This window comes from Quercus suber, unplaced genomic scaffold (genome assembly GCF_002906115.3).
Source record: "Quercus suber isolate HL8 unplaced genomic scaffold, Cork oak 2.0 scaffold_161, whole genome shotgun sequence".
NCBI classification, from domain to species: domain Eukaryota; kingdom Viridiplantae; phylum Streptophyta; class Magnoliopsida; order Fagales; family Fagaceae; genus Quercus; species Quercus suber.
This window is the reverse complement of record NW_027069622.1, coordinates 9,369-153,547: the sequence shown is the minus strand read 5'-3', so window position 1 is coordinate 153,547 and position 144,179 is coordinate 9,369. Positions and strand designations below refer to the sequence as shown.

The 144,179-nt window shown below is 37.6% G+C and overlaps 9 protein-coding genes across 13 annotated transcripts; 4 read left to right on the top strand and 5 right to left on the bottom strand.

Annotated features, from left to right (window-relative positions):
• Positions 1 to 44,641: 44,641 nt before the first annotated feature.
• LOC136069288 (uncharacterized) lies at positions 44,642 to 45,205 on the bottom strand. The gene has a single exon (XM_065777642.1). It carries the CDS (start codon positions 45,203 to 45,205, stop codon positions 44,642 to 44,644), a length of 564 nt encoding a protein of 187 aa, XP_065633714.1.
• Positions 45,206 to 47,796: 2,591 nt separating this feature from the next.
• Positions 47,797 to 50,234, top strand: LOC112025372 (RING-H2 finger protein ATL64). 2 transcript variants are annotated; one of them, XM_024058042.2, is made up of 4 exons: positions 47,799 to 48,467; positions 48,562 to 48,613; positions 49,316 to 49,413; positions 49,628 to 50,234. In XM_024058042.2, the coding sequence occupies exons 2-4, from the start codon at positions 48,578 to 48,580 to the stop codon at positions 49,980 to 49,982; spliced, it is 489 nt and encodes a 162-aa protein (XP_023913810.1). In that variant the 5' UTR covers positions 47,799 to 48,467; positions 48,562 to 48,577; the 3' UTR covers positions 49,983 to 50,234. The 2 variants fall into 2 exon arrangements, with proteins under 2 accessions (XP_023913809.1, XP_023913810.1); XM_024058041.2 differs by having other exon boundaries at positions 47,797 to 48,613.
• A 1,957-nt stretch (positions 50,235 to 52,191) lies between these two features.
• On the top strand, positions 52,192 to 57,012 carry LOC112025373 (protein-ribulosamine 3-kinase, chloroplastic). The gene is made up of 9 exons (XM_024058043.2): positions 52,192 to 52,484; positions 53,315 to 53,468; positions 53,567 to 53,657; positions 53,762 to 53,836; positions 53,912 to 54,000; positions 54,175 to 54,293; positions 55,227 to 55,367; positions 56,266 to 56,342; positions 56,661 to 57,012. Exons 1-9 carry the CDS (start codon positions 52,388 to 52,390, stop codon positions 56,805 to 56,807), a joined length of 990 nt encoding a protein of 329 aa, XP_023913811.1. The 5' UTR covers positions 52,192 to 52,387; the 3' UTR covers positions 56,808 to 57,012.
• A 1,752-nt stretch (positions 57,013 to 58,764) lies between these two features.
• On the top strand, positions 58,765 to 59,776 carry LOC112025382 (uncharacterized). Its single transcript, XM_024058052.2, has one exon. The coding sequence runs from the start codon at positions 58,899 to 58,901 to the stop codon at positions 59,430 to 59,432; it is 534 nt and encodes a 177-aa protein (XP_023913820.2). The 5' UTR covers positions 58,765 to 58,898; the 3' UTR covers positions 59,433 to 59,776.
• A 73-nt stretch (positions 59,777 to 59,849) lies between these two features.
• Positions 59,850 to 67,181, bottom strand: LOC112025381 (ribosomal RNA small subunit methyltransferase, chloroplastic). 2 transcript variants are annotated; one of them, XM_024058051.2, is made up of 10 exons: positions 66,866 to 67,181; positions 66,579 to 66,728; positions 66,102 to 66,158; positions 64,551 to 64,652; positions 64,136 to 64,231; positions 63,019 to 63,103; positions 62,629 to 62,681; positions 61,324 to 61,407; positions 60,826 to 60,944; positions 59,850 to 60,358 (listed from the first exon to the last, which is right to left on the bottom strand). In XM_024058051.2, exons 1-10 carry the CDS (start codon positions 67,109 to 67,111, stop codon positions 60,322 to 60,324), a joined length of 1,029 nt encoding a protein of 342 aa, XP_023913819.2. In that variant the 5' UTR covers positions 67,112 to 67,181; the 3' UTR covers positions 59,850 to 60,321. The 2 variants fall into 2 exon arrangements, with proteins under 2 accessions (XP_023913819.2, XP_023913818.2); XM_024058050.2 differs by having other exon boundaries at positions 60,834 to 60,944.
• Positions 67,182 to 79,901: 12,720 nt separating this feature from the next.
• Positions 79,902 to 88,158, bottom strand: LOC112025360 (two-component response regulator ORR24). Of its 3 annotated transcripts, none has more exons than XM_065777661.1 (6): positions 87,996 to 88,158; positions 87,777 to 87,896; positions 82,672 to 82,821; positions 82,181 to 82,561; positions 82,003 to 82,079; positions 79,902 to 81,621 (listed from the first exon to the last, which is right to left on the bottom strand). In XM_065777661.1, the coding sequence occupies exons 1-6, from the start codon at positions 88,042 to 88,044 to the stop codon at positions 80,584 to 80,586; spliced, it is 1,815 nt and encodes a 604-aa protein (XP_065633733.1). In that variant the 5' UTR covers positions 88,045 to 88,158; the 3' UTR covers positions 79,902 to 80,583. The 3 variants fall into 3 exon arrangements, with proteins under 3 accessions (XP_065633733.1, XP_065633734.1, XP_065633735.1); XM_065777662.1 differs by having other exon boundaries at positions 82,003 to 82,076; XM_065777663.1 differs by lacking the exon at positions 87,996 to 88,158 and having other exon boundaries at positions 84,406 to 87,871.
• LOC112025362 (two-component response regulator ARR2) lies at positions 88,116 to 91,852 on the bottom strand. Its single transcript, XM_065777641.1, has 6 exons — positions 91,711 to 91,852; positions 89,783 to 89,932; positions 89,273 to 89,671; positions 89,056 to 89,132; positions 88,228 to 88,666; positions 88,116 to 88,180 (listed from the first exon to the last, which is right to left on the bottom strand). The coding sequence occupies exons 1-6, from the start codon at positions 91,850 to 91,852 to the stop codon at positions 88,116 to 88,118; spliced, it is 1,272 nt and encodes a 423-aa protein (XP_065633713.1).
• Positions 91,853 to 96,099: 4,247 nt separating this feature from the next.
• LOC112025349 (flap endonuclease GEN-like 1) lies at positions 96,100 to 107,357 on the bottom strand. The gene is given in 9 exon segments (XM_065777660.1): positions 96,100 to 96,531; positions 96,533 to 96,610; positions 102,745 to 103,217; positions 104,122 to 104,257; positions 104,437 to 104,683; positions 104,773 to 104,954; positions 105,277 to 105,447; positions 106,019 to 106,195; positions 106,985 to 107,357. Coding segments are annotated over 9 exon segments (1,839 nt in total). The 5' UTR covers positions 107,177 to 107,357; the 3' UTR covers positions 96,100 to 96,348.
• A 2,591-nt stretch (positions 107,358 to 109,948) lies between these two features.
• LOC112025344 (uncharacterized) lies at positions 109,949 to 112,913 on the top strand. Its single transcript, XM_024058006.2, has 2 exons — positions 109,949 to 110,290; positions 112,157 to 112,913. The coding sequence occupies exons 1-2, from the start codon at positions 110,130 to 110,132 to the stop codon at positions 112,761 to 112,763; spliced, it is 768 nt and encodes a 255-aa protein (XP_023913774.1). The 5' UTR covers positions 109,949 to 110,129; the 3' UTR covers positions 112,764 to 112,913.
• The last annotated feature ends 31,266 nt before the right edge of the window (positions 112,914 to 144,179 follow it).

Genomic DNA, 144,179 nt, shown 5'->3' with positions numbered 1-144,179 from the left:
TAGGTGATGTGGAATAACCCACTTCTTTGCTTTTTTTTAAGAAAGACTTAGACTAACACACACACACACACACACATACACAGGGGAGTGGGGACCAAGGTTTAATATTATATAACTCACAACATACAATAGCCAGTAGCTCTTGAATGCTATGTGAAGGCTTTAAACCCGAAGAGGAACACACAATTGGGTGATGTGGGATAACCCACTTCTTGTGAAGGCTTTAAACCTGAAGAGGAACACACAATTGGGCGATGTAGGATAAACCACTTCTTTGTTTTTTTAAGAAAGACTTAGACTAACACACACACACACATAGGGGAGTGGAGACCAAGGTTTAATATCACACAACTCACAACATACAAAAGCCGGTGATAGGTGGAAATTCTTGAAGTAAAGCTGACAAACTTGTGGTAGCTGAAGACTTTGCTTATGTTCCCATAAACGACTTTGAAAAACTGATGACCCATCTCAAAGACCTATCAAAAGGCGTTGACGGATAGCAAGGCTGACGAGATGAAGCTGACGGGTTCAATATAACTTGGTCTACACCCATAAGTACATAAGAAAATATCTTGCACCCCATGGTTAACCCTAATCAAGAAGACTCCTATAAAGAAAGGGTTCTGCAAGATACGCGAAATAAAGAGTTCCTTTCCTACAAGGAAACATCTTCTTAATCAAGGCACGGATGTCAACCCTACACTACTATAAAAACTCCAAGACCCTCACAAATCGAGATACTTATAATTTACCCCAACTTTGGTACTCTAGAGTTGTGAAAATGTTCTGACTTAACCTTCAAAGGGTTTGTTGTTTTGCAGGCCTTATTTCGAGCACGTGAGTGTTGTGCGACTTACTGACAATTTTTGGCATCATCAGCCGATAACTTTTGAATGCTGTGTGAAGGCTTTAAACCCGAAGAGGAACACCCAATTAGGTGATGTGGGATAACCCACTTCTTTGCTTTTTTTAAGAAAGACTTAGACTAACACACACACACACACACAAAGGAGTGGGGATCAAGGTTTAATATCACACAACTTACAACATACAAAAGCCGGTAACTCTTGAATGCTGTTTGAAGGCTTTAAACCCGAAGAGGAACACACAATTGGGTGATGTGGGATAACCCAATGATATTAAACATTGGTCCCCACTCCCCCCTGTGTGTGCACCTCAATATCCAATAGAAACATTCAGGATTCGGATTCCCACCTCCAACTATCAATATATAAAAAAAATATTTCAATAAATTTAATTGTAAAAAATTGTAATCTTTAGTTATTTTATATATAGGAAAAATAGAACTAAGAGTAATATAGTGATTTGATCATACTATGTGTGTGTGTGTGTATGTTTACAAATTGAAAATTGTATTGTATAGGGATTAGCCCCGAGGTCATTGGGTCATGGACTCTGGACTCGTAGCATTATACGGGATAGGGCCCTAAGTCCGTTGGGCCTTGGGCCCTGACCTCAAAATACAACACATGGCCCTCTCCCCATCGGACTTATGATCTTGATCCAGACTTCTCTTAAGACCCAATGTGGGCCTAATAAACATAATAGGACCACTTTTCCTTGAACGTCAAAAGTGAATCACTCCCAATCAATCTCGACTTGGTCGAGTGTGTGGTTGCTCGGCAGAACAATATCTCGGCTTCCCGATGTTGCCTTTGGTAATATCGCTGCTGAGCAAGCTTCGGAGGTGGAAATCATTTCCAATGCCACTACCGCCTCGCCCACCTAAACGCCTACCTAAAGTTTATGGAACTAAACCCATATTTGCATTATCAAGGGGGAGTAATCATGGCACCTCCACTTGTCCTAGCCTACAAATAGGAGAAGAGGATGATGAAAGAGGATTGGTAATTCAGGGGAGAATACTGAGAGAAGAGAACAAGCACTCAAAGAGAGTAAAGGAGTGACTCTGTGAGGAAGAGAGAAAGATTTAAGGAAACGGAAGTGTATTAGGCCTTGTCAAGCATAGGACCACCCACAATAGGAAACCTAAAAGCTCACTAAACAAATAGATTGTGAGCCCAAGTAGAGGTTAAGCCCAATAGCCATATTTTGGGTACCCACAATTGATGCCGTCTGTGGGGATCTTCTATGAAGCTGTGGTTTTGCCAGGGCGTGCATGGGACAATGTCTAGAGGAAAATATGGGAGCCATGCTGAAAATGGCTATAGGAGGTCTTCTCGGGGATCCACCTAGCGGGAAAGAAGGAAGAAGCGACATGAAGATAGGGAGTATGAGGAGCAGGGACAGTCCGGACTCGGAAAGGGGTCGTTTCAAACGTATCGGACAATGTTCGGCGCCTCGAGGCATAACCTTTTTGACAGAACGGATGAAGAGCTTAAGCAGAGGGATGAGGAGCTTGAATGTTTACGTAGGTTAGTAAGGGATTTAGAGTTGGAAGCGAGAGGCAAGCGTAGGAGAAGAGATCGAGTCAATTGATAAGAGGGATCTGCTAGTGGGGGAGGTCGCTATGGGGCCGGGTCCAATCAGTCCAATTCCCGTCGACACAAGGACCGTTCAGGTCATGGGAGTATACAAACTAGGACTCATATAGCCCAAAGGAACAACGGCCCCGAAATGCTGCCATGGATGCCATGAGCTAAGCTCTACATAAAGCAGCTCGGTCTCCTTTCTCAGAAGACATTGAAAGGGCCCCTATGCCGAACAAATTTACGTGCCTGCCATTTAATTCTTATGATGGGAAAATGGACCCAGCAGAACATGTCAGCCATTATATCCAAATGATGTCTTTACATACTCACAATGACGCACTAATGTGTAAGGTATTTCTCTTAAGCCTCGGGCCTACTGCTTTGAGATGGTTTAATGGGTTACGAAAGGGCTCCATTCATAGCTTCGCCAAGTTGATCCAAGAATTCGGTGTTTGGTTTGTAACCTATAGCTAGGTCCTGCAACCAGTAGATGCATTGCTATCCATGAAAATGAAGGTAGGGAAATCCTTTCACAGCTATGCCAGTCGGTATTGGGAATTCTACAACGAGATCGGTGGGGGCAACGAGAAAATTATGGCGAGCACCTTTAGAATGGGGCTACCCGAGGACTCCAAACTTTGTGAGTCGCTGACGAGGAAGCCTCTCGACGATATGAGGCAGATGAGGCACATTAAGGAGTACAAACGCTTAGAGGATGATTGGCTGCAAAACAAAGGTAAAGCCTCGATAATGAGCCATCCTCGGCAGGGTAGCTTTTAGTCAAGGCCCTGAAGGGATTTAAGGATTCAAAAACTAGAAGCACAAATAGGGGAAGTAAACGTAACGTTCAAGGAGCCGATGCACAGGATCGTAAACCGAATTAAGAATGAACCATACTTCTGGTGGCCGAACAAGATGGGGGGTGACTTGTCCAGGAGGAATCAGAACTTGTACTGTACTTACCACAGAGATAAGGGGTATACCACCGAGCAATGCCAGGTATTGAAAGATCATCTGGAGCACCTAGTGAAAGCGGGGTATTTAAAGGAGTTTGTGGTGGATTCAGGAAACCGAGGTACAAGGCAAGGTGCATAGCAAAGGGGGAATCCTCTCCCACCCCCATTAGGAGTGATCCAGGTTATCCATGCTGCCCCAAAGGGTAATACTGTAACTAGAAGGAAAAGAGTGTTGGCTGTAGTGCCAGTAAAAGATTGCTTGGGCAAGCAACTATCCTAAAAGAAGATGAAGTTCACACGAGAGCCCATTGCTTTCAACGACGATGACTTAGAAGGAACAATTCAGTCACACGATGATGCGTTGGTGGTGATGGCCCGAATAAATGGTATCATAGTAAAAAGGGTGATGGTAGACCAAGGGAGTAAGGCTGATGTGATGTATCCAAACTTGTTCAAAGGGCTCGGACTGAAGGACAAAGATCTTTCAAAGTACGATACACCCCTAGTCAGGTTTAATGGCCAAGTAGTGATCCTCAAAGGGCAAACTCCCTTCCCGTGAATATGGAAGGAAAGGAAGTGACAGTAGCATTTATAGTGGTCAACTCGTTTTCTCCTTATACGGCGATTCTGGGAAGGCCGTGGATCCATGTGATGGGGGCGGTCCCATCCACCTTGCACGTGAAGGTTAAGTTTCACACTGAGTAAGGCATTGCTTTAGTAAGGGGAAGCGAGCAAGTGGCCAGACAATGTTTAGTGGCCACGGTTAATTGGAAGCACAAGCAAGCCAAATAGAAGGAAACATCCGAGGAGGTCCTTTTGTAGCAATTACAGGAGCCTCAAAAGGGAATAGGAGCTAGCTATGCCGAGGGATTAATCAAAATAAAAATACTACCGGATGTTAATAGATATTTTTAAGTAGGGGCAAGTATGAGAGATGAGGACAGTGTAGAAACGTTATTATTTCTTATGCAGAATATAGATGTGTTTGCTTGGAGCCCGTATGAAGTGCCCAGGGTGGATCCCGAATTCATAGTTCACAAGCTTAATGTAGACCCCTCATTCCCCCCCCCCCCAAAGTAGAAGTCGAAAAGGTCGGTTAAGGAACACGTTGAGGCAGTTAGGCAAGAGGTCAGGAGGTTAAAGGAGGCTGGGGCGATAAGGGAGATCTTCTTTTCAAAGTGGCTAGCGAATACCGTGTTGGTGAAAAAGAAGAATGGCAAATGGAAAGTTTGCATAGATTTCACAGATTTGAATCAAGCATGCCTAAAGGACTCATTTCTTATACCAAAGATTGATCAATTCGTGGATGCCACATATGGGCACCCGAGGATGAGTTTTTTGGATGCCTTTCAAGGTTATCACCAGATTGCCCTGGCCACCGAGGATCGGGGAAGACAGCATTTATCTCCCCTGATGCCAACTACCATTATATCGTGATGCCCTTTGGGTTAAAGAATGCTGGGGCCACATACCAACGGATGATGACAAGAATGTTCCGAGATAAGATCGGGCAGACTATAGAGGTGTACATTGACAATATGGTGGTGAAAAGTAAACGAGAGGCACAACATGTAGAGGATCTCTAAGGGGTGTTTAAAGTACTTCGGTGACATAAGTTGCGCCTTAACACAAATAAGTGTGCTTTCGGGGTGGGGACCAGCAAGTTACTAGGATATTTGATAACCAACTGAGGGATAGAAGTCAACCCCAATCAAATTGAGGCTGTGAAGCACCTCAAGCCGCCAAGTAATCCGAAGGAAGTACAAGTACTAACCGACATGTTAGCTGCTCTTAATCGATTCATTTCCAAGTTTACCGATCTCTGCCGTCTATTCTACCAGCTTTTGAAGAAATGGAAGGGATTCCAATAAAATGAAGAGTGTGAAAAAGCTTTCCAAGACTTGAAGGAGTATTTGATGCAGGCACCTATGTTGACAGCCTTAAAGCCCGGGGAGGACTTATTCATGTATCTTTTCGTGTCAGACCATGCAGTGAGTGCTGTGCTTTTAAGGGATCAAGAGTACAACAGCCCGTGTATTACATCAGCAAAACCCTGATTGACGTAGAGTCACGGTACTTGCCCTTGGAAAAATTGGTTTTAGCACTTATGCACGCTACGAGGAAGCTGCCTCACTATTTTTAAGCCCATACCATCTATGTCTTGACTGAATACCCTTCACAGTCATTGCTGAAGAGATTCGATTTCATGGGCCGAATAGCTAAATGGGGAACTTAACTAGAATCCTTTGATATAAGGTACAAGCTAAGAAGTTCGGTGAAAGGCCAAGTTTTGGCTAATTTTGTTGTAGAGTTTTCCCATAGAAATGAGATGGAAATAATTTGTCATGTGGATTGTTACCCGTGGAAGGTGTTTATGGACGGCCCGTTTAGTGCAATGGGGGCTAGAGTCGGGATTGTCATCATCACTCCAGAAAGAATACAGCTGGAGCATTCTTTCAGGTTAAGGTTTAGGGCCTCTAATAATGAGGCTGAGTATGAAGCCTTGCTCGCTGGATTGAGAGCCATACTGGATATGGCTGCACGGGAAGTCGAAATTTATTCAGATTCTCAATTGGTTGTTAGTCAAGTGTAGGGTAGTTTTGAGTCTCGTAACTCCCGAATGAAGGAATACTTGCAAGTAGTAAAGTAGGTTATGAGTCAATTTACAAAGGCCAAGGTGGTCCAAGTGGCCTGAGGGCAAAGCAGACATTCAGACTCTTTAACTACATTAGTGTCATCAATAACAAAGGATGTACCTCAGATAATCAAAGTGGAGCTCATAGCGCAACCAAGTATTAACACCGAGATAGGTGTTGCAATGGTTTCAACATCCGGGCCATGTTGGATGGACCTGATCATCAATCTTTTGGCCGAAGATCTAGTACCAAATGATGAGAAAGATGCTAACAGGGTATGCTGAGTAGCCGCCTGGTATTGATTGTCGGTGGATCGCAAGTTGTACTAGAGATCTTTTGGGGGGCCGTATCTTTTATGTTTGTGCCTCGAGAAGGTTAACGAACTCTTGGCTGAGCTACACGATGGGGTGTGTGGCAGCCATGTAGGGGGACGCTCACTAGCACACCAAGCGATGACTTAGGGGTTTTGGTGGTCGTAGACGCAGAAGGATGCCACCAAATATGTGCGGAAGTGTGAATAGTGCCAAAAGCATGCCCCCTTGATCCACCAGCCTACAGGTTGTCTGAACCCGATTAAAAGCCCTTGGCCCTTTGCGCAGTGAAGTCTAGATATTCTCGGCCCGTTTCCCTGGGCCATAGGCAATCGTAGGTTCGTTTTGGTTGCTATTGATTACTTCACCAAATGGGTAGAGGCAGAGGCATTAGCTAACATTTGGGACATAGACATTAAAAAGTTTGTGTTGAGAAACATAGTCATGAGATTTTAGGTGCCGGACTCTCTCATATCTGATAATGGGCTACAATTTGATAGTAGAGCCTTTCATGAGTTTTGCAGTAATCTCAACATCAAGAATAGGTACTCCGCCTTGGCATATCCACAGAGTAATGGCCAAGCTGAAGCCACGAACAAGGTGATTGTGAATGGATTGAAGAAAAGGTTAAATGGTGCAAAGGGTAGGTGGGCCGAGGAGCTGCCCAATGTTCGATGGGCATACCAGACAACTCCCTGGAGGTCCATAGGAGAGACTCCATTCTCCCTAACATACAGGGCAAAAGTCACAATACCAGCCAAGATAAATCTATGTAGTGCCCAAGTTGCGAAATTCACCCCAGCCCAGAATGATGGGTTGATGGTGGAGCGTAGGGATGGCAATGAAGCGGGGCAGGGCTGAAGGATGTGATCTTCGTCCCCGCCCTGTATGGTTTTGTTTTGCGCCATCCTCGCCCTACCCCGCATGACGGGGAAAACTTTCTCACCCCATCCTCGCCCCTTGGGGCCCTGTGAAGCCCCACCCCACTCTGTAAAACTCTACTTTTTGTTAATTTGCCACATAATTAGTAAAATTTTTTTAATGAAACCTATTTCATTAATAAAAATATACTTGAAATTACAACTAAATTTATCCCATCAAATCAAATCAATTTTTAGAAAAAATTGAATAATATATCCAAGCATTTAACAAAACAATCACAAAAAAAAAAAAAAAAAAAAAAAAAAAAAAAAAAAAAAAAAAAAAAAAAAAAAAAAAAACCTTCATAATATAAAACATAACAAATAAAGGCAAAAAACCATATTGGGTAGAATAAAATAAGATAATATTGATATGCTATTTAAATAGTAGGGTTTTAAGGTATGAAAAACTTACAATTATAACCTTTAGTAATGCAAACGGGGTGGGGGCGGGGGGGGTGGGTCTAAAAAGTCTAAACTCATCCCTGCCCCATCCCGCCCCGTGGTGCGGGGCTAAAATCTTGCCTCATCCCTGCCCTATCACCTTTGCGGGGTGGGAAAAACCCGCGCAAGGCAAAGCGGGGGAGGGCGGGTTAAGCAGGGCAGGGCAAAATTGCCATCCCTAGTGAAGCGTTTGGATTTGTTGGAGGAGTACAAAGAAGCGGTGGCTATACAGCTAGCCGAGTATCAACAAAAACTTGTCCGGCGTTACAACTAAGATGTGAAGATAAGGGAGTTCGGTTCTAGGGACCTAGTGATGCAGAAAGCAGTGGGAAATATGTGAGACACTAACACTGGGAAGTTAGCCCCGACCTGGGAAGGGCCTTATAGAGTTATTGCCATTGCAAGCGCCGGAGCATAGTACTTGGAGGATCTAGACGAGAGACCACTTCCCTAGCCATGGAACGTCCATATCTAAAGAAGTTTTATCAATGAACTATTGGCGCACATGTATGTTAAATAATATAAGGGTGATGTTTATTCATATTGCTATGCTCGCACATAATTTATTATTGTTAACTTGCTAGCCCTAGCTAACAAACATAAGGAAAATCTAATCCTAATTTTTCTAAGGATGGAAACCTATTCTCGTTTTATTTTCATTATCGAGTAGGTGAAAATCTTACGCTGAATTTTTCTAAGGACAGAAACCTGTTCCCGGTTCGATTTTCATCATCGACCAGGTGGAAACCTTACGCTAAATCTTTCCAAGGACAGAAACTCGATTCTCGATTCGATCTCAATCACCGGGTAGGTGCCAACCTAATCTTAAATTTTATCCAAAGACATAAATCAATTCTCGAATAAACCTTTATCACCAGACGGACGGGAACCTTACATTGAGCTATTCTAAGAATAGAAACAATCTCCAGATTCTTGTCGCTGGCACATAGGGAGTACATCAAATTATTTAGGGGGTGAAACTAGTATCTGAGATACAACCCGAATCACGGGGAAGGTAATTATCCTACATTTTCCTAAAGAGTCAACGTATGTCAAATTTAGTAATTATCGTCGATGAGCCAATTCTTTCTAGATATAGGTGATCTCTTCCAAACAGGTCCTGGGAGTAAACTATAAAAAGAGAAAGAGAGAGAGAGGAAAGACAATTAAAGAACATGACCGAAAGAATAACTTAGTAACAAACATTCATAAACACAATTAAAGCAAGGAAATGAAGGTTAAACCAATGTTTTGTCACCACAGCTTGATGACTATAGGCAAATAAAACTTAGGAAATTAAGAATTAAACCATTGTTCTATCACCACAACCATGACTTAGGCAAACCAAATAAGTAAAAGGGAAAAGTAAACATGCATCATAAATAAAAGCAAACTAAAACGCAAGTATCAAACGGGAGTTCGGTGGGCGGGAGTTGGGTTGAATTGCCGACTGCTGCCTTGGTGCATCCTTGGTTGGTGGTAGCTAGCCTTGTACGTCATCAGCAATGTTGAGGTTGCTGGTAACCTCGAGATCAACATTCTTTACATGATCATTAATTGCACGGACCAATCCCTTATACTAGTGGTATCTTCTTCATCAGCAACACTAGCTTGGCTTTGAACAGAGGGAGGTGGAGCCGGGTATGGAATTTGCGTTGGATTCCTCAGTGAGGAATCTTCGAGCACTCCCATATATAGTTTAGAGGGCTACCAACCACCCTCCCCGAACCCATGAGATCGGGCTTGATGGACGATAGGCTCCACGGAGTTCTCGGCGTCCTTAAAGTCCTCGTCGTACCACTTGTTCTCACAGGCTTTGAGGGCCACCTTCAGGTCATCTATTTTGTCAGCCTGGGCCAAATTTAGGCTGGTTGCCTCCGCTAGTTTAAGCTCTACGGCCCCCAGCTTATCCTCTACCTTGGCCAAATTCCTCTCTGCCATCAACCGAGCTTTTTCCAAGGATTGGGCCTTCTTTTCAGCAGCCTTGGCGACTTTGCCCTTATCTTTCGTTATAGTAGCAGCAACATCCTTCAGGGCCTTCTCCCGCTCAGCATCCTCAACGAGCTCCTTCATACTCTTGTCTAGAATGTGAGTTAGTTACACGGCCTGATATTGTAGTAGTGGTCAGTATGAAAGAGTAAGGAGTATGCACACGTTAAAATAAATGTGAAAGTAGGATAGAAAATTACCGCTATGGTATGCCATTGTAATCACCTTGCCAACGACTCCTCGGTCTCGTCTGAGAAGAAATGAATGTCCTCAGGTAATAGGAGGCCGTGCACCAAGCTTTGTGCCACCCTCCCCCCTTGGCCTTGGGCCCAAGCCTTGATGTTGGCTGATGCTGGTAGAGGCTCATTGTCAAGCTTGAAAGTGGGCTGCCAGGTGTTCTCGGGCCGTGATGAAGATGCCACGTCCGTACCAACCTTGGCAGATGGCCGGGGTTCACCCACCAGTTCTCGGATCATTATCCCACCCCAGAGATGAGTCTTTGTAAAGGCATCACTAGGGACTTTAGGGGGTTGGTCTCCAACGCGTTGCTTCTTTTTCGAACGGCTGGCACTCGGAGGAGGGGGAGCATGGTCCCTGCCTTAAGGCTAGGCGGTGGGATGAGTACTGGGCAGGAACTGTTCAACGGTCATTTTTCGCCTAGTCACCATAGCTACTTCTTGATTGGCCTCGGCTTCTTCTGGCTCAACTACTTGGGCAGGGGTGTCAAGCACTTCAACGGGCACGTCGACTTTACAGCTTTGAGATATGCGCTTAGCCAATTCGTCTCGCACCGACGCACGGTCCTCTGCGGTGGTATATCTAAGGCCGAGGTTCCGAACTTCGCCAACAGTCAAGAAGGGTGAAAGGAAGTTGGCATGCCTGACGTCAATATAAGAGAGGAGGGGGCTGGCTACTAGTAAGACCTGGCTAAACGCTTGCCAGGTGTTATACACGGGATCAACGCCGAGTATCGGTGGGATGCTCAGAGCTGTCTGCTCGAGTGCACAAAGGTCTCTGACCTAAGGACAAAATTGAGATCCCTCAAGTGCACGACTCTCAAGTCCAGTTTAAATCTTTTTCCTTCTATAGTAAATCAATAAAAGAACTAGTAGTCCATGTGTGAGTAAACCAAACGAAAGTGTTAAACATAAAACAATTGCCGCTCACCCAGGCAAATTCTCCAGTCGAATTTCTGTTGGAATCAGGAAAGGCACGATATGAGCCGTACCCGCATATCCCTAGTTTTCAAATAGTAATCGAATTTGATGTTGTCGCACAAACTATACATGAAGTTAATATCATGGTGGTTCAACTCTAGCCCAAATACTTTGTTTAATCTACTAACATAACTCACCACTCGATAAAAGTTGGGGGGGAGTTGGTTGGGACACAAGCCGTAGAATCTAAGGGTACCTATAATGAGGGGATCTATGGGAAACCTAACCTCACCCTCAAGAATAACCATCAAAGGAAAAAAAGCAACATTCGGACCAGCACGTCTTTGGAGGGTGATATTGCCTTCGTGACAATAAACGATATCAACATCCTCAGGAACGCCATAGGTTGCTCTAAAGCCAGCTAAAGGTGCTCCAGGATTAAGGAGGTAAGAATAACCCATTCTAAAACTCTAAGAGCGAAGGAAAACTGAAATGATAAGAAAGAGTAAAGAAGACTTCCTGGGGGCTTTAGGAAGTGATGATCTAGACTAGAGGTTTTATGCATAGGAAAACTAACGCTTAAGAAGTATGCTCAGCAGAGAGAAAATTGAAGAAGAGAGGATGCAAAAAGTGATATGAGAAATCAGGAGGAGCTATTTATAAGAGTAAAAGCATTTAATGGAGGAGAAGGCAGGAAAACCCCTTTGATCCTTATTGGTAACCCCTATACGCGTGGGCGCAGTTCACTAACCGTCAGACAGTTCGCGAACCGTCAAACCATAATTACTGACGGACGTGACAGCCTAGTGCAACGCTTCTTTTAAAGCAGCATTGATGGCCATTTTGCTCGTTTGACGTTTGACGATCGAGCTTCCAGGGGGGATCTTAATATTTAGATAGTCCTTGATTCGCTTTCGGTAGCCGGTCACAAATCAAGGGGGATGGGGATTAGCCCTGGGGTCATTGGGCTGTGGACTCTGGACTTGTAGCATTGTATAGGACAAGGCCCCAAGTTCGTTGGGCCTTGGGCCCTAACCTCGAAATACAACACATGGCCCTCTCCCCATCAGACTTATGACCTTGATCCAAACTTCTCTTGTGACCCAATGTAGGCCTAATAAACATAACAAGACCACTTCGCCTTGAACGTCAAAAGCGAGCTCCCAATCAATCTTGTCTTGGTCGAGTGTGTGGTTGCTTGGCAGAACAATATCTCGGCTTCCCGGTGTTGCCTTTGGTAATATCGCTGCCAAGTAAGCTTCGGAGGTGGGAATCATTTCCAATGCCACTACCGCCTCGCCTACCTAAACGCCTACCTAAAGGTGATGGAATTGGACCCCTATTCGCACTATCAAGGGGGAGTAATCATGGCACCTCCACTTGTCCTAGCCTATAAATAGGAGAAAAGGATAAGGAAAGGGGGTTGGCAATTCAGGGGAGAATACTGAGAGAAGAAAGCAAGCACTCAAAGAGAGTAAATGAGCGGCTCTGTGAGGAAAAGAGAAAGATTTAAGGAAATAGGATTGTATTAGGCCCTGCCAAGCATAGAACCACTCACAGTAAGAAACCCAAAAGGCCACTAAACAAATAGATTGAGCCGAAGTAGAGGTTGAGCCCAAGGAGAGGTTAAGCCCAATAGCCATATTTTGGGTACCCACATGTATGATATAGTAGCTAATATAGATAGGCATGTTTCACGCCTACTAAAAAATGCATATATCTTTCAATATATATATATATATATATTTACATTCTTGATTGTGTGTTACTAAAAATATTTTCCCCTTTTTGTTGGACATGGTTTCAATTGTTGCAAAAACAAAAACCAATTGTTTCTCATATAATTTTAGAAAAATGATATTAAATTTCATTATGCTTAAATAATTAATATAACAAAATAAATGAGTGTGAATTGGGTCCGGTCATGGCGTAAAAGCAATGTTTTTCACCACCAAACACACCAATAAATAAATGCCACGCTATCATCTTACTAAAAAACAATACAACTTACCACACACAATGACAACTAAATTATAACCTATTTCAAAATTAATAATTAAAACCTCCTCCTTATTAGAATATGTTAGGACATATGTGGAACTTATTAGAACATATGTCATGTAGAATTGGCTAATCCTTTAACCAAACAAACTTTACTTATAATTTAGTAGATGTAAGATGTGTTTAATACTTCAAGGAACAAGAGTTCAAGTCTAGTATTGAAACCATACAAGTCTGTCTAAGAAACAAGTGAAGAAGTGTTGTTCATTAAAACTCGACAAATATATCCATCGAGATTTAATATATAATTTTTGACAGCTCTCGACAAAAGCTGTATCTATCGAGAATTACAAATTTTAGATTTCCAGATCTGTTTTTCACGCATATCCAAGTTATTTGTGTGGGATTTCTTTTATCACAACTCTAGACATTTACAAGGATTATTTTAAGGGCCAAAAAATGTGATACAACTTGATGCAAAGTGATTATTCACTCAAATTGTGACTGGATATAATTTGCCCTATTTCATCTTTCTTTTGAAGAAGCTACTGTGTCTTTGCGCTAAGGGTTTTGAACGGTTTTAGACCCCTTAAACACACACAGATTGCGTAGCCTAGATTAATTAGCCAAGTTGTTACTTAGTCAAATTAAGCAATTCTAGGTTAAAACAATCAAACAATCATATCAAGAATAATAATGCAACGGAAAATAAATAACACAAGATATGATCACCCAGGAAACCACACGGTAAAAACCTGGGGAGGATTTGACCCACCGATCCTCAAGGCTAACCTGAATTCACTATGAAAGAATTGAAGTTCGTACAAAAGGACTACAAGCTCCCCGCTCGACTTCCTAATGCTACCCACCAGTAGAACTTCCTGACACGACCACGCGCAGGCTCCGAATCCACGGACTACTTCTTTCTTGAATTCTTCAATCAGCTACAAGCTCCCCGCTTGCTTTTCTTTTAAGTTCCAATGGTTGCAACAGTAATGATCTTCAAGATGTTGAAATCATCTCCACCATGAAAACCCTAAGTTTTGTGTAAAGGAAAGCTCCTCAAAGATCTCACACGAGATTCACACAAAACAGCAATGTATGAGCAACAATACAATATGGACAACCTTCAAAAACGTGGCTAGGGTTTTATTTATATACCTAGGGTAAAAACATAAAACCCTAAACGTTTAATGAAGTAGGGCTGAGTTGGAAATTCTGCAGAAAATTCAACCTGTGCGATTTTCGATCGATCGAGTCTATTCTTCGATCGATCGAGCCAGGCCGAGAGTCCCAAGTACTTCTGCAGCCACTCGATTCCAACTTTACAATATTAAACCAACTTTGAGCAAGTCTAAATAAGACTAAATACAATGTTTTGATCATGGTTTGCCAACATTACAAATTAGAGTTCTAAATACATAAAATCCTAAGACCTTAGAACCTAACAAACTCCCCCTTTGGCAATCCGTGACAAAACCCTAATTAACAGCTCAAAGTTTTACAAATAAAAAGCCCTTTACAAAGATAATGCTCATAAAATTCAATTCAGCCTAACTACTATCCATAGTTGCAAGTGTAGACAGCAGCTTAGTTGAATCAACCTGTATAATCCTGAAATACTCAACAAACGCATAAACGCATGTGTGACAGTAAAGAGTAAAACAACAGGTATAACATTCTTGTAAGATTCACACAACACAAAATAAAGACATATAAAAATGAACAAGTCATAAATATAAATCAATACGCAGTGAATCATAAAGCAACAAGAATCAATAAAAAATATCATGTATATCAATCAATGTTACTCCCCCTAACATGAATATCCCCAAAAATGATATACAAAGTGAAGCACATAGATACAATCTAAAACTCCACAAGCTCCTCTAAAACAAAAAAAATCTCCCCCTAACAACAAAAACACTACTACAAGTCAAAACTCCACTCCCCCTTTTTGTGACGGAATGCCAAAGGGCAATCACAAGTCGCCATCAAAAGGAGGTGGTGAGGGTGAATGAAGACGCGCAAGATCAGCTCGGAGAGCACGCATCTCATCCAGCAAGTCCACCAAAATCTGACCATGAGCCTGCTGAACAGTCATGACAGTCTCCAAAGTACGACGAACATCAAAGTCGGCCGAAGGAGGTGGAGGAACATCAGCAGCAGCATCATCATCACCAACAGGAATAGGAATATCCTCACCAGCCATACCTGCAGAAGAAGAAGGAGGAGGTGCACTACTAGAGGGCTCAGATCTAGGGTGTTTAGAACCAGCTCGAAGATGAGCGGCCCTCTGTCTAAGAAAAGACGCACCTAAAGGTCCTATCACATGGACGGGCTCAGAGGAAGGAAAGTCATCAAGACCAAGATAGAGAAGAATCCTATGAATGAAAATAGGATGAACAAGAGCATGAGCAGTAGATGAACTCCTATAAACTTCATTCAAAGAACGAAGAAAAAGATGGGGAAAACTAATAGGAGCATCAGTAACAAGAGCGTACAGAAAAACACACCTCTCAAGAGGAATGGTGTGAACATGGGAAATAGGCCAGATCGAATGACAAGCTATCCGAAAGAACAGATAGTGCAACCCAGAGAGCTCAGCAGAAGTGATCCGAGGATCAGAACCCCACTGGACAGTAGTACCAGTGACGTATGACAAAACATCGCTAATCTCGGGAGACTCATCATAAGGATAGACAGGATGCTGGACCAAAGGTACCCCTAGAGCATCAGCCACTACCCGAGGAGTAATGGTGTACTCTACGCCTCGTATCCAACTCTTAACTAGAGTGTTGGAATCATAGACGCGGATAGAGATGTTCGAATAGAACTCTCTAATCAAGGCAGAAGGTGGAGGAGGATCAGAAACATCCACCAAGGGTAACCAACCCCGACGCTCAAAATTTGCCCTAATGGCAGGATCAAGCTCATCTAACAGCACAGAACGCTCAGCCCAAATCTTTCTCTTAACGGTCAGTTTCTCAAAAGTCTCTTGGTTTTCCTCACTCGGAAACCTCTCACTATCAAAGGATGGAGGGGGTGAAGGAGAAGGTGAGGGAACACTCCTACGGGCTCTAGTTTTCCTAGGCATAGTGCTAAGGAAAGGACAGAGACACAAAGAGAAAAACACAAAGAAACAAGAGAAAACAAAACCAAGGGCAGACTGCAAATTAGCACAATAAATAATATAGAACAAAAATCTATATGATGCATGAACAATAAAATGTTGTGATGCATGATCTAAATGCAGTGACAAATTAAGTTTAATTGAGAGTAATTGGACAAAATTGGCTTGAACAAGGAATTTCTATCAAAAATCCCAAAAATTTGAAAAACCACTTGAAAATTTTGCAACAAATTGATGAATTGAGCATTACAAAACACAGCACATAGATTATAATGCTTAATTACACCAACACAACAAGCCAATTTCATCAAATTCTACCCAATTTAACAAAAGCCCCAATTCGGATCAAGAACAAACCCTAGAATTTTCAATTTTTCACAAAACACAAAATTGATCAAATTAACCACCAAGGATCATTAATATAATGTGTCCCCACAAAAACCCAATGATCAATTTCATAAAATAAGGTTTGAATCAACAGAAAATCCAAAAAGAATAAAGTCCGAAAATTACCCTTAAATGCATGGATTTATGCATGAAATAATGAAAATAACATCAAAAGGAAGGGCAAAAGAGTCTTACCGGCTTGAGGAAAGAGAGATTTTGCAAAAACAACGGAGGAAAACGACAAAAATCCTGAGGTGTGGAGCCTAGCCAACGCGGAGAGAGAGAAAAGTTTGAAAAAAATTTGAATAGCACCTTTGAAAAAGTCAGAACTGAACTTTTAAAAAGCTTTTCCACGATATTCGATCGATCGAAAAATACATTCGATCGATCGAAAAGCACAGTCATTTTAAGACAAATGAGAGCACTTTTTCGATTGATCGAAAAATAGGTTGGATCGATCGAAATGGGCAGAGGCTCACTAAATTTTGGAAAAATCACAGTTTTTGAAAGACACAAGCCGAATTTTGAAAATAACTCCTCAAAGCATTAAATTGAAGAAACAAAATGCATGAGTATGAGATGGAATGCTTTTTCAAAAACCCAAAATTTTGAACCCAATATTCTTAAACAAATTGCAATCAACCTCCCATTATATTTTCTCAAGCAACAAATATGTTGTGCATAAATCTCAAGATATTTTCAAACTTGGTTGGTCAGACCAAAAACACACACTAGCATGTACAGTGTTTAACAAAGAGTAACTTGTGTTGTGTGTGATACTAGCAAAAACTTGAGATACATGTGAGGGATATGTGAATAGCAATCAATCACAAAGTCTACAAAATTCATCACATAGAATTCAAAAGAGACTATCACCTAAAGAGTTACATCCTATAACTCCCACATCTCCTAGAACAAAAGCTTGCAATCATGTAAGTTTCTTGTATTTTTGCCTCTTATTTGCATGAGATGGCATTCAGCCTAATAGTACACACCGGTTTGAATTAAGTGAATTGGCATCAAGCGTAATAGTACACACCAGTTTTAATTTTATTTTGAGGCTACACCTTATGTTCTTTTTGTGCATGTGCTACACTTTCTCGAGCACAAAATCTTATGATATGCACTAAGGTGTTCATGATTGGCTAGTGAACAGTGGTGAGATGGTTATTTATGCCTTTCTCAAAAGGATCAAGTCCGACAGTCAAATAACATGTGACTTCAAGATTAAGACAAAGTGATAAACACCATAAACATCTTTCCCACACAACATGCACTACAAAGCTCAAACTAGTAAAGTGCAATAAAGTAAGCTCATCTAAGCTAAACAAGGTACATAAGACATGTTATGTGTAAATAAATTGACCAACCTTGTTTTTCAAAAATCAAGAACATTATGTTCAACATAAATTTTGCTTCCTCCTTTTCCTTTTTTTTTTTATTTAATTTAAAGGAAAACAAATAAATCCTAGAATGAAATGCATGAATGTAATGCAATGCAAGTCCTAGAACAAAGAAAAAAAAAAAAAAAACAAAGAACAATGGTCACAAAAGAATAGAGCAATGAAGCACAAGGACCATGTCAGAAAGACTCAATTATTTCGAGTCTTTTGCATCCAAAACTTTTTAGATGCACCATGAGCATTGGAGTTCTTATTCACATTTGAGTGATTCCCAACTCCATGATTGGAATAAAGGTTTAACACCTTTACCAATTCACCAATTAATGCCATAGGATCTTGTGCTTGAGGCACAGGCACTTTTGGTTTATTTGCTCTCTTATCAGCTTGAAGCTTGTAACAGTTAGGACGAATATGTCCGGACTTACCACAATAATGACAAACCCAAACAGGTTTACCATGCATCTTGTCCTTAGATTTGGTAGGCTCCTTAGGTTTAGATTCTCTTAAGTCTACCCTAGTCTTCTTAGGTGGTGAAACTTCTACAGGTTTAACTACCTCACTCACAGGTGGTTTGTCAGTATCACTCACAACCTCACTCACAGAAGGTCCAGAAGAAGAAGAAGGAACAAAAGTAGTGGAATGTGGTCCAGTATCAAAGATGCTTTCAACATACCTAACCCAGTTTTATTAGAAGGATACTTTTGAACATTCAGCATGTGATCAAGTTTAGAACTAGCAGATCTAGCAACAAATAAATCATGTTCCAAAGTTCTAACTTTATCAAGCAAAAGCATGTTCTCAGATTTAACATTATTCAAAAGCTCATTAGCATTAAACAGTTTAACAAGCAAATTTCTCTTTTCAAGCTCAAGAGAATCAATTTTCTTTAGGCCAAGATCAACTTTCATAGCATCCTTTGCAGCAATTTTGCAAAGTTTGTTATAGGCCTCTTGAAGATCTGCATCTTCAGAGAGTTCCCCATCAGAAGGGTTCTCTTCAGCAGATATGCCTTCATTGACTATGCAGTAGCCGTGAAAGCAATGAAGTTTCCATCCTCGTCACCACCGGACTCATCATCAGAAACCTCATTATCACTAAGGGTTACAGCCATAGCTTTACCCTTAGTCCTTAAGAATGTAGGACATTCAGATTTCACATGACCATACCCTTGACAGCCAAAACACTGAGGACCCAAAGAGTTATTAGAAATTGACCAGAATTTTCTCTAGGTTTTTCAAAATTGTTAACCTTAGTGGGATCATTCTTCCTAAAATTTCTAGGTTCAGCAGTGTAAGTACCTCTTGCCTTTCTATTTGTATTCCTAAGAAAGTTCTTAAAATTTTTAGCAAGATAGGCAATCTCTGTAGCAGAGAGCTCATCATCAAATCCACCACCATCAACATCATCAACTGACTTAAGAGCCATTGATTTGGATTTGTTCACTTTAGGTAGGTCAGACTCATAGGATTGAAGAGATCCTACAAGCTCATCAACAGGGATGGAGTCCACATCCTTCTTTCAGTTATGGCAGTCACTTTGGGTCTAAAGTCTTCAGTTAAAGATCTAAGTATCTTCCTAACAATCTTAGGTTGATCATAGATTTCACCCAAATTAAAAGCAGAATTAACAATATCATTCAGTTTGGCATAAAATTCATCAAAGGATTCATCATCAGACATCCTAATGTTTTCAAACCTAGAAGTTAATTGCTGCAGTTTGTTTATCTTAACTGCCTTGTGCCTTTGTGCCTTCATGCACAGTTTGGAGGATTTTCCAAGCAGTATGAGCAACCTCAACATTAGAGATTCTCTTAAATTCCTCCATAGAAACAGCATTAAAGATAGCATTCATAGCTTTGCTATTGAAGCTTGCTGCTTCTTTTTCAGAAGTTTGCCACTCACTCACAGGAGTAGCGGGCTTCTCCCATCCGTATTCAACGGAATTCCAAACCCTTTCATCAATGGATTTCAGGAATGCTTTCATCCTTACTTTCAATAAGCATAGTTGTTCCCATCAAAATGAGGAGGAACAAACAAGGAGTGTCCATGCTCCATGACAACAGGGGTCAAGGATCAGCTCAGAGATTAAAAATCTCCAACAAAAAGAGCTACCCGCTCTGATACCACTTGAACGGTTTTAGACCCCTTAAACACACAGATTGCGTAGCCTAGATTAATTAGCCAAGTTGTTACTTAGTCAAATTAAGCAATTCTAGGTTAAAACAATCAAACAATCATATCAAGAATAATAATGCAGCGAAAAATAAATAACACAAGATATGATCACCCAGGAAACCACACGGTAAAAACCTGGGGAGGATTTGACCCACCGATCCTCAAGGCTAACCTGAATTCACTATGAAAGAATTGAAGTTCGTACAAAAGGACTACAAGCTCCCCGCTCGACTTCCTAATGCTACCCACCAGTAGAACTTCCTGACACGACCACGCGCAGGCTCCGAATCCACGGACTACTTCTTTCTTGAATTCCTCAATCAGCTACAAGCTCCCCGCTTGCTTTTCTTTTAAGTTCCAATGGTTGCAACAGTATTGATCTTCAAGATGTTGAAATCATCTCCACCATGAAAACCCTAAGTTTTGTGTAAAGGAAAGCTCCTCAAAGATCTCACACGAGATTCACACAAAACAGCAATATATGAGCAACAATACAATATGGACAACCATCAAAAACGTGGCTAGGGTTTTGTTTATATACCTAGGGTAAAAACATAAAACCCTAAACGTTTAATGAAGTAGGGCTGAGTTGGAAATTCTGCAGAAAATTCAACCTGTGCGAATTTCGATCGATCGAGTATATTCTTCGATCGATCGAGCCAGGCCGAAAGTCCCAAGTACTTCTGCAGCCACTCGATTCCAACTTTACAATATTAAACCAACTTTGAGCAAGTCTAAATAAGACTAAATACAATGTTTTGATCATGGTTTGCCAACATTACAAATTAGAGTTCTAAATACATAAAATCCTAAGACCTTAGAACCTAACAGGTTTTGTAACTAAGGAGTTCTTGATCTTTATCGTCTGGATGAACTGAAGAACTTTACAGCTAACATCTTTCTCAAGTTGGTGTGCTAGTCATATACTGGGATCCGTACATCAATTGGTTAGTTACGTCCATGGAGCCGTGCATTGAAATGAGAGATTGTCACTATATTACAAGTCCAACTGTGTATTGGGTAAGGGTTCAACTGTAGGTTGGTATTGGGTACTGGGATTCTTTTTACTTGTAACTACTTGTTTTGATAATAGTGGATTTTCGGGAGTGGTGACCTTAAATTTACCCGATGGGATTTTGCCTCTGTGGTTTTCCCCATTCTTAAACAAATCACCTATGTCAACTTTATTTTTCACTGCATTTAACTTAGTTGGTGATTTATTTGTGCTACCACGCTTATTGCATGTAATTGAATCTAATTAATTCACTTGGCTAATTAATTGATTAATTTACCAAATGGATCAATACTTTCCTAGCCTATCAGAATAGGTAACACGGATTCAGCAACCCACCAGAGATGCACAATCACCATTGTCCGATTTACTCTCCCAAGCACAATAACATCAAAAACAACATATTTGAAGTGTGATCTGAACTGATGTCCTATAAAAAAAAAAAAAAAAAAAAAAATCTGGACGTTGATCAAGGCAAAAAGGTTTGGGAAGCAAAAATTGATTGACAAATATCAATTCTAAAGCTTCAAAAAAGAAACCCAAGTACACATAATCTTTAATATGACTTGGAACTCATAACCACCGTGAAGACCAAATTCATTTTTTTTAATGGACTAAAATTTATGCCACAAAAATTCATTATGTTAATCTGAACCACAATAAACGGCAAACCCAGCAATACAATTTCATTGAATTTTTACTTAAAAAAATGGTTTTTTCCTCTTTAATTTACTTTCCAAGCCATAAGACTGAGTATGAGATTTACAAAGTGTGCAATCTGAACCACAATTAAAGCCAACAACACAAGTACTTTTTGACCCATAAGAGTTTGCTCTTGAACTTCTTTTCTTGCTTCCAGTCCAAACTCTCCGATGTCCCTTTTTCTTAAAAAGCTTATCTCTCTCAGGCGGTGTGGCGGCACCATCTGATTTGTTGATGTGGAGGGTGGGAAAATAGATCGGACATTGGTAATGGTAGTGTCTCTAGCAGTGTATGACGGCATTTTTGGCAGGGTGGCTGGACGTTTGGGGTGGGTGCCTGGATCGGTGCAACCTTTTCTAAGGAGGAGATTCTAATTTTTATTTCTAAAATATGTTATAAAGTAGTTGTTATTGTATGCGATAAGGCATGTGGGTTGTTTAGTAAAATGTTGGTATGGCATACAACTATTGGAGGGCATAAACTAAAGCTTTTCTGCCACATCCTGACCGAATTTTAACTCTTATTATATTAGTAATCTTTCTAATTGCATAGAATACATACTACAGTGTTATTTCCACACAAACACATACACACGCACGCACACGCACACACGCACACAAAGGAGTTAGGAAATTTAAAGGATTAAGATTAATTTTAGTGAATTCACAAATATTTAATTTTTTTTCTTTATAGCTTTTGTGACAATTGTTGTCTAAACAACTAAACATAATTAAGAACTTCATATTCTAAATTATTATTATTATTTTAACTAAAAATTATTTTCTATATAGAGTTTATAAAAATAATCAGATAAATTCATTTAATATAAATAATTAATGCACAACAATAGATAATTAATATATGCATTTACTTTATTGGCTAATTCAATAAACTAATACTTTAATATTAATGCAAACTTTGTTGAAGTATAAAACTAAATAAAGAGAACTTTAAGGAATGTGCCATATGGCACAACCTTATACTCTTCAACATGAGGTTTCTGCTTTTATATATATACTAGCATTATGCTCGTGCGATGCACGGCTTAATCAAAATTCATATATAAATATTTTTTTTATTAATTTACTTAAAATTTGATAATAAAATAGATAATAAAAATAAATGAATATTTTACTTTTAAGTAATATAATGAATGCATATTGTGTGAAACTAAGGTATTGTAAAATGCATATATATATATATATATATATTACTTTTAAGTATTATAAAGTTTATACTGTGTATCCAAGAGTTAGATTATTTTGGATATATACTACTGTCAGTTTCTTTATGACATTCTCTCCTCTCCCCGTATGTGTGTTAAAATACTTAGTATTTAAAAAACACACACACACACACACACACACACACACACACACACACACACACACATATATATATATATTGAGCTTTAAGGCTCAATTAATCACCAAAGTACATTTAAATAGAAAAACCTTAAATTTAATAAGTAAAAACTATCCAAAACAATAATTGGAATCAAATTTAAGTGGAAACATCAATTCAATAATTAAGAACAATCTAAATTACTAAAAATTTAAAATAATGAAAAATTTTGCAAAAAAATTAATGACAAATTCAAATCCACGTAAGTTTAAAGCAAAGCTTACAAATATTTTTTCATGATATTGGCAAAAAATAATACATGGAAAAAAAATTAAATCATCGTATGCATTCTAAATACAAACATATTTATTGCACTCTTTTAATAAGTTATATATATATATATATATTGGTAAATATGTTTATATCATGAATAAGATTTTTTTTTTCTTATATATAATTTTGAAATTGTTATTTTAAAATAATAATAAAGTTTAATTATCTTAACCCAACAAAAAAAGTTACTAATTTTACTTCTTCAAGGTGAGCTTCAAATAGTCAACTAGCTTCGTTCTTCAATTTTACTATTTATTTTATTCTAAAAAAATTCTCTTTAATTTATATTCATGGAAGAATATATGTTATCGATTAAAACTCTTAAAATAGATATTGATAATCACATGCAATAAAATCAATGCCTTACAAAGAATAAGAAAATTAAATACAAAAGAATGTTAATTCAAGAACCTCGTTTCAAATTATTAGGGAGACATCCTCTAGCCATATGTATACATTATGCACATATAAACATAATACGATTTTTTTTAAGAAGAATATAACACAACTAAAAACCTATAAATAATAATTTAAATTTATTATTAGGAATATAATCAAAATTATTCATAATCTAAAATTAAGAAACTAATACAAATCATAAATTAAGATATAAATGTAGAAAAAGAACAAAGAATGTACCTGTTTGTTTCCTCTATCACTTTGAAAGATGAAAATGTGAGTATGTAACAAAATCCTGAACCAATTATTGTAGGAGATAACAAATGAGCCGAATTCATGAATTTAAGGACGCATGAGAGAAGTTTTTATTAATTTGTTTTGAAGTAAAAAAAAAAAAAAAAGGCTTAAACAAAATGAAAAAATAATAATGAAGAAAGAATGCATTCCTGCATTGTCAATTGTCATAAGATTTAGGCATTCACATATGAGAGTAAACATCACTCCAAATATATATAAGTAGAGTTTCACTTGATATAAAATTTAAATCCTATTGGAATTAAGGTTTTTAATCAATGTGTTTTGTTGCTATCCCATAAAAAAGTGGAATAAAAAAAGTTCAAACGAATATAAATAAGGAAACGTTGATGTACATACATTATTTACAATTTTTTTTTTACTTTATTTAAAAAATAATTTGGTAAATCAGTATGAATAGATAATGGGCTTGGGTTGTTGCTTCTTCTTCTTTCTTTTTTTTTTTTCTTTCTTTTTTTTTCCTAATGAACTGTATACTTGTGTAGTAATATAATATAAGTAAAACTAAATAGTAAAGAATTTGGATTGTAATATTAAGATTTTTAGTAACTTAGAAATTATAGATAAATAAATAATAAAAGGATTAGATGAAGAATTTGAATTGTAGTCAAATTAAAATTTTATCAACTTAGAAATTATAGGAGAAGAAGATAAGGACCAAAAAAAAAAAAAATTAAATTTAACAAAATTTCTGCAATTTAATGAAATCACTTAGCGAAACCAATTGGCGCAACCATGGCTTCTAAGCTTAACTTTTATTATATGTATATGATATATATATATATATATATATTGATGATGAAATCCACATGTATTTATAAGAGAACTTCATAGACTTCTAGGTAGCGTTTGATATGGGGGAATCCATATTACTCTCGGCATCTAAATTCCTAGGAATGTGATGTCTTGGAATCTAGATACCTGGGAATGTAAATATTCCTATGTTTGGTTTAATTGAGAATTTAAGGGAGTGTGAGATTCTTATGTTTGATTTATTTCTAGGAATCCTAAAAGAATTATTTATTTTTCTTATACTACCCTTAAATTTTGTAAATCCAATATCAAATTTTTTTTTGTATCTTCCTCCAAATAAATAATGAAAAATAAAATATAAACTATAAGGGCTTGACTGGTAGGAGGATTTTTGTTTTTGTTTTCAAAATAGTATAAAAACAATTTTAAAAAAATTGAATGTGAAACTAGTTTTCAGATAATAATTTTTCTATTTTACGTGTTTGGCTTCCACTTTTAAGAACAATTTTCAAAATACTAAAAACAAAAATAATTGTTTGGGAGACCATTTCTATTTTTGAGATTTAAAAAAAATATATTTACAAAAAGTAACATGTAGAATCTGTAGATTTTTTTTTTTTTTTTTAATATATATATATATATATATATTGATGATGAAATCCACATGTATTTATAAGAGAACTTCATAGACTTCTAGGTAGCGTTTGATATGGGGGAATCCATATTACTCTCGGCATCTAAATTCCTAGGAATGTGATGTCTTGGAATCTAGATACCTGGGAATGTAAATATTCCTATGTTTGGTTTAATTGAGAATTTAAGGGAGTGTGAGATTCTTATGTTTGATTTATTTCTAGGAATCCTAAAAGAATTATTTATTTTTCTTATACTACCCTTAAATTTTGTAAATCCAATATCAAATTTTTTTTTGTATCTTCCTCCAAATAAATAATGAAAAATAAAATATAAACTATAAGGGCTTGACTGGTAGGAGGATTTTTGTTTTTGTTTTCAAAATAGTATAAAAACAATTTTAAAAAAATTGAATGTGAAACTAGTTTTCAGATAATAATTTTTCTATTTTACGTGTTTGGCTTCCACTTTTAAGAACAATTTTCAAAATACTAAAAACAAAAATAATTGTTTGGGAGACCATTTCTATTTTTGAGATTTAAAAAAAATATATTTACAAAAAGTAACATGTAGAATCTGTAGATTTTTTTTTTTTTTTTTGTGGATAATGATAAGGGAATAGAGCTCACCATTTTTTTTTTTAATGATAAGTTTTAAATTTGAAGTGTGAGAATTCTTTTTGTGATAAAGATAAACTCCTTAATTTAATAAACAAAAGAGTTTGGATAAATATGTGAGATCCATTGTTTTCAATTTATTTACAATTATATCATTAAAAACATTTTCTATATCTTGAAAATACCCCCTAGCCATTTTCAAAATCCTGTGTTAAATCAGGAAAATAGGATACAGTTTTTTGAAAATTGTATTTAGAAAATATTAGCCAATCAATAAATTCAAGTGTGAGACCCACCATTTTATGGATTGCAAAACAAATTTTTTTTATTTATTTAAATACTCTTACCAAACAGCAACTAAATGATAACAAATTCATTAAAACTATAATCTCACATTTCAATATGACATGTATAATTCAAAAATAACTATTTAAATTATTGTTCTTTATGGAAATCACAACGTTATGTCTTGTTAATAAAAATAAAAATAAAGATTTTATTTTATTTTAGCATCTAACCAATCCCAAATAGGAGATATAAATAACAAAACAACCTAACAATGTTTAGGTATATAAAATACTAGCAGATCATCTACAATGAAACAAATGCAACCTATTATTTCTGATGTAGATAGTCCTTCTATTTTCAATAGTTCATTGAATACTTTCATTCTTCTCTCAACTTCCTCTAACTCAATCTTGAAGCAGATGCAATAGTGGTCATATTGCCTGATATTTTCTTCTTAAAATTTTGTATCTAGATTCTATATGTGGACTTGCCTTTATACCACATCCTAGTAGTTTCTTCTCCATTAATTCCTCTAATTTAAATGTGAAACCAAGCTTAAAACCATTGTTCGCTTTCCATTTAACATCGCCAGCCAGTTCCAATAAACACTCAACCAAGTTATCATCTTCTTCTGGTGTCCATTGAAATTTTGGACCTTTCTTGCCTTCATTGACAAGTTCACTAGATGTATTTTCCAAGCCTATGCAAAAGTTGAACATTATACATAATTTGTCGAGCAACACACACAACTGTAAAAGTGAATATCTGGTAACAATGGAGGGTTCCTTTCAAACTTTTTTTTTTTTTTCACACATGAAACTTGAATAGAACTTTGTTAATGAATATATTAATAGAGTTGTCTATCTTGTTTACGTTGTTTTGACGGGAATGGATAAAGACAAGGGAAGAGATATTGATGATTTGTTTTATATTTTATCTTCATTACTTACATGATAAGGAAAAAAGTGTTAAAATTGTCAATTTTTTAAAAATACAATTTCCTTTAAACTTGGGAATTTGGATACCTACTTGTTTTAAAAGGAATCCACATTCCTACAAAATGGGGGTGAGGGGGAATCTAGATACCCTTGGCATCTGATTCCCTAGTGTGATTTGGAACCAAACGTAGGAATCTTTCAACATTTTTAGGAATCTCAAAACATTACTCCATACCAAACGCTACAATAAGGTCTAGATTGCACAATTGATTTATATCTAAAGTTCCTATATAAATGGAATTGCAACTTTCAAATGCATTAAACCATACGTGTGGCATTGGAGTCACTGGATACATTTTTCAAATGCATTGAACCATACTACAAAAAACTTGACCTATAGTGGCGTTTTTTTTAGTGGCGTTTGTAAAAAACGCCACTGTAGGTACCCTATAGTGGCGTTTTTTTTAGTGGCGTTTGTAAAAAACGCCACTGTAGGTACCCTATAGTGTCGTTTTCTACAAATGCTGCTATAGCCATATCTATAGTGGCGTTTGGAGGGTCCTATAATGGCGTTTTAAAAAATAGGTCTATAGCAGCGTTTTTCACGACCTATAGTGGCGTTTTCAAAACGCCACTATAGGTCATGGGCCTATAGTGGCGTTTATCAAACGCCACTATAGGTTTTGGTCTTACAAATGCCTATAGTGGCGTTTGTCAAACGCCACTATAGCCCAGAATAAAAAAAAAAAAAAAAAAAGAATCCAGCGCAAACAGAAAAAAATAAATAAATTAATTAAAGAGGGGGCCTATAGTGGCGTTTGACAAACGCCACTATAGGTTTTGGTCTTACAAATGCCTATAGTGGCGTTTGTCAAATGCCACTATAGCCTAGAATAAAAAAAAAAATTAAGAAAAAGAATTCAGCACAAAAAAATAAAAAATAAAAAAAAATAAAAGAGTTGACCTATAGTGGCGTTTTGAGTGGACCTATAGTGGCGTTTACTAAACGCCACTATAGGTCCAAAAATGCATATATATCTACAATATTAAAAAAAAAAAAAAAAAAAAAAAAAAAAAAAAAAAAAAAAAAAAAAAAAAANGTGGCGTTTTTTTTAGTGGCGTTTGTAAAAAACGCCACTGTAGGTACCCTATAGTGGCGTTTTCTACAAATGTTGCTATAGCCATATCTATAGTGGCGTTTGGAGGGTCCTATAATGGCGTTTTAAAAAATGGGTCTATAGCAGCGTTTTTCACTGCCTATAGTGGCGTTTGTCAAACGCCACTATAGCCCAGAATAAAAAAAAAAAAAAAAGAATCCAGCACAAACGAAAAAAATAAATAAATTAATTAAAGAGGGGCCTATAGTGGCGTTTGACAAACGCCACTATAGGTTTTGGTCTTACAAATGCCTATAGTGGCGTTTGTCAAATGCCACTATAGCCTAGAATAAAAAAAAAATTAAGAAAAAGAATTCAGCACAAAAAAATAAAAAATAAAAAAAAATAAAAGAGTTGACCTATAGTGGCGTTTTGAGTGGACCTATAGTGGCGTTTACTAAACGCCACTATAGGTCCAAAAATGCATATATATCTACAATATTAAAAAAAAAAAAAAAAAAAAAAAAAAAAAAAAAAAAAAAAACAACTGAATGAATTCCGGCGTACATAAAGAAAAGGAATATGCCTAGAATATTCTATGGCATATTCCAAAATATTTGAATATATTATAAATATATATATTTATTTAAATCTATATATTATTATATATTATATTTAAGTGAAAAATGTTAGATTCACAATAATTTTACAGGATTTTGACAAAAAATCATAAATGGTTAGTTGTTATTTGTTTAAATTTGAATAAACTAAGATTATTTTTTCTCCAAAATAACAATCAGTAACAACCTACCACTTAAAATTTGTTATAAAAATTTGTGAAAATATTTTGAATATATCTTTTATATATAACATATTTTATTTTTTTTATTGTATGAAAAATGCTACATCCACAACATTTTCACAATATTTTCACAACAAATCATAGGTGGTTAGTTGTTATTGGTTTAAATTTTGACCTACATTATTTTTTTGAATTTTTTTAGGTGGGTTTGTGTCTCATTTTGAATTTGCTGGGATAGGTTTAGTGTTTGTATTTGGAGTTACTATTTTTTTTAAAAAAAATTTTGGATGTGAGCACGTTGGGTTTGATTTTGAATTTTTTTTAGGTGGGTTTGTGTCTCATTTTGAATTTGCTGGGATTGCTATAGGATTTGTATTTTGTTTTATGTATTTTGTTTTGTATCTTTTAATTTAATTAAAATTGTAACATTAATTTAATTACAATCTTAATTCAACTAAAAAAAACTTTTTCACGTCAAAAAAAAAAAAAAATCTTTTGATTACCAAAAATTAGTTTTTGGTAATCAAATATTTTTTTTGGTGTTTTTTGGCTATAGTGGCGTTTGTAGGGTCTATAGTGGCGTTTTACAAACGCCACTATTGTACCGTCACTACAGACCTATAGTGGCGTTTGCAAACGCCACTATAGACCATTTTTTATTTTTTTAAAAATGCTATGGTGGCGTTTAAACTAGGGTCTATAGCGGCGTTTGAAAACGCCACTATAGGCTGACCTATAGTGGCGTTTTACACAAACGCCATTATAGGTCTATAATGGCGGTACAATAGTGGCGTTTGTAAACGCCACTATAGCAAACGCCACTATAGCCAAAATGGGCCTATAGTGGCGTTTCACAAACGCCACTATAGGTCCAGTTTTTTGTAGTGCATACATGTGGTATTGGAGTCATTGGATACATTTTTAAAATGAGTCCAAATCAAATTGAAATGGTCATTTTCCGTATTAGGAAGGGTACCTATATGAGGGTTACAATCCCATGTGTCTTCCACAAATGTGAACAATTGACATATGTGCTAGGCTGCTAGCCTTCTGAGCATTCCCCCAAACACTTTACATGCATGGAATTTCATCAAAATTTTGACATGCATGCTATGGCTTACCCAATAATTCTTAACCTTTTATTTTTTTATAGTTCGATGGTTACAACGGGAGAGGGAGATTTAAATTTTGGATATCTTTGTAAGAAACACTCAGAGGTGCCAATCAGTTGAGTTACAAGACTTTTGACCAAATAATTCTTAACTAATTGTAGTGATATGCAGTCATATAATCATATCTCATGCTGTGACACAACATTGATGTTTCATGTGGACTTAATAATAATATGGACTTGGACTTAATAATAATACAACGAGAATTATGCAGGGTTACTTTTGGTTTAGAGTGGTTTCATTGAGGTAAGCTTTGTTGCCAGAGTTGCCAAGATGGCCAGAACATTATAATATGCAGGGTTTAGTCTTGTTAAATCACCCCTTATGGCTGTGTATGATATATATATATATATATAGGACTTTAATTATCTTATAGTACAAGTGGAGTCTCGCATTTCAATTTCTAACTTCATGACTTATGCTATGAGACTTTTTTTTGTTCGACTCGTCGCTTCCGCTTTTATGATGTATTAGTCGCAGATCCACGTGATGTGTGAGAATATATATTTTGTAATATGATAAAATTCATAATTTATTTTTTAAAATTTATTGAAAATAGTTTTCTCCTAAAAAATTGAACTATTTCTAAAATTATTTTCCAACTCTCTATCTCTACAAATATATCATTGTATTATTTTGGGTTATTTATTTATTTATTTTTTAGATATGATAATTGTAACCCAATAATGGAGGGACATGCCAACACAACATTAGATTTCTATTTTTCTTCCCATGACGAGATTGTGTTATATTTTAATTCTTCTAAATTTTGAGGTGCGACCTTCGTACCAATTGCTAAATCCTTAACTCCTAAAAGTGATGTCTAGTTAGTTGCCAACAAAAAAGAATAAGACCACAAATTTTTTTTTTTTTTTTTTTTTTTTTTTGTAAAGTGAAGTTTTATAGGTTAAAATCATCACGTACAAAAACTTATATACAATAAGGTAAATAAATAAAATACATATTAACCAAATGTTACTTCAGCAAAATGATCAAATTTAATAGACCCTCACTTATATCAATTTCCATCAAAGACCAAATTGTCAAATAGTAATGTGCCATTGATTCCACCCATGTCCACTACAAACATTTATCAATGCGTCCATGTACAAATCACTCAATTGTCATTGTTTTGAATTCCCATAGAAAATCAAAATAGAGCGTATATGATTTGTAAGTAAGTGAGTCACTTGTATTGCCATAACATGGTCAAAGTTGGTGGCAAACTTGCTAACTCAGCCAATTGTTCTTACCTCGGAGAAGATATCTATTAACATTCCAGGTTATGAATTTCAAATGGCTATAGGAAGTTATTAGATTGTATTAGTTGCTATGACCCAGAAATAGCAATTGCTTCTGCCTTCATTGGAACACATCAGCTATATTATATTGTGTTTAATAAGGAAAGAAATAGTAAAATCCAAAAAGAAATAGTATTGTTAAGATTTGCCTAAAACTCATGTACATAGTATTCTAGATATTCAAGAAGAGAAAATTCTAAAAAGAAAATCAAGTTGTTGAAAAAATAGCATAATTCAAAATCTAAAACTAAAAACCCAATTATTATTCATGTGCACAGTATTATAGATAGGTATTCAAAAATCAAGAACCAATTAATTTTTCTATCCATACAACAATTGGCATAAAGCTAGGTACTAATGGAATTTAAAAATAACTCAATCCTTTGAATTTCCTCTCTTCTAAAATACCAAAAAATTTCTCATAAGCTAAATAATCCCCAAAGTTATTCGTCAACCAAACAAGCAAACTAAGGTCCCAAACACAAAAATTCTAGCCACAACACAACAATCTACTTAATTTGATGTACTTTGAAGAATTAGAGTTTCCTCTAAAGATTAAGATAAAAAAAAAAATTTAAATTGTTACATCCCAAGTTCCATACACAAAAAAATTTAAGATTCAAACTCTACCCTCTTTTCTCTTCCATTTTCCCACAATTTTTGGGACACCAAATAGTCAAATTAAACAATAAACAACAAATTATTAGTACTAGGAAATGAAAATCTAATATAGCTGATGTGTATTGAACCTTAAAAAGCAAATCATCAAGCACCACCCAAGAAAAGCAACAAATTTATTCCTCTTTCTTCAAAAGGTTCTAAGGAAAAAATGGTTACCAATTGATTAATATGACCTTCAATAGATTAAAAAGCCTCCAGTGATTGCGAGTCTTGATCATTGACATATGTTGAGGAATTGACAAACGAAACAGAGATAAAAATGAAATTTAGTTTGGCATATAAGACGACGGGAAAAAAAGAACAATAGCAATTTCTCTTTGATGAAAATGAATAACACTCTTACTATAAAACAAAGACTAAAATAAAAACATCACATTGAAGTTAATTATCATACATTGGAGCAAACATATTGAGAGTAACATTCCTACAGCTTAGAGAAGGGCAACCATAAAAAAATTTATAACAAACATGATCAAATGCCCAACTCGAATAAATTTTAAAAAAATAAAAAAAAATTTTTAAAATAGTTTTAAGACCATGAAAACTCAATCTCGTTCATAATGAAATCTCAAAATTGAAGTACGTTTTTTTTTTCTTCCTAATAATGAGATGGGAATTAAAAAAAAAAAGAATAAGAATAAATCAAATAGCAGAACTCATTTTCAATTTATACCCTTTGGACTTGGGCTACTAAGTTCACCTCTCATTTGCTTTAGTTTCGTTTGCAAGCTCTAGAGTCATTATCTGTCTCTTGCACTCATTTGATTGGGTTTTGGTAGATGAACTTGAGCCATAACCAAAAGAACCGAAAAAAACACTCAAGAAACTATTGCATTGAAGGCCATACTGATCAATTTGTAAATAGAGAACAATTGAAAATTTATAGAAAAAAAAAATGAGAGGGGAGGAGGTGAGGAGGTTGCAATCTATCGGTGACTATAAGAATTCCATATAATAGCGGCATCTCAAGAGTCTAAGTTAGTGGAGAGACACTCGATAGATTTGGAGATAAAGTATCAGTGACTATAATAATTTCATATAATAGTGGCATCTCAAAAGTCTGGGTTAATGGAGAGACACACGGTAGATATGATGATAAAGTAACACCTAAATTTAAAAAGAAACTCAATAAATGGCAATCGGTAAAACAAAAAATAAAAAAGAAAGAAAGAAAGAAAGAAAATAAATAATGACATGCCGCTAATGTGACCTAACTGAAGCGTAGCAACAATAAATGCTACACTTCAGTTTTTAGATATATATAAATATAGATTACCTGTAGAAGTTGAGAAATTTTTGTTGGTTTATATGCTGATACCTATTTTTCTTTCATTCTATTTACTTTTTTTTTTTTTTTTTTTCTCTTGTGTAAAGAAAATCTTGCAGCTCTTTCAGTAGAAGCTTCATATTTTTTGAAGTAGTTTTGGTATGATGAGCATCATGGTTAACTTGAGTTACACTAATAGTTCTGTACACAAAAGGGTGCTAGGCATGTAAATGATATTATTTTATTTTTTTTGGATAAATTATACTATTCTCCTTTGGGATTTGAAGGAATGACATTCTATCCTAAATCCGAAAGATAAAAATAATCAACCCATGACACTGTTTAACCAAACTTTATTAACTTCCTATTAAATATTTTGTGGACTAACCTGCCTTTGTTTCACTTGGTGCTTTCCTCCTCTAGACTTTTTGACTTGAGAGTATGGGCATGTGCTCTCTTGGAAAAACCATGTCCTGCAATTTGTGACACGCTTTGTCCTTTCTAAATTAAATTGTTAAAGAGTTCCATTCAAATTAACATATTTTATATTTGGTGGCTAAAATTTAGCTCATTGTAGTTTAGTTCAATCATAATTTAATTCTACAGATTTTTTAACTATTATATTTTGATCTTTAAAATTTAAATTTAAATAAAATTATTAACAATTCTTTGGATAGAACTCATAAAGATTTCATTTTTATTGTAAGGGAGTTCAAACATAACAATTGAAAATTGAAAAAAGTTTAGCTCCAAATCGGTTTAGAGTTATCTTCCTCCAAACTACTTTGGTAATTGATAAAATCATTAATGTATAATTTTAGTAACATGATTTTTTTTAAATGAGTTATATGACTTGTAGGGTCTGTTTTTGTTGCCCAAGCCCAGAGGATATGGGTCAAAGGCCCAACGAACCCAAAACAATGAATTTGCAGAGAGTAGATCGAAAGAGCTGGGCTGGATATGAAGCACAGAACAGTTGGCTAGGTTACGTGTGGTGATGATAACATGAACTGAAGCTTAGATAACTCTGTGAATGAATGTCCGAAGAGGCGTCTTATTGAATGAACTGTGATTACAATATTCAGAGCTATAGTAAAGCTTTTCTCTCTCTTTCTCTCTCTTTCTCTCTTTTTTTTTTCCGATCCCTTATTATCAAGGACCCTTCTTCTTTATATAGCATCCCTTCCTATCATCTCCATCGTCCACTTGTTCTTCATCCACGCATCCACTCGAGTGCATGTCACGTCGTGTGTCTACTTTAGTTTTTGTGAGTGGCGGTAGTTGAGGTTGCACTGTTCAGGGATCTTCTCCACATAAATGCGGCCAGAAAAGCTGTTGCAGCGCATTAAATGCGGTGGTACCAGCTTTTCCTTCAGATATTTTTTAATTTTGATCATTTCTGGATCCACCCAGGATCTGTCATGGCCGTTGGGACCGTTGGGAAGATTAGTCGGACCCTCCACACGTTCGTTTGATCAAGGCTCATCATAGCCGAGGAGCAAGACATCCTCGGACAAATGGTGACCTCTTCGGACAACACTCCCCTTCTGCTTCTGGGCTTCCTGCTTTAGATGGGCCACCCCAACCACCTATTAATCCTCGGAAATGCAATAGTCCTTAACAGGCGGTTCCAGGCCCGTTAGGTAGCTTTGGGCTTTTTCCCCCCACAACAGCCCCTCAAAATCTTAGTTTTTCCCTCGCCTCCGAAGGGAAAAAAATGGGATTTTAACTTGTTACGGGGTAAAGGCTTGGAAACGGACAAAAGTTCGGCCTGCCACGCGTGTAGGCATAGATGCGCGCGTTCCATCATTAATGCGTTGTTTTCCTGATTCTCGAAGCGCTGCATTAATTACACCAGGGGGCGCCCTGTCCGTTGCATCCAACGGTGGGCTACTGATCCAACGGACGGGGTTCTTCCTCGGGATTTTGGCAAACATAACTTCTGCCCTTTCGTTTGACCTGGTATAAAATCCCAGAGGTGGACGTTTCTCCTCACTTTGCAACTTTCAAATCATCTCGCCAGAACAAGCACACAAACGCTCAGAGCTCTTTCCAATCGCCGACTTTGCTCCTTCCCAGAGTTCCCAGGAATCCTTCTGCGAGTTCAGAGATCAGTCTCTAGCCCCACTCCTGTAAGTTTTCACCATCTCAATCCATCAGTTTTCTCTTTGGCCGTCTGTCTTTCAGTTTGGGCGAACATTTTCCCACTGCTACGTTGTGCCTCTGTTTTTCGTTGAGTGATGGGTAAACTAGAGTATCTGGTAGACAGCCCCGCCCAGCTGGAGAAGTTCAGGGCCACATACCGCATACCTCCAAACGTGGGGGTGAAGTATTGCCCTCCGGAGAAAATACTAACTGACTGGGAAACAGGGGAGGTGGTGATCCCTCTCATTGCCTTCCTAGAAGGGGGAATGACGATTCCCATGGGCCCTATCACCACTAGCTATCTTATAAACCATAGGATTACCCCTTGGCAGTGCGCGCCTAATATGTTTAGGATCTTAGAGGCCATTTAGGATCTCAACCGCCTCCTAGGATTGGGGCTCACCTGGCACGACGTGGTGCACATGTATGAGTTCCACAGCCAGCAAGGGGCGAGATATTATTTGAAGTCCCGGTCCGACATTGTTAGGCTCATTTCCTGCCTCCCCAAATCCAATAAAGGGATGAAGGATGACTACGTGATCATCTCGGGCGTGTGGTATGACGGTCCTTACTGTCCGACCAGAGCAGGAGAGCCAGGTGGGATCCGTTAGACTTAGGCACACTAACCATAGACTCAGGAGCTTCGTTTTTAATAGTTTTTTTTTTTTTTTTTTTGAATCCTAACAAAGCTCTGCTGCGACTTGTCACAGATAGAAGAAATATATCTCCCCGGCTCAGCCTCACTAACTTCGCCGCGCTCAACTATTTGCTGCGGTCCGAGATCTTCGTAAGCGAGGACGGGCAACTCCGATCGGCTCCCCTTATCCTGGGATACGAAACGAGGCGAAAAGACCTCCAACCGGTCGGCAACGCGATAGTCCAGGGGGACGAACGTCTTAAACGTATTGACGTTTCGTTTAGGGGCTTTTTGGCACCGCACGACCTTCCACCAGTACCACATCCGAACCCTCGGGCTATACCCCCTCTCGTCCGGCCATTACAGCAAGTTCCCCTCGGACCAGAGGTTGAGGGCGAAAAGGTTGGCTCCTCCACCTCCTCGCTAGAGGAACAAATAGACAAGTTTCACTTCGGAGGGGAGGCTTCAGGGGTGAATCAAGTAGTAGAGGCCTCGGACGCCAAGGAAGGAGGTGACAGGCATTCCAATGTTCACCCGTTTCTGGTAACTGCCCTCCTCGACGACTCTTCGGACGAAGACATGGCGGATTTAAAACTCTTGATGAAGAATAGAGGCAGAAAGGCCGAGCAGAAAGGTGCTGCGACCTCCCAACCAGCAAAGATCCTGCCTCTAGCGCCCCCCGCGGCTCCTGGAGTCGGCTTGAAAACAGTGCCGAACTTTCAGAAGAAAAGGCCCCATGAGCCTGAAGAGAGAGAGATGGGGGTGCCACCCAAGGTGAGCAAGCAGCAGAGGACGGCGAGGGACCAAGGCAAGAGGGCCTCTTCCACTGAGAACTGTGACGAAAACGTTGCGACCGAGGTCCGCCGAGGGGCAGGGCCTAGCATATGGTCCCTGAGGCTAGAGCTGGATGGCGCCCCCATTCTTTGGGATACGTCCCTCAGGAATTATGATGGGGGAAGGGTGGGATATGTTGCTGAAGCCCTGCAGCAGCCACTCCTCCTCTCTCATGATATGGAGTCCTTCAGGCGCTTCAGCCAGTAGGAGCTCTTCTTATCCCTTAAGAGGGACATGGCCATGGTAAATGAACTTGCTCTCTTAATTTAGGTTCCATTTTTAACTTGCATTGCTTCCTTTCTTCATCTTGTGCTGAAAATGTGGTCATGCAGATTACTCAGCAGATCTACATGGCTGAGGAATGGAACAGAAAATCCTCCCTCGAAGCCCAAGTAGCAACCCAGTCCCAATCCGAGGTGGAGAAGGCTCTTGGTCTGCTGAAGGATGATTATGCTCGCACATCCGAGCAGCTTAAGGCCGTGACCCGGGAAAGGGACAACCATAAGGCCGGCCTTCAAACCGCCGAGACCCAGGCCGAGGAGCAGCGCAAACAATTGCGCGTGTCAGAGACCAACCCGGCTACCAAAAAGGAACTGGTGAAGGGTCTCAGGGCTGAACTCCAGAAAGCCCAAGAGGGTGCCCGAGCAGCTGAGCAGGTGGTTCAACTGGCCAAGGAGTCAGTTGAAACTGAGAGGAAAGCGGCATATCAGCTAGGAGTGGATGAGATTGGAAAGTAGCTTATGGAGCAATTCGCTCTGGTTGCTCGTGAGTACAGCGACGTAACCTGGCAAAAGGCACTGGATGTTGCTGGGGTCCCTTCGGACTCTCCCCTGAGGCTACCTGGGAGCATATACTACCATTCAGACATCCGAGAGCTCCCAGAGACTGACTCTCCTCCTGCTCCCCATCTCTTGGAGGCCACGGAGCAAAGCTTAGTCAGTGTAGCTTCCCCATCCGCCCTTGATGCACCCCGAGAGGCTGGTTTGCCAGTTGAACCGGCCAAAGACAAAGGTCAAGGGTTGGACGAAGAGAAGACTCCTGCTGAGTCCTAGAGCCAAGCACCAGGAGCTGCTGTTCAAACAGGCCAGGTTGCTGACCCTGTGGTTCCTTCAGCTCAAAAGTAGACACATAGGGCCTCCCTCTTCTTTGTGTTTTCTTTTTGTAAGAAATTTGTAAGCTTTTTTCCTGATTAATGAAGCAGTTTTTCCTTTGTATTCATTTGCTCTTGTAATGTGACTCATTATTACTATTAAAGCTCTGTGCCTTAACTTTATTGTGATGCTGATATCATGTTAACAACTCGCATGACTAAGATTGGTGTTAGAAAAAAGGGCAGAATGCATGAGAGCTGTGATAGCATGTTTACTTAAAAGGCTTAAAGTTTAAGAATTCAATGCAATTGTAACAGCGCTAACTAATCCTATATCATTTGGTCCGAGGACTACAGGCATGAATGGATTTAAGTTTAAACACTTTAAAGGAATCGTAACATAGTGTTAACTAACCCAAATCATCTGGTCCGAGGACTACAGGCATGAATGGATTTAAGTTTAAACACTTAAATGAATCGAAACAGTGTTAACTAACCCAAATCATCTGGTCCGAGGACTACAGGCATGAATGGATTTAAGTTTAAACACTTAAAAGGAATCGTAACATAGTGTTAACTAACCCAAATCATTTGGTCCGAGGACTACAGGCATGAATGGATTTAAGTTTAAACACTTAAATGAATCGAAATAGTGTTAACTAACCCAAATCATCTGGTTCGAGGACTACAGGTATGAATGGATTTAAGTTTAAACACTTAAATGAATCGAAACAGTGTTAACTAACCCAAATCATCTGGTCCGAGGACTATAGGCATGAATGGATTTAAGTTTAAACACTTAAATGAATCGTAACATAGTGTTAACTAACCCAAATCATCTGGTCCGAGGACTACAGGCATGAATAGATTTAAGTTTAAACACTTTAAAGGAATCGTAACATAGTGTTAACTAACCCAAATCATCTGGTCCGAGGACTACAGGCATGAATAGATTTAAGTTTAAACACTTAAATGAATCGTAACATAGTGTTAACTAACCCAAATCATCTGGTCCGAGGACTATAGGCATGAATGGATTTAAGTTTAAACACTTAAATGAATCGTAACATAGTGTTAACTAACCCAAATCATCTGGTCCGAGGACTACAAGAATGAATGGATTTAAGTTTAAACACTTAAATGAATCGTAACATAATGTTAACTAACCCAAATTATCTGGTCCGAGGACTACAGGCATGAATGGATTTAATTTTAAACACTTTAAAGGAATCGTAACATAGTGTTAACTAACCCAAATCATCTGGTCCAAGGACTACAAGCATGAATGGATTTAAGTTTAAACACTTAAATGAATCGTAACATAGTGTTAACTAACCCAAATCATTTGGTCCGAGGACTACAGGCATGAATGGATTTAAGTTTAAACACTTAAATGAATCGTAACATAGTGTTAACTAACTCAAATCATCTGGTCCGAGGACTACAGGCATGAATGGATTTAAGTTTAAACACTTTAAAGGAATCGTAACATAGTGTTAACTAACCCAAATCATCTGATCCGAGGACTACAGGCATGAATGGATTTAAGTTTAAACACTTAAATGAATCGTAACATAGTGTTAACTAACCCAAATCATCTGGTTCGAGGACTACAGGCATGAATGGATTTAAGTTTAAACACTTAAATGAATCATAACATAGTGTTAACTAACCCAAATCATCTGGTCCGAGGACTACAGGCATGAATGGATTTAAGTTTAAACACTTAAATGAATCGTAACATAGTGTTAACTAACCCAAATCATCTGGTCTGAGGACTACAGGTATGAATGGATTTAAGTTTAAACACTTTAAAGGAATCGTAACATAGTGTTAACTAACCCAAATCATCTGGTCCGAGGACTACAGGCATGAATGGATTTAAGTTTAAACACTTAAATGAATCGTAACAGTTCGATATGCTGATTGAAAGAAGAGTTTGATTAATAATAATACCTTTTGAGGTTATTTACATTCCACGGGCGTGGTATCACGTGATTATCTAGGTCTTCAAGGAAATATGCCCCAATGCCAGCTCCTGAAGTAATACGATATGGTTCTTCCCAATTAGGCCCTAGTTTTCCCCACGCTGGGTTCTTTGCGGTGCCAACCACCTTTCTTAGTACGAGATCGCCAGGTTCCAGAGGCCTGAGCCTTACGTTGGCATCGTAGCCCTGTCTAAGCTTTTGTTGGTAATGCGCTAACCGGACCATTGCATTTTCCCTCATTTCATCAATAAGATCCAAGCTCTTCTCTAGCAGCTCGTCGTTACCCGCCGGATTAAACGAGCTAGTTCTCAGTGTCGGGAATCCAGTTTCCAAAGGTATGACGGCTTCAGCCCCGTATGTCATTGAGAAGGGGGTCTCTCCAGTAGACCTGCGTGGGGTGGTCCTGTAAGCCCAAAGCACATGTGGTAATTCTTCTACCCATTTACCTTTCGCGTCATCTAATCTCTTTTTCAAGCCATTCACAATAACCTTGTTGACAGCCTCGGCCTGGCCATTACCCTGGGGATAAGCAGGGGTGGAGTACCTATTTATGATCCCCAGCTCGCTACAATAGCTCCTAAATACTTTGCTATCAAACTGCAGGCCATTGTCCGAGATAAGAGCATATGGGACTCCGAATCGAGTAACTATATTCTTCCACACAAACTTTTGCGCGTCTACGTCTCGGATATTCACAAGAGGCTCTGCTTCGACCCACTTGGTAAAATAATCAGTGCCGACTAGCAGATATTTCTTATTTCCTGCAGCCTTAGGGAATGGTCCCACGATATCCAAGCCCTATTGGGCGAAAGGCCATGGGCCGGATAGTGGGTTGAGAGTCCCCCCTGGCTGATGTATATGCGGAGCAAATCGCTGACACTGGTCGCATTTCTTGGCATAATCCAGGGCTTCCTTTTGCATGTTCGGCCACCAATAACCCTGAGTGATAGCTCGGTGAGCCAAGGATCTTCCTCCAGTGTGGCTTCCACAGATTCCTTCATGCAGTTCTTCTAATAACAGCTCAGCCTTTTCAGGATGCACGCACAACAAGTACGGCCCTGAGTAGGAACGTTTGTATAGTTTCTGATCCTCGGACAACCAGAACCTGGCTGCCTTCCTCCGAATCTTATCGGCTTCTCCCTTTTCTTCAGGCAGGATATCTTCCTTCAGAAACTTAACCAGCGGGTCCATCCAACTGGGTCCAGCCCTGACCTGATGTACTTGGATTACTCCTTTTCCCGCTTCAGTAGGCTCATGCAGGTCCTCAACGAGGATAACCCTCGGCAAATCTTGCGCCAAAGAGGTGGTTAGAGTGGCCAAGGAGTCAGCGTGTGAGTTGCCACTCCTAGGAATATGCAGCAGGCTGAAAGACTCGAACCCCGACTGCAGCCGCTTAGCCCGGCTCAGGTACCTCTGCATTCTTTCGTCCTTTGCCTCAAACTCTCCTTGGACTTAACCCACAACCAGCCTTGAGTCCGAGAATAATTTTACTGCCTTTCCTCCCATCCTTTGGACCATACTCATCCCCATCAATAGGGCTTCGTATTCCGCCTTATTATTCGTCGCCGAGAAGCCCAACCTTAATGCTTTTTCGATAACGATTCCTTCGGGGGATATCAACACTAGCCCCACTCCGGAGCCTCTCTGGTTTGCAGCACCATCCACGTACGCCTCCCAAAGGGAGGGCTCTTGTTGAGAAATCATGCCAACCGATTTTTCATCCATGTCCGATGTCAGTTTCACTTCTTCTAGTCGGGGCTCTGTGAACTCGGCTACCAAATCAGCAAGCACCTGGCCCTTGACCGAGGTACGTGGCATATACTTGATGTCAAAAGCCCCTAGGATCGTCCCCCATTTTGCAATTCTCCAAGTATAGTCTGCACTTCGGAGTATAGACCTGAGCGGAAGCTGGGTGAGGACAATGATGGTATGGGCTTGGAAATAATGTGGGAGTTTTCGCGTGCCGTGCACCACTGCTAAAATAGCCTTTTCCAACGGTAAATAACGGACCTCGGCTTCATGAAGCGACTTGCTTACACAATAATCGGGCTTCTGCACACCGCCCTCTACTCGGATCAGGACCAAGCTTACAGCATGGGTGGCTACCGCGATATACGCAAACAAGACCTCGTCGGGCTTAGGGCTGGACATGATTGGTGGTCGAGCTAGATAATCTTTCAACTGTTGGAAGGCCATAGCACATTCCTCTGTCCACTCGAACCCTTTCCACTTGTTAATCAAGGAAAAGAAAGGCCGGCACCTATCCACCGATCGAGAGATAAATCGATTTAGGGCTGCCGTCATCCCTGTCAACTTCTGAACCTCCTTGGGGTTCCGAGGAGGTTGTAACTCATTAATGGCTTTTATCTAGTCAGGGTTAACCTCAATTCCCCTGTGAGTTACCATATATCCCAGAAACTTGCCTGACCCCACGCCAAACGAGCACTTAGCAGCGTTCAAGCGTAGCTTGTACTTCCTGAGAACTTCGAAGGTGCTTTCCAGGTCCTTCATGTGCTCGGACACCACTTTGCTCTTCACGACCATGTCGTCTATGTAAATCTCGACATTTCTTCCTAGCTGTGGTTCGAACATCCTCGTCATCATCCTTTGGTAAGTAGACCCCGCATTTTTTAAACCGAATGGCATCACCTTGTAGTGGTAGTTACCCGTGGGGGTCACAAAAGCAGTCTTTTCCTGGTCTTCCAGGGCTAAGGGTATCTGATGATAGCCTTGGAATGCGTCCAAGAAGCTCATTCGGGGGTGTCCGACGGTGGCATCTATTAGCCGATCGATTTTAGGCATGGGGAATGGATCTTTAGGGCATGCCTTGTTTAAGTCGGTGAAATCTACACATACTCGCCATTTCCCGCTCTTTTTCTTCACCACCACAGTATTTGCCAACCATTCTGGGTAGAAGACCTCTTTAATAGCCCCAGCCTGTTTGAGCTTTGCCACTTCTTCTCTGACTACCTCAGCGTGTTCCTTAGACGGACGCCAAGGAGGCTGCTTCTTTGGGGTGATCATGGGGTTTACTTTCAAATGGTGGCATATAAATTCTGGATCCACCCCCGGGGCTTCATAAGCATTCCAAGCGAATACGTCGAGGTTTTCCTTAAGAAGCTGCATTAACTCCTCTTTTTCCTGCAACGGCAATTGGGATCCGAGTTGAAAGAATTTCTCAGGGTTATCCCCAATGATGACTTTCGTCAAATCTTCGCACCCCGCACCCTGGCCCGGATCTTCAATGGACGATGACCGGTGCTTTGGTTGCTATAAACCCCTGGTTGATGACTCAGCTCCTGGCTCGTGTTGAATGGCCGCCACTAAGCATTGTCTTGCTACGGATTGATCCCCCCGGATTTCGCAAACTCGGCCTTCGGAAGGATACTTAATTTTTTGATGCAAGGTGGAAGAAACTACCCCCAGCGCATAAAGCCAAGGCCTGGCTACAATCGCCGTGTAGGGTGAAAAAACGTCTACGACTATGAAATCCACTTCCACCACCTCTGAGCCAATCTGCACAGGCAGTCGTATTTGGCCCTTCGGGGTAACAACTCTTCCCTCAAAACTGATCAGCGAAGAATGATATGGTGTTAGGTTACTAGGTTTGAGGTTCAGTCCCCTGTAAAGATCAGGGTACATTATTTCCAAAGCGCTTCCTTGATCAACCATCACTCGTTTCACATCGTACCCCCTAATTCTAAGGGTGACGACCAACGCATCATCATAAGGCTGGACAGTACCCACCTTGTCGGCGTCCAAGAAGCCTAAAACCAGCTGATCATCAAGTTTGCATCTCTTCGGACCTTGGCCAGATTCCCCCGCCGGTAGCCGATCCACAGACAAGACCTTGGACGGCCAAGATCCTGTTCTTCCTGGGGCCGCAAAGATAACGTTGATAGTTCCCAGAGAGGGTTTCAGAGTGTCATCCCTCCGGGAGTCCGCGCTCATCGAAGCTCCTCGGCCACTGGTGTGATGTAGGAGGTGTCGCAATTTCCCCTCGCTGACTAGTTGTTCCAGATGAATCCACAAGTCCCTGCAGTCCTCAGTCGTGTGCCCATGATCCTGGTGGTATTGGCAGTAGAGATTGCGATTACGTCTGTCAGGATTCCCTGCCATCTTGTTCGGCCACTTGAAGAACGGCTCGTTCTTGACCTTTGCCAAAACTTGGTGGACTGGGTCTCTGAATACGGTGTTGATGGTCTGGAGATTGGCTGTTCCTGACTACGCAGGAAAGTCTCTCCTCGGCTTGTTGCTGGCGTATCGATCCGACCTGAAATCCCTCCTTTCCAGGGGAATAACCTTCTCCTTGCCTTTCCATTGTTGTTAGTCTTCTTCAACTCTTTTGTACTTCTCAATGCGGTCCATCAGCTGGCGGATGCTAGTAACGGGTTTACCAGACAGGGACGTCCTTAAACCGTGATCGGTAGGGAGGCCGAGCTTAAATGTTTCCAGGGCCATTGCGTCAAAATTGCCCTCCATGTCATTAAACATTTCCCAATATCTGTCCGAATACACCTTCAGGGATTCTCCTTCCTTCATGGTCAAAGACAGCAGAGAGGACAGAGGTCGGGCCACTCTTCGGCATGTAATAAATCGTGAACCAAATGCTTGGGTGAGCTCTTTGAAGGAGCTGATAGAATTCGGGCTCAGCCCATCGAACCACCTCATGGCGACTGGCCCAAGACTGGAAGGGAAGACTTTGCACATCAGCGCTTCGTCCCTGGAGTAGACAGCCATCCTTTGGTTAAAATGACTCACGTGTTCCACGGGGTCTGTTTTGCCATTGTAGATGGTGAACGCTGGTTGGTTAAAGCGCCGAGGAAGTCTGGCCTCTTCGATCCTACAAGTGAAGGGCGACCTGGAAATCTGGTTTAGAGCCTTACTCATGGCGTCGCTTCCGACGTCTCCACGTGATGGACTTCTGCGTTGCCCCTCGTGGGGAGACTCCTGCTCGTAGGTATAGCTCTCGCTGGCTGGTGTCCTGGATTTGGGTTGATAAGTGACGTCCGGCTCATCATCAGGGTCCTCATCAGAATACGAGAGAGCTCGTTTCCTCTTTGCATGGCGTAATTCCCTTTTTAGCTTTTCAACCTCCCGCTGCAAATCTCAGTTCTTCTCTGCATGGGACATGTGGCTTCCGCCATGTGACTGGCTCTGACCAAGGGGCACGGTGTGCACGCTACCCTCACGGTCCTACCTTCACTTCAGGTTAAGGAAAGGGTCCTCGTGCTGAGGCGCCCTAGACTACGCTTTTTGTTCACCGTGTTCGGCCATCACCTACTGTTGTCCCCACCCCTGTGCAAGCTCTTCCCACAGACGGCGCCAATTGTAAGGTCTGTTTTTGTTGTCCAAGCCCAGAGGATATGGGTCAAAGGCCCAACGAACCCAGAACAATGAATTTGTAAAGAGTGGATCGAAAGAGCTGGGCTGGATATAAAGTACAGAACAGTTGGCTAGGTTACGTGCGGTGATGATAACATGAACTGAAACTTAGATAACTCTGTGAATGAATGTCCGAAGAGGCGTCTTATTGAATGAACTGTGATTACAATATTCAAAGCTACAGTAAAGCTTTTCTCTCTCTTTCTCTCTCTTTTTTTCTGATCCCTTATTATCAGGGACCCTTCTTCTTTATATAGCATCCCTTCCTATCATCTCCATCGTCCACTTGTTCTTCATCCACGCATCCACTCGAGTGCATGTCACGTCGTGTGTCTACTTTAGTTCTTTGTGAGTGGCGGTAGCTGAGGTTGCACTGTTCAAGGGTCTTCTCCACATAAATGCGGCCAGAAAAGCTGTTGCAGCGCATTAAATGCGGTGGTACCAGCTTTTCCTTCAGATATTTTTTAGTTCTGATCATTTCTGGATCCACCCAGGATCTGTCATGGCCGTTGGGACCGTTGGGAAGATTAGTCGGACCCAACACACGTTCGTTTGATCAAAGCTCATCATAGCCGAGGAGCAAGACATCCTCGGACAAATGGTGACCTCTTCAGACAACACTCTCCTTCTGCTTCTGGGCTTCCTGCTTTAGATGGGCCGCCCCAACCACCTATTAATCCTCGGAAATGCAATAGTCCTTAACAGGCGGTTCCGGGCCCGTTAGGTAGCTTTGGGCTTTTTCTCCCCACATGACTTATTTAAATAATGTACATAAATGATTTTATAAATAGTCATATAGTGGGTTAGAAAAGATAGCTACAAATTAGTTTGAAACTAAACTTTCTCCTTACAAATTTAAAGACTAAATTATCATAATTCATAACTCAAAAATCATAGGTAGATGAGTTGTTCTAAGGCCATAACTTTATTTTGCTACAATTTTGTCACCACTCTAATATGACAGATTATGAGTGACTATCAATCACTTTCACATAAACTCACTGTCTTTTTTCAACTACTCGTACTCTGTCCTATTAGAGAAATAACTAGTATCAAAGTCGTAACAACAAGATTAACTAATTTTAATACCATATAAAAAGTGACAACTATCATACATGATGGACTATAATCGACTGCTTGATACTTTCGACGGGCTGTTTTTTATCTATTGTTCACAATTTGTGACCAAAGTTATAATTTTTTTCGTGTTACTAAATTTTTTGCATAATAATTGAGGGCAGTGCCGTACATCACACGAAAGAGAAAAAATTCTAATGCGAGTGGCGAGTCTTGAATTGAGCACAGCTACAACGTTTGGCACACGCACACGTGGCCCAGGTGGATGATGATACTTGGATTAAATTCTGCATAATGGGACATGTGCCTTGTCAGACTTCAAAAGTCTTCCTCCCCCATGTTTTGGTTTTGATTAATGAATATACTACGAAAAGACACCCCAAAAAGAATTTGGAGGAAAAAAAAAAAAAAAGTAGAGCAAGAATCACGAGTTGTCAAGGACTTACTCAAGATTCCACCTTATGGGCCAAGGCATTCCCATTTCAACTAAACAATATTTCAATATACTCAACAAAGTTTTACAATTGATTGGTTTTTTATTGCACAAGTGAAAATGATGATAGAGATGACCCATAAGAAGTGAGAAAATTTGTATACACGATACTTTAACAAATAAAAAATTTATGTGAAAGTGATAGACAAATAATAATAGATCATATTAAATATGTGACAAAAATTATAATATGAAGGTTGTTGTAGTAAAATTGGGATGAGTTTAGCATCAATATTTAATATTAACTTTTAATTTTTATGTACAATATTTTAAACGTCACTTTTTTAAAAATATTTTAACACATCTTCAACCAAAAAAAAAACTACATACATTATTTCTCAACGGGTATGGATACTCTGTATACTGCGAATCTAAACCTTACTTTCCTTCCAATTATTTTTTTTTTTTTTTTTTTTTTTTTGGGAAATCGTTTTAAAGTTGTCAAATAATTGAATTAATTTCACCTAACTGTCCTTGTCTGGTCCATATGTAGCATTTAAGCAAGATTAAGAAAAAGCCAGAGCTGCAAAAAGCGAATCGGGCATGAGATTCTCTACCTTAAAAACACACACACACCACGACACAAACACTCTTACACTAATAGGAATCTCCCAGAATCCACTTTTACCGTTGGGCTCCTTTGCCGCCAAAACTAACAAGCATCCTCAACCGTCTGATCATAATAAAAAAAACTCTCTTAAATTTTGTGGGGGGCCCTTTCACTTTGTGGGACCCTTCACTGAATACGATTCCACTCCAATTCCAATGGGCTAGGGAAGAGAAGGAAAGAGAAGAGAGTGAACGGTCTTAGTTCCATCCTCATTTCTCACTTCTCTCATCCCCACCAACACAAAAGGCTCAAAGGTCCCAACTCACCCTTCAAGTCTTCTTTTGCAGCTATGAGTCAATCGAAAGCAATTCTGATTCTAATTCTATAAAGGGGTAGTTTTTGTATTTTTTTGTGAATCTTGCTTTCAAAACTTGCTCTTTCTTGGAAATTCCTTATCTGGGTCTTCGTCAAAACTTTACTTCCTGTCAGTTTAGTCACCAAAAAGAAAAAAAAAAGGAAAAAAAAAAAAGTTTTCATCTTGTTTTGCCTGTTGGAGTTGTTGCTGTTTTTCCATCTTGGTTTTTGCTTGTGGACTTAGAGTGTGTTTTTTTTTTGGAGAATTGGGAAGTTGGAGATAATGGGTACAGGTATGAATTTGATTACCACTATTATTGGGTTTGGGATGAGTGCAACATTTATTGTATTTGTCTGCACAAGAATAATCTGTGGGAGGTTCCGCAGGGTCGAATCGAGACCCATGTTCGAGATTGAATCAAGGATTGATCTTGAACAGGTATCATACTATACTTCAGCTCTTTATGCCTTCAATTTTTTGGTAGGTAGCTTGTAAGAATAGCGGATTTGGGAATTCGACTATTTGTCTCAATTTTTGTGTCTACACTAAGTGTTGTAGTGAGTCGTGCTTGAGGTGTTTTAGTTAGTATACACGCTTTATGTAAAGTGTAGTGACTAGGATCAATCTGCAACTTTGTGCCTTAATAGCTTTGTGGATATGTCCTTCAGTTCATGTTTCTAGTATGTTCTGATTCTTATGTCAATTTCACGATTGCTTGGACGCAATTGCGCAGTGAAGTATTGAAGAAGTAAATTTAAATAATAATTAGTACTAGTAATTGTAAAATGGAGTGATAAACACATTAGCTGAAAGAGAAAGATAACAACAAAATCTGGGGGAGATTTGGGAGCATCTCATATAATCTTGTTCATGCACCTGTCATGGTTACTTGTAAAGATAGTTTTCTTGTTAATTATTGGCTGAATCTTCTTCACAACATTGACAAGAATAAAGAAAATACCAACTACTGTTGGTGAACCTTAAGCCTGTATTTTTTTTTTTCTTCCCACTCACAAATTGAGTGACTTAATAGGACTAATTCATACGAAAGTTGCGCTTTCCTTCGTATTCCTTTCAATGTGATTGTATTGTAGTTGAGGTTGGAGCATTGGTTTTTAAATTTTCACTATTTGCTGACAGCCAGAGCCTCGGACTGGTGGCCTTGAACAAGGTTTGGTTGCTGCAATCCCTACAATGAAGTTCAACCGTGAGGCTTTCAGTTCTATGGAAGATCCACAGTAAGTTTAGCTGCCAATATTTGTAGCCATTAAATAAAAACTTATTCACCTCAACATTCAGGTATTAATTTTTGGTAATATTCATTGAAGAGACTTTTGTTTCTCTTTTAGCCTCCTCAACATTTAGGAACTTCTTGTTTTTTCAGTGTAAGTGATTGGTGTTTAGTCCTCTTTGATATAGATAAAGTTGAGGTTAGTCCATTTTCTCCTGCAGGTGCTCAATATGTTTGGCGGAGTACCAAGAGAAAGACGTATTACGAATAATGCCCAAATGCAGCCACACTTTTCATCTCTCTTGCATTGATGTGTGGCTAAGAAGGCAGTCCACTTGTCCTGTCTGTCGTCTACCTTTACAAGACTCTATTAGACCGAAACCTATGAGGCCACTTATGTTTGATATAACTCAGCCTTTTGATAATTCTGAGGTCTCTATGGACCATTTTGAGCAATGGCTGCTACCAGGCCCTCATCGTTCAGGAGGGAATGTAAGTAATCAAGCACATGTTGTATCTGTTCCTGTGAATCCTCCAGAACCAACAGTTTCTGGAGAAGAAGGAAGAAGACAATGAAATCAACTGAAATTTATTCTGCTCCAAAGCATTACATGTCTCTTCTTCTACCAAGCCATGTTTTTATGTATATTCAATGAGTGAACAACTTTTAGGTTTTGAGGCATTGAAATTAACAGTGGGCAGGATATATCTGATTGGAGATTTTGTATTTCTGAATGTACAGACTCAATTGTTTGGACCTGTTGTAACAAAATCCTCAAAATTCTAGGGAGTATCATAATGAAGTTTAGTTGATGCTTGGCATTCTCACTTTCTTATTCATAACTTTATTAATTAAAACTTCTGAATTAATAAGTAAATAAGAGTTCTATATCCAAATTTTGGTGGCTTAGAAAAAGAAGAGTGAAGCTTCCTGAATTATTCTGCATAATGCATAATATATGACGGTATATGGTACTCTATTGTGAAATGCATTTAGCTCAGTCTCAGATTCATTTTTCTAATTGATTAAGGAATTCTTTCCAAATCTCGCAATTACTAACAACTTCCTGAGTTGCCAATTGAATTCCAAACCTCGAATTTTTAGCTACAGTAGCACTAAAGTGACAACATTCTTGCATAGCACTCTTTGAGAAGCAAAGAATAATAAAAAATTTTAGAGAATGCAATTCAAGATAGTTTTTTGACTATCGATCTTTCACATGTTCAAGTGTTTTCCAAGAATAACATGGATCAGTGAATGTGGCTTTAATTACTTGGAATTGTAAATTATGGAGGTTACTTTGAAAAGAATGAAAATCCTCATAGAAACAAAAGGCTCTTCCCTATTCAAATAGGTAAGGTGATATTATACCAATTACAATTTATTATTTCAATTAATTATGAAAAAAAAAAAATGGCTATGCCCTTAACATCAAAGAAATTAATTTACTTACACAAACCGTGAAAGTTATAACATTTTTTTTTAGATAAGATAGGATTAGAAACTTATAGTATTCATTTCCTAATAATTATTCTTTAGCATTAGACCAAGACACTAGTTGCTTTTCTTTTTTATGTTGACTCTTATTCGACAATAAAAGAGTTTACCACTCAAATCATGTTGAAAGCTCAAATATGTGTTAAAACATAAGAGCTTGTTTAGACCCCCAAATTAAAATTACGGCTAGATTGCTTTTACTTTAACTTAGACTAAGTCCGGAATTAGAGTAAATGAGTGCAAATAACTGGTAACACTACCCTAAGCTATGTTCATCCATTATCAACGATATAAAGTAAAGCTTAAGAGTAGGGAAGAAAGATGCAAACACAAAATGACACCGAGACATGTTATTGAAGAGAAAACCGAAGAACTCGGCGAAAAACCTTTCTGCCATCCTCCAAGCGGTAATTGATCCACTAGAGAATAAAGTTAGAGTACAAGAATACAAAAGACCCTCTAAGCCTAGTCTACCCAATGTACTTAAGCCCTCCAAACTCTTACTACCAACTGGCTTCTTAGAACCTTGTCTTCTCTAACTTTCTCAAATTCCGCAATACGCTCGATTGCATCTGCTAATGATTGGCTCCTTCTAATACTTCCCAGTAGTACCAAAACTTTACTTGACACTCAAATTAGGTGTGGTAAGTGTTTGGACTATCAACATCTCAAGGATTTAGAGATAGAGAGGTAAGAGTAGAGGAAAACTAAAAAAAAAAATGTGTAGATGATTGTGGGTATAACAATCTCTAACTCTCAAGCGTGTATTCTAGGGTTTTTTTCTCTAAAAAGCACTATTTACAATATATGGGTAAAGAGGGTATATATAGTGTGGGTAAAAACTTGGTAAAACAAACACGACAAATTAGCCAAACAGAATGTTTCTCGAGTATTTCGCGTGAATGCCTTACCTGCGAGATACTCGCGAAAACTCCAGCCTGTTATTACGCTTCGCATTCCAATCATGTACTCTACATGTGGCTACTTCGCGGGTTAGCTTCTTGCGAAATCCACTTGTTCTTCAATTTAAGCTTAAGTCTTCACACTCTCTCACACTCATCCCTTACAATTAAAAACCACATAAATACAAGAAAAAATAATTGAATAAAATTACAATCAAATTTATTACAAAATTAAAGCCAACACAAAATAGTTATAGATAACAACTTTACATATTTTAACCTCAGTATTTCTTATTCGAAAAAACTCTACAACTTTACAAGTTCAACCAAATAGAACCACATAATATGTTTGTTATCTATGTGCTCTAGACTTCGGACTTGATCATAGCAATAGTTCTGGTTACAAGGCATAGAATAGAAGGGACCCTCAGTCACCTTGTACACACATCGTTATCTTCTCCCTCACAGGAAAGGAAGCCCAGTGGCAGTAACCAATTAACCAAAAGAAACGGGCTTGCCACCGACTTAAGTGGTGGACTAGCTTCTAAAAGGCATTTTTGGAGTGAAAGGGAGAAGAGATAATGGGGGCACACGTGGGACTCATCTCTCTCACCTCATGCTTCTCTCCTCTCTCTCGTCTTCCTCGCCTCTCCTCCACCAAGCACAAACCATTTGCCAGTACGTACACGTATCAAAATTACCAAGTTTATCATATCTAATATGTGTATGCACTGAATTTTAGTTGTCTGTCACTGATTGGAGCTTTAATGGAGTCAATATGTGAGCTTTATGACACTACCCATCGTTTGTTTGTTTGCTTGCTGCATATGTAAATATATGGGCATTTTGTTATGGAAGATTTTTGTTTTTGGTGATATCGAATTACTTTGTTATTGTTGTTGTTGTTGTTGTTGTTGGTAGGGGTTCAAGAAATTACCCATCATTGATTTTTGATGAATTTCTTGAGTTTCTAGCTATCTGTTTGTAGTGGGATACTACTTTGGTGTTTTAGCTAATAAAAATTTGGACTTGAACTTTGATGGTGCAAATTCATATTATTTCTCTAAATGCTTCTTTGATACCTATTAGTCCTGCGGTGAAGTCAATTAATGGGTTTCTGGATGTTTTCCTCCTCCCAGTCCTTTCTTTTTATGGTTTTTCGCTGTGATGGAGCAACCTATGGGTATTAAGAGATTTCCCATCACTGATTTGTGGCTACCATGAAGTGCTTTTGCCCTTAATATTAACTGATTGTGAGCAGCAGTGGAGGCAATAATATTTTAGTTGGTCCTGGGTCATTGATTTGGTGATACGATGACTTAAATTCTAAATGTGGTATCTTTTCAATTTGAGCTGTAATAAAGCTGATTTATTGGGTTTTGAAGAATAAGAGAGCTTACTCAATAAAATGAAACTATTAAGCTGTGTTCCTATTCCACAAAATTCTGCTGAGGGAACCTATGTTTTAACTGTGCTGGTTAAATTAATCAGTGTTAGTTGTTTGGCAGTGGCTGCAATGAATGAAGATCCAGTCCGTCAGTGGATTCTGTCAGAAGGAAAGGCAACTAAGATAACAAATATCAGTCCCGTAGGTGGTGGTTGCATTAATCTTGCTAATCGTTATGACACTGATGCAGGTTCTTTCTTTGTGAAAACAAACAGGTAGATGGATATGGTAAATTTCATATTCTGATGATTCAAATCCTTTTAAATCCATGTCAAAGCAATAAATACATTATGATTTTCAAACACTGGATCAGGAGTATTGGACCTTCAATGTTTGAGGGAGAGGCTCTTGGTTTAGGTGCTATGTATGAAACTGGATCAATCCGTGTGCCTAAGCCATTTAAGGTCCGCAACATTAATTTTGTATATATACCAAATTGTTGTTTATTCCAACTTAAGCCCATTATTTGGCAATACAGCTTAAGTGAGCCTTTTGTCAAGCATTGTAGGTTGGACCCCTACCTATGGGTGGTTCCTACATTATCATGGAATTCATTGAATTTGGTTCTTCCAGAGGAAATCAGGTGAGACTGGAATTGTGAATATGGTGTGGGTTCTAACAACTTATATTTGAATTTTAACCATTTGTTAATTCTCAGTCTGTTCTAGGGAGAAAACTTGCTGAAATGCATAAAGCTGGAAAATCTGAGAAAGGCTTTGGTTTTGATGTTAATAACACCATTGGCAGGTACAGTATCTGGATTTTTGAACTATGGATCTCATCTCCTCTCTCTCTCTCTCTCTCTCTCTCTCTCTCTCTCTCAGACACACACACATGCACATGCGCACACATTTACAATTCTTTGGCATTTATAGAATAATACTGATTGCTTTCTAATAAGATCATATATATTCCTTGTAGTACTCCACAGATTAACAATTGGTCATCAGATTGGATTCAGTTTTATGGGGAGCATAGATTGGGTTACCAGTTGAAGTTGGCACTAGACCAGTATGGTGATAGTACCATTTACGAAAAAGGTTATCTTGAAATAATATTTATTCCCATCAAATTATTATGATTCTAGATCATAGTTTGTTAAATACTTGTAGATACATCAATTAAAGATAATTTAGTCAATCAATTTAACTCAAACAAAAGTATAATAACTATATGACATGCCATACTCCCTTTTCTGGTTCTGTGATTGATATTTTGGAAATTTTTTCCTATTCGAAATAACAGTCCCATGGAATTGTTACATGCCTTTGTCCTTAGTGTTACATTTATAATTGAAATCCAACCACAAGATAGTTGTGGGATTTTAAAGTTCCCCTTTTATACTTGAAGTGTGTGCAGTGTGCTATAAAAGTAAATCCCATGGAAAGCATAAGTATCTAAATGAAGTGTGTGCAGTGTGCTATCCAAATAAGGAGCATTTTAAGATAATATCTTACTACAATATCATTTGAAGCTTACAAGATATGGTTTGAATTAAGTCTAACTAGAATATAAATCCTTTGTCTCATTTTTTGTATTCCACTTTGTACTCCACTAATTGTGGGATGCCATGTGTCTGATTTTTTTTCCATTTTAAACTTTAGTTATTTTACAAGGTAGTAGAAAGAATACATGGAAAGTTGTGATTGGTGGAGTATAAAGTGGCAAACAAAAAATTGGGAAAAAGGATTTGTATTTGTCGGACTATATATTTATATTTCAGAGATTGTTGCTCTATGGCAGTTCAGGCTCCTCAGGGCTGATGAGACAGAATTTAGAACTTCAATTACCTAAATGCCTAATTTTTCATGATAATCTTTTTAAAATATGTTGTAGGGTCATACCATCAAACCCCCTTTCCCCTCCACCCAAAAATAAAAGAGAGTTATTTGCTATCATTCACTTTTGCCAATTCACTGAAGATTTCTGGAAATGATGTACGGCATATGATATATATTCATCATTTTAAGCAGGACAAAGACTGGTGAAGAGTATGGGACCTCTCTTTGACAATGTGGTGATAGAGCCATGCTTGCTACATGGAGACCTGTGGAGTGGAAATATCAGCTCTGATAAAAATGGCGAGCCTGTTATACTTGACCCAGCATGTTACTGTAAGTCCAAGATAGTTAAGATATATTGTGCCAGGAGGCCCAGGGAAAATCATTTTGAGATTAAAAATTAAAAAGTGTTACTTTTAAGCATTGAAAATTAAGCTTTTCTTGTAGTTCTGTGAAGCTGATTTCTTAATCTTTTCTCTGAAGTTAGCTTCTGATATTAATTGCTTGTGATGTGGAATCTTAGGATGGACATATTCTGCCTGAGTTCACGAAGTGAAGAAATCAAGAATATCTTGGCATGTTTTAATTATTTCAAATCTTCACAGAGAGAGGAAAAAGAAAAAGAAAGAAGCAACCAAAGCTTCTTCAGAATAGTGCCTCTTTTTCATTGAGAGACAGATAAAGTTATTAACATACTACTTAGTCAAACCTTAGCAGCTACTGTAGAAATAACCAGACAGCCAAAGATATTAAAGGAGGCTTCCTTACCGTAATTTAGATGAGAGTGACTTAGATGGATAGAGGAACTTCCATGTATCTACTGATGATTGTCTTTAGAGAATATGGAGAGATGGCAGTTGAGGACGTGTCCAGAATAATGGTTGTGTGTTTTTGGATAATAGTGAAGTTTAGATTAGAAATCAGCATGTTGTTACTGAGCTGTTTAAGCAAGAAGATTTATTTTGTCCCTAAAAAAAGGTTATGCTCACATGTGAATAAAACAACCAAAATAACAGAACATATGGGAATTATTCGGAGTTTTGAAATCACACTCTAAAAATGCACATGGTCTGTACTGTCTATCAATAAAAGTTACAAGGGATTTAATAGTATATTTTTGCATTTGACTAGGATTTTAAGTTTTTGCTGTTTCATCCACTCGATCATGTTATGGAAATTGATAATTTAAAGCACTACATGCAATGACACTGTTAATTAACTTTTTGTACAGATGGACATAATGAGGCAGAGTTTGGAATGTCGTGGTGTGCTGGATTTGGAGGAGCATTCTATAATGCTTATTTTGAGGTAATATCATCTGCTAACAGATAATCCAAAGAATTTCAGTAGCTTGCATAGGCATATCATCTGAACATAACCCTATTGTTAATTGCTTAAAACCTAGACTTGAACCATATTTATTATTATTACAAAATAAACTAGATCATATTCTTAACAAGTTTTCTGGAGGAAAACTGACTAACCCAACCTCAAGCTGATTTGCACTTGTATTTTGAATGTGTCAATCAATCTGAAACTTCTCTGTATTTCCTTTTAAGCACTAGGTTCTCAATATCTACATTGATATTAACAGTTATCTTTTACTAAATTGTATGCCTTCTTCAGGTGATGCCCAAACAGCCAGGCTTTGAGAAGAGGAGAGATCTTTATATGTTGTATCATTATTTGAATCATTACAATCTCTTTGGTTCTGGCTACCGATCATCTGCCATGTCTATTATAGATGACTATCTAAGAATGTTAAATGTTTAGCATTTGGTCTAAAATGATTGTCATGTTTATACACAACAAAGTTAACTCTGCCTGTATATTTTGCTGCTTTGGCCTCTGTAATTATTTTCATTGGCACTTGCAATTTTTTCTTTGTTAAATGAAATGGTACATCAAAGTGATATCAGCACTCCTGTTTTCTTGGAATTAAAAGAAGAAGAAGATATTAACAAACAAGTTGCAGACATTCATTTTGAGTAGCTTCAGTTTGAATTTCTTCATTAGGTGTGATCTCTCAGAAGTCAGAAGATGGAAAAAGGAGGTGATGTTTTTTTTTTTTTTTTTTTTTTTTTTTTTTTTTTTTTTTTTTTCTTTTGCTGAATGGAGGTGATGTTTTCTTACAAAGGCGAAGCAATACACAAAATATGTTCCTTTAGGTAATGACACCCTTTCTAAATTGCAGAAGTCAGACGAATGATAGAAAGTTCTGTGTGTATTTAATGCATTAAAAAAGTGCTCTTGTTACTCATCTCTAGATTAAAAAAGCAATAACTTCTAAAGACATTTCTCTAGGTTGTTGATGTGATAGTAGGAGTTTATGAGATAATCAGATTACTCAACCATGTATGAATTTCGAGTATAACAATATCATGAAAACAAATGGGATAAGATTCCCTTAAAAAAATTTTGAGAGAAAAATTCCCTTTAATTGAATTCTCGAATTCTCTCCAATTTTTATTTTGATGTAAGATATGCAGTATTTAAAAATAAAATAAGTGTCATGTATTGCACATCTAGCTAAAAATGAAAGAGAATTGAATGATTCAATTGGAGAGAGTCATTTCTCAAAACGAAATTAGATTTGGCTAGTCCATAATAGAGTCTCTAAAATTTGTAATTTAAGGTGCATATTGTAAATAGTCTCATAGTTTGGATTAGATAGGTTTCCTTCTCCTTGCTAGGAATGCAAGAATTCTTTTGTAATTTTGTTGAGCAACCGCATCATCCACATGCAAAGGAATAAATATCATTTATCCTAAAGTGGATGTTTTACTCTATACTCTACCAACTAAGGTTGTCAAAATTGAGATCCTACATAGAATCTTGAGAGGTAGGTGAAATCATGGATTGTAGGATCGAATCGTGAATCGTAAGATCCTACATTATTTGAGAAAAAAAAAACAAAAAATATACATTGGTATATTAAATAATCACATAAATTATATATTCATTTATAATAAACCAAAAATTATCCATTTGATGTAATTATCATACATGACTACATCCATTTGTAAGCATTATTTAAAGAGGCCAAAAATCTCAAAACACAACACTCTATTGGGATGTTATTTTTTATTTGGGTATAATTGACACTCTATCTCTCTATATTAAAATAGCAAAACTTGGTCTATTAGAATCTTATTTTTTATTTAGGTCCAACTGAGCCTTCTGTCAAGTTAAAGAAGATTACAAGAAGCAAGGATCGTTTGGGATTGTTAGAATCATACGATTCTACCGATCCTGAACTATTGCAAAGATTATTGAAAGATCTGGATCATTTTGGGCAGATGGAATCGTAAAATCGTAGGATTCAGATCAAGATTTTGACAACCATGCTACCAATGGTAACTAATTATATGTTTATTTTTTAACTCTTCTATATCCACAATATTTTTACAACAAATACTAAGTCGCAAATTGTTACTGATTGTTATAAGTGAGCAAAAAAATAATTTGTGTTGGATTAACAACTTATTATTTAGAATTTGTTGTAAAAGTATTATAAAAATGCTATAAATGTAATACTTCTCTAAAAAAATACCTCGCAAACCATATATGGCAATTTCTTCTCTTTTTTTTTGGATAAACGTCGATAGAGAATGAGTTTAAATAATGTTTAATACTCCCAATGAGACATGAAATAAATTTAAATGAAAATTCCCACTCTCTCAATTATTGAATTAGAAAAAGAAAAATTGTTTGTCTTGTTCTTAATTNTTAAAAAAAAAAAAAAAAAAAAAAAAAAAAAAAAAAACCAAAAACAAAACACACACAGAAAAAAACAGAGAGAAGAAACTCTGTACACACAGAGAGTTAGAGACAGAGGAAAAAAGAATCAAATATCATTAAATCATGGAAGGCATGGCAGAGGCAGTAGCTGTACCACCAGCACCATTGCAAGAGCTGGTACTGACTCTAGAGCAAGCCACCCACATGGCCAAACAGCTCCCCGCCACCGCTGACCCCACCCACCTCCTCCAAATTTACACCTCTCTCCACCAAGCCCACCACCACCTCTCTAACTTTCTCTCCAAAACCCATCGACAACAATTCCCTCCTTCTCTGCTGCCTCTGCCACACGCTGCCGCCGAGAACTCCGTCTCCTCCGCAACCGGCGGTGCTGACACTGACCCGATGCAACTAGCGGATGATGATGGGGAAGATACTGAAGGGAATTCGAAGGGCATAATTGAAAAAGTTGAGGAGAAGATGAGGGATTGCTTTATTAAGAATAAGCGGCCAAAGCGGCCGCTTTCGCCTTCGGCGGCCACGATGGCGGAGGAGAGAAGGCTTTATGATGATGGGTTCGGTAGGAGTGTAAAGGGTTTTGATCCTTATGCCACGAGGTTGAGGGCTTTGGACCTTGTGTACCAGTTTCATGGGTGAAGATGAAGAAACAGAGCAAAACAGAGGAGTTCAATTGCAGAAGTGAGTTTTGGGCAACATCAACATGTTATTTTATTTTTAAATTAAATGTAGCTCAAATTTTTGTTTTTTGGTTTCTGGTACGGAAGGATATGGATTTTGGTGGAATAAAAATGGAGTAGAAGATCGGGATACTGGAATTATGGGTCTTCGTGGATTCAGTCCTTTAGGAACATGTGGATGTGGGTCAACTTTTTCTAACGAACCCTAATTTTAGGATTTTGTAATTCATTTTGGTTTTCTTTTCTCTCCACCATTGTGTTTGGAATATGAGTGAGCAAGATGGCGAAATTTTTTTTTCTTCATGAACTTGGGATTTAACAACAGAGAATGAACAGAACTGGTTCCTTTGTCTTTTCTGGTAAAAAGAACGCAACATTGTGGCATTTTGTCTCGAATTATTATTAGTCTTTATTTACAATGGAGTATTGCATGTAATATACAGTAAACATTGCTTATAATTTGAAGCATCCTGCTATATTGCTAATACAAGACTTTTGGGGTACTTCATGATCAAATTCACTGTATGCACTTGAAATATGCTCCTTCCACTATAAAGTATGCTGGCTACAGCCCTTGGAATATCTATGTGCAAAGAGATTCGCCCACGACCCATTTTGTCTCCGCAATTTCACCATTAGCTTTAAGCATGGACGCCACTAATATGGAAAATGTCGGGCAAATGTTTTTCACTGTTGAATGTTGACTTCAATATTTGAAAATTATCTGGTGCAATTCCAACAATGAGGTGTAACAGGCTGTGTGCGCACCAATTTTGTGGGTTTTTATTTTGATTGCCCTTTCATGAAAACCAGAAAGCACTATACTTTCACAATCAAGTTATGCAACTTCACAAAATCATCCATGGTAAGCTCCTCTGGTCTTGACTGCAACAGAAACCGAATGTATCAATAAAATTAGCAGAAATTATGGGACACTTACACCTCTTGTCGTTGACTCTGTTACACTTCTCAAAATAAACGAAAGTATCAAAATATAAGACAGGAACTGAAAATAAAGCTCTTCTATTTCCTCCATAGACAGCTGTAAGGGAAGAGAAAACAAGAGACCAATGAACTCTAGCTCAGCTGGCACCTCCTCTCCTTAGAGGTAGAGGGTGAGGCCGTGGGTTCAAGACCTATTGGTTGCATGTGTAACTTACCAATAAAGAAAAGGAAAGAGAAAATATGAGGGCATAGTTGATAATTCTATATTTTTTTGTTAATGATGTTAGCTACAAGAGACATAAATGTAGTTCCCCCCTCCCTTTTTTTATTTTTGGGGTGGGGGGAATTATGACCAAATGAATGAGTTTTTGCAGTGTTTACTGATCAATCAACAGGATATTATTTACCAACTTACTGTAGCTGGAAGGCCAACACTTCCCAAAGCTTCCTCAATTTCAGTGGGCGTGCATATGTGCTGAAGTGATTTTCGCAACATCTTACGTTTCCCATTGAATGCTGAATTGACCTATATCCAAACAACAGAGGCATGTTAACAGAAAGAAATGATAAATAAGCATAAAGAGTTAGAAGGCAATGTTTGATATAGCAGGCGACAAATAGATAGGCTTAACTCAAGTAATGAAGGTAGTGGGCAGGGTTAGATAAGTTTTAGGTTGAAATCTTACCAATAAAAAATAATAATTATAAATTTAAAATTAAAAAAGATAAGCATGAGTTAATTGTGCATCCTTTTGCTACTGCATGTCAGGCTATCAACCAAAAGTAGACAATATAACATAATTGTTGCCAAAGGCCAGCATTAAAACTAGCTTAAGTTTCTTGAATATGATATAACTTGAACAGTTAAAAGAGTATAATATCTTGCACATTGAAATTGAAACAACCATTGAGAAGAAGCTCTTAGTGGAAGAAACTCGGGGATAGTCTACAGCTTGTTTGAGCTTAAATACAACAACAGCGGCATCAACCTACACAAACAAGAAAGGATCAGCTTAATCTCCATTCATTGAACTCATAGGATGTGTGATGTGTTGTTGATATAAGTATATAAGACAAGATGTATGATGTGTTGTTGATAGTCATGTATCCCTCATACATTGTAACTGTCGTTCATAGTCAAGCAAAACTATCATGCTATCCCCCAACCCACAGCCCTAACAACATCATTTAATATTTTTTAGCAACTACTTTGGCAAAACAGAGTAGTTGGCATATATAATCAGTAACAATTGAGGGTTAGTGGTTCTAGACTTGAAAAAGTTGCAAGTGTCCTGATGGGTTTGAGATGAGTGATTCTCTTTTCGGTGCAAAAAACAAGTATTGGTCAAGTTTTGCCATATTTAGATATGTTACAAGCATGATGAGGTATGCCATGGACAGATGTCAGCTCTATAGAGAAGGAAAAAGTTATCAGACCAAACTTAACTCTACAAGCTTTCACTCAACATTGTTTCAAACTCATATAGCCAGAAATTGATGGACTTCTTTGAAAGTTTCTTATCACTGTTTGGTAAAGTGGCAACTTGGGAGAAAGCATACAGGCAAGAGACATTGGCCAGCTACTTCAAGTTGTGACAGGCACATGAAAAACCTAGAAGTTGCAGGCTAGAAAGATTTCCATCTTTCTGGCTGAGGAAGACAAGGGTAATACCTTTATTCATTGGCAAGTTACACATACACCTGATGGACATTGAACCCATGACCTCAATCTCCACCATACACTTACATGGGGAGAAGATGCCATTCAAGCTAGAGATCATTGTCATATTACATGAAGTTCAAAAAGAAAGGGGGAAAAAAGAGAGGAAATTTTAGTAGAGAAATGCTTTCATGAAGTGCAAAAAGCCATGGTATCACCATTTTATGTTTGTTTACATGTCTAGTGTCTCCCTCCTTGAAGGAAATAACTTCGTGCATTTTACCTTTTCCCCCTTGCTAGTAAATTTTACTTCTTTTTTAGATAGGTAAATAGTGGGGGAGGGGGAGGTGGGGTTTGAACCACAAGCATGGAAAAGGCTTGTTATGCACATTATGCATGTATAAGATATACTAGCTGTAGTCTAGTAAAAATTGAAATTTATTCAGTCAAAGTTTCTATATAATTGTTATGGCATGTGCATTTAAACAGAAATTACAAGTGATAGTGTTAAGAAGTATGTATATGTAATTATGGACTATTAAACACTTACATTGGGCTGAGGGAAAAAATTTGTCCGTGGGACCTTAAACTTGTATTCAGGATCTGAAAAGGGAAAACACAAACAGAAAGCCTATGTCAGAAAGATATGTACAAGATTGTGCAAAATATTCTGGGTAATAGGCAGGTAGAGAAATTTATAAGCTCCAAAATTTGATAACTCCTTAAAATAATTTTTTTTGGGCTTCTTTGATTGATTTGAAGAAAAATAAGAAAACTTGACCGTCATTTATAAACAGCATTAAAAAAAAAAAAAGGATAACAAATTGATCCACTCATCTTCACATTTTTTCAGTACAAAAGTTCACCAGTCATGTTATAGATCATCAGTTGCTATCCATTTTGAAATCGTTTTAAATAGTTTATATTATTGCAAAGATACCTGAATAGAAATTGACGAAGATATTGATAGGTCGGTACTCTGATGTTCGCAAAGATGATTGCACCAAGCGCACTGCCGTCTCTTCCTAGAAATATTCAATGGTGAAAGTAAGTAGATAAGTCTGTTAAACAAATCTGAGTATGATCCACAATCCAATCTGATAATCTGCGAAGTAAGAAGCTGTCTTTTTCTCATTTACTTGGCTGTTTGAAGATCATTTACAATTCTGTTGATCAATTTAGTCAAGCAGATCAAACCAATAGTCCAACTACCAAGCCTACTGACACATTCTGCCTTGCTAACATTCATCTTTTCCAAAGCAAATCCCTTTTTTTTTTAACCTAGAAATTTAGGAAAAATTTAACTTCTAACCTCACTTGAAAATCTGAAGTCTTCCAAAAAAACCCCATTGGTTTTCAAGAAATAATTGTTGAAAACAACCCTATCAGCATTATCTCTTACTCCTTTGCTAAAAGATAAAATATTTGGCCTTTATACCATCCCTTATGCAATCAAGTTTCTAAGGCTCTTCAGGCCCAGGCTTGAACCTTAAAATGTAGAATGCTTCAATCAAAATCAAACTTTTAATAAGTGCATTATCACAATTAAACAGTGGAAGTGGATTGAGTAGAAATGATAGAAAAGTTAATTTAAGCAGCCTAATTCATTCACACTAATAGAGTCAAGGAACCATCATATAGCAGATAAAGCTAGAAAAAGGCCAGAAATCCCTTTTGAGGATTTAGAGAGATCTGTTTCAGATCTTAAACTCTTCTTCATTAAGACTCTTCTGGGTTGGGTTGTAGTGTTAGGCTTTCGTTCTTTTACTTCAGTCCATGGTTTCATGGACTTTTGTACTTTATGCACTTGATTTGTTTTTGTCCTTGATGTATACTTCCTGTATACTCAGGTGACACCCTTCTTCTTTTTAATATATTTTTATTACTTATCAAGAAAAAGAAATCCCTTTTCCAATTCCAAAGGCAAGTGCCTCCTGATAATAAATTTCTAAAAACAGTACAAATAAGAAGTAAATAACAGAAAGGTAGATATATTAACCTGTATACTAAAAAGAAAGGAGAAAAAAGGAATAGAAAAAGAGGGGGGCAATACTGACCTGGAGTAATAGAACAACTTCTGAAAAAATATCCCCCATTGGAAGTAATAGTTTCACTACTTCTGTACTTATATTGAAGGGTATATTAGAGACTACCTGCAAACAAGAAACTCATAGCTATGTTGTCTTTAATGTTTACCCAAAGTATATTGTAAAATAAATAAAAAAATAGATATACAAACACATGCACACATAAATGTACGATATTATCCCAGACTCATGTTCAGGTGAGTCTTGATCCACATTTGTAAATAAGTGCAATGAATTTAACCATTTGTGCTACATACTTTTTCATATAGTACGAAAGATGCATTTGCTGCAACATATCTATAAATAGGACCAGATTTAGGAGGATAGTGTCCAAAAAAGAAAAAAAAAATGCAGATAGCACATAAATACGAAGAAGGGTTCTCACCTTGGCATATCTTGACTTTGGATGATCCAATGACTTTTTACTTCCCAGCAACAACGTCATGTGTGAGTGAATGTGACATTTGACAAAGTCTTCTTTCAAAACCTACAGGTTTCAATTATAGAAGTCAACATTGTTCCCAATGTACAGCTGGAAATGAGAACTCAAAGAGTTGCACAACAATTGGAATCACACCTTGGAGAAGGTTATCTTTTTAGAAGCTTTGAAGCTTCGTTTGAGGTTGTGTGATACACCTTCTCCAAGGTGTGATGCCCTCCATCCCAAATTGTTGGTCATCTATTCCATTTTGGGATGTCCCAAAATGTAGTCCTCTTTAAAATTCAATAAATAAAATTCCTATCTTACCCCTTACTTTATTTAAAAACTCAATACCATTCTTTCTCTAGAGTTTAAATTAATGAGGGCAGTTTTGGAAACTTGTACCTCTTTAAATAAAAGACAACGCATCAAATGATATTCCCCTAAAAAGTTAGATTTTCTAAATAGGACCAACAATTTGGAATAGAGGGGGTATTTGTTTATGTTTTCTGTTCTTAAATTCCTAACATGCAAACACACATTGGTTTGCCACCTTTTAAACCAAAATCCAAAACTTCAAAACCCTTAACCACCCATCTATCAATTAGAACCAAATAATTGACAAATAGTCAAAACACCGTTCACAGGTTACTGTCTATAGCCCTGGAAACAGCAACCCAAATCCTAATTTTCCCCTATAATTCATCAACAAATCCTACCATTCCTCTTTACCATTAAAAACCCTATATCTCTTACTATTGTCTACCCCTTTTCTGAACAAACCCTAACCCAAATTTCTCAAAAGTCTCAGCTGTCCAAACAGCTAGATCTGATATGGTTTTGCTCCCTTTGTCCTAATTTAATTTTGGTATCAAAGCGGTTAGTTACACCACTACATTTCCACACAGTGGTATTTTACACACCTTCAGTGATGTGATGGGGGGGAATTACAGATGCATCTTAAAGTAAAGGTTTTTCAACATAGACTTAAACAAATATTTTACAAATAACTGTTAGTTTTCAGTTTTCACCAAGGTTGTCAGTGATTGATTATACTAGAAAGTTCGATGAGCGTTATCAAATGTGGATTAGATGAAAGTGTATGCAAGACAATTATAAAGTGCAAAAGTAAAAATCTTCCAGAGTTCAGTGGAAACCTGTTACACTAAAAAGTGCACAGCAATTTGTATGATGGCCATTTTTGCATAGCATCCCGGAAATTCGTAAACTTACCGAGAACATATCTTTATAATGAAATACATCTAAAGTCGTTCACAGAAAAGTGCGAAAAGGTAACTAACACATGAAATTTCTGAACTGCAGTCTTACATTCTGCTGGTTTATTGAAATGTTATACTGGAAAGCAACTAAGCAAGTGCCAGCTCCTAAGAGATGATGCATTTAAGTTGTCACTTTCAAAAGAACAACATAACATGTGCATCTCAGCAAGAAAGAGACTAGCCGGAACATATTATTACTTCTGAAAGGTTATTTATCATGAAAAGTATAGTTTACCTTGAACTTTTCTGTACTTGCAAATCTTTCACTCACAAGAGAAGCCATGTATGGATCCTAAAAATCACAAGTACACAAATAAGTCTGTGATATCAAAATAAAACAGAAAAGCATTGTCCTAGTTTTTGCAACAAACAACACATTTTCCCCTCATGGTTGCTTGCATGGCTTCAGATTGTATAAAATCAGAGACTCGGAGGCCTATTATGAAAACCCAAAATGCTATTCTAATGAAAATTCAATATTCCTGGATAGTGTTCACTAGAGTTGAGGACATATTTTATGCTAAAACAAAATGCCATACATCTTAGGATGTAAAAGTACATAAGTAACATATGCATCATATTCAAGTTAAATATATATGCATGAATGGGACACAATTACGCGCACACACAAAAATACAAATACAAATACATATACATATACATATGCTTACACAAATGCACAAGAATAAAGCATGTGCATTTTGGAACTAACCTTTTCAATGGCTAGCACAAAAGCACCGGCATTTAAAAGAACATTAGTCAAAGAGCCAGTTCCAGGCCCAATTTCTAGCACCACGTCGCCTTCTTCAACACAGGCGGCACTCGCGAGCTGCTCATTGATGTCAGAATTCAACATATAATGCTGCAAATCACAACAACATTAATTCAGTGAGGCATTTCATCGAACACCCAACAGAATATACAACTGACTTCAAGTATATATCTCATCGAAACTAAATTTAGAAACTTTTAGTGAATTGAGTGTTAAGATATATGGACCTGGCCGAGGGATTTTCTTGGGACGCGGCCTTTGGAGTTGAGAGCTTGGAGAGTGGACTGGTAATCGTCTGGGCTTCTGTTTCTGCTTCTGCTTCCATTGGTGGCGCAAGCTATATGTAGTGGTGTGCCTGCGGTGCTATTGTGCGCCGGGAGTGTAGGTTTGAGGGTTGTTTGACTTCGTGGTGGTGTGGTAGGAGATACTGGCCGGAGAGATTGGAGTGAGAGAGGTCTGGTACCCGTACACATCTTTCTATCTTTCAAAATGCAATGCTAAGTAAAATGTACTTCATGCATATGATATCTTGGGAATGGCAATGTGACGGAATTTTTTTTTGCATTTAAGGCTGCGTTTGGCGTAAAATGTTTTTTGAGGGTAAAATATTTTCAGGTGAAAATATTTTTTGGAAATGAAAATATTTTTAGGTGTTTGGTTGGATTTCAAAAAATGCTTTAAAAAATATTTTCTAGTGTTTGGTTGTGTTCCTGAAAATGCTCTAGAAAACTCATTTTTATCATGTTTCTCACATTTTTTTAGAATCCAAACAAATATTATTATAGAAAATCAAAATATATAAACAATCAAAGAAACAAAAATCAAAATCACAAGACCAATCATGAGAGAGGGAGAGAGAGAGAGAGAGAGAGAGAGATTAAGTGACAGAGAGAGAGAGAGAGATTAGTTCGTGGGTGACTTGGTGGTGGCGACGGTAGTGGCGACATGGACACGATGGGTCGATCTAAAGGTGGCGACTCAATCTAGGAGTGGGTCACTCACTGGGTGGTTCGATCTAGGAGTAGGTTGCTCACATGGTGGACAAATCGGCTCAGGGGCGGGTTGCTCATGGCAGTCCGATTGGCTCAGGGGTGGGTTGTTCATTGGGTCATGAACTCACGTGGTCCGATCTATTTTCCGGTGGCTACCTTAAGAACGAGGGATGGATCGGCAAAGGACAAGGACAAGGGATGGGTCGGTGAGGATGAAGTATGGGTTTGCGGAGTACCCTCTCCTTGCTTGGCTTGAGGGATGGGTCTTCTTTCTCTGGATGTGAGTCCGGCGAGGATGTGCTTCAGGTGGAGTGTGCTTGTTTGTGTTTCTAGATCACTCTTTGTACTCTCTCTTCTTGCTCTCTCTCTCTCTTTGGGTGTCTTGAGTCTGGAAATCATTTGAAGGTAAAAGAGAAGCGTAAATGATTTTTCGGGTTAAAGGGCTTATTTTACAGTCAAAGTTTAAGATTTTCTGAAAAACTTTATTTTATATGTGCACCCAAACACGCTACTGGGTGTAAAATATTTTCCGGAAATCATTTACACCCAAAACAAACACAACCTAACATTATTTTTGAAATATTTTAGTTAGTTCTCATGTTTGCAAAACTATGTAGCAAACTAGCATCTCAAGACTCTAAAACTCGAGTTCAAAGGTGGATCTCAAGTTTCTAAGACTCGAGTTGCATGCGATGGTAATCTGATGTAGAAAAAAATCCACGTGGAAATGAAGTATTTAAAACTCGATTTATGTTCTTCTTTTTCTTCACCTAGTTTGTTCTTCTTCTTTGTTTTTCTTGGTTCTTCTTTTGCGGGTTCCTTTCTTTTTTGTGCTTGGGTTCTTCTTCGTGTTCTTCAATGGGTTTCTTTCTTCTTCATGTTCTTTCTATTCCTGTGGGGACTGTTCTTCTTCTTCCTTTGTGGGTCTCTTTGTCCTCTTTTCTTCTTCAATTTCTTCAGATCTTCTTCTCTCTTCTTCTTATTCTACAAAACTCGTGTCTTTAAAACTCGAGTTCCATGTGGCAAAAACATCTCCAAGTTAGCAATCAGAACTCGAGGTTTTGAGGCTTGATTTCTTTACTGAATTCGAGCCTCAAAGGCTCGAGATGCTATTCTCCTCAATTCTTTCCAATGCCTACTAACTAACAACATAGTGTGGTAAACTCATGCTACTCTACAAATTGATGGGTTTTCTTTTCTCCAATCTTGTCTTAGTAGGTAACCGCAGGTACCTGTCTCTCACCACACTTAATAATCCACTTTAGGAAAGTTTTGATATCACTTTTATGGGAAATGAAAAAAGCTGTCAAAATATTAATTACTTTTTTTTTTTCATTTCCCATAAAAACTTTCTTTAAATGAATTATTAACCAGCCCTAAGAGCACTGGTTAGCATTTTCCTAAAAAAATAATAAAAATAATAAAATAATACAAATTTTAGTTAAAAATATATTATCATTCACTAAGTTTAAACTCATAAAACATCTTAAAAACCAAGTTCTTAAAGCTACAAAAACCTTCTCAAAGTATAACAATCATAAATTTAAAGTTTAAAGTTTAAGCAAATATATATGTGTGATTAAATTATTATTTTTTCCTATTTACTTGTGGGATGGGTAAAACCCACCCATTAAGGGTCAATGAGGCGAGTTTAATTTGTCATTCTATTCTTAGCTAATTTATAATTTCTAAGACTTTTATTTGTTACTTATTTAGCAAATATATATATATATATATATACACACACACACACCTTTATTTGTTTTGTACTCTCAATAGAATACCATCTTCGTATCTTGCCTTAAATGTGAACACCATTAGTATGTGTTTAGCATCAACTTATTTAACTTTTTGCTAAAAGTTTGCTAAAATATACTTATACTTGAAAAAAAAATAAGAGAAAGTATTAAAAAAATGAGGTTTTAAAAAATTGTACATAAAAACTAAAAGCTAACCAAATAAGCTGAACGCAACCAGACAAACAAATGTGAGAGGAAGAACATTGTGTTAGATAAACGAGTGTGAAACAATATTTTCCCCTTATTAAGTTATCATTAATTCATTATGATATATGCTTTATTTTGTGCATGCCAGTGTGAGTGTGTGCACTATTACCAAGTTACCCTTGGCCATTGGCATGCTTTCCATAAAAATGTATGTGTATGTACGGTTGTGTGTAAAAAACAACACCCTTTTACAAACTACACCATTATCATGATCAAAGCATGATTCAAGTGGTTTTTGGTTCAATTCTTATTTTAAAAGAAAAAACAATGAGTTTGCTTTTATTTCAAGCAAAGGGGAAGGTGTTTTTTTTTTAAAGAGAATTTCAACATATGACATATGCTCTTGATAATAACTCTTTATCATCATACTAAGACACCAATCAGTTTTTTGTGTAGACGGAGATTGAATAAGGGGAAGGTGATTTGGTTTATTTATTTGAGTAATAAATTAATGTAATACATCTTTTTGTCTGTAATTGGTTCGTGCATTATATAATAGGACTCCTGTGAATGGATGTCTTAATGCATGAATGGACTCCAGCACTAATGTAACAAATAAGTCAGAGAGTCAAATTTGTTGCCAGATCTACATTCTTAATAGAATCTTCAACTTTAAAATGATAGATTTCTCTCCAAAAAAAAAAAAAACCTTTAAAATGGAAGAAATTGATGCTTGTTTTGTTCGCTTGAGACCAATTTTATTACTTTTTCTAGTTTTATGAGGACTAAAAATGAACATAATGATCCACAGGGGAATAAGAGGAGAAAATGGGATAAATATATCAAAATTCATAGGTAAACGCAATATCTTTTCAGTTGATTCAAGATCAATGGATTACATAACTACATAAAGCAAAATATTTGTTTTACTACAGGAATTAAATACAAGAAAAGTATGAATGAACCTTCATGTTTTGTTTGTTACAAAATTGCATGACTTGAAAATTAAATGTCCTCTTCGGAGATTAAATTGTCAAAATCACTGCTTAGAAACAGTTGAATAATCTCTTCTGGAAAATCAATATCTTCATTGGCCCCAAAACTGCATGATTCATCTTGTAGCAGTGATGGAAGTGGTGGAGGTGGAGGCAGAGAATGTTGCTGCTGTGGAATGGAGTTCATGAACATTGAAGGGTACTGGTTCATAGTCTCACGGCCGGAATTTTGGGACATGGACGGAGTCATACTTCTAATTTCATTGGCATGTATAAGACTCCCTTGGTCATGCCCAACATACTTCCCATCACTGGTCATCTTGATTCCACCAACACAAGGGTTACTGGTGAATAATCGTGGATGTTCATTGGCATTGCTTTGTGATTCAGTGCTTAACATGCTTATTAGACTGTTAATATTAGCTTGGTCACCTTGGAAATGAGTTGAACCCACCTGAGTCAAGCCCTTATGAGTACCATGTTCTGCAATCCCAAAATATGATCCACTGTTGTTGTTTAGAGGAGCTGCATCAATTTTAGATGCCTTCCCATGGTTATGTTCATATGCTTTGGGTTCAAGCATATGAGCATAACTATAGGAAGGCACGGTAATGTTGCCACTGCATCCTGGTTGAGTTGGTGTCCTGTTGGGCCACTTAATGGAGAACTGATTTAGCTGTTGTGTATTAAGAGGAGAACCACCAAATAGAAAAGAAAGTTCATCAGCATCATTGATTGAGATTATATCATGCACAGAACGCGTAGACTGCTTTCCTTCCTGAACTTGCTTTAAGTTCTGACGATATTTCTGCAAAAAAGACACATCCTTCATCACCAAATATATATGAAAGCCTCCAGTATATAATCCAAGAGCATATCAAGGAATTCTGCAACACAAATTCATACTTGGATATGAGTCTGAAATTAATTGGAATTTCTTTAAACCTGATTAATTTGTCTTCCATTGCAAGATTTGGTGATGCAAGGTGAAGAGGTTGCATAATGTCTTTGGACAACAGAAATGTGCATAAGAGTTTGCTACCTATTTTCGGAAAGTAGAGATTTGGGAATATTTTCCTGGTAGATATTCTACTGGATCATTATTTTCGAGTCCAAATCTTCTGTCCCACTTTTCCTACTCCACTCTATACTCCACCAATAAATACTTATCACATGTTCACCTAATTAATTAAATATTATCATTATTGACTTATTAATCCTACAGTTATTAATTAATAGTATCACGTGGCAAATATTTATTAGTGGAGTATAGAGTGGAGCAGAAAAAGTGGGACAGAAGATTTAGACTCATTATTTTCACACAACAAAGCATTCATGAACTTGCACCTGGTTTTTCTTTTCTTATAAAACAAGCTATCTGTTATAGTATGAGCGCAGACACAAGTAATTTCTTGTTTCCTTAATTAAAAAGGAAATATGTGATAATATTGCACGGCATATGTAAAGCAGACCAAGGAACATACCTGCAAGTGGCTTGCAACATGATGTCTAGTTAATCCAGGCACGTTCATAAACTCAGATACTCTCTTAGGGACAGCCCCTACATTCAAATAATGGGAAAAAAAATAAAGAAAAATGAGAGAGAGAGAGAGAGAGAGAGAGAGAAAATAATAGATAAAATTTGAAGATGGAGGGAAAAAAAACAAAACAAAACAAAACAAATAAACAAAAAACAAAACAAAACGAAAGGAGAATGACAACCATATCTGATAGAAAGCATGCATAAGGTCTCTTACTCTCAAGTCCCAAGTGGTTAATAGCTTCCAAAAATTTTTCTTGCAACTCATTAGTCCACCGAACCTTATGCTTTTTTCGAGGGGTGGAATCATCTTTATCCACTTCTTTTTGTTCACTTCTCCTCCGTGGTTGTGGTCTATTGGCGTCTTGATGAACCCAAGTTGCTTCACTAACGGATGTGCTTGCCATTGTTTTACTTGCTTTCTGTGCGAGGAGATGTTGCCAGAGGTTTTGAACTTCGTTTGAGCTTGAAGGCTTCATGATATATAGTGAAATGCCACATTCAAGATCTTGTAATACAAATTTCTCCATAAAATTGGCAGACATCACTAACGTATGGACACATATCATTTTAATGCAGTACCTTCAAATTGCCGGCTTTAAGCATCGTGGTTGCAATGTGATGACATGTAGAACTACCTTCTTGTACCAGAATGCAGATTTCTGAAGGAAAGTTGTCAGTTTTGTTCCACTCAATTGTGCTAGAATGAGTAGAATCCATCATTGAAAACTTATGTAGTCTATTTCCAAATGTCCTGATTTATATCTATGATCATGGACCGTCAAAGCCGAAAGGCATACATGATAGTTTTCCATTCAATCTCTTCAATTTATAGTTTGTTATTAATAGGACAGGCAAGATTTCAACTATCTAGGAGCAAGAAAACGTGTTGTAGGCATTGAATTTACCACACATAATCAGAAATAATTATAAAGGGAAAAAGAAATGCGTAAGGAGAGTATGATGTGTATTTTTGCCAGAGTGGTAATAAAATAATTGAGATACCTGTCTTTGTTTACAGTATGTTCCTTTTTATTTATTTTTCTCCTATTTTTGAGTTTATTCTTATTGTATGTGTGCATGGTTACTGACTAAAACATTTGTAACGTATTAATGTGGTATTTGTCATAAATACAAAGGAAAGGATTATAGTGGAATAAAGAATGTTTAAATGATGAATTTACTTCTTTTCACATTGTCATGTGTTTATGTGAACTAAGCTTATTGTAAAATGAAGTTCATAGCAACAAGATAATATTGCAACCTAGAAAGCATGTATTGATATATTAATTAAGGGCACGTTCGTCATACTATAATAGACATTATAATGGAATAACTATTACATAGAAATCAGGGGTGGTGCCAAATATTAATGAGGGTGACCACCCTCTTTTTTTTTTTTTTTTTTTTAATTTACCTTNTATATAGACAATTAAAAAAAATTAAAATCAATAACAGAGAAAGAAATAAAAACTTTAATGCTCCAACTAATTTCTGAGAGTCAGAAAAAAAAAAAATTCAGTTTCACTTATGTTCAAGTTTTCTCAGCAATTAACCTATATAATATATGTATGCAAATGAAAAGTTATACTTACAGATAACAGGAAAGTTGAATTCCTTCTCAAGGCAATTCAGGAATTGAAACCTGTTCACTTCTGGCATATAGACGTCTGTCAGAACAAAGTCAAGTCTGGCCTTCCTCTCTTGAATAGCCTCTAATGCTTCAGTTGGTTTATCATAATGAATAACTGATAGAGAGACAAAGAAAAAAGTCATGACCATGTAATCAAATGTTGGCAACCTTTTCTAACTAAGATTAAGGTTGACATGTTTTTATTGTTATCATTTTTAACCATCTAATTCTATCAAACTGTCATTTATTAAAAGCTATGGAGAATATTTGGAATGAATTTATAGCATACACAAGTTGCAAGCAAAATATTTCCAAAGATCTCAAAAGGAAAATTCATAAGAGAGATTTAGACGTATGGACACATATCATTTTAATGCAGTACCTTCAAATTGCCGGCTTTAAGCATCGTGGTTGCAATGTGATGACATGTAGAACTACCTTCTTGTACCAGAATGCAGATTTCTGAAGGAAAGTTGTCAGTTTTGTTCCACTCAATTGTGCTAGAATGAGTAGAATCCATCATTGAAAACTTATGTAGTCTATTTCCAAATGTCCTGATTTATATCTATGATCATGGACCGTCAAAGCCGAAAGGCATACATGATAGTTTTCCATTCAATCTCTTCAATTTATAGTTTGTTATTAATAGGACAGGCAAGATTTCAACTATCTAGGAGCAAGAAAAACGTGTTGTAGGCATTGAATTTACCACACATAATCAGAAATAATTATAAAGGGAAAAAGAAATGCGTAAGGAGAGTATGATGTGTATTTTTGCCAGAGTGGTAATAAAATAATTGAGATACCTGTCTTTGTTTACAGTATGTTCCTTTTTATTTATTTTTCTCTTTTTTTTTTTTTTTAATATACCTTAAAAAATTTTGAGTTTTAAATTAATATGGGTCTTTTGACCACCCTAAAAAAAAAAAAAAAAGGCTTGACCACCCTAAAAAAAAACTTGAACACCCTTAATAATAATTGAGCCCATTAAAAATAAAATTCAACCTCTCCAAAATTTTGGTCCATTGAATGTTGAACAAAAAAAATTGCAAGAAATGCAATGTTTACAATTGTGGGGGTCCGAAGGCCGAGGAAGGGGTCATTGAGTTGTTATCATTATTATTATTAAGGTATCATAAGCCCGAAGAGGGAATCTACTCGAGGAGGAGAAGAGACAAAGGACTTTGGGAAGATCCAATTGGGAAGGACAGGGTGTGGAGAAAGAATTATGGAGAGTAAGGGAAGTTTCCAGTGAGAAGTAGTTTACTGCCTCCGCATTAAATGACTGGCAACAGTTTTATCAGCTGTATTGATGAGGAAGCGACCTGAACAGTGGAGTTCATAGCTAAGCAGCTCATTCTACCACCTTCATTAAAAGTTTAAGAGGGAAGGTGTCATGATAAGAATTTGGGTAGGTGGAGATGAGGGGCCACGATGTGAAGGGCTAAGAAGTATATAAGGGAAGGGAAATTCCAGATGAAAGGGATCCAAAAAAGAAGTATCAAGAAGAGAGGGATGAGAATAAGAACATGAAGAGAATAACGTGAATAGTGTATCATTTTGTGTAAAAATTGCCTCCTCAGGCAAGCTTGTGATAAGCCTTATATACACATAAACTTTGATTCGTAGCTATTCTCCCCTATTTTTGTCCTTGGGCTAAGCCCCCTCCTTTTTTGTTTAACCCACTCTCTTACAAAAATCTATTGATTGGGGCCACCATCCTCACTATTCTAAGTGGGCTTGGGTTGTTTGATTTCTGAGTCCTTACAACAATATTTTCACAATATTTTCGTAACAAATCCTGAATAGCATGTTGTTAATGGTAAACAAAAATAATAATTTCAATGGTAAGTTCAAATTAGAACTAGTAAAAACTTACCGCCTAGACTTTGTTGTGAAAATGTTGCAAAAATATTGTAGACATAACACCTCTCAAAAATTGCCCAAACAAACAAATTAGCCTAAAATCTCAAATCAAATGTTTAATTGTGATTTTTTTAATTTTGTTTTCAAATGACATTTTAAAATCGCTACTTTTTTATATATATACAAAGTGCACACTTTTTAAATAGCTAATCTGTTAGTGCTTGCTTTAGTCTTTAGTCGAATTTGTTGGATTTATGTGACATATTTTTTCAAAAAGATAAAGCATTTTGTTTAGGTAATATGTTAGTAATTGAATGAGAGGTTAGTAGCTTAATAATTACTTGGTTGTGTACATTGAAAAAGATGTAACTGATAACATTGAAAGTAAAACTATCATATCACATAATGATTTCAAAATATGAAAACTTGTAAAAGGAAATTTTAAAACTTTATGAATTTGCGTATGTTTTTATTTTGTGAGGTTAATATATTTAAGTTTTATTATTATTAAAAAATTTTAATTTAATTATTTTTAATGACCACCCTAAAAAGAATTTATGGAGCCACAATTGATAGGAATAACCATTCAATTGTTTGGTTATGTTTTTATTACAAGTAATAGCTATTCCTTAGTAATAGCTATTCTTTAAAATGAAGAATAGTTATTCCTTTTCAATATGGTTAATTGGTTATAATTGTTATTCCTTATCCTACATAATTAACTACTATTAAAAGAAAGTTACCAAAATACCCGAAGCTACTGCTGCTATTCTCTTTCTCCATTAAGGGTAAATTGTTTCTCAAAAAAACAAATATATAAGGGTAAATTTGTTAAATCATAGTCATAAATACATACCTGTATCATGAGTTTCTATCATTAGAAACAGTGTGATCCTGCAGATAGAGCATTTAGTACTCATCTTGTCAGGATTGTTTGAATTTATGTGACCTTTTTATACATTGTTTAGAGTAACCTCCGTCTATAAGTTTATTGAGTCCCATTTTACATACTCCTTCTAGGAGAGAGGGATTTATTACTTGACCATAAATGTGGCTAGTACCATTTAATATAAACTTAAAACCTTACCAACAAGGTTTTAACAAACACAGGTATTAATTAAGAGTAATAATTATCTTCTTCTTTTTTTTTATTACACTCACATTTTTTAATACAAATTCTCTATACCACTTTTTGTGTATCACTTTATTTTCCACCAATCACTACTTATCATGTATTGATTTTATTTTCCTTATAAAATAACTGAAGTTTAAAATGGAAAGCAATCATAAACATGGTAAGTAGTGATTGATGAAATATAGAGTAGTACACAAAATGTGATACAAGGGCCCGTTTGGTACATGTGTTTAAAAACTGAAAATTGTTGTTTGAAAACATTTGTGGAAATACATGTGAGTGAAAAAGTATATAGAAATACGTATAATCTATATATTACTAAAAGCTGAAGCGTAGCGTTTAATGCTGCTGCTCTCATGTTGCGCCACATCAGCTGCCACGTCATTTTTTTTTTTCTTTTGTAAAATATAATTTTCCTACAATTTTAAAATAATTTTTACAATTTTCAGTCCTATAAATGCAGCCCACTACTTATTTATTTACTTCCATTACTTATTTACACTTCTCCAACCTTTCTCTCTCCCTTACCATTTCATCTCCCCACTACTTCTTCAATCTTTCTCCCTCCTTTACCTTTTCATCTCCCCACTGCCCTCTACATTAATATCATTCTTCCTCTTTCTCTTCATCTTCCTTTATTTTTGTCTCTTCTTATTCACACATTCTTACTATAAATTTGTCACTATCTCTTCTATTCCATGCATAGTTTTTCCTCACAAAAAAAAAAAAAAATTCCCTCTCTCTCTCTCTCTCTCTCTCAATTTTTTGGTAGATTTTTTTATTTTTCTTGCATCTCTACTTTAGGTTGATAATTTTTTATATTCTTTAAAACTCTATTTTTGGTTAATGCAATTTAGTTTAGTTTTTTAAATTGTGATTTAGTTTAGTTTTTTAAATTGTCGTTGTTGTTGTTGTTGTTGTTGTTGCTGTTTTTTTTTTTTTTTTTTTTTTAATTATTCTCTTTGAATGTTAAATGTTGTCCTATTGCGTTCTAAAGAATTAAATATAGCATATACAAATATAATATTATTCTATTACATAGCATGATTTAGATAATTTGGTATTTATTCTGTTATATAGCATATTTTTTATAGTGCTTAGTTTAGATGTTAAACTGTGAGACTTTACTAATTTTTGTTTATTTTCTAATCCTTTGTAATAGACAAAGTACTCTTAATAGTTGTACTAGAAGTACTTTATAATGCCATTTATTTAAAGAAAAGCAAAGGTTAGCCAAACAAAAATAATCGGATAGGTTACAAATTTTAACTTTTGCAATTTTATTTTAATTATTATTATTTTATAACAATTCATGTATAGAAATTTAATTCTTAGATTTTGCTAATAATTGTTTATTTGATAATATGTTTTGAGTGGCCGAAATTATAATTTATACAAAGAAAATAACCTTAATAGATTATCAAAAACAAATTTTATTATAATATTGGTTCAATTAATCATTGTTAAGTTTTATTAATTTTTTTTTAGTGTATGTTTTTTTGGTGTTTTGGATTGATCCTATATTACATTTATGATTGTTCTTATAATAAATAAAAATATAATTACGAAATACATTACTCATTATTAGATTAGTTTAAATTGTAAATTTTTTTTTAATAAAACCACCATAAAAATAATTATCACGCACAACGCGCGGATTCGCGGCTAGTGTTGTTTAAAAACTGAAAATGGTTGTTTGAAAACGCAAACCAAACACAGAATTTGTATTCCACATTTTTGCCCACACCATGTTACTGTTGTAAACTTTGACACCATTAATCCTGCAATATTTGGATTCTAGGATTTAATTACATGATTGTTGGTGATTAGGATGCTACTATAACAAATTTGACAACATCCACATGCTTGAAGATTGCTTGTGCATATATATTGTTATGGCTACCTCAATGCAATAATTTCGAGAAGAATTGGTCAAAAGAATAATTTTATTTATGTTAATTGGACATTGTCTTCTGAACAAAAACTATGCATGATTCGAAGTGAAATTAGCTAGATGGAAGAGTGCAACAAATCAGCTTGTGAAGATAACAGGGCATAGACGGCATTTTAAAATTTTATTTAGTGACAATTCTAAACAGTATCGTTACCAAAAGATCTCTTATGAGGCGAAGACACAATTGTAAGGGTAACATAGATGGTCACCAGCTCACCACGCAGAGCTATTTGCCTCTCCAACATAGTTATTAAGGTGCAAATTATTATAGTAAATAAAAAAAGTGATGTCAATGGTATGTGATGAGAACTAGTACAAGCTTACCAACTTAAAAGTTGCCAATTTTTGTGCAACAAGCATAATATTTGCATACTATGTTTTTTTTTTTTTTTTTTTTTAATTAAGTATTGTTCGCTTTGGAATTTTTGTTTGGGATGGGCAAGGTCGACCCTTACTCCCACCCGCACAAATTTGCTCAATTCCACATCAGGGAAAGACGTCTCCCACCCTTGCCTTATAAGCCTTGAGGCTAAGGAATGGTGTACCATAATGTGTGACCCTTCCTTAGGCTCAAGGCTTATAAGGCAAAGGTGGAAGACGTCTCTTCCCGATATGGGATTAAGAAAATTCGTACGGGTGGGAGCAAAGGTCGACCCTGCCCATCCCAAAGTGAACAATACATGATTGGGGCCAAGACTGAGTTTCCCCCCACAAATACAAAGATACTTTTACCCAACTAATTTTTTTATGAAATAACCAATCTGAAAATTTCAGATTTTTTAAAATTATTTGTTAGAGATGTTTTTATTTATTTCTCATTTCATATAATATTTTGAGATTTATGTGATGACAAATGGTGGGAGACGGCCTTTTCACTTTATCAGTATCATATTCAAAAGCACATTAATCAACATAATGGGAAAACATCCTCACATATTAAGTTGATGCATAAAATAATACCTATACGTTTACTGGTAACAAAGATCAAATTTCCATGTGTGTACTTATAATAAGTGAGTCTCATTATTTTTTATGCAAACTCAAATGACTAGATTTGAATAGAAGCCTTAAAACTTAATACTATGCAACTAGAAAATGGCTTTTGTTTAAGGTTGAAAACATATATCTAGCTTTTAGTTGTTTAAAATAAAATAACGGCATTATAACCTCAGAAATTTGAGTTTAAGGATTGAAGTTATCACTTGAACTAAAAAGAGCTGTATAGCTTGATGCAGATCTCATAGAAAAGAAAGACTGTAAAACAAATTGTCATAACAGACTGAATAGTGAATAGCTAAAGATATCCGTCTGACAGTATTTTATTGTAATGCAAGAAAGAAATTGCAACCAAACAAAACATCACCAAATTCAAGTACTTCCTCCCAACCACTATCCATCAAACAGTGCTTTATTGTAATGCTAATAAGAAATAGCAACAAAACAAAAACAACATCATCAAATTCAAGTACTTCCTCCAAACCACTAACTGTAAACTCAAACCATCAGACTCAAATTGGAAAACAAATGATAAGTTTCACACTTTTCTTGCTTGGATTCCAAACTTTCACCCATGGCTTAAGTCATATTTCTGGAATCACACTGTCCATATAAAAAGCAAGATTAATGTCCAAGAACATGGCCTCTTCTCACCCTTGTGGCGCCCAAATGTTGAAACACTTGGCTTATAAGTGCGAAGAATTTTCAAAATTCCAGGACAAAGAAAGACGGTACATAAAGGTCTATGTTAAGTAGCATTAATATACCTGGACACAAAATTCATCTATTACCAGAGATCATCAAGTTCCTCATCATGCATGATTAGGGTCTTTTGAAAGATCAAATAATTCTTCTATTTCTCCTCGTTAAGACCCAAAAAAAGTCATGTCATTTTGGCTCCTGTGGTGGTTGAGGTGGTGGAGGTAGTGGCTGATATGGTTGCTGCAGAAATGGTTGTTGCTGCTGCCGCAGAAATGGTTGCTGCTGCAGAAATGGTTGCTGCTGCTGCAGAAATGGTTGTTGCTGCTGCTGCAGGAATGGTTGTTGCTGCTGCAGAAATTGTTGTTGCTGCTGCAGGTGTTCTTGTTGTGTGTTATCACTCAGAAAGCCAATATTATGCACACCAAAAGGATCCGTGTTCCTGCTGACGGTCTCTTCACCACTAGAATTTCCGATCTGGACAAAGCCTGCTAACTCATTGCTAATGATCCAACTTCCAACATGACTAGAATTAGGAAAAGTATAACCTAGCTGACTGACTGGTGGAGTCAATTGCCCATACATAGGATTGGATGGATTACTACAACTTGAGTCTATGTAATTAGGAACATGTGCGGAACCAACAAAGGGCATGTAGATGTGACCACTTAAATTCCTCTGCAAACCATTTCCAAGCACTGGTTGATATGATGTTGATGCGGATTGCTGATTTGAAAATTGAAGTCCATGTAAATTGAATGCTGATGAAGGATAGTATGATCCAAGGCCTGAGTCTACATAATTAGGAAAATGTGCAGAACCAAGAAAGGGCATGTACATGTGACTACTTAAATTCCTCCGCAAATCATTTCCAAACTCTGGTTGATATGATGTAGATGCGGCATACTGATTTGGAAATTGAAGAAGTCCATGTAAATTGAATGCTGGTGAAGGATAGTGTGATCCAAGGCTTGAGTTTACATAATTAGGAAAATGTGCGGAACCAAGAAAGGGCGTGTACATGTGACTACTTAAATTCCTCCGCAAATCATTTCCAAACTCTGGTTGACATGATGTTGATACAGATTGCTGATTTGAAAATTGATGAAGTCCATGTAAACTGACAGATGATGAAGGATAGTATGGTCCAAGGCTTGATCCAGTAGATTCTCCAATCATGGTCTTTTGAATTGCATCTTGTTGACATTTCAAGGGGAGATGATATCTCTGCAATGGTAACATTTATAGTAAGTTCTTTTGAGTCACAACTGACACCATTGTGCCATTACCAGATCTGTACACATACGGAAAAAATTGGAGTACAGAGCAAAACATTTCTTGATACCTATCTAAAACAAAAGATGGAATTCAGGAAATTCAGAAGTCACTGTGAAAAATTAACTGTGCTGCAACTAAGTTTCATTTAGAAATCTAGGATATTTTTTCCTTTTTTTGCTCAGCATGGCAAATTGGGATTCAATTATTACTATTTCTTGCCATATTGAAATACCAGCGTATGTCAAAAGGGTGCTTATATATTTTCATAGAGATACCTCTCAATTCAAGAACAAATTTTGAAAAGATTGCATTTCCTTTCAAAATACAAACCTGTAAATGGCTTGAAATATTTTCCCTTTTCAGTCCCGGGGCATTCATATGCTGAATTATCTTCTTTGGATGAGCTGCTAAATCAAGACAGGAATCATGTACCATAATTATGAAGAGTGGAGACAGTACCAAATAGGATAAATTTTCACCAGCAAACTATAATTAAGAAAATGCTTACTGTCAATGCCTAATACATTAAAAGCTTGTGGGAATCTGTTGTGTAACTCATTATTCCAAACTAAATTTGGCTTCTTTAGGACTGATGAATCATAATTCTCTTCCTCCTCATCTTTGTTCGTCTCTTCTGGTGCTTTTCTTTTGGCCTTTTGGTGGCTTTCTTCCTTTTTATTCTCAAATGGCTGATTCACTGATTCCTCAGATAATGCCCATTGACCACTGCTTATTCTAGCAGCAGCTAAGGTTTTGTCACTTTTCTTCATGAGTGCAAACTGCCAAAGGTTTTTCATGTCATTCAAAGTGATTGGTTTCACGAGATGCAACACAGCACCTTTAAACAGGCTGCCTAACATGGCTTTCTCACTATCATCAGCTGACATAACTGCATTAGGAATAAAAGACAGATAGTGTCAGAGAGAAGAAACCACCCATTGAGAACATTTTGTGGTAAAAGAAAACAAAAGAAAAAACCGAATCTGGAGTGATACTTACTAATGACTGGCAATTTAGACATTTCTCGCATTCTCTCTAGGAACTCATATTTATCCATGTCAGGCAAATGAGCCTCTGTCAGAACAAGCTGAAGATCATCTTTCTCCCGTGCAATTGCCAATGCATCAGAGCCTTGCTTAGCAGTCACAACTGGTGGTGAAATGATTAGGAACATCCAGAAAATAATTCTAGCAAAATGTTAGTCCCAGATGCTAACAAAGAAGACATAGGAAAAGACAAGATAAAGAAAGTTTCAAAAGTTCTGAGGAGCTTGTGGTTGAAACGATTGTAATCTCCAACAACTACATTGAGCATATTAGTCCTGAAGGATATAATACATATCTGTCTCTCTAAATTATGAGAATATATGATGTTTTCTTCAAATAGGGCTGTAACATGTCAATGTTCATCACAATAGCAAAAGGGAAGCAATGAATACATCATAATTGCAGGGTTGGCTTTGGGTCTAGGCTTATTAGGGGGAAAAAGCGCTAATATTCCAAAGTTTGAGATAATTGGTCTTCCAAAGAGGGAGAAAAAAACATAATTGGCTTGTATGCTTTCTCCTCCACCCAAAGAAAGCTCACAAAATTGTCAGCCATTAGAAATCCAACCCAATTGAAACCCTAGTTGTTTCACACACACAAAAAAAATGTTGATCAATTTTCCTAACAGCTTGAGACTTCAAGTTTTCTAAACTAGTTTCTCACAAAGTAAATTATTAACATTAGCCACTCAATCTCCCACATAACCACACATCAAACAATCTCTCTCTCTCTCTCTCTCTCTCTCTCTCTCAACACCATTATCAAAATTGGAAATTAAATTTCAGCTTTCCTTCACCATGTATCGCCTCTACCTAAGATAAAGTAGAACTTACTTTTTTAAAAATAAAAATAATAAAATTTGCTATCTTTTTGTTAAATTCTACGTCTGAATCATAAAATTTGATTCTCTATACAAAATTAATCTTGATTTAGTTAGTTCTAATTCATCAATATGTGTCTAATTCGTTTTTGGTTGGACAGATTGAGGTTATTAGGTGATTCTATACTCTATAGTTAGCTAAAGTTGTGATAGTGCCTTTGATCACTTAGATTCTATTGATCTATGTCTTAAAATTTATTTTATTCTTGTCAAATTATAATTTAACATTGTAGATAGTGATCTTCTTATTTGAAAATATTTTTCAATAATAATTGACTACTAGAAAATATCAATTTAGATATGAGAAACTTTTGAAATGAAAAGTGGGATTGAAAGAAAAATATAGAAAAACTAATTGAATCTTAGATAGAAATTTCATGTAAAAAAAATACCTAGTACAAAAACTAAATTATTAATTCTGTTTATCAAATAGCACGAAGAATTTTTAAATAAACAATTTGAAAGAAGAATGAATTTTAAATAAAAAATTAATAATAGAAAAGTGAAATAGATATTATTAAAATATTATTTCATATTAAAAAAAGATCCCATTGAAAATTGTCGCCTTAGGTTTCAAACAGTGTCGAGTCGGCCTTGCATATTTGCTATACATTTTTAATTAATTAGTGAATATTGATTATAAATCATCTGGAAAGAGAGAGAGAGAGAGAACCCCCCCCAAAAAAAAAAAACCACTATTATATCTTAATTAGGATCTCAGAAAAACAAGAAAAATCCCAAAAAGCATATAAAAATAACAACAAAAAGAAAGAATTGTTTCTTCCTATTATAATCTCTATTGATTACCTTTGTAACCAAATCTATAGAGCATTTTTGATATGATGGTGAGACAAGTAGAATCGCCGTCCACAACCAAAATGCTGACATCCCTAGGCAATGAACTGGAATTGCGGATAGGTTCAACTGAGATGCTCTTCTCACGGTTCATGTTGGTTATGCTATAAAAGACAAAATGAAGCTCCGAGATGGGGAAAATATTTGGTTAGAGCACTAACAATGTCAAGAGTGAGAGAGAAAGAGAGAGAGAGAGAGATGCTTATACCACATGCTTATATGGTGTATATTGAGATTCATACAATTCTAACTCAAAAGGAAGTCTCTGACAAACTGTTTATTTTTACAATTGGCTAGTGCTAGTGCTAGTGCTATTGCATGGCGCTTATATTGGCCAGCAATTGCAATTATAAACTAGAAACTCATTAGTCAAGCAATATTTCTTCTGTAATGTAAATTTGCAAAGCAACAAAGTAAAAGAGTTGGTAATTGATTTGAGCACCCTAAGCTTTTCAACTCTTTTGAAAAGTTGGAAGCAGGAGCACACAGTAAAGTCCAGAGAATATTTAGCATGTCATTTATCAAAATGAAATTTGCCACATATAAAGAGAGAGTCAAGTTCAATACTGAGCTTCCTTGTAAAAAATTTAGAAATTTTGTACATACAACATATATTAAAAACGTATTAATAAGGTTAATTACTTTCACAGATTTGTTGTGCTACATTTATAAAAAAGCCTTAATAAGGCTACCTTACTTTAAAAGATTTATTTCATTTAATATTATAATCTTGACTTGTTCAATTAGAGTAATTCATGTTGCTCTTTGTTGTTAGAGGTCTCAAAACCTATTTACTGTCATAGACTTGAAAAAGTAAGTAAATTTAGCTAACTTATTATTAAATCCAATTTAAGTTTCACAGTTTAATCCAGGGGGCTCCACACCTAGCATATCGAGGGGCATTGCAAGTTACATGACTCCATGATTTTCCAATTAGTATTTTTTAAACTCTGCTGATGATCACTTGATTGTTGCATGCATCAATATCAAACACATATACTAGGATCTCCCATAACCACAGGATTTACTTATGGTCTCATATTTGGAGCCCAACATATCATTTCTCAAAATAAATTCTTATAATATTCCTGAATATCCTAGTTAGTTTGTCCGGTGTCAATTTCCGGAACAAGCTGCTGTTCATTTGTTACATGATTTATTTAAAACTGCCTGCATTCCTTTGCATAGTTGAGTTATCAGCAGCAGATAGGAATATAATTGAGAATGGGTGGATGAACAAAAAAGGCTACATTTTATGATCTGGCAGATACCATCATGCCTAATCAATCTCAAAGTGCTTGTATAAAATCTTCATATTTGATTTTCCGATTTCTACTACATCAATTATGATTGATTAGGCTCTGACACGGATACTATAATAAAAGAATTCTTGTTTGTATTCCTGTACAAATTTTCAAGTTTTGAAAATTTATTTAGTAACACATCAAAACTATATCGTTACGAAAAGATATTACTGAGGCGTAGATGCAGTTGCAAGGGTGACAGATGGTCACCATGCAGAGCCATTGGCCTCAACAACAGAGTTGCTACCAAAAATGCGTTGTTATGGCATAAAAACATTTTATAAAATAATTTTATTGTTCATTTCATGTTTTCCTAGTCTGAATTATTCTGAGAATGACAGTATTGCCTTGAAAGTTTTGAAAAGATTCCAGATTTGTCAAAATTTTGGAAATTATTTGTTTGAGATGATTTTTATAGTAATTTTTATGTCATATAATGTTTTGAGATTAACATGATGACAAACTGCAGAAGACAAATTTTCACTTTATCAATATCATATTCAAAAACATTAATCAACAAAATGGGAGAACATCCTCACATAATTAATATGATGCATAATTAATTCCTAGATGTTTTCTTGTAATAAAGATCAAATTTCTATATGCATAATTATAATAAGTGAGCCTCATTAATTTTAAATTAGACTCAAATGACTAACTTTGAGTACCACTTCAAGCTTTAGAACCTACAAACCTTGCAATTAGAAAATAACTTTTGTTTAAGCAATAAAGAATATATCTAGCTTAGAATTATGGCTTAATGATTAATCACACCTAATCAATATCAAAGTGCTTGTATAAAATCTTCATATTTGATTTTCCAATTTCTACTACATCAGTTATGATTGATTAGGCTCTGACACAAACAGATACCGTAATAAAAGAATGCTTGTTTGTATTCCTGTACAAATTTTCAACTTTTGAAAATATATTTAGTGACACGTCAAAACTATATCGTTACGAAAAGATATAACTGAGATGTAGATGCAGTTGCAAGGGTGACAGATGGTCACCATGCAGAGCCATTGGCCTCGGCAACAGAGTTGTTCCCAAAAATGTGTTGTTATGGGATAAAAACATCTCCTAAAATGATTATATTGCTCATTTCATGTTTGCCTAGTCTGCATTATTATGTGGAGAAATGACAGTATTGCCTTGAAAGTTTTGAAAATATTCCAGATTTGTCAAAATTTTGGAAATTATTTGTTTGAGATGGTTTTTAAAGTAATTTTCATGTCATCTAATGTTTTGAGATTAACATGATGACAAACTGCAGAAGGCAACTTTCCCCTTTATCAAATCATATTCAAAAGCATTAATCAACAAAATGGGAGAACATCCTCACATAATTAATATGATGCATAATATAATACCTAGATGTTATCTTGCAATAAAGATCAAATTTCTATATGTGTAATTATAATAAGTGAGCCTCATTAATTTTAAATTAGACTCAAATGACTAACTTTGAATAACACTTCAAGCTTTAGAACCTACAAACCTTGCAACTAGAAAACAACTTTTGTTTAAGCTTTAAAGAATATATCTAGCTTGTTAGAATTATGGCTGAATGATTAAATTCACCATTTTCTAACAAGTTAAGCTTTTAGGATAATCAATAATTTATCATAGTACCAAAGTAAGAGATCCCATTTGGCCCCACTAATTAAGGGGGAGTTTAGGCCCACACATGAGGGGAAGTGTTAGAATTGTAGTAGAAAATGAAGACAGTCTAACCCAAATTGTCATGATAGACTGAATAGTGAATAGACAATGATATTCATCAAACAGTGTTTTATTGCAATGCAAGTAAGATATAGCAACCAAAGAAAAACAACATCATCAAATTCAACTACGTCCTCCAAACCAATATCCGTCAAACAGTGTTTTATTATAATGCAACTAAGAAAAAACAACTAAACAAAAACAACATCATCAAATTCAAGTACTTCCTCCAAACCACTAAGAGTGAACTCAAACCTTCAGACTAAAATTGAAAAACAAATGTAAGTTTTACACCTTTTGTGCTTGGATTCCAAACTTTCACCCAATGCTTAAGCCATAACTCTGGAAGCTCAATGGTCCATGTAAATAGTGATGTCAATGTCCATGTACATGGCCTCTTCTCACCCTTGATGCCTAAACATTTAAAAACATGGTTTATAAGTGTGAATTTTCAAAATGCCAGGAAAAAGAAAAAAGGTACATAAATTTCAACATTAAGTAGCACTAATATACCTGGACACAAAACTTGTCGATTGCCAAAGATTGTCAAGGTCCTCATCATTGAACATATTATTAGGGTCTTTCAAAAGATCAAATAATTCATCAATTTCTCCTCTTTCAACCCCAAAAATGTCATGGTTTTCTGGCTCCTGTGGTGGTTGTGGTGGTGGAGGAAGTGGCTGATATGGTTGCTGCAGCTGTTCTTGTTGTGTGGTATCACTCAGAAAACCAATATGATCCACACCAAAAGGATCCATGTTCCCGCTGAGGGTCTCCTCACCACTAGAATTTCCTATCTGGAAAAAGCCTGCTAACTCATTGCTAGTGATCCAGCTTCCAACATAACTAGAATCAGGATAAGTAGAATCTAGCTGATTCACTGGAGGAGTCAATTGCCCATACGTAGGATTGGATGGATCACTACAACTTGAGTCTATGTAATTAGGAAAATCTGCAGAGCCACGAAAGGGCATGTGCATTTGACTACTTAAATTCCTCTGTACATCATTTCCTAATTCTGGTTGATTTGATGTGGCTGAGGATTGCTGATTTGAAACTTGAAGAAATCCTTGTAAATTGAATGTTGATGAAGGATAGTATGATGTAAGGCTTGATCCAGTAGGATCTCTTATCATTGTCTTTTGGATTGCATCTTGCTCCTGTTTCAAGGAGAGACGATATTTCTGCAATAGTAACATTTATGACAAGTTTTTTTCAGTCACAATTGACATCATTATGCCATCACAAGATCGGTACATCTACAGAAAAAAAAAATTTGGAGTATGGACCAAAATATTTCTTGATAACGCTCTAAAACAAAAGCTGGAATTCAGGAAAATTCAGAAGTCATGGTGAAAAAGTAATTGTGCTTCAGCTAAGTTTCATTTGGAAAATTAATATATATTTTTCCCTTTTTTGCTTGGCATTGCAAATTGGGATTCAAGTATTACTACTTCTTGCCATATGGGAACCCCAGCTCATATCAAAAGGGTGCTTTTAGATTTTTATAAAGATACCAATTACATCAAGAACAGACTTTTGAAAAGATTGCACTTCCTTATAAAAGACATACCTGTAAATGGCTTGAAATATTCTCCTTTTTCAGTCCTGGCGTATTCATATACTTAAGTATCTTCTTTGGATGAGCTCCTAAATCAAGACAGGAATCAGCCACCATAATTATGAAGAGTAGAAACAGTATTAAATAGGATAAACTTCCACCATCAAACTAGAATTAAGAAATGCATACTGTATTGAAGCCAAAAATAAAAAGAAAAAGAAATGCTTACTGTCAATGCCTAGTACTTTTATAGCTTGCAGGAATCTGTCATGTAGCTCATTAGTCCAAGTTAGCTTTGGCTTCTTTAGGATTGATGAATCATAATTCTCTTCCTCCTCGTCTTTTTCCGTCTCTTCCAGTGCTATTCTTTTGGCCTTTTGGAGGCTTTGCTTCCTTCTATTCTCAAATGATTGACTCTCTGTATCCTCATCTGATGCACTCTCATCAGATGATTCCCCTTGAACACTACTTACTCCATCAGCAACTAGTGTTTTCTCACCATTCTTCATGAATGCAAACTGCCATAGGTTTTTCATGTCGTTCAAAGTAATTGGTTTTATGAGATATAATGCAGCACCTTTAAACAAGCTGCCTAACACGGTATTTTCATTATCATCAGCTGACATAACTACATTAGGTATAAAAGATCAATACTGTCAGACAGATGGAACCACGCCTTTGATAACATTTTATGGTCAAAGAAAACAAGAGAAAAAGCTTAATCTGAAGTGAGACTTACTAACAACGGGCAATTTGGACATTTCTCCCATTCTCTCTAGGAACTCATATTTATCCATGTCAGGCAAATGAGCTTCTGCCAGAACAAGTTGAAGATCATCTTCCTCCCGTGCAATTGCCAAAGCATCAGAGGCTCGTTTAGCAGTCACAACTGGTGGTAAAATGTATTAGGATTATTTAGAAAATAACTCTAGTGAAATGTCAGTCCTAGATGCTACTTAAGTTTGATAGTGCTTTGTGCTCATTTGGGAGATCTTATTTTCATTGGTTTATCGGGCTTAAAAAATAAGTTGGCAAAAGTACAGTTTTACCTTTAAAAAAATAGAATTTTAAAAAATTGTACATAAACTAAATAAGCCGAATAAGCTGGAAACAAGCTTTGACAAAATGAGAGGTTACAAAGAAGACAGAGGAAAAGATGAGATAAATAACATCTTAAAGTTATGAGGAACTTGTGGTAGAAATGGTTGTAAATTCCTTGGGAGCCAAATCGAGCATATTAGCCTAGAAGGATATAATACATATCTGTCTCTCAGAATTACGAAAAGATATGATGTTTTCTTTAGGCAATGATGTAACATCTCGATGTTCATCACCATTACAAAAAAAGGAGCAACAAATACATATATTTGGAGGGCCAACTTTAGGCCTAGGCCTGAGACACCTCATTAGAAAAAGGCCCCAAAATTTTTAAATTGGGGGATAATTGGTTTTCCATGGGGATTGGGAGAAACCTTGATTGTTTCGCAAAAAAAAAATGATGCAAGTGTGCCGAATGCCAAATCATCATTAATGATCAATTTCCCCCAATGGCTTGAAACTTCAATTTTTGTAAATCAATTCATGGTAGATTTAACATTAGTCACCTAATTTCCTACATAACCACACATCAAACAATCTCTCTCTCTCTCTCTCTCTCTCTCTCTCTCTCTCACACACACACACACACACGCGCGCGCACATCACCAATATTGAAATTGAAAATCAGATTCAGTTTTCCTTCACCATGCATTGCCTTACCCAAGATATAATAAATTTTCATCTCTTTTTGTTAAATTTTAGGCCCGAACCTTGATATTTGATTTTCTATATGAAATTAATCTTGGTTTGGTTACTATTAATTCATCAAGTTATGTGTTTAATTTGTTTTTGCTAGGACAGTTTAAAGTTACTAGGTGATTCCATTCTTAACTGAAGTTGCAATAGCACCTTTCATAAATTAGATTCTATTTTTTTCGCTTTAAAATTTATTTAATTCTTGTCATATTGTAATTTTATATTGTAGATAGTGTTTCTTTTATTTCTAGATATTTTTTAATTATAAATGTCTAATATAAATATCAATTTGTTTTTTATAATAAATAAATATTAAAAAAAAAAGCCTTAGATCCAAATTTTTAGGAGTCGGCTATGGGGTCCTCAACAAATTAGTTAAAGTCAGTCACATGTATTTTTTTACTCTATTCTATTTGGTTCAAAGTTATACTCTATGTTACTTCCACATTTCCCAAATTTGGATATAAAAGAAATTTTTTTATAAGTGAGGGGTAGAGAGAAGAATAGAAAATTTAATTAAATCCTGAAGAAATTTCAATCAATAAAAACATAATTAGTAATTTGGCATCTCAAAAAGTGAGCACGGATGTTATAGAAAGTGAAATAAATATTATTTTATTTATATTGAAAGATAAAAAGATCCCACTTAAAATTTTTTGTCTTAGATCTCAAACAGTGTTGGGCTGGCGCTACATATCTATGCATTTTTCTTTGATTAGTCTAAAAACTAATACTACTAAATGAAATATATCTACTCGTCCCTCCTCCCCCCAGCCCAAAAATACTAACAATTTATAGACTATCCCACAAACATACAAAAATAACAACAAAAAAAAAGATTTGTCTCTTTCTATTATAATCTCTTCTGATTACCTTTGTAACCAAATCTACAAAGCATTTCGGATATGATGGTGAGATATGTAGGATCACAATCCACAACCAAAATGCTGACACCTTTAGGCAATGAACTGGAATTTCTGATAGATTCAATTGAGATGCTCTTCTCACTGTTCATGCTGGTTACGCTTTAAGACAAGGTAAAACTCAGAGATGAAGAAGATATTTGTTTTGAGCACAAACAATTTCAAGAGAGAGAGAGAGATGCTTATACTGTATTTCTTATATAGTGTATACTGTGATGCATACTACTTTTAAAGGAAATTTATGTCAAACTCACTTACTTTTTACCGTTTGCTAGTGCTGTTGCTATCACGTGGTGATTATATTGTCCAGCAACTGCAATTGTAAACAAGAAACTCATCATCAATCAAGATTTCTTCTGTAAAGTAATTTTGCCAAGCAACAAAGTAAAAGAGTTGGTAATTGATTTGAGCAACCATAGCTTTTCAACTCTTCTGAAATGTTGGAAGTGTACAGGAAGGTCAAAAGAAAATTTAGCATGTCATTTATCAAATTAAAAACTGCCATATATAAAGAGGGAGTCAAGATCATTAATGAGCTTCCATTTAAGAAAATTGTAGAAATTTTGGACATACAACAACAAGAAGCCGTAATCCCAAATTTTTGGGGTTGAATGCTCCAATGAGTATCTGTATTGAATTCATTCATATTAAAGAGAGAAAATTTTACACTAGCCTTCAACCAACCACGACCCCCCTCCTTTTCTTGGGCTTGGGACTAGCAGTGAACAAATATAGAAACACTAAGCACAGACACATACAGAGTTAAGGATAGCAACCTACAAAGAGAAAAAATTGCTTTATATAGTGACTAAATTTTGGACATATAACATAACCTTAATAAGGTTACCTTACTTTTAAAGGTTTGTTTTGTTTACATATATTAAAAAAACCATAATCAGGTTACCTTAGTTTTAAAGATGTGTTTCATTTAATATTATAACCTTGACTTGGTCAACTAGAGTTAATTCAGGATGCTCTTTGTTGTTTCAAAACCTAATTAAGAGTCAAAGACTTGAAAAAGAATAGTAAATTTAGTTAACCTTATTATTAAATCCAATTTAACTTTCATGTTTTAATCCATGGGGTTCCTCACCTAGCGTATCAAGCGCCATTGCAAGTTACTTAACTCCATGAAATTTTCCAACTTGTACTATTTAACATATGCTGATGATCCCATGAGTGTTGCATGCATCAATTTCAAACACATATGCTAGGATCTCCCATAATCATAGGATTTATTAATGTTCTCATATTTGGAGCCCAAAACACCTTAAATTTCTCGAAACACTTTCTTATAATATTCCTAAATATCTTTTTTTTTTGAGGTAGAGTTTCAACCTAGAGCATCCGTTCTTGATAATTACCCTTTATCATCAAACCAAGACACCAATTGGTTTTTTATGTAAGCGGAGATAAAACCCCAAATCTCTTATTCAACGATAAGAGATGAATAAGAGACTTTACCAGTTAAACTAAATATCCTTTTTAGTTTTTCCATTGTCAATTTCCAGAAAAAGGTGCTGTTCATTTAATGGCTGTCTGCATTACTTTGCATAGCAATCAATAAGACAACAACAAATAGGTATATAATAGAGATGGGGTGGATGAATGAAGAAGGCTACATTTTATGATCTGGCATGTATCTCCATGCCCAAGTTTAGTAGAATTTTGATTTCTACGTGATTTACCATTTTTTGTTTTTTAATATTTCCTTTATAGAACAAAAGGTGAAGAAATTCTGCTCCTATGTAATCAAAATTCTATTTCAACATTTGAATTGAACAACTAACATACATCTCCTTTACTAAATTCAAAAACAATGAAAAATAACAAGTCCATACCAAATAGAACTTTTGTAGATGACATCATAAAAATAAAAATAAATAAATATTAATAATAAATAAATAATACAGAGCTAACTTCATGGTGATAATCAACCTCAAAGTGCTCTTATAAAATCTTGAAATTTGATTTTCCAATTTTCACTACATCAATTGATTGATGTAGTAATAAGAGCACTTTGAATGCTTCTTTGTATTTAGGTAAAAAATTTCGTACAACTTAATTAAAAGCTGAAACTGATAAAATAAAAAAATAAAAAAATAAAAAAGTGTCATATTAGGTAAAACATCCACAGATGATTTACTAGGCACAGAAACTAATAGGCTTAGCAAACACCAAAAATAAAAAAGTAAAGAAGTATAGATATTGCCAGATATACTTATCCAAGAAAAGAAAAGGACAGATACTTTAAAAAATTGTTTTCCTAAAACTATAAATAGAATTTATAATGTCACCTGAAAATTCCAGGGTGCTGAAGTCTTGTCAAGCTCATTTTACTTCATGAACGACATTTCATGCATATAATCAAGCAGCTGAGGTAATCTTTGGCATCACAGTAACCTTGCCCTTTCACAGTGTGGAAGGGTGGTGGCATCAATATTGAATGCAGAATCAATATTATCTACCATGGCAGCTCAACCCAACATATTTAGAACAAAATTTTGATTTTAAAGCAAAGCTTGATTTAAAACCAGAATGAAGACTGAGTCCAACCTTTCATTTGACTTGATTCTAATTAGGTTAGATTCAGTTTGGCGGTTTCTGGGCAGAAGCCTTACTTTGATTATGAAATGGTCCTAGCTCAAGGTGAAGGCATTGAACAAATATCACCCTGCGTGGATATCAAACTGAGGTTTTCATTTTCTCCAGTTACATCAGTCCCTAAATCTAGACCATGTCCACTCCAATCCATTGAATTGATGACAACCAAGTGATTGATGGCTCAGGCTGAAAATCCACACATCCAAACCTGGGATCATTTTCCCCACCCCCACCCCCCTCCCAAAAAAATAATAATAATAATAACAACAATAATCTCTATGGCCATAATTACACCGTTGATTTCCACAGAAATATTTTCCTGGTGAAAATGGGAAATATTTTCCAGGAACTGAAATTGACCCCAAAACATTTTCATTCAAGTGGCTCACATGGAAAATCATTAATATTTTTTGTCGGCACAATAGTGGTGATTGCCTGATTGGGGCAGAGTTGGGAGGCGCCAACAATGGCAATGAAGGAGATGTGGCAGTAGTGGAGGTGTTGTGACAACAGTGATGGCAGTGGTGGTGGTGGTGACATAAAGGAATGGAGGCATTTTCAGCAGAAAATATTTTTCACCTCTTTTGGGTTATTTTCGATTGACTTGTCAAATGTTTCCCGCTGATAAAGATTCTCAACCACACCAAACACCAAGCAAAAACATTACTGAAACAAACGAGTCATTTAAAAGATTAATTACCTACTGAATTGTTTCAGAGGACTAAAGTAGTTCATAGTATGGTTTTTGATAAATTACTGACTGCTTTTTTAAATGGGGTCAAGCACATGAGAATTTTTAAAGATAGAAAGTAAGATGTAGAGTCTATAGACAAAGTTTTATCCTAGGACCTCTTGCTTTGATACCATAATATATTTACCAATTGTCCCAAAAGCTTGAGTTGATGGGAATTGGTGAATTTACTCTACATTTGTTTTGTTGTAAAATGTTTTTCTGGTGAAAACATTTTCTTTTTCAGGTTTTGGTTGAGTTATTGAAAATGCTCTGAAAATCAATTTTGGTGTTTGGTTGTGTTCCGAAAAATGTTCCGGAAAAAATCAAAATAACACCCAAGATATAAAATTACACATCGAAAACGGATCTGAAAATCACACCCAAAAGAGATCTGAAAAATCTCAAGCATCAATCTTAAAATCCCAAAGATGACAACCACTGTGAGATCCACCTGTGAGAAAGCCAAATACCCACAAGGTTGATGCCAGAGAATTCGCGATGAATCCCACCACCCATCGCCAACAAACTCTATTATCACGAAAGGCCTAGGCCAGTCACCGACAAACCCCAGTGCCATGAAATTCCTCCAATTTTCAGCCTGAGACCGACGTTAGAGACTATCAACCGCCACCTCATTCTCAAAAAAAAAAAAAACCGCCAACATTAACATCGATGTCTCTACAAGAGAGAAGGGAAGAGAGGATGGGGATTTGTGCAAGAGAGATGAAGAGTGAGGGGGGTTTGTAGGTGAGTGAATTTTGGAAAATGTTTTACTAAAAAATTTGGCATAAAAGGTTTTACAAATTTCTATAGAGTCTTCTTGTCAACAGAAAAAATTTCAAGTTTGACCAAATTTTACAATAAAACAAACACTCAAAAATGCAAAAAAATGGAAAATATTTTACAAGCAAACAGACGGAGGGTGAATCACTTAATCTAACAGCTTCAATGATAGTTGTGTCATTGCATAAAATTGATGCAACGACAAGCACTTACCCCTAGTTCAAACACTAACACAATATCACCTGGATTTCAATAAGATTTTAGTTGGAAAAACAAACCATTTACATTTGAGAAGGATAGCAACTTAAAAAGAGAAAAATGTTTACTTTATACAAACTCAAAAGAAGCAACATTGTTTTGCTAGGGAGAAAACATTGGGAGCCATCCTACAACACGTAAACCTAAATACTTACAAAAATATCCCTCAGCCTATCTTAAAAGCAAGGGGATCCTAAATCTTAAATTATCCTACTTGAACAAAAGGCGACGCCTAACAGACTTGGAAAGATTTGGATTTGACACTTTCCTCTTCTCTTTTGAGGTCCCATCACCCTGACTATCAGAAACCCTTGGTAGATCTTCTCCTGGTTTTAACTGAATTTGAACTTTGGTTGAACGGTAGAATTCAGTAATACTTGTGGACACCTCGTGAACTTTTTAATTCTGACTTTTCATTTGTCCCTTCGGATCTTAAGCTTGAACTCTTTTTTCTTTTGGATTCTTTTAATTCCTGCAAAATTTCAAGCACACAGAAATAATCATGTGGCAGCTCCAAAATTAATAAATAACTTTTTAGTTCAAACTTTTTCTTTTTTTTTTGGGTTGTAAATCCTATAGTTCCAGGAATCCGCCTCTCTAAAGAAATGGGGGTAAGGCTACCTACCAATCACCTCTCCCAGACCCCACAAAAGAGGGAGCTTTGTGCACAAAGTATGGCCTTTTTTGTAAATTCTGAAGTTTGCCAAGCCATTTGCAGAAAACCCCAACGAATACAAAGGGAATACCTTCATAGCACATCAAGCAACTTCCCTAAAAGATCTCTTTTCTAGCTAACAACACTCATTGTATATATTTTATACAAGGTAGTGGAATATTCAAAAGCATCTATGGGGGAGTACGTAGTTTTTTCATTGAGTCCAAGTTCTTTCAATTAATTTTAGAGGAAGGGGGACGTTTTTTCTTGTTACGAATTTATGAGAGGGGCAAGTTCTTTATGAGTTCAGTTTTCTTGGGCAAGTATGCTGTCCACTGGCTGTTGAAGAGTATTGAAGAACTTGTTTTAGGGGAGAGCTCCAAACAGTTCTTTCTCTTCAGAGAAGGTGGCACAGCTCTTACTCTTCAGAGGAGCTCCAATTCTTCAGGTCAGTTCTTGCTATTGACCGAGCTCAAGGCTGCTGGGTCTAGGAGATCAATCATCATCCCTGAAGGTATGGAGAAAATGGGCTGGAGGGCTTTTGGTATTGAACTTAGAAAGCTGTTGAATCCATCACACTATGCAGGGGGTGGAAATGGTCCTCCAAAATTTATTCCTCAGGTGCGGAGGTATAACTTGGAGGCACTAAACTCTAGAACCTTTGCTGAAGTGGTGCAAGGCTCTCAAGAAAGATTAGTTGAAAGTAAGCAACCAAAGCAGCTTGGTTTCACAGCCAAAGGTGAGTGGACACAATTAGAAGAGAAGGATANTATTGAAAGCTTATGATCGATGGAATTGGGAGGTCTCCTAGATCTTTTGAAGAGAATGGGCTTTGGGGAGAAGTGGTGTAGATGGATTCGCACTTGCATCTCTACTGTTCAGTTCTCTATTTTGGTTAATGGGGCTCCAGCGGATTTTTTTAGGAGCTCGAGGGGTCTGAGACAAGGGGATCCTTTATCTCCTATGCTGTTTCTGGTCATTATGGAGGTTTTAAGTAGGATGTTGAAGAGAATTGAAGGCGCCGGCCTGATCAGGGGTTTCAAGGCTAAGGGTAGAAGGGGGGAAGGGGAATGTGTATCGCATCTTTTGTTCGCTGGATGATACTATTTTGTTCTGTGATGCGGAAGTGGAGCAGATCCTTCATATCCGAATGCTTCTCCTCTGTTTCAGGCAGTGACAGGTTTGAAGGTTAATGTCTCAGAGTGAGATGGTTCCAATTGGGGAGGTGTATAATTTGCAAGCTTTGGCTGAGATTCTAGGTTGTAGGATTGGACATTGCCTATGACCTATCTCGGTATGCCGCTGGGGGCTTCTCATAAGTCCCCCTCTATCTGGAACCCTATATTGGAGAAAATTAAGCGGAAGTTGGCTGGGTGGAAGAAGTTGTATCTGTCAAAAGGTGGAAGATTGACGTTGCTTAAGAGCACTCTTGCTAGCCTTCCTACCTATTATCTATCTCTCTTTACCATCCCCTCGCATGTGGCTAATAAGATTGAGAAGATGCAAAGGGATTTCTTGTGGGGGGATTCAAAAGCTCATTTGGTGGGATGGAATAAGGTGTGTGCTTCTAAGGCGAACGAGGTTGGGAGTAAGGAAGATCACTACTTTTAACCAGGCTCTCCTAGGAAAATGGTTGTGGCGGTTTGGGGTTGAAGAGAATCGTCTTTGGAGGAGGGTTGTAGCTTTGAAGTTGGGAAGAGTGGGGGGTTGGTCTTCCAAGTTGGGTAGGGTGTCCACGGGTGCGGCTTATGGAGAAGCATCCGGAAAGGTTGGGAGGTGTTAGAAAATTCATTCAGTTCGAGGTAGGGGTGGGGATAGAGTGAAATTTTGGACAGATCAGTGGTGTGGAGAATCACCACTCTATATTCCTTCCCGGCTGTGTATGGGATTGCTTATTTTAGAGAGGCATCTGTGGCCTCTTCTCTGAAAGGTTAGGGTCTGCGGATAGGAGAAGCTGGAATGTTCGATTACTCAGGGACCCAAATGATTGGGAGACAGGTGAGGTGGAGGCTTTCTTCCGAACCTTGGGCTCTAATTTACCTAAATCAGAGCACGGAGACCGTATGAGGTGGAAGTTGTCGAAGAAGGGGGATTTTAACATCCGCTCTTCTATGATAAGCTTCGGAGTCCCTCGCCTATTATCTTTCCTTGGAAAGGTATTTGGAAGGTTAAGGCCCCCCCGCGCGTCTCTTTCTTTGTTTGGACTGCAGTTTGGGAGAAGATCCGTACAGGGGACAATTTGCGGGGTAGAGGCTTTGATTTTGTTGATTGGTGCATTATGTGTCGATGTAGCGGGGAGACAGTGAATCATTTGCTTCTCCATTGTGTCAAAGCTCATCAACTGTGGAGCTTGGTTTTTAGATCTTTTGGATCTCTTGGGTTATGCCAAGATCAGTTGCAGATACGCTTTTTGGGTGTGGAATTGGTTGGGAAAGCACTCCTCTAGCATTTGGAACTTAGTTCCTCTTTGTCTAATGTGGTGTATCTGGAGGAGCGAAACTGGCGAACTTTTGAAGATAAGGATAAAACCGATGATCAGTTGCTAGCTTTCTTTAGTGGCTCTCTATTTGATTGGTCTAGGGCTTGGAGACTCACCTCTAGTGACTCTCTCCCTTTGTTCCTCAATTCTCTTCTTTGTTCTTAGTTTTTGTTGGTTGTTTGTTTTGTTGTTTCTCTGTTTGTTTCCTCCCTTGTATCCTTTGCCTGCCTTATGTAGTTTTCATGAGGTAGTTTCTTGAATATACTTCTTTCTTACTTATCAAAAAAAATTTTATACAAGTAGGTTTAATTACCATTTTGTCCCAACATTTGTCCTGTGTCAAAATGGTTCCTACCCGTTTCAAATGTGTCAATTGGTCCCAAACTTTGTATTGTGTCAAAATAATCCACAAACTTTTACGTGATGGATAGAAAATGCTGACATGACAATAACAATATTAAGACATTAATTTTTTTATGCCACCTAGCTTTCATGTGGACTGCCACATGCCTTATATAAAAATAAAATAAGTAAAAGTCTCAACTATACACTCTCTTTCACACCCCTGCCACCTCAAAAGACACAACTCCTTCAGCCACCAACACCGTGGTATCACAACACAAATCTATAGGCCACTGCAAATACCACTGCCTCGATTTCTCTCAAGATTGACTCCCATTGCAAAGTGACTACCCGTATCACTCTCTCTCTCTCTCCTCTCTCTCTCTCTCCTCAAAATAACTTGTTATGTTGTGGGCTGTGGTTGGTGGTTAATGGGAATGAAGCTTTGAAGATATTGTTGGGTTTGCTTGCTGAACCTTACCTCAAAACCCTAACCCCACCACCACAATAAAAGGTCTCTCTGTCTATCTTTCTATTTATTTTTTTAATTTTTGTTTAAGAAGAAAGTAATGGTTGATATGCCTTGTCATTTTTCTGGAGGAAGATCAGAGTGAAAAGTGAACAAGCACCTTTAGTTCAGCTTACCAGGTAAGTTTTCCGATTGTGCTTTCTCTTGTTAGGTCAGTTTTATTTTTATTTTTTTGTAGTCAGGGAGGAAGAAGCAACAGCGGCTCTGCGGGTGACCCATAGATTTGCATTGCGGTGCCAGTGTTGATGGCTGAAGGAGTTGGGTCTTTGTGGCAGCAGGGGTGCACAAGACAGGAGTGTATAGTTGAGAGCTTTTTTTTTTTTTTTTAATTTTAAATTAAGGCCAGGTGACATTAAAAAAACATATATATTTAATTTTTTTTTATTTTTTGATAAGTAATAAGATATATTGATATCAAAAGGGAAAGACCTAGTACACAGGGAGTGAACAAGGAGCCAAACAGATCAAACACAAAAATTGCAAGAATCTAGGAAACAAAAAGAGAAGGGAAAGATTTGTTTTGCAAAGCAAACAACCAATCCAACAAAGTTCTAAAAAAGAAAAGCTTAAGGTCTGGAATAGATCTCTCAGAATCTTCGAAACAACGACTATTCCTCTCCCTCCAAAGACACCACATTAAGCCATGAGGAATGATGGACCATATATAACCATTTCGATGACGACCAAGCTGCCTTGCCAGCACCCTAACAGCCCCAAAACAGTAAGGGGCATAACCCAAGATACTCCAAATAAACCCAAAACCATAGACCAGAGATCCATAGCAACGGGGCAATGGAGGAACAGATGGTCAACCGATTCAGCATTACTCTTGCACATGTAGCACCAATCCAAAATCCACACCTTCCTTTTTCGCAAATTATCAATCGTCAAGCATTTCCCTAAGGCAGCAGACCAAACAAAGAAAGCTACTCTAGAGGGAATCTTCTGCTTCCAAATACTTCTCCAAGAGAAACCGAAGATAGTAGGACCAGCAAGAATTCTATAGTAGTCTTTCACCAAGAACCCCTTAGCTTTGTTAGGAATCCAACACATCTTGTCCTCACCAAACCCCCTAATAGAAGAACCATAAATGGTTTCCATGAAGCTTGATAAAGCCTCTAATTCTCGAACATGCACACCCCTAAAGAAACTCACATCCCAAAAAGGACACCATTGGGGATTTCATGAGCTCAGCCACACTAGCCTCCTTATTCCTGCAAAATCTGAATAGGCCAGGGTAGCTAACAGCAAGAGGATTCTCTCCACACCAATGGTCAAGCCAAAACTTCACCCTAGACCCATCACCAATATCATACAGAATATGGCGAGAGAAAGAAGGCCAACCCTGACTGATACACTTCCATAACCAACTCCGAAGGGACCCTTAACAGGTCTGGTGCACCAACCCCCCAAAGACATCCATACTTCAACTCTATCACTTGCCTCCAAAGGGCATCCTTCTCAGACCCAAATCTCCAAAACCACTTCCCAAGAAGAGCTATATGAAAAGTCTTATCTTCCTTATGCCTAAACCACCTGAAGAAATAGGAGTGCATACAGTAGCCCATTTAACCAAATGCAATTTAGGTTCATCACCCAAACCGCCCCATAAAAAATTCCGCTGAAGCTTCTCAATACGGTAAGCCACACTAGCAGGTATAGGAAAAAGAGAAAGGAAGTAAGTGGGTAAATTAGAAAGGGTGCTTTTGATAAGAGTGACTCTACCACCCTTGGATAGATACAAGCGTTTCCAACCCACCAATTTCCTTTCCATACAGTGCTTTTAAAATTTTTGTTAGCCACGTTAGCTTTATCTATCCACCACTTAACATTAGGGACTAGTTTCAATATTTTGACACAATACCAAAAGGTAAAGGACTAAACTGACACATTTGAACCATTATAAACCATTTTGACACATAAGGCAAACATTAGGGACCAAAATGGTAATTAAACCTACAAGGTATTATCACCAACTTCTTGCACATTCATCAATGCCTTCTCTTTTATTTAGTTTCTTGTCTTGCCATCCATTAATCTCTACAACCTTGTATAAGAAACTGAACAACAATACTTTCTAGGCATTTCAGCTCTTGATAGTCCTGAATTTTGGCTGTAAAGCACAATTGCCAGTAAATCCACTCTCATTTTCTTCCTTAAATTTGATAAATTAATAGTGATGCATCTTTTTTAAATTATTTTTCAAAAGAATTTCTCTTTACCTACACTGCTCTAATTCTACTAATATATTATTCTAGCCTTGTCCGTACCTCCACCTTAGCACCTCCTTTCACAATCAACCAAATAAATATAACAGAAAGTCATCTCTATTTTTCTAGGCTGTCAATATTCACCATCTCTTGTTACAACTTACAACTCCTAGCTTTAATAATCCAATATAGCAGATATTCAACAAATGCCAAATCCAACAACTAACTAGAAAATTCTTGACATTAACATCCTCATTTTACAATAACTAAATTAAATTATAACCATGACAAAATCCAGATAAGAGGGGGTAAAAAGGAAGAAGAAATGGCCAAGATAAAAAAAGAGAGAGAGAGAGAGAGAGAGAGAGAGAGAGAGAGAGAGAGAACACACCTTTTCATGCAAAAATCTGTCAACTTCTTCTGGAAAAGCAGCCCGAACAATGTCCATATTTTCATCTGTCAAAAGGTAGCAGCTACCCTCCTCAACATGAATCCTGGGGCCCTCAGACTCGTCCCCTAAATCAAGAGATTCATCAACATCCACAACATCTTGTTGCATATCAGACTCCTCAGAAAGGATTGAATTCATAATACTGCCCAGGGCAGGCACAGCTTTTTTCCACCTGACCACATAGAATTGATGCCCATATCTTATCTTCAGACGCTGTATAGATTCAAACTCATACTGTCCATATAACAAAGTTTTTACAGGATTTATTGCCATTTCTCGTAAGAACACAGTGGACAACATAGGAAGCATCATCCGCCGAATGTAGGATGGCTCCCAGTGCTGATGAAAAGCTAAGAAATCAACAAGCATTTCAGTATTCGGGCTTCCCCATGATATGCAAGGACCAACTTTTTCTGTACAAAAATTCAAGAATCAAAGTTACAGAGCATGGCATTCTATAATCCAAAAAATGTATACAAAATTATAATAAGAAGCAAAACATCTTAACACAACAAACTTTCAAAATATTGATCTTTTAGTTTTTCATTTAGCTTTCCCAGGGCCTGAATACTGGGCTGAACAACAGAGAACATTGAAAAGGATCATGAGTAAAGGGCAACCTTCCCCTACTAAATGAGCATCCCCCCTTCCCCTTTTCACTCCCACAAAGAAGAAACAAAAGATTCGAGCAAATTTTTAACTGAAAGCAGCCATTGGTTGATTTGGATGGAAATATTTAAAGAGAAGTGTTTGAATTTCAGTTCTTGAGTTTAAACAACTTGAGTAAATAAGAAAAAGACAAAAATTTTACATTGATGAAATTCATGAACAGAATTCAACATGTGGATTTGAAACGATTAGGTGTAATTAAATCCACAACAGCACCAGTATTTTTGTTAAAGCAACATCCTCAAAATCCAAATCCGTAATGTGTAGTTAAAATTCATACTAAGCAAGTTATGCTATCAATAGTTCTTCATATCCATTTAAATCCTCAAATCAAGTTGCAACCTATATTTTAGATGCAGGAACACATAGTCTAAGGAGAAATGTCCAAGAGTGTTTCTTTTTGTTTGTGTGTGTGTGTGTGTGTGTGTGTGAGAGAGAGAGAGACAGAGAGAGAGATTTACTAAAAATAAGTAACTACTTTTTGCATATGGGAAACAATTAATTTAATTGACTATTTAAGCATCCTAAATTATATTCAATGCATGCCAAAAAAGAAGTTCACGTCAATATCACTGCACTAATTTACTGAAGTAACAATTAGTTATTTCTAGCAAAGACTCATGAATCCAAACAAACAAACAAACGTACCAGTAAAATCACCATTGTTGCTGCACAAATACATTTTAATAATCTCATCATTGGGGAAATTTGACTCCATAGCTATCTTGTTGCAAACTTTTATTCTCCAATTTTCTTGCTTCTTCTGTTCCTTTTCTCTCCGATCCTGCCATTTAGACACCATTTAATGCTTTTAATAAGAATTGAATAAAACACACATCGCACAGAGACAAGAGAAAAGTATTCGCAACTCTTTGACTATAGGTATATAAGAAGGTATCCCAAATTGTCACTACAACAATTATGAAAAGAAAAATAAAGTAATGGCAACAACTAAGGCCATACCATATCACAGGAGGAGCAATCACATTTAAACCCCTCCGGTTTTTTCATGCAAACCACACCACTACTAGTACTGCAGTATTCACAAGAAAACTTAAAATGAGCTCTCTTGCTGCCAGGATGTCCACAGAGGGAACAATGAGAACATTTTATCTTCAGTGAGCTCGCACTCGAGACAGGTACACAATCATCTAAAGATTTTATAGCACCTTGAAATATTGGACTATCTCCACTGCCTATCTCATGTAACCTGCAAGAAAGTATCAATCTCAACACAACATCATCACCAAGTATTTGTGTAGAATTTTAAGAAAACATTAAACCAGTTAAGGAGCACACCTATTCAATATCTCATCTTCAGAAAAAGCTTGTACAAAACGTAGAGCAGTATCAAGCCCAATGCCTTGCACTCCATTTAAATCATGGTCATTTCCAACCAAAAGAGAGATGGCTATCAAGTGTTCCCTCTTTAACCCAAGGCCGGCTTCAATATCTGACATATGGTAGCATTCAAATGGTTCCTGCATACAATGAGATTCTCAAACTTGCCAAAAAAAAAAAAAAGGATGCTAAAGGCAAGACAAATTCGTAAACAACAAAAACTATACAGCCAAACTCAAAAAGTCAAAATATAAAGGTACATCAACTGATAAGGGCATGTCAATTTCCACATTAAAAAAAGTAATTGCTGTAAATCAACTGATACGAGCACAAAGAAATCTTTGAACTACAAATACCACATAGATGTAATTGCCTTATGAAAAAAGTGATTGGATGGCAATTCAAAATGGAACCTAATGCTCAAATGGGGCACAAATAACCTACTAACGCAGCTGTACTTACTTTGGAATTGGGCCGAACAAATTTTATCACACACTTAGCCCCAAAGAGGAATGCATCACTGTCAGCTGTGACACATGCATCTACGTAACCCTCACTGTCCAACTGTGCACACAGTGCTTCAGCCTCTCCTTTTGCTTTTACTACAGGCATACCAAATAGCTCAAGCAGTTCCTATCAAGACACAATTAGTAAATAAATAAAAGAGGGTTCAAAAGTATCATCAACAAATCAAAAGAAACTGTATAAGCAACAACCATCTGGCAGGTAGTAGAAAGAGTTCTAACACGAGATATAAAATAAATTGATGATAAGAAGAGCTAAAGTGATCTCACACTTTGATTCACAAGACACAAATGAAGCAAAACAAGGATGAAAGCTCTTATTTGAATCTTTTAACATCATTCAGTTTGTTCATAACAAACAAACTGTGTCATCATAAGGTATTTTACTAGACTTTAGTTCATAACATAAAGGTTTTTTTTTTTTTTTTTTTTCTAAGATCATATGGGGGACTCTTCCCTAGTTCACATAAGCCCTCCTCTGGACATTAAAATATAGACATAAACATAGCTAAGATTATTAAAATTTTCAATTTCATTCCATTTCTCCATTTCCTCAGCAAGCAAGAGGAGAATTATCACTGAAAGCGTGAAACACTGCTGATTGAAGCACAAAACAGAAAGACCATAATTCCTACACATCTAAAAGCTGGATGGAAAGCATGATAAAAGAGACAACCCACCACACACTCTTGAACACACTTTGAAAATGCTGTATTCCTCTCAATTGAAACACCCTCTTCAGCCACAGGCAAATCTGACAAATCAATGCCAGAAGCATGAAGGAATCTTGCAATCCTTGCCCGTGATTTCAGTGGCGATGGAGTTCCATCAGTGACAAAGACCGGAAATGCTCCAAACTGCAAAAATCTCAATGCAGTTATTATCAATTTTTTTTTTTTTTTTTAAATTATAATGATTCTTTGTAATAAAAACTAGAAAATAAAACAAAGTGATTGTTTTAAAAGTTGGAGATTTCATTGTTAGAGTCATAAAAGAATGACCCTCCATTTTAATAAGCCTAACATAATCATTCAGCTAACATGGCCATCTGACAAAGAAAGGAGGGTCACGTTAGTTTGACCGCTGATGTAGTATATCACAGTTGTTTTTTTCTTCGCTTGGTAATTAATTTACTCACGCATACAAAGAGACGTGAAGTCGTGACCACCCCCTTCCCCCCCAAACCTCACCTGTAACCCCATACTTTTATTGGGTGAAGCTCCCGTTTGGCCCAAAGAACATTAGCAACATAGAACATTACTTACAATCATTACATTGAGAGAGGTTTCATGGAGCGGACCCTATAAGTAGGACTAATGCTTAGGGGAGTTGAGGGTTTTAAAATATATATGTATATTATTTCAAATAGCATAATGCTCCTTTTGGTTTCTGAGATTATTTAAGAAACAACTAGCGATTACAATGTTAATAGATATCACTCTCTTTTCTAAGCATCCAAAGAGAAAAATAAATAAATAAATAAAACAAGACAATATAGGCTACAAGATAAAATTAAAGAACTTTTTTCAAGAGAAGAGAAAAAGGGCCAAAAGGGTCTCTGTAAAAAGCTTTAGTAAACCAAAACATGCACTACAGAGCCCAAAATCTTATTTTTCTTGGAAACCAAACAGGAAAAAAAAATGTACCTTGGAGAAAAGATTGATGGTACGGAAGAAAGTGAGCCTGAGGTGTGGGTTTCTGACACGGGCTTTGATAGCGGTTTCGTGCTGGACGATCCAGAAGGAGAGGTCCACGGCGACCCGTTTGTTAACCAGGAAATCTGGGCCTTCGAGTCGGGCATAGGGTTTAAGCAAGTCCCATAAACCTCCAACCCCCATTGCTTTTTTTCGAAGTGGGTTTCAGAGAATATAGGGGACTAGAGGGTTGGTGATGGTATGGACAAAAGACTGAGAAAGAAGCAGTGGCTGAAGCTATCGAGGTTTCATTGGTTCAGACTTCGGAGAAGAAGATGAAGAGGAAGAGAGATTTTGGTTTTTGTGCCGTTACGTAACGGGTCAAAAATTGTGAGTTTTGGGCTATGTTTTTGGGCTCCAAATGTTTCTGCCCATTTAAGGAGGTTGGAACCACTATTAATCAAAGCCCACATTTGGTTTCAATATTTATGAGTTTTTTTTTTTATATATAATATATTGATAAGTGGGGTAGGAAACAATATTTTTTTTATTTATGAGAAAGGGGTAGGATACAATTGAACTACAGCGTTCCCAAAATTGATGAGAGTTATATTTAACGATCACTATTGAAAAAATAAATCTAGTATTATTTGTTAAAATCACATAGTTAAGTTAATAAGTTAACAGTATCCCATAAATGATAATAATAATAAATTAACAGTAAATAAACTTGCCAAAAACACGTATAATTTTGGAATAATTTATATAATCAAACACATTAAAAGCATCACTTAAGTCATTCATAAAAAAGTCGAAAGCATATTGAATTTTACTACCAATTGGCAATTGTTGGGTATTATTCTTTTTGCAAATACTTTTTTTTTTTTTTGAGGGACTTCTTTTTGCAAATACAAGTAAGAGATTTTAGTGTTTGGGCTATGAGTGAGTATAGAGGGATTTGGATTTGGAAAGGGAGAGGACTACTCCTATTATGTAGTCCAACAGTGATAGTGTATAACATTAATCCAAACCATAAGGATAATTTTTGTATTTTACTTTCTATTTTTTTTTTTTTTTAAAGATTTTAGGACCCAAAGAAGATGTGTAAGAAAATAATGCACCGAGTAGGCGAGTGCTGATTAGGGAAGTCAATAAGCTACCAAGCCACAAAAAGAGAGTAGAATTAAAAGTAAAATGATCATTTTCAAAATAATAATAAAACTCAAATTAAGGGGAAAACAAATCAAAATAAAAAACATTGAAGTCATTTTCTAACTGAAATCCAATATCTATCTCAATACAACTGAAAAGTGAAAACTACTATGGTATGACTGGTATTTAAATTGACACGAAATAACTGTGTTTTTGTATCGGCCTGAGCACCAATACATAAAATACCAATTATACTGGCAAATATGGTACAAAATTGACTCCACGATTTAAATTCAATTAAAATATATATTAAAATTGTGATGGATATTTTACCAAGGACAACATGAAACTTGTGGGCAACGGATCTGTTGGATATTTGGATTGGAATTAACTTAACAAAGACTAACAATTGAATTAATTCTAACAAATTAGAAAACACACGTGGAAAATATGTAGAAAAAAATCTAATCCAAAATCTAATCTTTGATATTTGGGAATATATATTACTTTTTATGTAATAGGGGCATAATAATAATTTAAGCTCAACTATTTTTTCTATTCTCTTATCTTTTTTTCACCTCAACTAAATAAAAGAATTTTATATGGTTAAATTGCATAAATGGTCTTAACATTGACATTTTGTGTTAATTTGGTCCTAACCATTCGATATTGTGTCATTTTGGTCCTTACTCATGTGTCTAGCAAACTAGATAAAATTTTATTTATTTGCCACGTAAGCAAACATTTGGCATGCCACATCATATTACATTTATAAAATATATATATAAAAAACAAACAACACAAACAAACAAAGAACAAAATAGAAGCATGCATCTATATCTAGCATGAGTCCTATTTGGAAAGAAGATTCAAAAGCCCTAACTCTCTTGTTAGATATTCAAACCATCCCTTGTCACTCCAAACCATTATACATAGTAGCCTCTTAACATTTTGGTCGATAACGAAGGTTGCAGATGGTGAGGACCATCAGTTCCGGTGAGGACTCTCTCTCTCTCTCTCTCTCTCTCTCTCTCTCTCTCTCTCTCTCTCTCTCTCTCTCTCTCTCTCTCTCTCTCTCTCTCTCTCAACTGAAATGGGTCATGAGTTTTGCTTATTTTGGATATTGGCATATGTTGTGGTACACACATTCTCTCTCTTTGTTGCTATTTTTTGCTGTGGTTGTTTTGTTTTGGATATTTGTGATGTTGGGTTTTGCTAAATTGGCACAAGGATGGGGGATTTTGGAGTATTTGGGTTGAATTGGGTATTGTTTGAAAATTGAAATGGTGATTGGAGGATACCCTTTTGAGTTTTTGTGTTATGAGTGTTGCAATGTGTTCATGTAATTGTTTACTTTGAATTTGTAATCTTGGAGTTTATGTTGGGATTGGATTTGGTTTTATTTGTTGATTGGAATATAAACTTTTGAGCATTTGTTCTTTTTATCTGTGTTTGCATTACATTGATCTGGATTTGTGATTTTGGGGTTTGGTTTGATTTGTTGAGGTAGAGGCATGTTTCCATTTTGTACTTTATGTTTTTTTTAGTAGTGTAATATGACGTGGCATTCGAAGTGTTAAGTATTTACTTAGATGTAAGAGAAATAATTTCTTATTTAAATCGTTAGACACGTCAATAATTTTTGTCCAAAAGTTAACATCAAAGAAAAAATTGACACAATATCGAAAAGTTGGATATCAAATTGACAGAACCATTTATATAATTTATCCATTTTATATTTATTTCGCATTTTTTTTTCCTTTTCATCTTATGTATGAGCAACGGAAATATTTTTTCTTCCAAAAAAAAAAAAAAAACAGAAATATTTTCCATTTCTCTTTTACATATTCTATCATCTCGCTTTTGGGGTTCTATTGCGTTGTGGGAGTGACTGACCGTGTGAGTGTGTCCTCTTAAAAACCCTATAGAGAGAGAGAAACAGAGAAAGGAAATTATCAGAAGAATTTAGAGAGAATCAAAAGTAAAAGGTATCATCATATTCATCATGGGTAAGGGCAAGGATCGTGGGAGCGGCACTGGCGAGACCGAGAATCTTCTTCACTCGGCTGCTCGGTCGGGTGACCTGAATGCGGTGCAGTCCATCTTGAGCACCAACAACCCTTTGTCCATCATCGTCAATTCTAGAGATAAGCACTCTAGAACTCCGTATCCTATTCCTATTCCGACTCAACTCTTTTTTTATCAGTTATTTTTACATTCTTCTTAGTAAAACTTTTGTTGGGTCTTATTGAATTTATAGAAACAAACAAGCCCAGTTCCAGTTTAATGATGATACAGTAGAAAACTGTCTAACTTCTTCTGGGTCTTTTGTGTTTTACAATAACATGGATGAAATAGAAATAAATTATTGCCTATTTGCTTTGTCTTTGGGATTTGAAATGGTTTTGCTCATTGTGGTTTATTGGAGAATATTCTGAACACATGCCTAGTCTACCTGTGTATTTTTATATATTCTTGGATGCCCATCTGATGAAAACATTTTTACTATGTTGTGATGCTAATATTGTGCATTTTGAAAAGTTAATAGACCAATTTTAATAACTGTACTCACATTTTATTTTATTTGAAAATTCAATTCCTGTGTGTTCATGTTTGCTCAACTGTTAAAGTCGCTTGTAGTTGATTTAGAGATTTGGGGTTCAAACCACCCCGTCTACTCCAAAAACCAATTAGTGTATTTGCCTGATGATAAAGAGCAATCATTATGAAGTGGACGCATAGGTTGAAATTCTATCATATCTATCAAAAAGAAATTTTCAATTCCCTTTTCACTTTGCTTTATTTGAGTTTAAATTAAGGACGGTAGTTTTAGAAAGACAATTAATTGGATAATATCCCCTTAGAAAAGTTGAATTTTCTAAACATGACCAACAATATTGATCGGAGGAAGTACTTTTCAAAATAATAGTTTTCTGGTGATGGGTATCTAGCAAATTAAATTACTTTGTAAGGTTGAGTACCCTTCAGGCTTGCCATGTTTATTACTGTGTCTTTTGTTTTTTTAAGAGACAATTCTTGTTATTGAGTGATTTATTGAAAACAGTGTAAATCACTTTTCTTGTTTTTCAACTATTTATCGGTGTCCATTGTACTCCCAAACAGCACTTTATTGCAGAAACCACAAGGAAATACAATAATTTTCTTGTAAAATTCACATTATGAAGGCCCAAATTCTCTCTTTTGAATGTTCGCATTTCTTATTGTATGCTATCACCAACACTAGCAAGTAATCCTGCAATATTAAAATAATGTCTTCAAGTTCCATCTTATTTTTTTGGTTTTGAGAGCGTGGACTCTTAAGTCTTAACTTCAAATGTTACTTTTGTCTTTCACATGTAACTTGAGTATTGCCAAATTGGCACGTCAATGTTGGTGTTTATTCAGCTAAAAAAAATCTAAATGTTGGTAAACTGTTCAATTTTTTATTTATTTTTATATAACCCAAAAAAAAAAAAAAAAAATTTGTAATGCTTAGTTTGTCTATATGCTAATCCAGCTTGATCCTCTCTATCCCAATATATTCCACTGGCCATTGAATTTCTTTCCTTCTCAGCTTTGTGAACTTATAAATGAACTTTAGTGGCTGCTATTAGAATAATGGGAATCAATTTACCTATCTTTGGCCAACTCCATTGGTTAGCAGAGAGTCTTGTGTATCAACTTGTTGGTGCCTGCAGAGGCTTACCTATTCCTGAGTAGAGAAACTTCTAATACAAGACTTGTATGTCCTATAGGACTTGTTTTATTTTCCAGGCACCTTAGAAGATGAGTGAAGTCACCATGGCATCTTTGTTAATCCTGTATTCCTGATGGATATGGACTTTATCATTCTGTTTCCCTCTTTAATGATTCACTATTTTCTTCTAGGTGTGAGCTTTGTTTGTGCTTATAGTTGGCCCAGATAATTAGTTCTATTATGCTCTTTTCCATTTTCTAGTGTGATGTGTATCTATTATTCAGCAATCTAGTGTTTGGATTTTGTTTCTTTGACACAAGCAACTTGGACCATAGACTACATTTAGCTGCATGGTCTGGCCAAGCAGAGGTGGTGAGTTATCTCTGCAAGCACAAGGCTGATGTTGGTGCAGCCGCCATGGATGATATGGGTGCAATTCACTTTGCTGCCCAGAAGGGACATTTAGAAGTCATACGAACTCTGCTTTCATCTGGAGCCTCCATTAATGCTTTTACTCGCAAGGGCTTGACTCCTCTACACTATGCTGTCCAAGGATCCCACCTGGAACTTGTCAAGTACTTGGTTAAAAAAGGTGCAAGTCTGAGTGCCAAGACAAAAGCAGGGAAGACTCCAGTCGATCTTGCTAACAATGAAGAAATTCTCTCCTTTCTGGAGGAATACGAAAGGTCATCTAAGAAAAGAGATCTTCATGGTAGACAGAAGGCTGGAGAATCTGATTCAAAGCCATCTATTCAGGAAAAGGAAGAAAATACCGGTGATAAAGCTCCTTCAGTTGCACATGATGAACTAGAGAATGAAAAGGTGGAGATGAAGAATAATGAAGATGATAGGAAGGAGGCCTCGTCAGAGCCAAAAAAGGCACGAGTTTCACTCAATCACCTTTTAACTGCAGATGACAATCTAGAAGATGAAGAAAACTAGTGAGGCTATACAACAATTGTGGTAGATTGACTATACAACAACATTATGAATTTTGCTTTGTACAACATTATGAATTGCTTCGTTGTATTACTTTCTGTAATAGGATTTTCTTCTTAATTTCATTGTTGTTATATTATGATTTTCTTCCCACCAATGGCCTTGTATGATAATAATAATAAAATATTGTTAGGGGCTTATTATTGCTGAGTATTGTTATAGTATAATGTCAGAGTACGGTACTTTTTACACTTGAATCTTCAATATGATTAATTGCCAATCACACATGGCAACGGTTGTCCGTGTAGGAAGATGTGATTTCACAGGGGAGAATTGTTGTGGTTGGATTGGAGTCATTGGACTACCAATTTCTGAGATAAATATCACGGCTTGGTGTGATTAGAAATGCAGATGGACAGAAGTTTTATATTGCCGAGGGCATGGGAGGTGGACGGGAAATTTTAAGTGATGGAAGTTCGTAGAGGTAGAGAAGGAAAACAGAAAACATGAATTGGGTCAATGTTACATGAGTCAAGTGCTGTGCTGTGTTACCTTGTGCATATGCTATGGACTCCATAGTATGGAGGCAAAGCTGTGTTGTTCTTGTGAAGACTACTAGTGCAACAGCTCGCAGACCCAGCAACGATACACATGCATGCAAGTAAGCCGTGTGTGTGTGTGTGTGTGTGTTGTGCAATTCTAGAGCAAGAGTAATGGAAATGAATTGGAGTAACTAAGTTGCTTAGAAGCACCAGAAAAATTTACTACTCTTCAAGGGCAGTCTCTTGGAAACCTAGTACTGATGCTAAATCTGTATTAACATTCAAAACTAAGTTTGTACAGCTTTGGGCTGTATATACATGCCATGCTTGAGTGCTAGTTATCCTATAATCAACTAGCCACTGATATTTTCCTGAAAAGGAAATTAGTAAGCATAGTCTAATGTGATCTTATGTGATCTAAGTATCTTGTTGCTTGTTTGAAATTGCAAAGCAGTATGTTAACATAAATAGAAATTTCTGACTAGTGGGATATTGGAGCAGACCATGTCTCAATCTTTTGCAAAATCAACAACATCGGATACCTTCTAGCAATGGGGTCCACATATCGCTGAAAATAGCAGCTGCACCTGTTCAAAGCTAATCAAGATTGGCCACGTGCAATGACCCCAGTGACCTGGCAAGGAGCTAGTAGACAAACTGAAAAATTGGGAAAATCTTTCGAGTTCATCGTTCATGCACTAGTTGATTGCAAAACTCCCAACTCGCAAGCCTACAGAACTATCAAGTATCAAAACGGACCCCATCAAATCAATTGTACAATGGGGTACAATTGAAAATAGAACGTGAAAAAAAAGGACCCCATGCAAGACTTGCAAGTCAATATCTATAATATTGCAGACAAATCACAGGCAGGCTTATGATTTTTTATTCGGAAGTGGTTAATTAGATAGCTAATTAAATGAGTAAAATGTGACTATAATATTTTCTTAATGTGTAAAAAAGAGCAGAATTATATATATATATATATATATATAACCAATGCTTATAGAAAATCTAATTAGATTCAAAATTGAATTTTGTTTTAGTTAGCTTTCCATACAAATTAAATTGTTTAGATATTTGCTGTTATTTTTTTTCTCTAAACTAATGAGCATATTTTTTATACTATTTCTATTCAGATATTTTGTATGACAGGATCTTGAACATAACAATTTGTAATTGAGTAGAATGATCCCATGCACTTATCCTCATTCAATTTAGGAGATACTATTAAAATAATTTTTTTTTTTTTTTTAGTGTGTGTGTTGTATTTAGTAGAATTTCACAGATATTGATTGTGAATTTGATGTAGGAGATGTGATGGGCTATTTGTGTATTGTATAGAAACAATGAAAGGGTTGAGTTACTTAGAACAAATTGATAGGTGGATAAGTACCTCCACAACCGCAAGAACACTTAGTTCCAAATAGCACACAAAGGCTAACAATTCATTCAATTACCAAAACTGATTTACAAAGAGCTTACATTCTCCAACTTATACTAGTTGTTTGGCATTGGCAGTCTCTAGATGGTTGATAATTGTCTAAATCCTATAGGCTAATGCTTAAGAAATCGTCTAACTAACTAACTAACTAATTAGTTACAAGTGGTTTAGGATATAGGCATATAGTTGCTTGAAATGCCCTGCATTAGGACTCTTCCTCTTAAGAAGCACTTGACCTTAAGCGCTCTTGGTTGCCACAAGATTTGTATAAAGTTATAGGATGATACAATTACCTTGTATGATGAGTTTGCTACTGTTGCAGCACATCAAAGGCTGCTACTTCTGCACAGTCAAGTCCCACACAAATGAAACACCAACGTAGATGCATCTGCATTAAGAGGACTCCCTTTCTTGAAAACAAACTTGTCCTTAAGTTTGGTTGACTTTTCAATTGTAAAACATGTACACCAAATTGAACATTAAGTGTTTTGCCTCGCTAATGATCAATCGTGCATATTTTGACACTACAAGGCTTCATTCATCACTGGTGAATCAACCTTCTTCATCTTGACCATTGGCTTGTGGCTTGCCTTCCCTTTCTTTGGTTGCAAGGAGTGTAGATGTACATGCTATGTGTGTTGCACCTTTTGCTCACGATAGCTTCATATGATTTTTCACATCTATGTAAAAGATGGAACCCATTCATGGCTACTTCCTCACAAAGTACATAACCTTTATGCTGTCTATCATCCTCTACTTCTTGTTTTAGAACTTGCATAACCCTTGTTACTAATGGAGAGTCATTTGCTTCCTTAACAATAGTATTTGCTCATTCTTCCACATATTGACCATGCACAGATTCTACCATACTTATTATGCATTCAGTCAATTCTTGTCCTCCCTCACCAATCTGTTCTTCAATGTAGCTATTAAAAACAAGATGTCCAATGTCTTGGTTTCCTAACTCTTTAACCAGAAAGTCTTGATCTTCTATCTCTTCAACAACCAAGGTTTCACCATTTGACAAAACAAGTTCGTTCTTGGCTAGTACCTTGGAAGCCTTTCTTAATTTAGCAACATTTCATCCATTTTCAACCTTCTTGGTGAAATTGGATGTTGCATCACCACTTCGAGCACTGATTTTAGAACTGAAAGGAACTAATTGTGCCCCATTGACTTGATGATTCTCAATCAGCACTGCACTATTGAAAGCTTCTGAAACAGTTCAGTTGTTTTGGAGAAAATGGACATCTTGGATTTGCACTTTGCTGTAAAGGGTGCGGTTGTAGTTGTAAGCCAAGAATTGCTCTTTAAGCTTCTGTTTCATCTTCTCTTAAGTATGAATCTTGATTTTTCCTTTTCTCAATCTTTGAATCTTCAACTGCTCCCACCAAGATCTTGCCTTGCCTCTTAAATTAGTTACTGCCAATTTAACTTTCTTGGATTCTGGAATATCATAACAAGCAAAGATCTCTTCAACTTGGCTAAGCCAATCCACAAACTCCTCATGATCCAAGCTGCCATCAAATTCGAGGAATTCAATCTCAAATCTTGATTCTCAATTCTGGTTTGACATCTTTGGTTGAACCATCATATAATCCTCCTCATATAAAGCTACACTTCCAGCAGTATCGTGTTGGTAGTATTGCTGATGTATCTTCCTATCTTTTCTCAACTATTTAGTCAAGGCTTGTAGTTGCCTCCTCAATAATTCCACTTCAGCTTCTAAGCCATTTTGAACCCTTCTACACCTTGGTTTGTTGGCTGCAATATCATCTTCCTCTAGTACAAGAACAACTTGCTTCTTGCCTTATCCTTCCTTGTCTTCTCAAAAACCATTGGTTCTTGCTACTACAAACCAATTGATAGCACATATGAAGGCTTTGGTTTTGGTAAGAGAAGTAATTTAGGCTAGGAAAAGCAAGCAAGACTGAATCTTGATAGGTTCTTGGACAGAAAATGAAGAAACAAATTGTAAATGAACTTGAATCCTAAGGATCTCAGCTGTAATACCAAATTGTTGCAGGGGATGTGATGAGTTGTTTGTGTATGGTTTAGAAATAATAAAAGGGCTGAGTTACTTAGAACAAATTGATAGGTGGATAAGTACCTTTGCAAGAACGCTTAGTTCTAAATAGCACACAAAGGCTACTAATTTATTCAATTACCAAAACAGATTTGTTCCAAATTGTTGCAGGGGATGTGATGAGTTGTTTGTGTATGGTTTAGAAATAATAAAAGGGCTAAGTTACTTAGAATAAATTGATAGGTGGATAAGTACCTTTGCAAGAACGCTTAGTTCCAAACGGCACACAAATACTAATAATTTATTTAATTACCAAAACTGATTTACAAATAGCTTATATTCTCCTACTTATACTAGTTGTTTAGCATTGACAGTCTCTAGATGGTTGGCAAGTGTCTAAATCATATAGGCTAATGTTTAAGAAATCGTCTAACTAACTAATTAACTAATTAGTTACAAGTGGATTAGGATATAGGCATATAGTTGCTTGAAATGCCTTACATCAGAATTGATATTGTATATCTAATATCCAATTGTGATTTTCAAAATTATATACATAATAGCAGTGTAATAAGAAATTTAGTATAACTAACATCATGAAAATTGAAAGAAAAAATTATTTTAGTACCTCCAAATGTCACTATCGGGCTAATATCTTATATGTTTCATGATTCAAGTTAACATCAATAACTCCACTACAATTTATCATTTCTATGTGTAAACATGAGTTACAGACTATTTATTGTAATAGTAGCCTATATTGCAGTCTTTTTAATTCATTTTCTGTTAAAAATGCTACAGTGAAATTACTACCAACGATTATAGCATATATTTGGATATAGACCCACCTAGGGGTGTGCAAAAAACCCATCGACCCACCAAACCCGACCCGACCCAACTCGATTCGCCGGGTTGGGTCGGTTTTTAAAGCTTGGTGGATTGGGTTGGCTCACAAAAAAAAAAAATTTATAGCGGGTTGGGTTGGGTGCATGTCATAAAATTACAAACCCGCCAAACCCAACCCGACCCACTCATATTTAATATATATTTAAAATATATTATATATTTAAAATTTTAAAAAAAAATTAGCTATAAATTTAATATAGACTAATAATAATATTATATACTATAAGTGCTTATATATAAAATATTATATATATATATATATATATAAAATATATACTGTAGGGTCGGTTTTCGTAGCCCAAGCCCAAGAAGGATGGATTACGAGCCCAATGAATCCAAGACAATGAATTTGTAGAGAGTGGGCGAAAGAGCTAGGATAGTTGCGAATTTAAACAGTGATTAATTATGGTATTTAAGGATCCATTGGCATAAGATCATGCTCATCTCACTGGACAAATGTATGTCCGAAGAGGTGTGTTATTGAATGAAAGGTGATTATAACTCTTGGAGCTACAGTAAAATTATCTCCTACTTCTCTCCCTTTTTCCCTTTCCCTCTATTATCAGAGACCTTTTCTCCTTATATAGTATCCTCCCTCATTATCTTCATCGTCCACTTGTTCTTCATCTAAGCATCCACTTGGGTGCATGTCCCATCAGGTATTCTCTTTAACCCTCCGTGAGTGATGGTAGCTGAGATTACACTGTTCAAGGGTCTTCTCCACATTAATGCAGCCAGAAAAGCAGCTGCAGTGCATTTAATGTGGTGGTGGCAGCTTTTCCTTGAGATATTTCCTCGTCCTTATCATCCCCAGGTATGCCCAGAGCTTATCTTTGTCATTGGGATTGCCAGATAGGTCATTTGGACCTTCCATTTGTTGGCTTGGTCAAGACTATTCGTATCCAAGGAATAGAACCTCTTCGGACAAAAGGTGACCTCTTCGAATGGTACTCTTCCTACATTTCTGGGTTGGTTGCGTTCAGATGAATTCTACCCCAACCCGTTATTCCTCTTCGGACATACAATAATCCTCAAGACAGGGCCCTCGGCCCAATAGGTATGTCTAGGCTTTTACCCCCCCCACAATAGCCCCTCAAAATCCTAATTTTTCCTTTGCATCCGAAGAGAAAAAGTGGGATTTTGACTTGTCACGAGGTAAGAAGCTTGAGAACAGACAAATATCTGAATTGGCACGTGTGTAGGCCTAGATATAAGCGCTTCATCATTGCCGCTGTTGTTTTCGTATTTCCAAGGCGCTGCATTAATTACTCCAGGCGGTGCCTTGTCCTTTGTATCCAACGGTGGATTGTTGATCTAACGGGTGTGGTTCTTCCCTAGGATTTGGGCGAGGTAACTCCTGCCCCTTCGTTTGACCTCGTATAAAATCTCAGGAGAAGTTACTCCTTCTTTACTTTGCAAACCATCATACTACCCAGCAAGAACAAGCACACGACTCCACCACGCTCTTTCAGTCATCGATCCCAGTCTTCTCCAGAACCTTTGAGAATCCTTGTGCGAGTTCGAAGATCAATCTCCAGTTTAGTTCCTATAAGTTCTCATCTTTTCGATCCTTCAATTTTCTCTTCGGCCAGTTTTCTCGACTTTTGAACAATCATTCCCCGATCGCTACGCTCAGTGCTTCCATCTTTCCATTTAAGTGTGATGGGTAAACTCCAATATCTGGTGGACAGTCCTGCCCAGTTGGAGGAATTTAGGGCCACATATCGCATACCCCCAAATGTGGGTGTGAGGTATTGCCCCCCAGAAAAAATACTAACAGATCGGAGAACAGGCGAAGTCGTAATCCCCGTCATCGCTTTCCTGGAAGGGGGGATGACAATCTCCATGGGCCCCATCACCACTAACTACCTTCGAGACCATAGGCTTAGTCCCGACCAGTGTGCGCCCAACATGTTTAGGATCTTAGGAGCAATTGAGGATCTTAACCGTCACCTAGGATTGGGGCTCACCTGGCTGGACGTGGTATACATGTACGAGTGTCACAACTAACAAGGGGCGGGATATTATCTAAAATCCCGGTCCGATATTGTTAGGCTTGTCTCCTGTCTTCCTAAATCCAACAAAGGGATGAAGGACGACTATGTGATCGTTTCGGGCGCATGGCACGACGGTCATCATTGCCTAACCAAGCTAGGAGAGCTAGGTGGGGCATGCTAGACTTAGGTTCACTAACAGTAGGCTTAGGTTCTTAGACTTTTAGCAATTTTTAATTCTCTTCACACTACTATTTTCAAGTCTCTGACTGAATTTTGCTCTGATTTCTAATAGATAGAGACCAAGTTACTCCTCGACTCAGCCTCACAAACACCGCCGCCCTCAATTACCTGCTAAGATCGGAGATCTTTGTAAGTGAGGACGGGCAGCTCCGGTCGGTTCCGCTTATCCTTGGGTATATAGCGAAACCGAAAGACTATCAGCCGATCGGCAATGCGATAACGCAGGGAGATTATCGTCTCAACCGCATAGACGTTGCTCGGAAAGGTTTCTTGGCATCGTACGACCTCGCACCTGTTCCACATCCAAACCCTCTGGGTGCACCCCCGCTCGTCCAGCCGATCCAGCAAATTCCCCTTGAGCTGGCGGTAGTAGGTGAAAGGGTTGGTTCTTCTACCTCCTCGTTAGAGGAGCAGATAGATAAATTTAAGTTTGGGAGAGAAGCTTTAGGAGGGAAACGAGTGATAGAACTTTCGGACACCGAAGAAGAAGCCAACAGGCAGTATAATAGCCATCCCGTTTTGATAACTGCCCTTCCCGAAGACTCTTCGGACGAAGATATGGTGGACTTAAAAAGTTTAATGAAAAATAGGGGCAAAAAGGCAGAGACCAAAGGGACTGGTACGTCCCAACCAGCTGCGAACCTTCCACCGCCACCCTCTTAGATTCCTCTAGATCTTGGCATCAAGCAAGTGCCAGATCCGAAAAAGAAGAGACCTATCGTTGACATTGAGGAGAGAGAGGTGGCTCCCTCAAGAGGGACCAAGCAGCAAAAGGTGACGAAAGGTCAAAGGGACAAGAGGGCCTCTTCTACTGAGAGCCGAGAGGACGTCTATGTAGCCGAGGTGTGCCAAAGGCCCCGCACTTAGTCCCCAAGGCTAGAGCTAGATGGCACTCCAATCCCCTAGGACACCTCCCTAAAAAACTACGATAAGGGGAGGGCAAGTGTTGTCGCCGAGGTTCTAGAGCAGCCACTTCTCCTCCCAAAGGATATGGATTCGTATCAACGCTTCAACCAATACGACCTCTTCCTATCCCTCAAGAGGGATATAGCCATGGTGAGTGAATTGATCCTCTTAATTCAGGTGCTCCTTTTTACTTTACCTCCTGTCCTTACTCTATATTGAAAATTCTTGTCATGCAGATTACTCAGCAAATATATGTGGCCGAGAAGTGGAACAAGAAATCCAACCTCGAAGCCCAAGCTGCAGCCTAATCTCAATCAGAGGTAGAAAAATCTCTGGGCAGCCTGAAGGAGGATTATTCTCTGCTCTCCGAGCAATTAAAAGAGATGACCAATCAGAGGAACAGCCTCGACGCTGGGCTCAAAAATGCTGAGGCTCAGGCCAAAGATCAGCGTAAAAGGTTGCACATGGCAAAGATCAACCTAGCGACCGAGAGGGAGCTAGTGAAGGGTCTCAAGGCCGAACTTCAAAAGGCCAAGGAAAGCGCCCAAATAGCCGAGCAGAATGCTCGACTGGCCCAAGAGGCAATTGAGGCTGAGAGAAAGGTAGCTTAACAGCTGGGGGTGGATGAAACCGGGACCCAGCTTTTGGAGCAATTTGCCTCGGTTAGTCGAGACTACTGTGACATAACCTGGAAGAAGGCATTGGATGCTGCTGGAGTCCCCCCAGAATCTGACTTAAGATTACCTGGGAGTGTATACTACAATCCTGAAATTCGAGAGCTCCCAGGGTCTGATCCCCCTCCTCCTACACAGCTCCCTGAGGCTTCGAAGCAATCCTTGGTCGGCCAACTCCCACCAGTCAACCTTGAGGTTTCTAAGGAATCTAGCCGGCCCGATGATCTGAACAAGCCTATTGAGGCTCCCAAGGGCAAGGACAAAGTTTTGGCGGAGAAGAAGTCCCTCCCAGAATCCAAGGACCAAGCTGTTGATACCTTGGTCTCTTAGAAGAAGGCTTAGAAATTTAGGGGTTTCCATTTTGTACTTATAATAGTTTCTTCTGTTATGCAAGGATTTTGTAAACTCTTTTTCTCTTAATTAATGAAACTCTTGTGTCTTCGTTGCATATCTTATGACTTATTATTGTTGCAAGCAACTGTCCCTCGTAATTATGGTGACAATATAGATAAATTTATCCACCATATCATGTAGATGACATAAGTAGTTAAAATTGGCACTAAAAAGAATAGTTAGTATAAGGCTTACCAACAAGCCATGAAAGCAGCAAATGATTATGGGAGCTCCGCATGCCTTTTCAAATATGCGTAGAGAGCATTATTACCCCTTGTTTTTGAATTAAGAATGACTAAGGAGTCCTATCATAAATTTGAATTAACTTAAATACATTCAAGAATTCCAATTTGAATTAACTAACCTAAATCATCTGGTCCGAGGACTACGGGCATGATTAGGTTTAAGTTTAAACACTTAGAGAAAAGTAGCGGAGTGTTAACTAACCCAAATTATCTGGTCCGAGGACTACAAGCATGAATGGATTTAAATTTAAACACTTAGGAAAATGTAACGGAGTGTTAACTAACCCAAATCATCTGGTCCGAGGACTACAGGCATGAATGGATTTAAGTTTAAACACTTAGGAAAATGTAGCGGAGTGTTAACTAACCCAAATCATCTGGTCCGAGGACTATAGGCATGAATGGATTTAAGTTTAAACACTTAGGAAAATGTATCGGAGTGTTAACTAACCTAAATCATCTGGTCCGAGGACTACAGGCATGAATGGATTTAAGTTTAAACACTTAGAAAAATGTATCATAGTGTTAACTAACCCAAATCATCTGGTCCGAGGACTACAGGCATGAATAAATTTAAGTTTAAACACTTAGGAAAATGTAGCGGAGTGTTAACTAACCCAAATCATCTGGTCCAAGGACTACAGGCATGAATGGATTTAAGTTTAAACACTTAGAGAAATGTATTGGAGTGTTAACTAAACTAAATCATCTGGTCCGAGGACTACAGGCATGCATGAATTTAAGTTTAAACACTTAGAAAAATGTATCGGAGTGTTAACTAACACAAATCATCTGGTTCGAGGACTATAGGCATGAATGGATTTAAGTTTAAACACTTAGGAAAATGTATCAGAGTGTTAACTAATCCAAATCATCTGGTCTAAGGACTACAGGCATGAATGGATTTAAGTTTAAACACTTAGAAAAATGTGCTTCAAATGACGAGTTAGCATGTTGATTAAAGGGAAGATTCGATTAATAATAGTACCTTTTGAGGTTGTTTACATTCCAAGGGCGGGGTATCACATGGCTATCTAGATCTTCAAGAAAATACGCCCCAATGCCAGCCCCTGAAGTAATACGATATGGCCCCTCCTAATTAGGCCCTAATTTTTCTCAAACTGGGTTCTTTGCAGTGCCGACAACTTTTCTCAGCACTAAATCACCAGGTTCCAAAGGTCTTGGCCTTACGTTGGCGTCGTAGTCCTGCCTGAGCTTTTGTTGGTAATATGCCAGACGAACCATTGCATTTTCCCTTCTTTCCTCAACCAGGTCCAAACTCTTCTCTAGCTGCTCATTGTTGTCAATCAGATCGAATGAACTAGTTCTCAACATCGGGAACCCAGTCTCCAAAGGTATTACAGCTTCAGTCCCATAGGTCATTGAGAAAAGGGTCTCCTCGGTAGATCTACGAGGCGTAATTCTGTAGGCCCAAAGTACATACGGCAATTCTTCTACCCATTTGCCCTTTGCGTCGTCCAATCTCTTCTTTAGGCCATTTACAATGACCTTGTTGACAGCTTCTGCTTGGCCATTACCCTGGGGATAAGCTGGGGTGGAATATCTGTTTGTGATTCCCAATTCGCTACAATAACTCCTGAACGCTTTGCTATCGAACTGCAGACCATTGTCCAAGATGAGAGTATGAGGAACCCTAAAACGAGTGATGATATTCTTCCACACGAACTTTTGTACGTCTACATCTCGGATGTTGGCAAGAGGTTCAGTTTCGACCCATTTGGTGAAGTAGTCAGTGCCGACCAGCATGTATTTCCTGTTCCCTGCGGCCTTAGGGAATGGCCCCACGATATCTAAGCCCCACTAAGCGAATGGCCACGAACTGGATAGTGGGTTGAGGGTTCCACCTGGCTGGTGTATATTCGATGCAAATCGTTGACATTGATCGCACTTCTTCACATACTCCTGGGCTTCTTTTTGCATGTTCGGCCACCAATAACCTTGAGTAATGACTCGATGAGCCAAAGATCTACCCCCAGTATGACTCCCACAAATCCCTTCATGCAACTCTTCCAGTAGCAACTCAGCCGCTTCAGGATGAATGCATAGTAGGTACGGTCCTGAATAGGAGCGTTTGTACAGTCTCTGGTCCTCAGATAGCTAGAACCTAGTCGCTTTCCTTCAGACTTTATCAGCCTCCCCCTTTTCTTTGGGCAAAATATCACCCTGCAAGAAGTTAATGATAGGATCCATCCAAATAGGCTTGGTCTTGATCTGGTGAACCTGCACTGCCTCTGTTCCTACTTCTGCAGGCCCCTGCAGGTCCTCGACGAGGATGACTCTCAATAAATTCTGCGCCGAGGAGGTAGCAAGCGTGGCTAGAGAATCAGCATGTGCATTACCATTTCTGAGGATGTGCAGCAAATTAAAAAAGTCAAACCCCGACCGCAAGCACTTAACTCGACTCAGGTATCCCTGCATTCTCTCATCCTTCGCTTCGAATTCACCTTGCACTTGACCAACCACCAATCTCGAGTCAACACTTTCAATGATTTTCTTCCCATTCTCTAAATCATGGCCATTCCTGTCAGCAAGGCTTCGTATTCGGCCTCATTATTTGTGGCCGTGAAGTTCAGTCTTAGTGATTTTTCGATAACTACACCAGAACTCTTTTGATTTGCTGCGCCATCCACATACATTTCCCAATAGGAGGAGCTTTGTTGAGAGATCATGCCAACCGATTTTTCATTCATGTCCGACATTGGTATCGCTTCTTCTAAATGGGGTTCTATGAACTCGGCCACTAAATTCGTAAGGATCTGGCCTTTGACTGACGTGCGGGGCATATATTTAATATCGAAGGCCCCTAAGATTATACCCCATTTAGCAATCTGCCCGGTGTAGTCAACGCTTCGGAGTACAGCCTTGAGTGGGAGCTGAGTGAGGACGATGACCGTATGGGCTTGAAAATAGTGAGGTAGCTTTCGTGTACCAAGCACTACTGCTAGGATGGCCTTCTCCAGTGGCAGGTAATGGATCTCGGCTTCATGCAACGACTTACTTACGTAATAGACTGGTCTTTACACACCGCAATCTACTCGGATCAACACCAAGCTCACAGCATAGGGAGCCACCGCAATGTAGGCAAACAAGACTTCATCCGGCTCAGGGCTGGACATGATTGGTGGCCGAGCTAAATAATCTTTGAGTTGCTGAAAGGCCACAGCACATTCTTCAGTCCACTCGAATCCCTTCCACTTGTTGAGCAGAGAGAAGAAGGGTCGACACCTGTCCGCTGACCGGGAGATAAATCAATTCAGGGCAGCAGTCATTCCAGTCAGTTTCTAGACTTCCTTGGGATTCCGAGGAGCTCGTAAATTGTTGATGGCCTTTATCTGGTCGGGGTTAACCTCAATTCCCCCGTGAGTCACCATGTATCCCAAAAACTTGCCAGATCCCACACCGAATGAGCACTTGGAAGCATTTAGGCGCAACTTGTACTCCTTGAGAACTTCAAAGGTACTTTCAAGGTCCTTCACATGCTCAGCAACAACCTTGCTTTTCACCACCATGTCGTCTATGTAAATCTCGATGTTTCTACCGAGTTGTGGCTCAAACATCCTCGTCATCATTCTCTGATAGGTAGACCCCGCATTTTTTAAGCCAAATGGCATTACCTTATAGTGGTAGTTACCAATAGGAGTGACGAAAGCGGTCTTTTCCTGGTCGTCTAGGGCCAAGGGTATCTGGTGGTAGCCTTGGAAGGTATCCAGGAAGCTCATCCGAGGGTGGCCGACAGTGGCATCCACTAGCTGATCGATTTTTGGCATAGGGAATGGATCTTTAGGGTAAGCCTTATTTAAATCGGTGAAGTCCACGCATACCCGCCATTTCCCATTCTTTTTCTTCACCACCACAGTATTTGCTAGCCACTCGGGGTAGAAAACTTCCTTAATAGCTCCAGCTTGTTTGAGCTTCGCTACTTCTTCCCTTACTGCCTTAGCGTGTTCCTTGGATGGGCGCCGAGAAGGTTGCTTCTTAAGGGTTATTAGTAGGTTGACTCTCAGATGGTGACAAATGAATTATGGGTCCACCCCTAGGGCTTAATAGGCGTCCCAGGCAAATAGTCAAGGTTTTTCTTAACGAACTCTACTAACTCTTCCCTCTCCCGAAGAGGCAGCTAGGATCCAACTTGAAAGAATTTTTCCGGATTGTCTCTGATGGTGACTTTTGTCAAATCTTCGCATCTAGCTTTCTCTCCTGGGTCCTCGGTGGGCAATTCTCGAGACTTTAATTGCTATAAACCCCTTTCGGCCCTAAACATGGACTCGGCTTCGGGCTCATGTTGGATGGCGGCCACTAAGCATTGTCGGGCTGCAGACTGATCCCCTCGGATCTCATAAACTTGTCCTTCAGATAGATATTTGACTTTCTGATGCAAAGTAGAGGAAACAACCCATAGTGTATGAAGCCAAGGTCTGGCTATGATTGCCGTATAAGGCGAATACATGTCCACGACTACAAAGTCCACCTCCACCACTTCAGAGCCGGTCTGTACAGATAGGCGTATCTGGCCTTTCGGGGTAACGACCCTTCCTTCAAAACTCACAAAGGGGGAGTTGTATGGCATTAAGTTTTGAGGTTTTAGGCCTAACCCTTTGTAGAGATCATGGTACATTATCTCCACAGCACTGCCCTGTCCACCATCACCCTTTTCACATCATATCCCCAAATTCTGAGGGTAATTACTAAGGCATCGTCATGGGGTTGGATGATCCCCATCTTATCCTCATCCGAGAACCCTATAACCAGTTAAGCAGCCACCTTAGCTCTCTTCGGATCTTGGCAGGAATCCATTGCGGGTGATGGGCAACTGACATCACCTTCGATGGCAAAGATCCTGTTCTTCTCGGTGTGGCAAAGACGACATTAATAGTTCCCAACGGAGGCTTGGACAGGTCGTTTCCTTGGGATTCTGAGCTCATCTAACTTCCTTGGCCACTAGAGTGGTGTAGGAGGTGTTTTAATTTACCATCCCAGACTAATTGGTCTAAGTGGTCCCACAGACTCCTGCAATCCTCCGTGGTATGTCCATGGTCCTGATGATACTGGCAGAAGAGATTATGATTACGCCTTTTAGGGTTCCCCACCATCTTATTCGGCCATCGGAAGAATGGTTCACTCTTAATCTTTTCCAAAACTTGGTGTACTAGCTCTTTGAATACAATGTTGACCGCTTAAGGGTTTGTTGATCCTGTTTGCGCAGAAAAATCTCTCCGCGGTTTATTGCTGTTGTATCGATCCGACCTGAAATCCCTTCTTTCTTGGGGGATAACCTTTTCCTTACCCTTCCCTTGTTGCTGATCTTCTTCAACTCTTTTATACTTTTCAATACGGTCCATCAGCTGACGCATGCTAGTGACTGGCTTACCAGACAAAGATATCCTTAAGCCGTGGTCGGTAGGGAGGCCGAGCTTGAACGTGTCGAGGGCCATCGCATCAAAGTTGCCCTCCATATCGTTAAACATCTCCCAGTACCTGTCCGAATACGCCTTCAGAGTTTCACCCTCTTGCATGCTCAAGGATAGCAAAGAGGACAATGGCCTATACACTTTTCGGCAGGTGACGAAACGTGAACCAAATGCTTGAGTGAGCTCCTTGAAGGAACTGATGGAGTTTGCCTTCATGCTGTCAAACCACCTCATCGTAACCGGTCCAAGACTGGAGGGGAAGACCTTGCACATCAAAGCTTCGTTCCTGGAGTAGACTACCATTCGTTGATTAAAATGACTGACATGTTCTACCGGGTCCATTTTACCATTATAGATGGTGAACGTAGGCTGGTTAAAACGTCGGGGGAGTCTCGCTTCTTCGATCCTGCGTGTGAAGGTGTGAGAGACCGCGCCCCCGACCCATTTTTATGTTATGTTGGGCCAAACCCACGTGAATGGGTGGAGTCGTGTTATTGCCTCTCAAAATGGAGGTTCGACTAGTTATATTTTCCCCTTTAGATTAAGGGTTTTACAATGGAGTCGCCACTTATTTAATTTTTGGAATAAATAAGAAAACCATAATTGAAAAATTCATCATTTTATTAATTTGAAATTGGATTTACATTAAACATAGGAAATTACACGGCTTTGGTCCTAGATACAATCTAAGATAAAGTACATGGCTTTGTTTCCTAGTTACAATCTAGAAATTGAAAATTACAAGGATAAGCACTTGATCTACTAACCCTTGATCTAAGTTCGGAGGCTATGTTACAAGGTGGGAAGGTGTTAGGCACCCACCTTGCCTTGTGAAACCGGTCTTCTAGACTATGGTGGCCAACATTCATATCACATCATCCAATATATTATCAATCAATTTGCATGTTGAATTTAAAGTATGTGCATGCAATAAACCCTAATTCAATTTATTAAGCACTTCATTTGGATTGACAAATAAATTCTAGTGAATGTGTGTGTAAGGTGATATCCTAAATTCAAAGACTTGAAAGAATTATGAAAAAAACATGTTTTTCATATTTTTGATGTAGATTTAAGATTAAAATTAGTGTTTATGCATGAACATGTGATGAACAACCAATAACATGTGAAAAACATATAAGAACAATTAAGAACATTCAAACATATTCAAATGATTACTATCATGCTTTAATCTTAAACCCTTATCATGGTAACACAAAAAACAATTAGGGAAAGAGGTTATACCTTCATGCAAGATCCATATGGTGGAGGAGGAGACTCTTGAGGGAGATCCAAAGGGTGGAGGAAAAGAAGAGCTAGGAGAGGGAGAGTGAGTCTCACTCAATACCTTGAGTCTCAGGAAGACCAAGATATGACAAGACTACTCAACTTCACTAGAACTCAAGAGAGGAGAAGAGAGGGGTTTTTTTTGGTGTCTTGGAATGAAGGAGGGGGAGGATTTATATAGTGGTAGTAGAGGGAACATGAATGGAAGGCCATTTAATGAGGATTGACAAGGATTATGAACCTAGACCTCATTTTAGCATTGAGAAAAATCTGGTGCATTAAATGGAGAGATTGCTGGGAGTGGGGAGCAAGCCAAAATTCGGTTTTCCCGTAGTTGCTGTAACAGCTTGTAGAGCTAACTACGAAAAATCATATCTGACCCAATTCTGGTCGGAATTGTCTTGTTCTTGTGCTCAAATTGAAGCCCCGGATGTCTAGTTTCTGGGAAAATTAACCTCATTCACAGATTCAAAATATTCTGAGAGATATTGATGAAATAGTGAGCAGAGGTCATTTGTTAGAAAATGATTTCAGCACAATTAACATTAATAGGTCCCAAATTAGCTCCCAATTAATATTAAATGGCTCCAATCACTCCCATTTCAGAATTAATTGGTTCCCAATTTACTCTAATTAAAAGATAATTACACAAATTACTCATTGAATAATTAATGTTTAACTATCTAATTAATTAGGTGTATGCAACCTCACCATAAAATGTAGTCCTAACCAATTAAATTATGACACATCATTGTTCTCAAATTGATTACACCTATAACCAATTGAAATCAATTGTTCATAATCACATATAGTCGGACTCAATTTGTGATAGTACATCTTAGCCATTAAAACTTGATTTGATGATAACTTTCAATCTAATGGTCCGATTAGGGCTTATGACCAGTCGATTTGATCGTTACAACATCAAGATCATTTTGGTGAAATGAGTCCAATGATCTAATGGCTAGAATCAAGATGCATATTTTTAAAGTGAAAGTACCTTTTTACCCTCCATGTGAGGTTAAATGCGGGTTGCAAAATGGGGTGTCAACAGATGAATCTAGTGCCTTTGGCTGAGACCTCATGATCAGCTCCAAGAATTTGAAGAATATCTATCACTGGAGGAAGTCTGTCATCATATGGAGAGATGTCCACATTTGCCGGTCGATTGATGCAAAGGATCTTTGCAAGGTAGTTCGAAGTGATGATAAAATCCTTTCCTCAAACCCAACACTTCAATTCAACTCCAGTGAATCTAGCATTCGAGTAGAACTCCTTAACCAATTCATCAATTGGATCCTTGAAGTTTCCGAATAGATTTGCCTAATCTTTATCTGCAAAAATCCTAGGGATAAAAGTGGATCCCAGGGTGTCAAACCGTAAAATTCGTTCCACCATAGTAGGTGCATTCTTAAAAATGCTAGAGAAAGTCTGAGAATCCAGGAAAGTCTTGAATCTCTCGCTATCGGAGTCATCAAACGAATGTTGAGTCCTCTTTGATACAGGGGATGATGTAAGGTCAATCACATGTTCTTTACCATGAGAGGAATGGCGATGCATCTGCAAAAACAGACACAAAGAGCAAAGCAACAAGTGCAAAAACACAAAACAAGAACACAAACTTGATTAGTACCAAGTTAGTCCATAGAAACAAACACAAAGTCCTAAAATGAACATAAACAATGTCACACAATCATGTTATAAGTGCTAAAACATGTAATATCATTGAAATGCAAAAAAATAACAAATGTGCAAGTGTGTGCATCAAGTGTTCATGTGGTATGCATATGTGATGCATGTGCAAGGCATGACTAAGAACATTTGGGTCAAAGTATGTAAAACACACACCCAATGATTAAAACTTGATAAACAAGTCCAATCAAGGTAATCCCCAAAGTTTGGTACTCATTGGAATCCAAAACAACACTAAAATGCCATTTGGGCATTTTATCAAACATTTGATGTGTACCTATAAAACTAACATGTGAGCAATGCATGAACATGAGTGAATCTTGCCTAAATACATGTTAAATTGCCACAATTGACCAACACAAACACAAACAAATCAAATGGGACAAAGCCCAATCAAGAAATTGAATAAAAATTCCACAAAATTTAAAGTTTCCCAACCCTTTTTCAAAAATAACCCAATTCAAGTAAAACCTAGAATTTTCTACACTATCTAAGGAAATAAAGAGAAAAGATTGTATGAACATACCTTAGAAAACATTTTGAAATGATTGCACTTGAAATTTGTTGGGTTTTTTAGTGAAATTAAGTTTTGGGTTGTTTAAGGCTTGAGGGAGGTGAAGTGAAGGAAAACAAATGAGTTTGAAAAACTGTCTACATCAGCCCTTTAAAACTGAAAACACGCATTTTCCGTGGGTTAGCTTCTCGCGAAGTTACTCGCGAAAAATGCCTCTAAAGCACAAAACATTTCGCGAGAAGACTTTACTCATGAAACAGTAGCGGGACAATCGCAAAAGTTTCTATCTAAATTTTGTGTTTTCATATTTTTCCTTAACCCATTTTCATAGGATGAGCTTAGTCACGAGCTTTTTCGCAAAAATGCCTCTGAAAGAGTTTTTTTTTATGAAAAACATGAAAAATGCAATTTAAATAAAAAGTCAAAACACAAAAGCATAAAAACACTTTTTAAAATATATAAAATACTCAAAAATCTTTTTGGGTTTGATCGACAAGAAATTGAGTATACGCATCACATTTGAACATGTACAATCACACAAATGAAATAAGTATTCATTGAACAAAAGTCTTGTGTGTTGTTTGTGTGTATCAAATGTGGAATAGTCCTTGGTCCAGAGTAAAGTTTCAATGATTAATTTAATCAAGTCATACACAACTGGTACTAAGTCAAGTGATCTATCTCAATTATAGAAATGAATATATATGACCTCCCACAAGAAAATTATAACATATCTTTGAAACTTTTCATTTTGCTTCTTTACAATTCATAACATTTTATCATATTTGATCTTTACATCTTTGAGATTGATACCTGAAATTTTTTATATTTCATTTTTATGAGTAAGCCTTTGGCTTTTTGGGCACAAAACATTTCAATACAAGTCGTTTTCCCTTTTTCCTAGTCAAATACTAGTATGTGCGACGATTTTTGCAGCTCATTATCTCTTTTTGAGATTAGATATTTGTTGAGCTATTAAGCAAAAACATAAAAAGGTGTGGGAAGATATATAGGAACAAGTCTATGCTTGGATCAAAACTATCAAGACTATTGACCAATCATTCATGACAAGCTTGGAGATCGATTTACAACAATGCCACATAGATTTCAAGATTTTCCCACAAAGATATATGTGCATACATAACAAGCTAAGCTCGCAAATGTACTACGCCATTAGTATGAAGGTACTAGGCCAAACTCACATGTGATTTACACAATACAAGCGATCAAACTTTTTAGACATTTTTCAATTGTTATGGGTTTTTTAATTTTTCAATACACTCAAAAACAAAACATGTAAAGTAAGATCAACAAAAACAACAAGTACAAAACAAACTTGAAAAGAAACATGCTAAAATATGAAACATAAGCAAACAACCAATCAAAGTCACAACATATAGGAAGAATTGATGCATGGACATGGTCTAATGCTTATGCATATGTACCCTTCTTCACCCACGTGGCACATGCATTTGGGGTGATATCCCTAGAGGATTGGGTACTATAGCTGTTATTTTCAAACCTTTGGCTGAAGCTTGCCAAACAAGAAGTGATGGTATCTATTATCTTTATCACATCACCAAAACCGAAATCAGCTTCTTGCCCTTTTAACTGCTTGATGTTCCAATTCCTTTTTCCTTGTCCTCTTAGTCTTTGAGAATCTGTTTTCTTCAATGCATGAAGTTTATAGCAGTTAGGTCTTATGTGTCCTTTAACTCCACAATGATGGCAAAAGTGTTAAACTTGAGGACATCTTGAAGGCTTTGGGAGAGACTTCCTTTTAGCTTTGGGTTTGGCCATAAATGGATTTTGAGGTTTTGTTAAAACCTTTTAAGCAGTTGCATTTGGCTTCTTCTCCACTTTTACATTCTCAACACTTGGCGTTGCTACCATTGTTTCCTTAGTTTTAACAAATTTCATCTCCTTGAAGACATTGGCACTCAAACTACTCTCTCCAGAATATCCTAGTCCACTTTTATCAGAAAAAAGACTTTTGATGTGCAAGCACTTCGTCAAGTTTCTTGGAGGCAACACGCTCCACTTTGGCATTAACTTGAATCACTTCAAGCACAAGAAACTTGATCTTGGAGTAGGCCTCGGTTAGTTCTCCATTCAGCACCTCAACCTCACACTTCGTTTCCTTGTGCCTTATAAGTATGCTCTTGTAGTCTTGTTCAACTTTCTTCATTTTTTTGATGGTTGCCTTAGCCACTCTAGCATACTCTCTAGTTTTCTCAAGAAGAGAATTATAAGATTCTTGCAATTCCTTGGTTACTTCATCTTCATCATTGAATTCTTCCCCAATTCCCATAAACACTACTTCGGTGTTCTCACCGAGTTCTTCCACTAGAAGGCTCAAATCTTTCGATGAATCCATAGGTGCAATGGCCATAAATGCGGAGTAATTTCCATCTCCGTCACAACTTTCTTTCAAGTTAGAATTTGAACCATTTGAGTCACTAAGGGTAGTTGCAAAGACTTTACCCTTTGCTTTCAAATACTTGGGACATTCTTTCTTTACATGCCCATGTCATTTGCACTCAAAGCATGTCACCATTTGGGACGGTGAGGAATCTCTTGAATCCTTCTTCTTGGAGTCTTTCTTGCCCTTCTTGAAATTTGAGAATTTTCCCTTCTCAAAGGACTTTCCATCTCTCCTGAACTTTAGGAACTTACGGAAGTTCTTAGTAACGTACGCCACATCCTTTTCAACCTCATCCTCATCCGAGGAGTCTTGGGCTTCCAATCTCTCATTGACTGTCTTGAGAGTAAGAGATTTTCTCTTTCTTTGAGATGGTAAAGATAGCTCATAGGTTTGAAGAGAACCGATGAGTTCTTGAGTTTTAATCTCATCAAACTCTATGCTCTCTTCGATGGCAGTGACCTTTGCACGGAAACTCTCCAGCAATAATCGTAGAATCTTCCTCACAATCTTGGAGTCGTTCGTCTTTTCTCCTAAGTTGAATTTCCCAATCACCACTTTTTTTAGCTTCCCATAAAATGAGTCAAATGACTCATCTTCACTCATCTTCAGCTCATCGAAGCGTGTGGTAAGTATTTGCAACTTGGTGTCCTTCACCTTTTTGGTGCCTTTATAGGTCGTCTCCAAGATTTGCCACGCCTCCTTAGCAATTGTAACATGAGAGATCATGTGAAATTCATTCTCCAAGATTTGCCACGCCTCCTTACCAATTGTAACATGAGAGATCATGTGAAATTCATCATGAGAAACACCACAGAAAATAGCATTTAAAGCCTTGCTATTAGCATTAACTGCCGTGAGAGCTGCCTTATCCCATGTGGATTTGGCAGCCTCCAGCTTAGTCCATCCTATCTCAATAGCGTCCCAAACACTATCATCAATAGAACATAGAAATGCCCTCATACGGACTTTTCAAAAAGCATAATTGCTCCCATCAAAGTATGGAGGAGCATTAAGCAATTGAGATTGATCCATCTCAAAAAGGGTCTAGGATCACACTTAGGTAATGAAACCACAACAAGTGTACCCACTCTGATACCAATTGAAAGCTAGAATTTGTGTGAAAACACAAGAGCTGTTTAGACCCTCAAATTAAAAATACAGCTCCGTTGATTTTACTCTAACTTGAATTAAGTGCGGAATAGAGTAAATGTGAGCAAACAAACAATATAACTACTCAAAGCCATATTCATCAAAACACAACAGTAAAATGAAAGCTAAAAGAGTAGGAAAGAAGAATGCAAACACAAGATATCACACTGATGTGTTATCAAAGAGGAAACTGAAGAACTCAGCAAAAAACCTCTCCACGGCCTTCCAAGCGGTAAATCGATCCACTAGAAAATAAGTTAGAGTACATGAATAACAAAAGACCCTCCAAGCCTAGTCTACCCCATGTACTTGAGCCCTCCAAGCTCCTGCTACCAACTAACTTGACGAAGCCTTGTCTTCTTTACCTCTCCGGATCATGCAATTCAGCCCAATTGCATCCATCAAATAAATGGCTTCTTCCAATACTTCCCAGCAGTACCAAAACCTCACTTTACTTTCAGGATTGGTGTGGTAAGTGTTTGGGCTATCAACCTCTCAAGGATTTGGATATGGAAATGTAGGAGTTGAGGAAAACCACAATGGATTGTGTAGAGGATTGTGGGTATGACAATCTCTCACTTTCAAGGGTAATGGCTAGGGTTTTCCCTCTAAAAAGCACTCCTCTTAATATGTGGGTAATGTAGGTATATAGAGTGTGGGTAGAGACCTGGTGTATCAGATATGACAAATTGACAAAACAAATTGTTTCGCGGGTATCTCGCGGGAAAGCCTTACCCGCGAACACCAGCTGTCACCATCTGTCATGACTCTTCACATTCCAGTCATGTGCTGAGCAAATGCTTCACTTCGCCGGAAGGCTTCTCGCAAGCTACCTGCGAAAACACTTTTGATCTTCAATAAGTCTTGAGTCTTCACACTCTCTCTCATACACAACCCTTATAAGAAATCTCACATAAAATACATGGTACAAAATATTAAACAAAATTACAATCAAATTTGGCACGGAATTAAAGCCAACACAAATTAGTTGTAAATCACAACTTTACAAAATCTATTATGAGTCACAGAGGGGGCAAAAGCCACTAGTATTCATACCCTGACGGCAAAGATTGAATGTGGTGGGAAGAGCATTCAAGCAAGCACAGCACGCAAAAATTCTGACTTTTGGGGGAATTTGTAATTGTCATATCTTTCTCCACAAAAGGGAATTAAACACCAATTGTAGTTAGGGAAAATGGATTGAATGTGTAAGCTTTTGTCAAATAAATTTTTTTTTTGAAAGAATATTGTTATTGTCTGTGAATATTTTGTATGTATACTTTGCAGAAAGATATGGTGAAATTCTTTTATTAATCATAATTATTATCTTATCAAAGTTAATCATGGCTCATTTTTCCGACATTTCTTTTCCAATTTAATAAGATACAGAAGATGGAACTAGTATAAAATATTCGAAACACGTCCAACATGGCTTCAATGGTTTATTTCTTTTTATTAAGTGAAAAATTATTGGGTTGCTTAATCTATTTACTTGTGATGGTGCCTCCATACACTGACGACCATCTTAAAAAGAGATGGGAGGAATATGATGTTCGCGTGGCATGTGTTTTTCTTGGAATATTCCTTTTAAGTGCTGAACTTAAATTGGAAGATTGTTTGTAAATTTGGGTCATTTTAAAGCATATCAACAAAATTATCAAACCTATCTCATTTTTAAAAATGTGAAATAAAAAGACAGAATTTAGTTAATATTCAATTAGTTCAATTCAAAAAATTGTTGTAAAATGCCTTTGAGTTTGACAGAATATGCGTGATCAGCCTGGGAAGGGCTGGAATTTAAATTGGCTTCTCTTCTGCTAAGTGGAACTTTTACGAAGCCTGACTAAGATATAATGGAACCTGTGTGCATGACCCAATATATCAAAATTGTGTTAGACACTTGTAAGCTTGACCAATGGCGTTGATAATCAGTAGGAAAAGTACATGCCCGCAGTCAAATTGCACTTTGAAATCAGCATTTCATGTGGACAATACAGTAAAACCTCTGCATCTTCTTTTTAATGAATTCTAAGGAGCAGTATTGTACCAAACCATCATCTAGAAGCGTTGAAACTAGTTTTCTCTCTAGGTCTTTTGTGAAGCACTAGAAGTGAAAAAGCAAGTCTTGCCGCCAGGCAAAATTTTTTCTCCGCGTGACGGTAGAAATCCATTTTCTGATCTTCTTTCTTTCTGGTTTGACTTTGCCTTCCAAGGCAGAAGGCAATGGTTGAGATAACAAATAAGTGTGAAGGTCTTCATCTGTCCGTCAGAGAAGGGAGTGAGGTTGATCTGTCTTCGCCGGTGACGGAAATGGGTTATGTTCTGGCCGGAAAATTCTGCACCAAACGTTGGGTGAGTTTGGAATCTGTGGCGAGAGTCCTAAAATCGGTATGGCGAACAGAAAATAATTTTGAGGTTTGTGATTTGGGTAACAATAAGGTCCTTTTCCATTTTATGAGTAAGGACGACATGGATAGAGTTTTACTGTTGAGCCCTTGGTCGTTTGATAAATGTTAGAAATACTGAATATATTTTGTATTGTATTTCTTGATAAAAGAATGTACATAGGTGCCTTTATATAGGAGGCATATGTGTGCAGTACAAGTAAATATGAGTGCTATACAAGTAACCTAATTTGGGCCTAAAGCCCACAACACTATATACGTTAACAGCTCCCCTCAAACTCAAGGTGGATGTGAGACCAACTTGAGGTTATCAACCAAAGTACGAAGGCGTCCCTTAGGATGTGACTTGGTAAAGATATCTGCAAGTTGATCTTTAGAGGAGACTGAGATTAGCTTGAGAGCACCATAAACAAGATGAAAACGGATAAAATGACAATCGATCTCGATGTGTTTAGTTCGTTCATGGAAGACATCGTTGTGGGCAATATGAATAGCACTCTGGTTATCATAATAAAGAGGAGTAGTAGAGGATGTAGACATACCTAAGTCTTTGAGAAGCCATCGTAGCCAAAGAAGCTCAGATGTGGTATCAGCAAGGGCACGATATTCTGCTTCAGTACTAGAGCGGACCACATGAGTTTGTTTCTTGCTTCGCCAAGAAATTAGAGAAGAACCAAGAAGAAAGCAATAACCAGTGGTGGACCTGCGATCAGTAGGGTCTCTTGCCCAATCAGCATCAAAAAATGCACAGAGAGGAAGAGGAGACTGAGCAGAGTAGAAAAGACCATGGAAGAGAGTGCCCTTTAGGTATCGAAGAATGCGCAGAACAACAGCATAGTAAGTCGATCGTGGAGCAGACAGATACTGGCTTACCTGGTGAACAGCATAGGAAATGTATGGGCGAGTGACAGTGAGATAAACCAAGCTGCCAACCAAGCGCCTGTAAAGAGAGGGATTAGACAATGGTTTCCCCCCTGAGGGAGTCAGATGCGCATTAAGCTTAACTAGAGTGTCAACAGTCTTGCTATCAGTGAGTCCAGTACGAGACAAGAGTTCAGAGGTATACTTGGCTTGAGTAATATAAAGTTCATCTGTAGAATGAGTGATTTCAAGACCCAAGAAGTAGCTGAGATGTCCAAGATCTTTCATCTCAAACTGCTGACTGAGAAAAGCCTTGAGTTCTTGAATGCCACTAAGGTCATCACCAGTTATGATCATATCATCCACATATAAGAGAAGTAAAATTTGTAAAAATTGACTGCAAAAATGAAATCTACACGAAAAACTGGGTAAGGAGACCCTGGACTGAAAAAATCAACGGTCAAAGTCAACGGCAGGTAAAAGTCAACGCGGTCAACGGTCTGGAATGATGACGTAATCACTGCTGAGTGCTGACGTAAGCAAGCTGACGTGTTGCTGACGTAAGCAATGATGACGTCACTAGGGCTGACGTGGCAAGATGATGACGTCAGCAAACCGTGTCTGGCGCGTGTCCGGCGTGTGTCTGGCGCGTGTGGCGCGTGGATGAGAGCAGAGGCGCGTGGAGGCGCGTGAATGATATTGGCAGCGCGTGGCTTTGACGCCGAGAATTATAGTGGCGCGTGGGGGCGCGTGTGTGGTCCGATGAAGATGAAATTTCACAGAAAAGTAGATCGGAGATATTGCTTTCCGATGGTACTATCTATGGTCTGATCGGAGAGGCGGAAGCGATGGTGGCGGCAAGGAAATGGTCTTTGATGTACTGGAGTCGCGGTGGAGGCAGTGGTGCTGCTCACAACAACGGCTGCAGATGACACCCAAGAAGATAAGACTGCTTAAGAGCGACACACCAAAGGATTAGAGCAGCGGCTCTGATACCATGTTAGAAATACTGAATGTATTTTGTATTGTATTTCTTGATAAAAGAATGTACATAGGTGCCTTTATATAGGAGGCATATGTGTGCAGTACAAATAAATATGAGTGCTATACAAGTAACCTAATTTGGGCCTAAAGCCCACACCACTATATACGTTAATAATAAATATCTTCTAATCCTCCATAGTCTCAAGACAGGGGAGGCAGTGAACAAACTCCAGTTCGACAAAGTATCATTCTGGGTCCAGATTCATGGCTTGCCTACGATGAGCCAAACTAAAGAGGCTGGGATGCACATCGGGGAGACAATGGGAATGTTGGAGAAGGTGGACGTTGAGGAAAAAGGATTTTGCCGAGGTAGCTACCTTCGTATCCGAGTTTCCTTGGATATAACACTACCTTTGTGTAGAGGCTGCACGGTTCACATGGGAGAGGCAGGTAAGATATGGGTGGATTTCAAATACGAAAGGCTTCCAATATTTTGCTATTAGTGCGGGAAAGTGGATCACGATGAGAGGGACTGTATGCTTTGGATACGTAGCAAGGAAACTCTCCGAACAAAGGACAAGCAGTTCGGACCATGGATGAGAGCGACCCTAGATCGCACCCAAAAGCCACAACTGATTGTCGCAACAAAGAGCAATGGTGGAAGAGGACCACAACCAAACTCAACAGCGACACCATGTGAGGAAGGAGCTTACCAGAGCCAGAATGATAGTGGGACGAAAGTGGTGCAAGAAGGGTCCCACGTGGCGGAGGGCATAGATTTCATTAAAGCTGATACGGAAAGCAAAAGTAAACTGGCAGCACACATGGAGAGCCAAATCCCGCAGACTTGGCAGAATTCAAACTTCGAACAGCAAATCCGAGAGATTGATGCAAAGATTATGGGTACGAAAGGCGCAGGATCAACGCCACCTTTTAATGAAACCTTGGTTTCAATGACAGAAAAGCCACTAACCTCTCTTTCTTCAATGTCAAACACGGTGAGTGCAAGTCTAGCATTTCCTAGTGGGCCTTCTCTTGGGCCTAATACCGAGGTGGGCTTAGAAAGGTTGGGGATGACTTCCCCCTCTGCAAGGGAAGCCAAGTTGGGCCAAGAGGTATTTCAAGACCTTAGTTTATTTATGATGGGCATGGACAGTTCCAAGGCCCAAAGTGAGATCAAAATAAGGAAAGGGAGGGGCCCTACCCAAAAGAAAAATCAGTTTGGACGTAACCATGCAGGGAAGGAAAACATGCAAGGGGTGGTTACATAGGGGGAGAAAAAATGTGCATTACGCCATAAGACAGGGATGGAGGTTGATGTGGACGAGGTCGGGACGAAGAGGAAGGATCGCTCTCCATTAGAAGAGATAGATGTATAGGAGTATGGAAAGAAACAGAGAGTGGTGGAAGAGGTAAAGGTCATTAGAAAGATAATAGCATAACAACGAGGAACGGCGGAGGCTGCAGGACAACCCCACCGAGAGCAATGAGTGTTATATGCTGGAACTGTCGGGGGCTTAGGAACCCCTGCACAGTAAAAGCTCTCCAAAAGACTGTTTTGGAGGAAGATCCCACCTTGGTCTTTCTCATTGAGACCAAGTTTGTTGTGTCTGAGATGGCGCGAATAAAATGCAAATTAGAGCGGCAGCAAGGTCTAGTTGTGCCTAATGTGAACAGGGGAGGTGGTCTGGCTCTATTGTGGAAAAACTCTCTTACAGTGGACGTCCAAACGTATTCTCCTCGTCACATTGATGCAATAGTAACTGAAGAGAATGGAAATAGGAAGTGGAGGTCTACCGGCTTTTATGGCCACCCAGAAACAAACAAGCCTACGGATTCTTGGAAACTAATGGAACAGTTGAGCAAAAGTAGTGATCTTCCATAGGTTATTATGGGAGATTTTAATGAAATAATGTATCTTAGTGAAAAGGTTGGGGGAAACCTTCGGCCTGAATGGCAAATGCATAGCTTTGTTGAGACAATTAACAGATGCCAACTGAGGGACTTGGGTTTTACTGGGTCCGAGTTTACGTGGAGTAGGAGGCTAGGCTCGAGGGGATGGGTCCGAGAAAGACTGGATAGAGCATTCGTGTCCCCTAACTGGGTGTATCTATTCCCACAGGTCAAGCTGCACCATGTGGCAGCCTCTACGTCAGATCATTATATGCTGGTCCTTAAGAATGCACGTACTAGACAAAGACCTTTCCGAAGAAAAAAAATTTTTAGATTTGAATCCATGTGGTTATGTAGGATGCAAGGATGTAGTAAAGGAGGCGTGGGAACGAGGCCAAGTTTCAATCTCAGAACACTCGTTCACTCAATGCTTGGAGGAGTGCAGGACTTCTTTATCCTCATGGAACAAGAGCACGTTTGGGCATGTTGGTAGGCGAATAGCAGCACTCCAGACGAAACTTCAATGGTTGGAAGGGAGAAACAGGGGAGATGTAAGCATGGATGAAATACATGAAGTAAAATCAGAGCTGAACAGAATGTTACTAGTGGAAGAGGACATGTGGCATCAAAGATCACGGAATTGTTGGCTGAAGGCAGGGGATTGTAACACTTCTTTCTTCCACACAAAAGCCTCTAATAGACATCAGCGGAACTCTATCTGCAAAATCAGGGGTTTTAATGAGGTATGGCTAGAAGATAAAGTAATGATTGGCAGCACCTTTGTGGAGTACTTTGAGCAGCTTTTTACTTCATCTCAACCCACTGTCAGTGATGAACTCCTTGCAGCAATTCACACCAAAGTTACGAACAGAATGAACTCCACTCTTTTGCAGGACTTTCGAGCCTATGATGTGGAAAAAGCATTGAAGCAGATGCACCCGATGAAAGCACCGGGACCTGATGGTATGCCCCGTCTATTCTATCAACATTTCTGGCCTATTGTTAATTCCTATTATAAAAACTGTTTTGGACTTTGTTAATCATGATATAACTCCTCCAAAATTTCATGAGACCCATATTGTCCTGATTCCCAAAACAAAGAACCCAGAGCATGTGACTGACTATAGACCGATCAGTTTGTGTAATGTGGTTTATAAGCTTGCATCCAAGACTATGGCAAATAGGTTAAAGTCGATCATGCAGGAAATAATATGTGAGAATCAAAGTGCATTTGTATCTGAGAGGCTCATCACCGACAATGTGTTAGTGGCACATGAAATAATGACTCATATTAACCGGAAGAAAAAAGGAAAAAGCGGAGAGATGGCTCTAAAGCTGGATATGAGTAAGGCATATGATCGGGTGGAGTGGGGTTGCCTGAAGCTGGTTATGGCGAAACTGGGTTTCCATGAAGACTGGATCAGTTTGGTCATGAGATGTGTTTCCTCGGTGACATATGCAGTTCATATCAATGGACATCCTTGGGGTCAGATTGTTCCAACACGTGGGCTTCGCCAAGGGGATCCGTTATCCCCTTATCTATTCCTGATCTGTGCTAAGGGTTTATCAGCGTTGTTGCACAAGGCGGTCCAGAATAAAGCTTTAAGGGGAGTTGCTGCTTCGGCAAGGGGTCCAAGGATCTCCCATCTATTTTTTGCTAATGATAGCTTGATCTTCGAAAGAGCTACAGTTAAAGAGAATGCCGAAATACAAAGGGTGCTACAGATTTATGAGTTGTCCTCTAGTCAACAACTGAATAGGAACAAAACCTCCCTTTTCTTCAGCCATAATACAGACAATGGTACGAAGGAGACTATAAAAGCAATGTTTGGTGCACAAGTAATCCGATCCCATGAATCCTATCTAGGCCTGCCATCATTAATAGGAAAGTTGAAGCAAAACACTTTTGCACACTTGAAACAGTGGGTTGCAAATAAAGTAGCAAGATGGAAAGAAAAACTTCTCTCCAATGCGGGGAAGGAGGTGCTGATAAAGGTTGTTGCTCAAGCTGTACCATCATACACAATGTCTTGTTTTAAGCTTCCCAATTCTTTATGTGAGGAGCTAACAAGCATGGTTAGACAGATTTGGTGGGGCCAAGTGAAAGAAGAAAAGAAATTAGCATGGATGAGTTGGGATAAGATGTGTTTACCAAAGGAGAAAGGAGGGATGGGTTTTAGGGATTTGAAGACTTTCATCTTGGCATTGCTGGCCAAACAGGGATGGAGACTCCAAACAAATTCCTCATCTCTATTCCACCGAGTCTATAAAGCTAAGTACTTTCCAAGGTGTGATTTTATAGAGGCAGATATGGGTTGTCAACCCTCATATGCTTGGAGAAGCCTTATGGCAGCTCAAACTTTGGTCAGACGAGGGGTGAGATGGCAAGTAGGGGATGGGGAGCGAATCCAAGTTTGGAAAGACAAATGGCTTCCGAACCCAAGTACATACAAGGTGGTGACTCCGGAGAACTCAGGCTCAGAGGTACCCTGGGTACGAGACATAATTGATGGAGGAAGAATGGAGTGGAGGGCTGATCTGATTCGCCAAACCTTTATGCCTTAGGATGTAGATGCAATCCTCAGCATTCCCCTTAGTGCGAACAGGGCTCAAGATAGGCTAATATGGGCAGGAATCAAAAATGGCAAATTCTTAGTGAGAAGTGCCTACAAAATAGCCCAAGAAACAGAGTGGGGCGAAAAAGGAGCAGAGTCTTCTAATCCAAAAACACTGAGAGAGATTTGGAGGTATGTATGGGGAATGAACACGCCAAACAAACTAAAGCACTTTGCATGGAAGGCTTGCAAGAACATCTTGGCCACCAAGGAAAACTTAAAAAGGAGGAATATCACTAATGACAATGTCTGTGAGGCCTGTGGGGAGCAATCGGAGTCAGCATGCCATATTTTCTGGTTTTGTGACAAGGCCAAAGAAGTTTGGGAATCAAGCAAGTTGGCTTTACCCTTTGAAATTAAGCCCTCATGGGACTTCATAGATGTTGTATGGCACATGCAGAAAAGAAAAGACCAATGCCCAAGTTTGTTGGAGCGTGTAATAGCCATATGCTAGGGGATATGGAAAAACAGGAACGTGGTGTTTCATGGAGGCAAAGGCAGAGAAGGAAGGGCGGCCACTAGAAGTTCCCTTTTACTTCTAGAGGAATTCCAAATAGTGAATGAGGGCCCACAAGTAACCAGTGGGTGCGCTCCTGAGGTGGTCAAATGGCGTCCGCCAAGACTGGGCTGTTACAAAGTTAATGTAGATGGTGCCGTGTCCTCCAAAAGAAAGCAGGTCCGAATTGGTGTGGTGATCCGTGACAGTGTGGGAGAGGTGGTTGCTGCGCTAAGCAAGAAAATGATATTGCCACTGGGAGCGTTGGAGACAGAAGCTAAGGCACTGGAGGAAGG

Bases quoted from the DNA above. Each gene is read 5' to 3' on its own strand.
- LOC136069288 (XM_065777642.1), bottom strand. From the start codon at position 45,205: ATGAGTAAGGCTCTAAACCAGATTTCCAGGTCGCCCTTCACTTGTAGG.
- LOC112025372 (XM_024058041.2), top strand. From the start codon at position 48,458: ATGGGTACAGGTATGAATTTGATTACCACTATTATTGGGTTTGGGATG. The intron at 48,614-49,315 runs GTATCATACTAT...ATTTGCTGACAG, and splicing joins CAAGGATTGATCTTGAACAG to CCAGAGCCTCGGACTGGTGG. The intron at 49,414-49,627 runs GTAAGTTTAGCT...TTTCTCCTGCAG, and splicing joins AGTTCTATGGAAGATCCACA to GTGCTCAATATGTTTGGCGG.
- LOC112025373 (XM_024058043.2), top strand. From the start codon at position 52,388: ATGGGGGCACACGTGGGACTCATCTCTCTCACCTCATGCTTCTCTCCT. The intron at 53,837-53,911 runs GTGAGACTGGAA...GTTAATTCTCAG, and splicing joins GTTCTTCCAGAGGAAATCAG to TCTGTTCTAGGGAGAAAACT. The intron at 54,001-54,174 runs GTACAGTATCTG...TATTCCTTGTAG, and splicing joins GTTAATAACACCATTGGCAG to TACTCCACAGATTAACAATT.
- LOC112025382 (XM_024058052.2), top strand. From the start codon at position 58,899: ATGGAAGGCATGGCAGAGGCAGTAGCTGTACCACCAGCACCATTGCAA.
- LOC112025381 (XM_024058050.2), bottom strand. From the start codon at position 67,111: ATGTGTACGGGTACCAGACCTCTCTCACTCCAATCTCTCCGGCCAGTA. The intron at 61,408-62,628 runs GTAAGTGTTTAA...TTGTTTGTGTAG, and splicing joins ATTTTTTCCCTCAGCCCAAT to GTTGATGCCGCTGTTGTTGT. The intron at 60,359-60,833 runs GTAAGTTGGTAA...TTTCTGTTGCAG, and splicing joins GTGTTGGCCTTCCAGCTACA to TCAAGACCAGAGGAGCTTAC.
- LOC112025360 (XM_065777661.1), bottom strand. From the start codon at position 88,044: ATGATGAGGACCTTGACAATCTTTGGCAATCGACAAGTTTTGTGTCCA. The intron at 82,562-82,671 runs GTAAGTATCACT...TTCCTAATGCAG, and splicing joins GTCTAAATTGCCAGTCATTA to TTATGTCAGCTGATGATAGT. The intron at 82,080-82,180 runs GTAAGCATTTTC...GTCTTGATTTAG, and splicing joins TAATGTATTAGGCATTGACA to CAGCTCATCCAAAGAAGATA.
- LOC112025362 (XM_065777641.1), bottom strand. From the start codon at position 91,852: ATGAACAGTGAGAAGAGCATCTCAATTGAATCTATCAGAAATTCCAGT. The intron at 89,672-89,782 runs GTAAGTCTCACT...TACCTAATGTAG, and splicing joins GTCCAAATTGCCCGTTGTTA to TTATGTCAGCTGATGATAAT. The intron at 88,181-88,227 runs GTGTGGATCATA...CAACAAGAACAG, and splicing joins CGGGAACATGGATCCTTTTG to CTGCAGCAACCATATCAGCC.
- LOC112025344 (XM_024058006.2), top strand. From the start codon at position 110,130: ATGGGTAAGGGCAAGGATCGTGGGAGCGGCACTGGCGAGACCGAGAAT. The intron at 110,291-112,156 runs GTATCCTATTCC...CTTGGACCATAG, and splicing joins GATAAGCACTCTAGAACTCC to ACTACATTTAGCTGCATGGT.